This window comes from Mesoplodon densirostris, chromosome 3, assembly GCF_025265405.1.
Source record: "Mesoplodon densirostris isolate mMesDen1 chromosome 3, mMesDen1 primary haplotype, whole genome shotgun sequence".
In the NCBI taxonomy this organism is placed as follows: Eukaryota; Metazoa; Chordata; class Mammalia; order Artiodactyla; family Ziphiidae; genus Mesoplodon; species Mesoplodon densirostris.
Genome location: NC_082663.1, coordinates 115,198,575 through 115,341,831, shown reverse-complemented (window position 1 = coordinate 115,341,831; position 143,257 = coordinate 115,198,575). Strand labels below are relative to the sequence as shown.

The window sequence follows — 143,257 nt, the reverse complement described above, 5'->3', positions numbered from 1 at the left end:
CTTGTACAGCTCTTTTTGTGGATGTACATAGTGAGATTGTTTCTGTTGGTTTTTTCTCTTGTTTGACAGTTGGTCTTGTAGCTTAGCATGCCTAGTACTTTTTTTTATTAATTGTAGAACATTGTTAATGAGAAGTTGTAGAGGCTCTGTATGATATTAACTTTTTCTAGCAAGTATTTCTTTTTTTTTCTAGGAGGCAGTTAGAGAAGAGAGATTGAGATAATCCGGGGCCAGTGCTGGACACACATCCATCTTGGTCTCTTCCAGGCTGCCCTCGAAGGCCAGCAGAGCCCTGGAGAGGTGGGCGTAGAAGGTGGACTTCCTGCTGTCCTACTGCTGGAGAGGCTACCCTCTGTGAGTAGCTGTTTTATCCTTCCCCTGAGGCCCTGCCCTTTCCTGAGACACTCAGTGGACCGCCGTGTTGCCCATAGCTCCCTTGGCCACCCCTGGTCCGGCCACAGTGACCCCCTCACAGTCTCCCAAATGCAATGGGAGCTCCCCTCACTGGCCCTCTGTCCAAAAGAGCTCCCCTTTCTAACAGGTCTGGGATGCCTTTGCCCCACCCACGTGGCAGGGGGGAAGAGGAGCTCTGTTCATACCCTGAAATAGCTCTCAAGGTCCCTGGGGACGGGGCAGTAGAGACTGGCAGAGATGAAACCTGGGAGGGAACTCAGGGGCCTCTCCTAGCAAGGGTCCCAGACTGGGGTTTCCGACCTCAGGGGCTGCACTTCTGCAACAAGAAATTACACTTCCATTTTCTTTCCTAAAGGGAAAACGGAAGAAAGCAACAAACCTGATGAGCATTCTGACGCATCAATTCTCTGAACCGCAGGCGTAGCTGCCATCCCCAGACCCGCCCCAGCCTAGACCCACTTCCTCCCGAGAGCTCACAGCTGCAGTGCCGGAGTCAGATGTGACCCTGGAATTAAGGTAGGTGGAGGTCAGAGACTTGAACTCACAGTGAGGGGAGAAGGTCTAATGGGACTGGGACGGGGCTTCTCGCCGGGCACATACCCCAGAGAATCTTCCTCTGAGATTCTGCTTCCCCGGAACAACTGGGCTCCTGGAGCAAAGAGAAGGCCTCTGCAGGGGCTCTGCGCCGGCAGGGGGATTTCTATCAGCTCTGGAGGACTCAGCAGAGCAGAGAGTAAGGTCACAAGAGCAGGGTTGAACCCTTTTTTCTGAGGGATTCTCTTAGGGTCCCTGGGCCATGGGATTGGTTCCTGGAAGTGAACTCTGAGCTCCTGGCCAGGCCTGAGGACTTGGCTGTCCAGCTCCACTGTCCTGGGCCTAGTTTACACACACCTCAGGGAGAGGCTTTCTGCAGGCTGGGGCAAGAAGCGGGGTGTGGTTGTGGTGTGTCTGTGTGGGGCTGCGTGTGTGCATGAGGGAAAAGGGAGTGCCCTAAGGGCTCTGCACTCACTATCAGATCGGGAGGTTCTCACCATTACTTCACCCAAAAGATAGGGAGTCCAGGGTCTGGAGGGACTTGGAGCCTGTCCCACAGCCTTTAAGGACCAGACTCTCATGTGGGGTCTCTCTGGACTTGATTTCCCACGATTTTCACATGTGTGAGCCTCTTCTCATTTAGCCGTTTGGCAGGTGTGCCCCCAGACGCTTGCTGTGGCCAGGCTCCGTCTGGACTGGGCAGTGGGACACAGGGCATCGAGGCAGCTCTGCCCTTGGGAGGCCTCAGGGATGACAGGAGGAGAAGAGCACAGGGAAGATGGGACAAGGACCCCCATAACTGACACATAATGGAAAAGGGACTGAATGGAACAGCCCCAGGGGGAGCCTCCTTGTTGTGAGGGTCTGAGTGCGGAGAGAGGAAAAGAGCTTCATGGAAGAGGTCACATTTGAACCGGGCCTTGAGCAGTTTGGGATGGAAGATACATTCTCAGGAGAGAAAATACTGTAAGCAAAAGCCTGGCGCTGGGAAAGTGTACATTTAGTTATTCAGGTCCAGTCAGTCCTTTGTTCCTGTAGAAGGTGTTGGCATGTCCTGGGCCATATGGGGTTGGTACATGTGTCAGAGAGTTTATGTTCCTCTAATCCATGCAGAAAAAGAGTCTTCCTGCATGTGCCAGTGAAATTCTAAAGGACAAATTTCTAGAGATGGAGTTACAGAGGCAAGTGACATGTGCAATGCACACTGGCAGATATGTATGACCAGTTGACCTCCATGGAGCCCCATCAGTTCTGAGAGAGATCTCAGCTCTTTCCAAGTTCATTACCGGCATCTTCTTCTGCCCCAGACAGTGAGGAGGGGATGCTTGTGGCATTAGCGTGCATAGGAGCACTTAGAATGTGCTAGATGTTTTTGTTCTTCCTTGGGGTCTCCAGGCAGCCTTTCTGATCCCCCAGGAGCAGGCGGGAGTCCCCTCTTCTGTGTCACTCCACAACGCCAGGAGCTAGAAACCCCTTCTCCTTTCCCAGCTGGGTGTTCCTGTTGATCAGCTCAGCCCCAGCCACTGGTCAGCGCCTGGCTCGAGGAGGGCTTGGCAAGCATTTGTTGTGTGACTGTCGGATACAAGGAAGGTGAATCCTACCTTCCGTCCTTCCCTTTCCATGAGGCAGGGCAAATTGTCCCCAAACGCCAACAGGCCACCCAAACCCCACCACACAGGCTGGTATGCCTTGGACCTTGCACAGACAAGGATAAACATACCTACGTCACAGAAGAGAGAGCTAAAATTTGGAGAGTGAGTAGCATGCCTCACTCAGAGTGTGTTAGGGATGAAGCTGAGGCTAGAAGCAGCACGCCTGAGCTTCTATACCAGCTCTGGCCGTGGCTGCAGCCTGGCTGGAGCAGAATGACTGCATGGACGTTCAGTGCCCGGCCCTGCTTGGCCAAAGGTGGCTGGGAGCCCCTGAGGTGGGCAAGAATGTCCAGGCTCAGGGAATCACAGAGGAGTGTCTGCCTCCACCCACGCCTGTGTGTCTGTGCTCCATCTTTCTTAGGCTGTCGTCCATGGAGAGACCCCTCACGGTCCTGCGGGTGAGCCTGCACCACCCCACGCCAGGCCCTGCCACCTTCGCCAATGTCCCTTTGCAGCTAGAGCACGACACCAGCCCACTGCTGGTGGGCCGGGGCCCGGATGCCCACCTCCAGCTGCAGCTCCCTCGCCTCTCCCGCCAGCACTTGTCACTGGAACCCTACCTGGAGAAGGGCGGTGCCCGGCTGGCCTTCAACTTGAAGGCTCTGAGCCGCAAGGGCTGCGTGTGGGTCAACGGGCTGACGCTGAGGTTCCTGGAGCAGGTGCCCCTGAGCACCATCAACAGGGTCGCCTTCTCTGGCATGGAGATGGTGGTCCACATCGAGGGAGGCACCTCCCTGGAGGCCTTTGTCTGCTGCTTCCAACTCAGCCCCTCACCCCTGATTTACAGGCTCCAAGCTGAGGAGACCGACGAATGGGAAATCACCCCCCAGGAGCAGCCTCCCTCAGGTTCAGGGCAGCAGGCTCCGGGTCACCTGGGGCTTCTCGACAGCCCTTCCCAGCCTGGCCCTGGAGGAGCACCAGAAATACAGCTCCAGAGGGAGCCCCCAGACAGTGCTCTCTGCTAGCCCCGCCGGCCACCCCGGAGCAAGCTTTAGCTGAAATGGGACTTGAAATAGTCAAGTTACATCATGCAAGGTTGACAAGCCGCGTAACAATGAACCTATTCTGCAAGCATGAACCACCAGGGGTGAGGGAGGTGCCCTCCGCATCCACAGCTATGCAAAGTAACAGGAACTTCATATACTTTTGGAGGCCCTGAGGGGTTCTGGGAGCCTCTCTCAGTGTTTCCCCACATTTCCCCCTCTCATCTGACTAGGAGTTACTTTATGTTGCTAATTTTGTGTGCCGCTTAAGAGCTGGAGTTTGAGGTTGCACCAGGAATGCATGGACACATGTAACAATTACGTTTGTGGTAGCTTGGGGTTACCTTGGGCTTTCAAATACCCACAGGCACTCGGGGCTTAGGGAAGCCTGTGTTTAATAAACTGCAAGTATTTCATTAAGCTGGCATACCCTGATCCCCAGATGGGCCGCCTGCACGCCACATCGTCATGCAGAGGCAGGGGTGGGAAATAGAGAAGAGGTGTAAGAGGAAATTGGCAAGGCGGGGGCTCACAGTTCTGGAAAGGATGAATTGAAGATAGAGCTGAGGGCTTCCTGGGGATGGGGAGCTGGGGGCTGGGCCTGCCCAGAAATTCATTGTCACTGTCATCCTCTTCATCCTCATGCTCCCCCACTCTCACTTCTGGATCAAAGCCTTGGTTGACCAGAGGGCAAAGGTCTTCAGGGGAAGGTAGCTTCCCAGAGGAATGGGCTCTTCCAGGACTAATTCTATGAGAGGGCGGGGTGGGAGGTTGTGACAGAATACAGTTCAGCAGTTATTTCACTCAAGGGTGGGTCAGGGCTTCCCTGGTGGCGCAGTGGTTGAGAGTCCACCTGCCGATGCAGGGGACACGGGTTTGTGCCCCGGTCCGGGAGGATCCCACATGCCGCGGAGCGGCTGGGCCCGTGAGCCATGGCCGCTGAGCCTGCACGTCAGGAGCCTGTGCTCCACAACGGGAGAGGCCACAACAGTGAGAGGCCCGTGTACCGCAAAAAAAAAAAAGGGTGGGTCATATGCCAACGGGGGTGGACTAGTGGGAGATCAAGAGTGGGCTCATTTTCTCAGTGTATGTTGGGAGGTATGTGCTGGGGAGCTGAGCACAAGCAGCCATGCTCCATGCCATCCAGGGGAGGGGGAGTGTGGTTTAGAAACCATGTTCACCTGTGTAATGAAGGGAGTGACCTCAGACCCAGATGGTTGCCATCAGCCTTGACCCTGCTCTACAATATCCAAGGCACTGAAGCTGCCCACTAGCTGGCTCACATCCCAAGGTCTGTAACCACCTCCAACAAGGCTTTCAACACTCCTCACTTCCCGCCCAAGAAGAGAGATCCTTTTGCACCCAGGGTAGGCTGCAAGGAAGTTCAACCGCACTGCCAGGCCTGAGCATCTTCTCCCTGGGGAAGATAGCAGTGGGCAGGACCCAGACTGCCCAGACTTGGGAAGATTCCATCTGATAGGGCATGAGGCAGATACACTCAGGTCACAGCCACAAAGCAGAGGAGGGCAAGGGATGTGAGAAGAAGGGGCTGTCCAAAGCTGTGAATGGCCCATGGGGCCACCAAAGCAGTCCTTCACTCAACTTTCACCAAGCACCCACCTTGTACCAGATGCTGTGCAAAGCCCGGGGAACCAGCAGTGAACAGGTTGACTAAGGCCCTGCCCTCAGGGAGCTTACCTGGGACTCAGGAAAGACATGTATTCAGGAAATGATCACTGTGGGCAGTGCTAGAGACATTGTGTTTTCTCTCTCTTCATGCTGGTGTTAACCTCAGCTCTACTATTAAGTGGCCGTGTCTGGTGAGTGCTTACTATGGACTCCACGCTCTGCTAGGTGCTGCGTACATTCCCCCATTTAATCTCCACAATGCCCAGATAGACAACGGTATTAACCGCATTGTACAGATGAGGAAATTGAGGCTCAGAAAAGTGAAGTATCTTGCCCAACGTCACGCCACTCACTAGCTGTGTGATCTTGGGCAAGTGACTTAGGCTGTTTTGGTCTCCATTCCTCCTTCTGGAAAATGGGCAATATGATAGCACCTCCCTGCTGGAGCCCGTTGGGCTGCCCACTGGAGCCAGCCAGTGGGCTGTGAGGGTTTTAGGAGGTGGCACATATAAAGCACTTAGTGCAGGACCTGGCACAAAGCACCCACTCAGTAAGTGTTAGCTACTATCGTGAGACCTGAGAGAGGGAAACATATAGGTCCTGACCCAAGGGCTCACCTTAGACAGGAATATGGAGTGAGAGAAGTTTGGGAGCCTGGTGGGATGGCTCCAGAGCCTGAGGGCTCATCCACACTCTGTGATTCCCTGATGAAGGATTTTGTCTTAGCCATGGACCTGGTGGGCAGTCAGGAGGGGGTTTATTATTGTGAACGTTGGCACCAGAAGGTCCAATATTCAGGGTTTGTAGAATGGGAGACACATGGTCAGGGCAGGTGAGCAGCAGAAGCCATGTGTGCTGTGGTCTGATGAAGCCCACTGTTTTGGGACTGCCTTTATTTTTCACACAATGATCCCCCCACAGACCGAAGTGCTCCCCAAACTATGCATTAGGGAGCAGCAGCCCTTTGCACGCAGAAGGGAGAAGCCGCTGCCTGAAGGCTAAACCTGAACGTCAAAGGCTGGAGAGAGGAAGCTGGCTGGTGGCTCCCCAGAGCCCCCAGGGTGCAGCTCCCCTGCTCCACCAGGGAACCTTTGCCAATAGACCGAGAGTCCTCTTCCTTCCAGGAAGGGGCAAGCCCAACCCATCTGGGGGCCTAAGAGAGGGAGCAGCCCGCCTCCTCCCTGGGGGAGTCTCTGACTTGGGGTGAAGTCTGGGAGGCCCTCTGGGCCCCAGGATGGACTGTGCAGCACGCGGGAGGAGGGCAGACCAGAGACAGGGCAGAAGGGAGCCAAGAAACACCCAGCTTGTTGTTTCAGACTCTACCTGTTCATAAAGTTCCCTCCAGAAACTCACTGCCTGCCTCATACACGTTTCCTAAACAGCAAAGCTCCACTCCATGCAAGTCTCCATTTTTCTTGGGTAGAAAACCATTTAAATCACCAGACCCCACCCCCCACCCCCCAGTTCTCACCCAGCAGTTAGAATTATCAGGTTGGCTTCAGGCCCTGGTCCATGAACTTGATACCCCTTTCCTTTGCTGACAGACTGAGCAGGGCGGTGCGTCCTTCTCAACAGTGTCCTCTGCATTCCCTCAGCTCGCATACACAGGGCAGCCTACGTGGCTGAGGGGTGTACATGAGCATGCGTGTGCACACTCACACACACACACGCGAGTGTGCACGCACGCACACGCGCGCACACACGCACACGCACACATGCTGTTGTGGCTCCAAGCAGGGGCTCTGCAGTCAGGCTGCTGCCTGGGTTAGAATTCTTGCTCCACACTTACTAGTTCTGGGATCTTGGACAAGTGACTGAAATTCCCTGTACCTCAGTTTCTTCTTCTGGGAAATGGGGAAAATAACAGCTTTGAGAAGGTAAAATGAGGCACTGCATATAAAGAACCTGGTGCAGTGTCTGGCACACAGGAAGGGCTCACTAGGGTTGCTTTCATTGTTTGATTTAGTGGAATGAATTGAATGCATATAGACACATGGACTCAGCTTATACACACACACATCTGCTACAAAGAGCTACATCAATTACATTCAGGCATACCCCAGAGCGCTACAACTCTCTGAGAGGACATCTGGAAATTTAGAAATCATTCCCTGTGCCCTTTCAGGCATTATAACCCCACATTCCTCTGCTCTTCTAAGAATGGGAGTCCCCCCGACCTGTCTGTGAGTCACTGCATTCGCTTGAGCCCTGTGCTGAGGGAGACACAAGAATGCTCCATCAACAACCCCAGCGTGGGGCTCTGAGGCACAAAGAAACGCCGTCAGTTTGTGGCAGCAGACTCATCAGACGGTGCAGTCCTGGCCACAGCCGTGCACGGCCGTTCCCTCCCGGCATCGGAACGCTACGCCCACAGTTTCCATGTCTCTCTCCCTGTGAGACGCCAAGATCCACACAGACAAGGACCCTGGGTGGTTTGCTGTTGTATTCCTGACGGCCATCACAGAGCTGGGCAGAGCCGGGACGGACAGACAGGCACGCGTGGTCAGGGAAGCAGTCACCTTGGCGGTGCTAAGGCTTGAGCCAGGCTTCTCAGGGCAGGCGAGGGCAGGGCCAAGGCCTGCAGTGGGGGGCAAGAAGCAGGCCGGCCCTCTGGGGCAACAAGGCCGCAAAGCTGAGGGCAGACAGTAAGTCTTACCTGCCGTAGGCCTCTGTCGGGGCAGCCCAGACCCTCTGGCTGGGCCAGAACAAGGCTGATTCTTCAGCCTAGTTCTTGAGACTCTGCAGTCCAAACTCAACCCAAACTCTGGGTTTTTGGAACTCGGTGTGATGACTACCGAGGAAGCTTGACAGATTTGATGGGGTCCCACATCACCAAGAGATAGCTCTCAGCCAGCACTTCCTGCCCCAGACAGAGGCACGTCAGTGTCCCCAGGAGACCCTGGGAGGGCTCCCAGCCACAGCAATCAGGGCTTGGGTTGGCTGGATTGAGTCTGGGCCTGTGAGCCACAGAGACCACCTACCCCAAACATACACTAGGAGCACACAGCCTCCCTGAAACAAGACTGTCTCTTAAAGAGATTTCCTGTGGTATAGGACGCTAAGCTCTCGCCCTGCTAGAGGCATCTGCATTTTCAAAGAAAGGATTGGAGAGAGCAATGCCTACCCAGTGGAAAGAGCGATATTAAAGTTTTCACAGTTGGCTGATAAAGGAAACATCTTCCCTTCCCCCTCAAATCGACGGTTACTTCGTCAACGTGAATAAGACAGAGTTAAGGGGCTAGCTCTAGGTTGCCCTGTGACCAAAGAGAGCTGAGACAGGAACTGAGAAGGGATTCTTTCCCAGCAGCCCACTGAGTGGCCAGACTGCAGTCAGCAAGAGATGTGCAAAAGCAAGGGGACCCCATGCCAGGTGAATGGTTCGTTGCTGCCTCCATCACCTCCTCCCACCACCGGACTGGGCAGGGAGACCTGCCTCCTGCTGTATCTGCTGCGTGAGTTTGGTTCTCCAGCTTTGCTCTGTGTCCTCTGCTTCCTCTGCTTCCGCTCCATGGCGTCTGCTGGTACTGGTGCCTCCATCAGGTTAGTGGGTCTCTGAATCACTGAGGCAGCCCTCCCTGCACCCCGTGCCCCAGTCACGCATTACCACACCAGGCCCTGAAGCCAGGCAAGGAGGAGCTAGGCCAGCTCCTCCACCTTTAGGAGGAGATTTCGGAGTTAATCAACTCTATTCACGTTGCAGGTTGTGGTCCCTCTTTACCTTGAAAGTGAACTCACAGACGGATTAAAGTGAAATAAAATCTACCATTTGAGTTACATTCTCAGCTGATTGGAAACATGCATTACCTCCCCATGACCGGGCCGTGAGAAGGGAAGTTATCTTTCTTTAGAGTTTGTAAACTCTTTAGGGCTGAGGCAGCTTTAATCCTGCTGGGGGAGAAAAATGATCTGGGAATAAATTGCTCTCATTTACCTTTGTTTTCCAATCATACGCTCCAGTGGGAACAAATCAGCCTGAGTGAGTGGATGTGGGGAGCCAGGTGATCCTCAACAGAAGAGTTTCATTATTTTCTTCTTTAGGCACATGAGTTGAAAGGGCTTTAGGTGCCATTTGGCAGGGGGCTTGCACCACAAAAATGTGTGCCCTGCAGTAATGTCAGCATCCTTGAGCTGTTTCTATCTCTGCTTCCACATCCCCGTGACGCCCACTTCTTTAAGGGGCAGCTATCACCAGAGTGCCCAGCTCCAGACATTTGGGAACAAGAAAGAAGGAGTCTGAGAAAGGGCAGATGTGGATCAAAACCAAATCACAGTCCAGGGAGGAGGGAGAAACCGTGGGGTCTGGGGTTCTGGAGGGGGCTTTCCTTCCCCTCTGTTCTCCGATCCTCTCTGCATTACCTAACACAGAGCTTACATAGAGCAGGTACCGGGCAAAGCCATCAGGACGCCCCAGGCTCTGAGCCAAGCACTTTAACTGCTGGAAGGAGCCCCAGCTGGGATGTCTGCCTCACTTTCCTTTAAAGATGTGCACGCCGGGAGGAGGGTGTGGAGAATCTTCAGAATAAAGCAGAGACAGGGGCGTTTGCAGGGAGAGCTCAGCCAGGCAGCCAGCCAGCCATGGGGTTTCCATAATTGCTTCTCTGAGGGATGGGGATGCCGTGATATCACTCTTTCATTCACCTGCAGCTTGCTGCAGATGGGCTAGGAAGATGGACCCTATTAGGTCACCTTGCTTGTGGGGCAGGTGAGGTGATGGTGGCCGGGAGGTCAGGATCCAGTCAGGAAAAAAAAAAAAAAACTCTTAAGTATTTCAAAAATCTGATTCAGTGAATTGGGTATACAGGTGATAGAAGTGCCGAAAAGCCACACAGGCAATGCAGTTCCGAGTTCGGCAAGAACAAGAAGTGCTACCACTGACCTGCGGAGACCGCGTTACCAGAGCGGGTGCTGTGCGGCACAGAGCTAGATCTACCCGTGAAGCTGGGACCTTGGAGGCAGAGGCCATCCAGTGGGAACTGGAGCCACAGAAGAGATGCAGCTGCTGCCAGACTCTCCCCAAGGTGCTGAAAGAGAGGGCAAAATATCCTGGCTTCTCCCCTTTCCTGGCCCCGAGTGGCCGAAGCCAGCCAAAGGCAGCTGATGAGCAGCCTCGGATATGCAGCCTGCAGGGATGACGCCCCGAAGTACAGAGCCGAGGAGGGAAGGGAGAGCGAGGGCTCTGAGGGCAAACCGTCAAACCCAGCACAGGGAGTGTGCCCACCTCAGTGCCCTCAGTCCCAGCCTGAAGCCCTGGGGCGGCCGCCAAAAATGGAGAGGAGATGAGAGGGGGACGCACAGCACTCTCCGCTGCTCAGGGGCCTCCTGAAGCCATAGGCAAACACAAATCCCCCTCTACCACTGTCACCCCAGCCTGTATGACCTTCAGCATCTGTACGAAAGGAAGGGAGAGGGCACAGAGGACAAGTGCAGGACAGTGAGGTACAGATGTGGCCTGGCCTGGCCCACACAGTCCTGCAAGGATGTCTGCTTTGATTCTGCAGCCCTCCCCTCCCGCCTGAGAGGCAGGGCAGCAGAGCAGGGTCCAAATCCCCCCTGCCCTTCACTTACTGACCCTGAAACTTCATTTCCCAAGCCTCTTTTCTTTGTGTATAAAGTGGGGATGCTATTAGTACCTACCCCACCTCTGTGAAGACTGAAACACACAACCTAGATGGGATCTCAGCACCTACCTTGGAAATGCTCAATAAATGCCAGCCATTTCTTACTTAACATGAACCATCACCCATCCCCAAATGTTCTTCCCTCCAGAAAGCTTCCTTGACTTTTTCCCACAAAAAGCCAGCTCCTTCCTACCTCCAAACCAGTGTTGGGACGCTCAGAGCAGATTTTCAGGCGTGATCCATGGAACAAAAGGTATTTCCTCAGCTGGGCATAGGGGTACTTGCTGTGTGCTCTGCATCATGCCGGCACTCCCCGCCAGCAGAGCCCTGGGGGTGGCGGAAACTGTCTGTAGATCGAACAACCACCTGGCACACAGTAGGTCCTCAGTAAGTGTCTATTGACTGTGAGGAAGAATTTGGAGGGGGTGAAAGCAGACCTTTAGGGAATGAGGCTTTGAGAAGCACATCAAACCACAACAAAGATGCTAGTTAAAAAGTTAACGTGCACTTTAAAAAACTAATTGATCGGAAAGAGAAGAGGCCAGCAGGTTTTTCTGTTTCTAGATGAGTCCCGTCTCCGTGGTGCAACACAACCACCCAGCCCTTCACCTCTTGGAAACACACGCACGAGGCGCAGGGCTCCCACGCTGGAGCTCTGGCCCGAGAGCCCTGGAAGCAGGCAGGCTGGACGCCTGACATCCGAGGCTTCCAGCACCAGTGCTGGGCCTCATTACTGAGGGACACATAGTCCCCTGTGGAACTCGCTGGAGGCCAGAGAGGGAAGTTAATCATCAGGGGGCTCCGTCTTTTGTCTTTCGGTTTTACATTCCTCTTCCCCAGGGCCTGCGGTTGCTGTGCAGACTTCAAGCTGCAACATCAGGAAAGCCTCATGCGGTCTGACTTCTTCCCCAACACGCACACGCACATGCACACGCCTGCCTCTGGGCTTTGTCAAGCACCCCAGGTAAAGTGTTGGGTAGAAAACCATGGGGTAATGATGAGCTGTGAGTTTTGCTCCTTAAAAACAAAAGTTAAAGTTAAAGAGAGAGAAAATACCTCCACTTGAGATTCTCAGCATGCTTTACAAACCAGAGTGAATATTTTGGCTCAGCTCAGAGGAAAAAACAGAAGCCAAGGAGATCTCATTAGAGGAATGGTAGGGGTCATTCAGAACAGGCCAGAGTGTTCTGGATAACGAAATGCTATACACCCTGGACATGAGGTCCTGGGAATGCTGAACAGCTAACTCCAATGGAGAGAGCAGCGGGTTGAGAGAAAGACATTCATCATGGCCGTGAGACTGAGAAAGTCGCCAAAAGCTCCGCATGCCTCACTTTGCCAGCCTCAAGAATCAGGGGTGTGCTGCTTAATGTTTAACAACAGGCTCTCTGGGTGGTGCGTGAAGTCTGGTTGTAGTGTTGACTCATCTCCGATTTCCATGGTGTAAATTCTCCAACTGTGGTCAATTTCAGTGTATCAAGATGACATCACTGAACTTGGATTTGGAAAGAGATGCACAGTGAGCACAGCTTTTCATAGCATTTTCGCCATACAGACACAATTTACAAGAGCATAGATACAGTAAAATACAGTAAAATAATTAGGAAGCTGTGTTTTGACTATTTATTAACTTTGTATTTAATATAGTTTATTTAACTGTGAGTTCATACAATTTAATTTTTAATAGGGGCTTAACAGTCGTCCCTTACAAGACAGCATGAGACAGCTCCAGGACGCCACTGTATGGAAAAAGTGCCAGCCCCTTGTGCTCAACTGTGGGCCAGAGAAACAAAATAACCAATGTGAAAATGCCTTGGAAATAAAGATGCTAGTACACAGAAGCCCTAGAGGCGTCAGAGTAACTATCCTAAGAAACTTGTATAATGCTTTGCTATTTAAAAGTGAATGTGTGTTTAGATTTAGAACATTGGATGTTCAAAATAACCTTATGAACATGTTAAACCATCCCATGCAACAGAAGAAGAAACTAAGGCTCAGAGAGGGGATGAATGCCCGAATTCACTCAGCAGGTCAGTGGGAAAGCCAGTATCTGATTTCTTCTAGATCCTTGCTCTTCTCCTCACCCGCTTCGCTCCATGCACACTCGGTGAAGAGCAGCTGATCAGCTCTGGTCGAGCTTGGGTTGCAGAGTCACATTGTCAATGCCTGTCTAGCAGATGTCACCAGATATGGTTCACAGTGGCAGTGCTTGTGCTAGGGCCCTGGAATCAGTCCTCTGGCTTAAAACATGCAACGGGGGTGTTAAGTAAGAGACCATACTCCCTTCTTTCCTGGGAACTCTTTTAGAGTTCAGGGCAGTGACAGATTGCCTGGCATTTAGAGGAAGGAAAGTAAAGCTCTCTGGGCCTCACCCCACCTCTCATCCCTCTTAGACAAAGGATATTGGAGTCTCTGGTTTACTGATCAGCAGGAAGCAGAGGGGCTTTCAACTCAGTCTCTGAGCTGTAGCCAAACCCCAAGGCCTGCTGGACACTGACAGCAGGGCAATGCCTGGTTGGCCACCCAGGCAGTGTGTGAGCATTACCCAGCAGCCCCTTGGGAAGCTCCAGACAGGCTACCCCCCAACCCAGAGCAACTGGCATTGGATTCCAGAAGGCATCAAGACCCCCACTTGAGGCTTGGCTCCCAGACCCTAAACTCACCCGTGACAGAAACCCATCCCTCCTCCAGGGCAAAGTGAGCCCCTCTCCTACCTCTCACCTTCTCCCAACTTGGCTACTACCCCTCTGGCTTTTGGGTAGGAGACACCCCATTGCCCAGGCTGTGTCCCCTCAATCCTGTGTCATTTCAAATTTTCTGACATGTAGATTTGGTATGCTTGGCTCTTTTACACATCACGCTTTATGGCCTTTTGCAGTGTAATTTTGTTCCTGTCCTGCCATTCAATTTGAATTAAATATCAAACAGATGTGAGTCATTTTTTGCTCTTTATGAAGAAAAAGTTTAATATTAGGGAGCATGCCCTCCTATATGATCAGGAAAGCCATTCAGAGAAATAAGCCCCTTCAAATTAAAAAAGAATCACATTGGTTAACATTAAGATGCTTTCAAGTGATACATTTCGAAGTGCTAAGGGAAGGTGTTTCCAGCAAGCTATAAAGCAGCCAGGAGAAAGAAGTAGAAGATAAAGGGCCCCAGGCTGATGGGGAAATTGGAGCTCAGAGAAGGGGCAACCCCACCTGGGGAGGAAGCTCTAAGCTTGGAGATGAGGTTCACAGATGATGGTCAGGGGGGCCATCTTCCCCAAAGGCCGGGGGTGGGAGCAGGGGATGCTCTCTGCAGCCTGTGTGGTCCGAGTGGGAAGGGAGTCATGAGGAGCTCTATTCTGCTCAGAGAGCCAACTTGACCTGGGTAGCCATTCCCCATCCTCACGTACTTGCATCAGCTTGGCACATCACCCCCCACCAGCAGCCCCAGGGGTGGGCTTGTATGTTTGGGCATGCTGAATGGTGTAATCCCCTTGTTCCTGCTACAGTCTCTTGGATAGTGTGAACTTTGGCCTCTTGTGCATCTTGGATGCCTCCGCAAATGCCAAGAAAGCTGTGGCTCCTGTTCAGACACAGGAACATACATAAACCTCCATACAACCTCATGGTCCCCTGATTTAGACCCCCTTCCCCCCAAGATGGCTCTAGAACAGAGCATTTCATCATCAAGACACTCAGCCCACAGGACTGAGGCTCTTCTCTCACAGAGAACCGGAAGCTACTTTCCTGAGCACCCACAAGCCCAGCACTGTGCAGGGCCTTGGCATGAGCTGAGGGAGCTGGTCAGTCTCCAGACCCCTCTGGCTTCTTGGCAACATGCATGCCTGGAGCTCAGCATTATTGGACCTGCCGCCATTCATGGCTTTGAGCCAGGGCTTCTCCAGTGCCGGCTCAGGCTAAAGTGTTTCCATGTGGTCCTTTGACTCACTGCACCTAAAAGGCAGTTCTCCAACTACAGCCGGCTGACTATAAATGACATTTCCATGTGGCGGGGAAAGGGGCCAGAAGGTCTCTGATTCCAGCTGGTTCTGGACATCCTGGACCCTGAGATGAGGCTCTGCACACCCAAGGTTCCCCTCTAGGGATGATGTGCAAATGCCCAGAGGCCCTCCTCCATGGGGAGCAGGAGGCCCCGCTGATGAGAAACAGAACTGACACTTCCTAGAATTCCACACACAAAAGAGAAGTTCAATGGGAGGATTTAGAACAAAGAAAAGCCTAGGCTTTGGAGGCAGACAGTCAATGTCTGGATCCCAGCTCTATCACTTACTACCTCTCCCAGCCTCAGTTTCTTCCATCTGTAAAGCAGAAATGCATGTCTCCTAGGGTGTTTGGGAGGTTGAAATGGGCTGATGCACGTGCAGCCCTTAGTACAAGGCTTGACCTACAGCAAGGGCTCAACATTTGGAAGTTATCTTTTTTGCCCTTCCTTCCAAGAGGACAAGACCCCTATCTGACGGTGCTTGTGGGGTCTGGCACTGGGAGTTAGATCACAGCCAGGCTTGCTTCCTGCAGTAACCATCCTGATAACCACAAGAGGAACAGGAGATGCAAAGGGAGGGGATATGAGTTACTGTCTCATAATTCCTGTCTGAGGGGTGGGGTGGGGAGGAAGAGGAGGGAGGGAGGGGGAGGGGAGAAACTGCAAAACTATCTACAAGTGGTTTTAGGAGAGGAATTGAAATTCACAAATCATTGCTGCTATTCCAACCGTTATTTTTGCATCCGTGGCAATTCAGTAAGAAGGAATTGAGGACCGTTCTGAAAGCCTGGGGGGAGAGGGAGGTGCAGCAGAGAAAAGGTGAGGGACCCAGGACTACATCCAGATTCTAGAAGGGCTCTGAGCTCAGGCGGCAAGGGCTGGGCTGGTCAGAAGGGGATTCCGGCAGGAGGAGGACAAAGCTGTGCCTTGAACCATGAGAAGTCTGTTGAGGGAGAGAGACACCCACAATCTATGCCTTGCTGCTCACCAGGCAGGGGTCCGAAGACAAGGAAGCCTGCCCTCAGGGGTCTCGGTTTAGGGTCCCTCCATCTTCCAATGCACTCGGTCGCACACAACAGCCATTCATTTCTGCTTCACTCAGAACAGGAGGTCCCCTCCATAGTGCTGCCCAGCTTTGGAACTCCTAATGGCAATGAAAACGCAGTTCCCTCACCCTAACGCTAGGGGAAGCCGTGCGCCGGTCAGAGCCCTGAGGACACTAGCAGCCCTCCTTAGGGGTCAAGGTCCCTCTCCAAGTGACAGGGGCAGGGGGTGTATGTGGGGTCCTGGGCTGTGAAAGGAAGCTGACTGTGATGGGGGCTCAGCTCCATTTCCCCCAGGACACCCTTCCCAACCTTGGAACTTCATGCAGGTGTCCACACTCATTCTGATGACCCTGCTTCTACGGTCTCTGCATGGGCAGGACCCCAGCTGCAGGCTTTTCTCCAGCCTTTGTGACCACATACATCTTGTCCTGGACTGATGACATGGGCTCTCATCCTAGCAGGAACTTGATAACTTAGACACATTCATATCAATCTCTGTTCTCATTTAATTTTCATTTTTATCATGCATTTAAATATTGAATGACTTAAATATATTTAAATAAGCAATTACATCTCCCTCCAGTCTTTCTTTTTCAGGGTATGCATTTTCCCACAGTCATAATCAGGGTGCGTACACTTGCTTTCTTCAGTTATTTCCTGGTCATTTGACATGGCTTCATACTTGTCATATTGATCTTATTGGCTATTCACTAATGGCATCAATGACACACCTCAGTGTATAACCAATCTATGGGCAGAATTTTCACTGGTTACATTTTTTTTTTACTGTGTTCAAAGTAACACCCTAAACTATTTATAAAATAATTTTCCTTTTGAGCTATTCCCTTGGAGATGTTCCCAGGAGCTGGATGCCCAGTTGAGAGCTGTGTGAAGATTCTCTGTGGGCTTGATGTTCTATGAATGGCCTTTCACTAATCCATGTGCCAACCCAGCATAGTGCATTCCTGATTCCCATTTTACAGATGAGAAAACTGAGGTGGGTGGAGTGGGTATCTCCCTGTGCCATTTCTTGGCATGTGACCTCCTCCCTCCCGATGCACTCTGGGTTTAAAAGGAGACCTGAGTGTCTTTGCCCAAGGCTGTGAATGAGTAACAGTGGAAATGCCCGGATGGCAGCACGGAGATAATTATAGGATGAAGAATGTCGCTTCTTCAACCTCTGAAAGAAGCCTGCAGATGGCTGTCTCTGACCAAGCCCAAGACTGCCCTCCTCAGTTCCTCCAAGGACCCTTTAAGCCAGGGAGCATCCTTTTTGGATCTCTAAGCCCTTCAGAAGATGTGAAAATGGGGGCAGGTCAGCCACATGAAGTGCTGGCTGCAATGTGTAAACACCACCTCAGGGTGCTGCTAATCTCCCAGGTCAGGGCCTGGTGCCACCAGCCGCCCACTGCAGGCACAGAGGCCAGAGTGGCTCTCACCCAGTTGCCTGTATGATCTCACATCACTGGCAGGCGGTCACTGGGCTCCCAGGACCTGGCAGGGGACCATTGGTGGGGAACTCTCTCTGCCCTGTGGCAGCCTGAGCGCCCTGCCCAGCCTTCTCTAGATGCAAAGCTGCCACAGCTGCCGGGCCAGAGAGGCGCCAGGCTCACACAGGCATCTCTGGCCCCCAGTTGTGCCCCTGGGCGAGGTGCATGGGGCTAACCAGAAACACCTGTGTACATGGACTTTCCTGCCCCAGTTCAGCCTTCATTTCCTCCGCCAGTAAAAACCCAAGGCATGCAAAGGTGAAAGAAACCAGCCAGTCAATCACCCAGATGATGGCCACCAGGGCCGCAGAGACAGGACTGTCTAAATTAAATTTTAATTCCCACCTGATGGCCTGGCCAGGACAGCCATGATTCAAACCATGTAACCGCCACCATGGCCAGGCAGATCCCTGCCCGGGTCTTTGAGGGAATTAACCTCACCCCTGGGCCAGCGGACAGGGGTGTCTGCCTTGGCCATCAGGTCATGGAGTGAGACCCTAAGAATGAAAGCGCTCCCTTTCCCCTCCACCTCATTGTGCAGCTGCAAGTGCTGCCCAGCTGATTAGCTGCTCACTGCCCCAGGCTGTTTGAATTATTAGGTGCTGGAGAGATCAGATCCCACTGGTGATTCAGGGACATTTACCAAGACAACATCAAAGCCGGAGGCAGCCCGGGTCCAAAGTGTAGGATAATGGTCACGGCCCAAGGCTCTGTGCTCTGTCCTGGCCCAGCAGGTTTAGGTGAGGAGAGAGTTGTAAAAATGCCTACATTTTTCCAGAATATTTTTTCAGAGATTCCTACCGGCTGGAGGAGGCAGGGCTTGGAAGAAGAAAAGAGATATTGAGCTACCTGTTGTATGGTTAAACCAACCAAATCATCGTCAGAGACAATGGCTTGCCTGACCATACAGCTGGCTGGGACCAGGCCACCAGACTGAGTCCCTCACTGAAGACTGAGTCATGACTCCCATCCTCCCATCTCAGCTAGCCATGAAAAGGGCAGGGAAGCGGCCTTGAGGGGGTGATCCTGGGGTCCACAACAGACCTGGGCTCAAAGCCCAGATTGTGCTCTTACACAAGCTAGATTCTCTCAGTTTCAGTCTCATGGTGATAAAATGGGAAATCATGATAGCCCCACCTTTATAAGGTTGGTGTGAGAAATAAAAGAATGTCCATGAGGTGCTTTATGCTGAGGAATGTGACAAGCCAGGAGACCAGATGAGGCTGCTTTTGCCAGGAAACTTCTGATTTTCTGTCAGTGGTATGTCAGCCATGGTCACCATAGGAACGGAGGTGAAGACTCGCCCTTCAGGGGGACTTGACCACATCCTAGACACCTACATCCCCACTTCCGGTCTCGTTCAGCCTTGTGCAAGATGCACATGCCCCCTTCCCACCCTGTCTGACTGGTTTCTTCTTTGAGGGGTTCAAACACCAATATGTGTCATTGTTGATGGCAGGTGAGCCAAGGGATGGTGGGATTGGCACAAATCCATCCAAGACCTGGAGGAGCAACTGGGAGAGAGAAACTTCAGGACAGAGGGCTGGGGGCAGGAGGCGATAACCAACTCCTTAGCAGAAGCACTGTAGAGCCCTCATTGGGAAGTGGAAAACATCCAGGTTTTTGACAGCTGCCATCCGCCATCTTTTTAAAAATAGTTTTATGATTTAAAACCTATATATGCTCATTATAATATACTACAACTACACACCATCATGTGGGTGAATCGCATCAACAACGCTGAGCAAAAGCAACCAGACAGAAAAAGAGTTCACACTGCATGATTCCATTTATATAAGGTTTTAAAATAGGAAATGTAATCTGTGGTGTTTAAATCAGAAGCAGGTCATCCTTGAGGGTGGTAGTGACGGGGAGCGAAGACAGGGGAACTTCTGAAGGTCTGCCGATGTTCTGTTTCTTGATCTGGGGACTGGTTACACAGGTATGTTCACTCAGTGACAATCCACTGAGCCATACACTCATGATTCTGGCACTTTTCTGTGTCTTTTGTTATATTTCACAATAAATTTCCTTAAAATAAATTGCCAGGTCCTTGGCAACACTGTGTTAAAAACAAATATAAAACATTCATGCTCAGTGTAGAAAATGGTTTTTTTTATGTAGAAACTTGGAAACAGATCCTCATCCTACCATCTTAAGTTACTTCTTTTTATTTTTTTAGTCTATTTCCTTCCCACCTTTTGCCATGTATGATGTGTGTGTATTTTATACATTTAGTCATATTTTTGAACTTAAAAGTGCCGGTGTGACTTTTGTTGTCTCAATGTGATATCGTAAGGATTTGTGCACACGTCCTTAACGCCTCTTGAAAACTATCCTTATGACTCTGTAACATGCCACCATAGGGACATACCATGCTTTAACCTAGTGGTTCTCAAACTCAGTTGATTTTGCCCCTCCTCAGGGAACATTCTGCAATGTGTGAAGACATTTTCGGTTGTCACAACTTGGGAGGCATGGTGGCTGCTGGCATCTAGTAGGTCAGGGATGCTGTTAAAGAGGACAGCCCCTACAGCAAAGAATTATTTGACCTCAAACGTCAACAGTGCTGAGGCTGAGACTCCCTGTAAATAATTAATAATAATAATAATTAATGTTATTAATAAGGCAACCGCAAACTTCCTAGATAAATCATGCTGTGCACCTCTGATTATGTCCTTTGTATCAGTTTCTGTGGGCAAGCTCCATGTTATGGCCACTTTGAAGAGCTTGATATGTATTGCTAGTCTGTCTTTCAGAAAGTGGTTTCTGGTTACCCACACCATCCCGATCCTTCCTTCTCTAGTGACAAGCTCTGGCCTCAACCTTTAGAGGCTCACGGACCTCCCATTCCTAAAGATATCTTCTTTGCCCAAGACTCCCTCTCTCACTGTGGCCCATTTTCTCATGCTTTCTCAGCAGAGCTTCCTGAAAGAGGTGTCCACATCCCTCGTCCTTCTCTCCACCCACTGCTCTGGGCACCACAGAAGGACTCCCACCCCCACCATTCCACTGAGACTATCCTCAGAGTTACTACAGGTCCCCCTTGAACCAAACATCAAAGTTGTTTTTCAGTGCTTGGCCACCTGACCCTCAGACACACTGGCCACAGGCACCCCTCCCCCATCTCTCTTAGAAGATTGCCTAAAACTCCCGCACCTGCCACACCTTAGGGCTGATCCTCCCCAGGGCTTGGACCCCACCCTTTCTCACCCACAAACACAGAGATGATCCCAGCCCAGCCTGCTCTCCTGAACTCCAGACCTATATTTTCAACCAAAACAAGGCAGCTTGGCCTTTCTCCCAAGCCAGGACACCTGAGCCTTCCACACTTCACCTTCTTTGGTGATCTTTCTGAAACAAAATCACAAATGCAATATGGTAGACTTGATTTGAATCCTGATTCACACAAATCAACCTTAAAACAAAAATATCTGGGGGACAATCTTGGAAATTTGAATATGAACTTGGTATCAGATATTAAGAAACTATGTGGGATGTGATAATGGCACTGTAGTTGTGTAAAAAAAATGTTCAGTTTCAGTATAGGTTCATGGGAAGTTCATTATACTATTCTCTCCACTTTTTACAAAATTTTTCATACATTAAAAAAAAACAACAACACTGCAAATCTGACAACATTGCAAACAACACTGCAAAATATTCTGGTATTCCCTACTGCCTAGAAATAGTCCATGCTTAAAGGTGTCATACAAGCACTTAGAGCCTTGTCTTGCATCCTTCTCCAGCCTGCACTTCCCGAGACAGACTCTTCTGCTCGGTCTGGCAAAAGCCAGGAGCAGGGGGTGATTTGGGTTCCAATCCCCTCCTGTAGTTGGTCATGCTGTCTTCTTTCACCTAAGAATTCCTAAAAATCTTTGCTGCTGGCTGTTTTGCCGCACAACGAATTGGCCATAAGACCAATTGAAATAACATAACATAACATAACATAAAAAAGGACATTAAAAAGGACATAATGAAACATGAAAATTAATAACAAAATTTTAAAAAATTTTATTGTGGAAAATGAAGATACAGAAACTATTTGAATACATTTAAAATGTGTGTAGATTCATGATTACAGTTGTATCTGGATATATCTTAGAGATCGTCCTTTCTCAATGTCGATCATTAAGGGTTTAGGATCTAATGTCAGGCATACGTAAGTTCTTTACAATATTAAAAAAAACTCTGCTGTAAGTCTCTTCAGATTTCCCTGGAAGTAAAGCTGATATTTCTTACCAATATATGTAGCCCATATAACTGGTAGTACACATCTGGACTACATTTAAATGCTCCATCACACGCCCAGTTTTAAAATTTCACCAAATCATCTAAGCCAAATTCTGTGCCAAATACCAAAATTCTGTCTCCATCATGTTACCCACTATCAAACTGCAAAAATTTTTTCACCCTTTTCAAGAAACTTATACTCATCAGGAATCATGTAACCATTTATTTGGCTGAGGGAGGGGGGGATAGGAAGTGCTGATTCTTCTTTTGCCTCCAACTTCTAATACTGCAATGATAAATTTGGTAAAAATGGCATTAGAGAACAATTTGGATCTAAATTAGCCAAAGAATTGATAATTAATGCTCTCGAAGAGCGTAGTGAATCACTAACTGCCTCTTTTATACTATCTTTTATGGCCTTGAAACCAAATTGTCACCCAGTTACTTTATCTTTTACGGCAGAAGTGCCTTACGGCCAAGCGTTGCGGTAAAACTGCTTGCGGGAAAGAGTTTACGGCAAAGATAAAAGATGCGGTTAAGGTTCTCGGAAGAGAGGTCGCGGTTAAGAAGGCACATCTTGGGGCCCAACCTGGACTTATTGAATCAATTCTGGGAGTGGATTTCAGGAATCTGCATTTCAGCAAGCTCTTCAGGTAATTTTTTTTTTTAACTGTGGTAAAATATATATCACATAAAATATAACATAAAACCATTTTTAAATGTATAATTCAGTGGCAGGCATTAATCACATCAACACAACATCACAAGCAATCATCACCACTATCTGTTTCCAGAACTTTTCTATCACCCCAAACGGAAGCTCTGTAGCCATTAAGCAATAATTCCCTATTTCCGCCAGCTTCTGGTAACCTCAAATCCACTCCCTGTCTCTGTGAATTAGCCTATTCTAGGTAGTTCATGTAAGTGAAATCATACAATATGTGTCCTTCTGTGTTTGGCTTGTTTCACTTAGCATAAATATTTTCCGGTTTCATCCATGTTGTAGCATGTACCATAACTTCATTTTTATGGCTGAATAATATTCCATTGCATGGATATATTGCATGTTGTTTACCCACTCATTCTCCTATTGATTGACAGACACTCCATCTTTTGGCTTTTGTGAATAATGCTGCTGTGAACATTGGTCTTTGAGTGTCTGTTCAAGTCCCTGTTTTCAATTTTTTGGTGTATATACTTAGTAGTGGAATTGCTGGGTCATAAGATAATTTTATGTTGAACTTTTTGAGGAATGCCAAAGTGTTTTCCACCTGCTGCTCCATTTTACGTTCCCATGCACGAGGGTTCCATCCCCATTCTCAACAACACTTGTTATTTTCCTTTTCTTTTTTTTTATCATACCATCCTAGTAGATGCGAATTGGTCTCTCATTGTGGTTTTCTTCTGGTAATTCTCATGCATACTAAAGCTGGAGAACTGTACTGTTTAAAAAGGAGAACTTTCAACAGAGAGATAAGGACTCAGGTAAAGGGAAGGGGATTTTTGTCATTTTTCAAAGAAAACGAATTTTTTTCTTTTTTGTTGTTTTAAACAAACATTGGTTCCTAGTGCTGAATTCAGTGGCCCATCAAGAGCACCTTATAGTCCTGAAGCAAGTTTGAAGAGTTTGGGAGTTGGGAGGGCGGGATTGAGATCTAAGAAGACTGGGCAGATAGTGACTGAGCTGGGGGCAGAGGTTCAGGATTAGTGACGATGGAGCCGTGGAAACCTGAAGTCCCCCACTCTCATGAAGGTTTTAGCAGTGGAAGGGATTGCATCTGAGCCTCTCTCCAGGGTCTAATGATTTCATGTGTTGACTTTGTAGGATAACTGTGCCTTTTAGGAAGAGCTGTAATGAGAATAACAGTGGGAAAAGCGCCTTCCAGCTTTTTAATTAAAAAAAAAATGTGAGTCATGGGTGGAGAGACTAACTCCTCTGCCTTCCCACCAGCAGTGTCTGTGCAACAGCTCTCAGTGGGCAAGATATCAGGCTCTGGATCCATCTTGAGACATATCCGATCAGAGAGTTTTTCTTGTTTTCTAGGACTTTAGTCCAGGCTGTGTGAAAATCTCTCCGGAGTCAGGGGATGCCCCTCAATACCGCCCCTCCCCAATCACCCTCATTGAGAAGCTGCTGCCCAGTGGGGGTTCTGAGTGTCTGGGAAGTGCTGACCCCTGAGCCCCATAGAGGCTGCCCTCTCCCAAATGCCACATCCTGCCAGAAAAAACGCTCACTGCTTTAGGTGGAATTCTGCTTCTTGGGCTACACTGGGCCAATTAGCATAGCAGAGCTCTGTGGGTAAGCACACTCTCAATGGGACTTGTAAGAGCCACAGTCAGGAGATCAAATAACCCCCTTGCTCTCTGTGCAGCAGGCCTGGACTCCATCAGAAGGACACGCCCAGCCAGCCAAGACGTAACTTTGGTGCAGACAGCAGGGCAATGAGGCAAGCAATAAAAAGGACTGATCTCTTAAGGCAACATGAATTGTTGGCAAGAACATAAGGGGAAAGTGACATTAGCCAAGGATCCTTTTCCTCTTGTTATAGATGACTGCTGACTGCTTGGAAAAAGAAGAGGGGGGGAGGCCGGGGAATCCTGCTAACACCAGTGGGCAGCAAGATGCAATTTACAGAACTGATTTCCCCCAAATTTTAACAGCTAAGCAGTATCATCATCCCAGGTTCAGTGTAAGAAACAGGTTATTCTAGGTATTTCGAGCAAAAGGGGATTTTTGTATTGGGAATCAGATGCCAACCAGATTGTGGTAGGAGCTGCATATGCAAAGGGGTGATAATAAGCTGCTGTTTATAAGGACCCATTACATGGCTGAGACATCAGGTAGCTGCTATAGCTGCCACCATGGCTACTGTCACATGACCTCTCCCAGCCTGAAGCTGGTGACCCTCTTTCTTGAACACCTCTAAACTCACAACAGCCAAGCTTGCCTCAGCAGGAGGAAGAGGCCTCCCTCAGCTCCAAACCTCCCATGAGAACCACCAGCTAGTGGGACTTACTTCCCATCCAGAACTCTAGTTGCAAGGGCGTCTGGGGAGCTTTCAAGGCTCTCCAAGGAAGGAGGGTTGACTTGAGAATAAGGGTGCCTCACCTCCTCATTTTTCAGTTGTGTCCAGAGAGGTTAAGTCAGTTGTACAAGGTCACACAGCTAGTAGGTAGTGGAGCCATTACTTAAGCCTAAAATTGCAGGACTATGAAGCCTGTTCTTACCCACTGCTTTCTGGGGAATATAGGAGAAAAAGCACTCTACATATTCTAAGCATTCCTATTAATTATAATTACATTGGTGGTTATTATAGATCTCAGATTAAATTGCCAGGAGACTATTATGGATAAAATTACTCTGGCAGTCATGAGAAATGAATTGTTCAAGTATCAGTGGAGAGAGCGTTCAGAGGAAGTGGTTAAGAGAAAGTAAATGTGACTAGTCTGGACTTAGCTGCAGAGCAAACCTATATCCTCCTAGATCTCTGTTCCAGGCTACAGGTTCCTCACTCCCTGCCATTGCAGCCTGGGGAGATTTACAGCACCCTTGTTGAAGGGTTAGCATGGAAGGGCAGTTCTCACAACTAACGCTAGCACGTAGTTGCCAGGCATGATGCCAGGCATATTTACAAAGATTAGCTCATTTCATCTGCACAGGAACTTTTGAGGTAGGTGACTGTCTCCTTTGAATTTCGTAGATAAGGAGATGGAGTCTCAGGGAGGTTAAATGCCTCATCCGAGGTCACACAGTCAGTCTGGTAAAGTCAGAGTTGGCACCCAAGTCTGTCTAAGTCCGTATTCTGAAATCCTTAGCCCCTGGCTATGTGTACACCTCCCTGACCGTCCAAGGTCTGGCAGCCCCTCACAGCACACACACAGCTGGATTAAGGCAAAAAGATTGAATACCAGCTGGGTGGACACTGCTTGTAACAGAGCAGTGGTGACCAGCTCCCAGGACGCCAGTCTGGAGAACTCAGTGGAGGGGCTTCCAGCAGGCCTGGGGACAGCTTGTAGGGCATCTCTCTACTCCAGGGATTCTTTCCAGGTCCATCATGCATTTCCCCCCACCAAACCGCATCCCTTGGGATTTTTGGCAAGTCCTAAAACCTCATTGTTCCAGCTTGAGAGACCTTCATGGCTTGCTAGTTAAGCCTTGCATTGTATGCATAGAGAAAGAGATTGTGAGAGAGGAAGTGACCTGCCAAAGGTAATTTAGATGGCTAGAATCAAGGGGGTAGGGGCAGAACCCAGGCTGCTTCATCTTCTCCTCAACTTTGGAGCTTACATTTAAAGGAGGAGGCGTCATAGCCCAAACTCAGTGCCCCTAGAATTCCTTCATCACTAAGAAATCCCCCCCGCCAACCCTTACTTGTCAGCTTCTGAGATAGTGGTCATGTTCATGTTTCATTTCTTGATCTGGGTGATAGTCATATGGCTATATTGACCGTGTGAAAATTCATTGAGCTGATTACTTATGGGTTTTTTTCATTTTTTATATTACGTCAAATTTCAATAAAAAGCTTACTTAAAAATAATGTGGGCTGATTTGCAACAACATGGATGAACCTAGAGAGTATTATGCTTAGTGAAATAAGTCAGATGGAGAAAGACAAATACTGTATGATTTCCCTTATACATGGAATCTAGAAAACAAACAAACAAAAAACGTAGATACAGAGAATAGAGTAGTGGTTACCGGAGAAACAGGTACGAAGGGAGGGGGGGAAATCAGTATAGGGGATCAACTGTTTGGTGATGGATGGAAACTAAATTTTTGGTGGTAAGTACACTGTAGGGTACACAGAAGTAGAATATAGTGTTGTACGCCTGAAACTTATGTTATAAACCAATGTTACCTAAATAAGAAATAAATAAAAATAATGGTGGCTGATTAGACTTCCCTCAGTACCAGGAAAATAGTCCATGTTTTCACTGAAAAGTATTTTCCTTCTAGTCTTAAGAGCCTGAACAAACCATATCCAGTGCTGCTGTCAACTCAGGGTTTGAGAAAACTGAGGAGTGAAATAGTCAAGAAGGTTTAGGGGCTCTTTGGCAAAAGCACAGACATTCCTTTTACTTTTTCTTCAGAAGGCAGAAACACACACATACACATACAAATGAGACTTGTGACAGAGACCTGTAGCTGTTCACAAATTATTTACCTCTTCCTCCTGGGCAAGCACTGGGCTATGCTTCCCAGCCTCCCTTGCAGGTAGGGGCAGCCATGTGACTGGATTCTGTCCAGTGGAATACCCAGAGTGGGTAGAAGTAATGGATACAGATTCCATGTTTGGCCCATAAACCCTCCCATGAACAACCCTTGATTACCTTTTCCTATCTACTGGCTAACTGGAGAGTTCTCTGAGGTCCTAGAAGAGGGCAGAGCTGTAAGACAGAAGGAGCCCAGGTCCCTGTGACATCATGTGGAGGAGAGCCATGTAGAAAAGTTGCCTCATCAGGAAAACCTATGATGGGACATTGCACAAGCAAGAAATAAACTTTATTGTGTAAAGTATTGAAATGCATAGCTTGTTTGTTACAGCAGTTAGCCTACCCTGAATAATACAAGAACCATTTTGAAATTAGGCAAATCCTGGTCTCCAAATCACCCCTATTTTCCCAACATAGAGCCAGCCCCAAAGAATTTTTAAAATCTGAGAAGCCAAAGTGGCCTCTTGCCTGTTACCAATTGACTTTTAATTCAGAAACAGTTGTAATAGGTACCATTTACCAGCTTCCCAGGTGAGTTAGGGCAAGAGGTCAAGGTGGGGAGACTCATTATAAGATATGAGAGTTGTCAGTCCTTTTTTTTTTTTTTAATTGTTCTGTCTCCTTCTTTGTTAACAAAGTGCTCAGAACAGCAGCATTCCGGACACATTCAATACAGGGCTAACAGTCCTGTACCACCAGAGGGCAATACTATATAATGGCTGATACACATATGATAACTGAATCCTCATGAAAGGGAGAAATGGAGTCAGTAACTATGGAAAGGGGCAGGAGGCTGACACCAGGATTGTGGAAGGTCTCTGCGTGATGTAGTGGGGGACAGTGAGGAAAGTTTCTTCCAGATATGTGCCCCCCACCTCCATCTCCTTTGCAATTGTTCTAAGGACCAACTCTGCCTGTAATTTTCCTGCATGTCTGAAAATTCTCTAGCTGAAATATCCTGTTGCACGAGGTAAGGAAAAACTGTGCTGAAGCTACCTTCCACCAAAACATACAAATGTGCAGAGCTGTTAGAAAAGAGGCATTGAGGAAAAAAAAAACAGATATAAAAGGAGAAGCACATGAGGAGACAGAGTCCCATTTTGTTTTCTCTTGGGCCTGGGGCCTGCAAGAGTTTATAAGGAAACAGCAGTTTCTCTAGCAATACCCTGTGGTTTCTTCTTAAAACCCAAGGTTGTGAGTTCCGCTTCCTGGAATGGGTGGGGGATGAGGTGGGGTCTAGCTTTTTTCCAGACCAAGCTTCTAGCTGAAAATAACTAGAAAAGAAGACAGAAATATATATATATATATATATATATATATATATATATATATATATATATATATATATATATCTTTTAAACTGTTCGATGGCACTAAAGAGCAACCAAAGATTTCTAGAAGCAAGATCTCAGAGAGAAGGGGCAACCAGGAACCTAAGCCCAATATTTGGCATCCCTTTTTTCCTTGAGAAGTTTGGACTTTTTTTTTTTTTTTTTTTTTTTTGCCGTACCGTGCAGCGTGTGGGATCTTAGTTCCCTGACCAGGGATCGAACCCGTGCCTCCTGTATTGGGAGCACAGAGTCTAAACCACTGGACTGCCGGGGAAGTCCCTGGACTTTTTGATTGAAGCGCTGATCAGAAAGTGGCAGCTGAGAAGCTGAGTAAGAACTTTTGACAGCCTCTCACCAGGTTGCAGGAACAAAAATTGGAGTCTGAGACCTGCCAATCAGGAGAGGATACAATGAACGGCCCAGGTTTTCAGTGGGGATCTCAAAGATCTACTACCTAGAATAAGAAGGTCTTAGGCCAGATTTCCTAGAAGACAGAGCCAGGGGCAAAGCTTGCATGCTGCCACTTTGCCAGAACACACTTGCAGGGAAGCTGGAGTGAGGAAGAAAGGGAGTGGGGCAGAGCAGAAGGGAGAATGTGTGTAAGGGAGGGTGTACTGCACTCTACAAAACACCAGTTCTCAAAACCCTCAAGGTCGTCGAAAACAAGGAAAATCTGTTACTATCACAGACCAGATGAGACGTGATGACTACATATGAAGTGGTATCCTGGAACAGAAGAGGAACATTAGGGAAAAACTCATGGAAACCAAATAAAGTATGCAGTTTAGTTAACAGTTATGTACCAGTGTTGGCTCCTTAATTGTTACAAATGTACCTTAGTAATGTAAATTGTTACCAATAGGGAAAAGTGGGTGCAAGGTATATGGAACTCTCTGTACTATCTTTGCAACTTTTCTGTAAATCTAAAACTACTCTAAAATACAATTTTATTTAAAAAAAAAGAGTAAACAGGTAAGTTAAACCAAATGAATTTTCTCTGGTGAAAACATGAATAATAATAATAATGTCTTGTGGGATTATAAACGTGTATTTAACATCACTTATAATTAAATCATATACATATTAAATATTAATAAACATAAACACATATAATTAGATTACATACATAATTAAAACATGTACATAATTAAAACTCACAGCAGTAGTTCAAAGGCAGAAGGATGGGGATACATGGAGTTATGATGTTCTAAAATCCTTGTATTGTCTGGGAAATTGTTAAAATGTTCATTTATATTAGATTTTAATAAATCAGAAGTGCATGTTGAATCTCTAGTTTCATCACCAACAGAATAGAAACTGAATGTGTAACTTAGCAACCAATAGAGAAGAAAAATAGAATAATAAAAATATGTAATATGAAAGAGTAAGAAAGGAAATTGAACATAAAAGAGGTAGGACAAATAGAAAATAAATAGTAAGTTGTAATGCTGAAACCTAAGTATCAGTTATAACATTAAGTATGAATGAAGAAAATGCTCCAATTAAAAGTCTAAGTTAGAGGAGATTTAGAAACAACAACATTAAGCAAATGTTTCTTTAAATAATATACTTTAATTATAAGCATACAAAATTATTAAAAAATGGAGATGGAAAAAGACATTCAATTCAAACAGTAACTAAAAGAAAACTGTTGTAGCTAAGTAGACTTCAAAACAAAGCATTATTGGAGATAAAGAGGGATCATGTATATTAAAAGGGTCAATCCACCAGAAATATGTAACAATTGCAAATTTGTATGCACTTCATAACAGAGGCTCAAAATATAAAAAGCAAAATTAGATAAAACTAAAAAGGAAAAAGACAGATCTACAACTACAGTAGGGGACTTAAATACACTTCTCTCAGCAACTGATAGAACAAGCAGGAAAAAAATCAGGATTTAAAAGAATCGAGCTATAAAATAAAAAAAGTTGGGCCTCCCTGGTGGCACAGTGGTTGAGAGTCCGCCTGCCGATGCAGGGGATGCGGGTTCGTGCCCCGGTCTGGGAGGATCCCATGTGCCGCGGGGCGGCTGGGCCCGTGAGCCATGGCCGCTGGGCCTGCGCGTCCGGAGCCTGTGCTCCGCAACGGGAGAGGCCACAACAGTGAGAGGCCCGCATACCGCAAAAAGAAAAAAAAATAAATAAATAAAAAATAAATAAAAAATAAATAAAAAAAGTTGACCTATAACATACATACTACCACCTCTAAACAGTGAGAGATTGAGTACACAATTGACCCTTGAACAACATAGTTTGAACTGCTTAGGTCCACTTATATGGGGATTTTTTTCACCAACTGTATAGTACAGTAGTACACAATTCATGGTTGGTTGAATCCAAGGATGTGAAACTGTGAATATGGAGGGCTGACTGTAAAGTTATACTTGGATTTTTGACTGCATGCGGAGTCGGTGCTCCTAACCCCTTGGTTGTTCAAGGGTTGACTGTACCTTCTTTTCAAGTGTATATGAACACTTACCCAAATTGAACATGTGTTGAGCCATAAAGCAAATTTCAAAGAACTGAAATCATACAGAAGATATTCTCTAACCACAGTAGAATTAAGCTAAAAATCAATAACAACAAACTAGAAAATACTCAAATGTTTGGAAATTAAGCAATATACTTCTAAATAAATCATGGATCAAAGAATATCACAATAGAGAGGAGAAACTATCTGAATAATAATGAAAATACAACATACGAAAAATTGTGAGCTGTGGACTGAATGTTTGTGTCTCCTCCAGATGCATGTGTTGAAGCCCTATTCCCCAGTGTGATGGTATGGGAGGTAGGGCCTTTGGGAGGTAATTAGGTTTAGACAAGGTGACATGAGTGGAGCTCCCATGGTGAGATTGGTACCCATAGGAGAAGAGGAAGAGACAAGAACCTTCTCTGTTTTCACCCTGTGAGGATACAGCAAGAAGGTGTGCAGACCAGGAAAAGGGCCCTCACCAGGTGTTAAATCTGTTGACACCTTGATCTTGGAATTTTCAGCCTCCAGAATTATGAGAAATAAAAGTTTGTTGTTTAAGCCATCCAGGCTATAGAATTTTGTTATGGAATGACTAAGATGTTGTGGAATACAGTCACAATGGACCTGGACCTGGAAGGAAATTTATAACCTGGAATTCATGTAAGAGAAAAGAGGAAAGAGCATCTATCTCCAGGAAGTTAGAATATCAACAGCATATTCAACCCAAAGAGGTGCACTTCCAGGTGCATGAAGTGGTTTGTGGCAAGGCAATGCTCCCACTAAAAAAAAACCCTAGAAACACAGGCAACTTATAAAAATCATATATTCAAAAGCATCAGAGAACTACTGAGGCAATGGAGATTAAAGGATAAGATTTCATTGAGGGGAGAACTTTTTACCAGATGAGTGCAGAATACACATTATTTTCAGGAGACATTTATATGGTCAATTCATTTTCAGTAAAGATGCCAAATCAAACCAGTGCGGAAAGATAAGTCTTTTCATCAATAGGTGCTGGAATAACTGAATATCCATATGAGATCAAATGAAACTTGACCACCCTACCTCACACTATATGTAAGATTTAATTTGCCATAGATCATAAACCTAAATGTAAAAGCTATAACTGTAAAGATAGTAAGGAAAATATCTTCATGATCTGGGGTAGGCAAAGATTTCTCAGAACTAGAAAGATATAAAAGAAATCATTGATTGAGTGGAATTTATCAAAAGTAAAAATGTCTGTTCATCAAAAGATACCATCAAGAAAATAAACAGGCAAGCCCCAGACTGAACCAAAATATTGACAAGATAGATGACTGAGAAAGAACTTATATTCAGAATACATAAAAACTCCTACAACTTAATAATTTAAAAGAAAAACAACCCCATAAAAATAAGCAAAAAACTTGACAGATGTTTCACAAAGGAAGATATTTGAATGGCCAATAAGTTTGTGAAAAAGTGCTCAACATTACAAGGCATTAGGAAAGTGGCAAGGATGTAGAGCAACCCAAACTCTCACATTACTGGTAGGAACATAAAAGAGTACAACCATTTTGCAAAAACTCTGGCAATTTCTTAGCAAGTTAAACATGCACTTACACTTTGACTTAGCAATTCCAATCCTATTTATTTATCCAAGAGGTACAAAAACATATGTCTTTAAACTTATACAAGAATACTCCACACACCTTTATTCACAATAACAAAAAAAATTGGAAAAGAAACCCAAACCCAAATATTCATGAACAGGAGAGTGGATAAACAAATCACAATGTATTTATACAATGTAGTGCTATTCAACAATAAAAACAATCAATGCACACAGCAACATGGATTGATGTCCCAAACAAAAACAACTGAAGACAAAAGAGACATACTCTGTAATTCCATTTTTATGAAGTTCTAACACAGTCAAAACCAATCGAAGGTGAAAAACATCAAAACGATGGTTGCCTCTGGGGGTAGAGATTAACTGGGAAGGGACTCAAGGGAACTTTCTAAGGTGATGAAAATGTTCTGTATCATGATAAAGGAGGCAATTAAGTGATATATCCATTTGTCAGAATCGTACAGCTAAAATGTGTGCACTTCCTTGCATGTATATTTTACCTTAAAATGAAAGAACTGTTAAAAAATCATCATCAGGTAGGGGAGTTCGGGGGAGTATAGTGGAGGCAAGAATGGCAGTATTTGATAATTGTTGTAGCTAGGTGATGAATATACTGGCATTAATAATACTCTCCTCCTTACTTTGTAAATGTGAATTTTTCCATAATAGAATTTGTTAATGAAGGTGAAATAAAGAAGTTTTAAAATTTCTTTAAAGAAGAAAAAAAATGAAGAGAATTGGTTGCCAGCAAGTCTTTATTAAAAGAAACACTAATGGTAGTTTTTTCAAGAAATAAAAATGAAAAAGAATCTGAAAAAGAATAGATATATGTATATGTATAACTAAATCACTTTGCTGTACACCTGAAACTAACAGAACATTGTAAATCAAATATACTCCAATATAAAATAAAATTTTTTAAAATAAATGAATTTCAATTAAAAAAAGCAATAAAAATGATCCACATGGAAACATAGATATACAAGAGAGGCTGAAGAGTGCCAGAAGGGATAAATATGTGGATGAACATAAATTAATGTAACTATACAGAATAATCCTAATAATGTTGTGGAGTTTAAAATATATGTGGAAGATTCATGAGAATAATGAAAAGTTGAGAGAGTTAAAAATATTCTAAATTAAAATATTCTAAGGTGTTGAAATTATTGGGAAGATAGGAAAAATAATATTTTGGTAAAATGTCAAGCAGACATCTTGTAATATATGTGGTAATTTATTACAGTAGTAATAGGAAACTAACGTAGTATCCACTGATGATTTTTGCCAAAACTAATCCTTACTTTGATGGTTGCAAAATGCTGATTTTCCTACTCCAGCACTCCCTCTACATTTTCTAGTTGCCACTTGTCATTCTACTAAAGGAACAGAATTTTTCCCCCTTTCTATATAAATAAATAAATATTATATGTATAAGTATCTATTAAATATATATTTATATGCAATATACTATATATATAAGTATATATTATATGTGTACATATATTATCTTTTTATAATCAGTATGGACTCATAAATCCATCAAATTGTCCCAGATTTAGCCCATGGGAGCCTCTTAAACTGGCTTGTTGTTGAGCCTCTTTAACTGGCTCCCATCATTTTGTGAGAGTGCGCGTGTCTGTGCATGTGTATTTCCCTACTTCCTAGCATAGCAAGATATTACAGTCGTATATATTTCCTGCCCTAGCCCTAGAATGAGCCATTTCTCCAAGGAGCCCTAGACTCCTTTTAGTAGGAAATGGTATTAAAAATCAAGATCTGGTTATTAGATATCCATATTGCTACAGGGGTGTCTTTTCTTCTTGGCCTTTTCAGCAGATAGAGCTAGGAAATATATGCGTGTATAATAAACACACACACACACACATATACACACACACAAATATATATGTGTGTGTGAACATATACAGGTATATACACATATATATTTATATATACCTATTTTAGAAATGAGTTCACACCAGTACCTCCAGTCCCAATTCATCCCCATAGGGCTCTTCCTTGCCTTCCTGCATTCCATATTTCTACATCCCTTTTCCCCATGGTGAGAACCCTGGCTTCCAATAATATCAACACATTTACTCTTTTTTCTAAAACGTATAATAGATACAAAACTATTTTAGAGGACTTCCCTGGTGGCGCAGTGGTTAAGAATCCACCTGCCAATGCAGGGAACAGGGGTTCAAGCCCTGGTCCAGGAAGATCCCACATGCCGCAGAGCAACTAAGCCTGTGCACCACAACTACTGAGCCTACGCTCTAGAGCCCGCGAGCCACAACTACTGAAGCCCGCACGCCTAGAGCCCGTGCTCCGCAACAAGAGAAGCCACCGCCATGACAAGACCGCGCACCACAATGAAGAGTAGTCACCGCTCGCCGCAACTAGAGAAAGCCCGCAAGCAGCAACGAAGACCCAACGCAGCCCCCACACCCAAAAAAAATTGTTTTAGAGTTGATTTTCCTCTAGCATTGAAAAAAAAAAGCAAACAATAAAAACGATTCAGGATTTGTTTGTAACTCTTCCCTGCCTCCCTTCCTCACCACAAAGTATCAAATACTGTATTCATAAGTAAAGTCAACTGCTTCTTTGTCCGCCCATGCATTCAGTAGGGTTATGGTATTCATTTGAAATAAATTGGGTTCACTGGTTTTAGTTTGATTTCCGTTTTAGCAATGTTCTCCCTGTTCATTCTTTTTTTTTTTGCGGTACGCGGGCCTCTCACTGTTGCGGCCTCTCCTGTTGCGGAGCACAGGCTCCGGACGCGCAGGCTCAGCGGCCATGGCTCACGGGCCCAGCCGCTCCGCGGCATGTGGGATCTTCCCGGACTGGGGCACGAACCCATGTCCCCTGCATCGGCAGACGGACTCTCAACCACTGCGCCACCAGGGAAGCCCTCTCCCTGTTCATTCTTATAGATGCAATTTTAGTTCTTGAATATGAGGAACTCTAACATACTTCCAAAAGCCAAAAGTGTGCAAAATATACTCAGAGAAATATTACTGTCTCCCTTGCTTTCTGCCCCTTACTCCTTCTAGGTAACTATGTTCATTGTTTTCTGGTTTATCCTTCCTGTGTTTCTATTTGTAGAGATATATGTATGTTTTCTTGTTTTGCCTTCTTTCTTATACAAAATGTAGCACACTATATATGCTCATTTGTGTTTTGCTTTTTTCATTTAACAATATCTCCTGTAAATCACTCCATAATCAGTTCATAGAGATCTTCATCCTTTCTTTTTACAGTGTGTAGTATATACTGTGTGTATGTATCAGAGTTTATTCAGCCAATCTTATATGCTTGGATATTTAAGTATTTGTCAATATTTTGCAATTACAAATAGTGAAGCAATGAATAATCTTGAGGGCATGTATTTTCGTATCATTGGGGTGCATTTTCAGGGTAAATTCTAAAAGCAGAATTGCTTGGTTAAGGGTATATACAAAGCTAATTTTATTAAATACTGTGAAATTCCCCTCCATAAGTCTGTATTCCTACCAGCAATATATGAGAGCCTGTTTCCTACAGCTGTGCCAACAGGGTGTAGTTTCAAGCTTTTGAACTTTTGCCAGTCTGATAAGTGAGAAATGATATCTAGGTGTATTTTTATTTACATTTTTCTTATGAGTGAAGTTGAACATCTTTTCATATTTTAAGCACCATTTTTATATCTCTTGTTAATTGTTTGTATCATTTGAGCATTTTTTCTTTTTTGTTTTCTTTTGGCTGCGTTGGGTCTTCATTGCTGTGTGTGGGCTTTCTCTAGTTGCAGCAAGCTGGGGCTACTCTTCGTTGTGGTGCTCGGCCTTCTCATTGAGGTGGCTTCTCTTGTTGTGGAGCATGGGCTCTAGGCACACGGGCTTAGTAGTTGTGGCGCATGGGCCTAGTTGCTCCGTGGCATGTGGGATCTTCCCAGACCAGGGATGGAACCTGTTTCCCCCGCATTGGCAGGTGGATTCTTAACCATTGCGCCTCCAGGGAAGTCCCTGAGCATTTTTTCAATAGAATTTTAAATCTACCCCCCAATTTTCAGAAGATATATTTATATGACTGCTGTGGACTGAACTGTGTGCCCCCAGAATTCATATTGAGGTTCTAACCCCAATGTGACTATATTTGGAAATAGGGCCTTTAGGAGGTAATTAAGGTTATATGAGGTCATAAGGATGGGGCTCTAATCCAAAAGGATTCGTGTCCTTATAAGAGGAGACACCAGAGAATAATCTCTTCTATTTCTCTCTCTCTCTCCCTGTACACGTGTACAGAGGAAAGGTCATGTGAAGACAAGTGGCCGTGTGCTCTGGAAGAGAGCTTTTACCAGAAACTGAACTGTACCAGAACCTTGATCTTGGACTTTCCAGCCTCCAGAACTGTGAGGAAATTCTATTATTTAAACCACCCAGTCTATGGTATTTTGTTATGGCAACCTAAGCAGATTAAGACAAGGACAATAACTTTTACCTGTGTTATATTTTGCCAATATTTTCTTCCAGTTTGTCATTTGTCTTTTGACTTTCTTATGGTGGTTTTCTTTTTCCATGGAAAAGTTTTGTTTTGTTTTTTATGTTTTTTAATGTAGTCAAGAGAGAAGTATTATAATAACCTTCTCAGATAATTGTGGATATTGTTCTCTGATTCTACACCCAAACTCATTAAGTGGTAGTTTCCTAACGGTTAGTAGTTATGTAGAATATTAAAACACATCACTGGACTTTTCATACTCTGTGACATTAAATCCATTGGTTTTTCTTTCACTTTGAATGAATTTTTTTTTAACCAGTGCATGACGTTGTAACATCATGCATTTGGAAAATAAAAGTTCACTAAGTTATACTATCTTATATATTACTAAGATATTTAAGATCTTTCCAAATGTTGACAGATTTTTATTATATAACATCAACAAATTATATTAGTTAATACCGTCACCAATATCATCAGAAAAGTTTTTAAGTTTTGGGAAGCTGTCAACTGTCAAGCTCATGGTGGCAGACACAGGCTTTCAAAATTTTTTAAATCTGCTTATTAAAGACACTTTTAATTCTTAAGTGAAACTGTGTGTGTGTTGAAGAATTCCATAACTGCTAACAGTTTGGGGCCACTGCCTTGATTTATGCTAAGACACAGTTTTACCCACCAGTGCTTTTGTAATATCAGTGCAAATGTCAATACAGTGAAAAAGGCAAATAAGGCCCTACTATTAATTATGAATGTAGTCTCAACCCACAGACCCCAGTAAAGAGTCTCAGGGACCCCAAAATGGTCCCTTTGAGCACCACTGCTCTACAGGTAGCCTAATCCTTTAAACCACATTTTCAATCCAGCTCTAACCTCAGGGGGGAAAATATTTAAATCTAGAGATGCCTCTAGGCCTGGAAAAAGGTAATGTAGCCCTGATGGTTTTCCTTGGTCCCTTTGTTGTTCCCAATTAAGGGTAAATATTCATCTGTACTTCTCTTAGAGAAGGGCATTAACTGCTTAACAAAGACAGGAGGGGGTGGGGATTATTGAAAAAAAGGGAAGGAGTCAGAAGTTACCGCCAATTACAGATCAAAGAGAGAGAACTTACCTCTGCAGTAATGAAGTAAGGAAGAAAGGCTCCAATGGAAGAGACGAGACGGTGGTGCATCTGTTCCATGGAAAAGACCACATCTGTTTGCTTGTGGGGGGCAGAGGACGGTGGGGAGAGGTTTATTTCTTTCCTGGGATTCCTCCACTCCCTCGAGCACTCACACTCACTTCTCTTTGCTTGAGTATGTTGATGAAAAGCTTAGGAACTAACTAGAGACCCACTCCCTGCCCTTCCACAAATAAGGTCAAGCTAAACCAGGGAAATGGTGACACCCCACCGTTTGACTCTCAGATCCTCAAAGGTCTTGGAGAACAGTCAGGGTGAGGCCAGGAGGTGCTGGGGAAATGCACAGAATGCTCGATCCCGCCCATTGCCTGCCCTGTCCCAAGATCTCTGGAGGGCCATTTGGCTACCTGTGTTAAAGCTTGTAAACTATGGCTCTTTGATCCAGCAGTTCCGCTTCTAAGAACTTATCCTCAACAGTCAGATGTGCACAAAGATGCATCTCTAAGGACATTCATCAGGTCTTTCTAATAGAGTGGGAAATTGCCTGAAAGAAAAACAGTAACAACAACAATAACCAATAATAATTGTTTAACTAAACAATGGTACCGCCCAGGATGTTTGGGCCAGTGGTTCCCAAAATGGGGTCTGCAGATCCCCGAAGGTCACTGAGACCCCAGACTTTTCATGATAATGCTCAGACATTATTTAGCTTTTTCACTGTCTTGGTCTTTGCACCAATGGTGCAAAACAATCGTGGGTACAACGGCTGGTGACTTAGCACGTATCAGCAATGACACCAAACTGTACTAATCATCATTTTATCCTTTATTGCCAAGCACTCGCAGAAAAAAAAAATCCCAACAGTTTCACTTAAGAATGTCCTTGATGGGGCCTCCCTGGTGGCGCAGTGGTTGAGAGTCCGCCTGCCGATGCAGGGGATACGGGTTCGTGCCCCGGTCTGGGAGGATCCCATATGCCGCGGAGCGGCTGGGCCCGTGAGCCATGGCCGCTGGGCCTGCGCATCCGGAGCCTGTGCTCCGCAACGGGAGAGGCCACAACAGTGAGAGGCCCACATACCGCAAAAAGAAAAAAAAAAAAAAAAAAAAGAATGTCCTTGATGAAGCAGTAAAAATCACTAATTTTATTGATCTTATTGATTAACGGATTTTATTGATCTTGACCCCTCAGGACACATTTTACATTTTAAAATGTTCTCTGTGACCACATGGGAAGTATGTGTGAAGTACTTCTGCTATATAACAAACTAGGATGGTTGCCTTGAGGAAAAGCATTTGTGTGACTGAGTTGTGGGCTAAACTAGCTGCTTTTTTTCATGAAACACCATTTTATTTGAAACGACCATGATGGAGAGCAGGGCTACATTAATATTTTTTTTTTTTTTTTTTTTTTCGGTATGCGGGCCTCTCACTGTTGTGGCCTCTCCCGTTGCGGAGCACAGGCTCCGGATGCGCAGGCTCAGCGGCCATGGCTCACGGGCCCAGCCGCTCCGCGGCATATGGGATCCTCCCAGACCGGGGCACGAACCCGTATCCCCTGCATCGGCAGGCGGACTCTCAACCACTGCGCCACCAGGGAGGCCCTACATTAATATTTTCATGGGCTCCAGGCACTTTTGCTTTTTTGGGCCTCTTCCTCTATAAAAAGATATAAAAATTATATTTTATGACTATGTTGGTATAAAGACAAATATATTAATGTTATATTTAAAAATATTTTATTCAATCTAAAAGAAGTAACCTTCATTTTCTTCTTCTGATTTTAAAGAAGTTGAAACATTTTCATGGGCCCATAAAGTCATGTGGGCCTGGGCTCTGTTCCTAATGGAGAAGGTGGGCCTGACTGACAGACGAACTGTCTGTTCGTTGTTCAGACTCGGGTGTGTGCAAGGTTGAATTCTCCATGAGGCATAGTTGTAATATATCATGTTAATATATTTGTCTTTACACCAGTGCCGGGGTTTTTTGTTTGTTTTTGTTTCTGTTTTTAAATGGAGGAAGGGAGCCCAAGAAGGTAAAGATGCCTAAGGCCCAGGAAAGTCATAATGCAGCCCTTTGTATATGGTGGACATTTTCTTGAAAATGAATAAAATGAACTTGTCACTTCAAGAAAGGTAATTGTGACATTATGTTGCCAATGGTAAATTTGAACTTACAAGCAAAAATTACAATATTGGGAAATTTGTATCTGCCACCATGAGCTTGAAATCTTCTCAGTACTTAAAAACCTTCTGTTGATATCAGCGGTGATATTAAGGAATGTGATCTTCTGATTGTACCATGAAAGGAGTTCGCATTTGGAAGACTGGGAGATCTGTATAACTCAGTGAACCACTGTTTTCCAAATGACCAATGAGTGATTATACCAAATCATGCATGGCTAAAAGATCCATCAAAATAATGGATAAAAAAATAAGATAGACTATTAAGGAAATTAGCCCTTTGCCTATGGTGTGAGTTACAAGTCATGTTTCCCTAGCTTATCATTTCTACTTGGACTTGATTTATGGTGGGGTTTTTTTTTTTTAATGCAGACTTTTAATTTATTTTTTATTTTATTTATTTTTTAACATCTTTATTGGAGTATAATTGCTTTACAATGTTTTGTTAGTTTCTGCTGTATAACAAAGAGAATCAGCTATATATATATATATATATATATATATATATATATATATATCCCCATATCCCCTCCCTATCCCACCCCTCTAGGTGGTCACAAAGCGCCGAGCTGATCTCCCTGTGCTATGCGGCTGCTTCCCACTAGCTATCTATTTTACATTTGGTAGTGTATATATGTCCATGCCACTCTCTCACTTTCTCACAGCTTACCCTTCCCTCTCCCCATATCCTCAAGTCCATTCTCTACATCTGCGTCTTTATTTCTGTCCTAATGCAGACTTTTTAAATGTAAAATAAAATTTAAGAATTCTGCTCATTCCCCCCCCAAAATAAGATAGATTAATAAATCCATTCAAAATAATAAAAAAGTAGATTAACGGATTTTTATGTTACCAAATTCAAAAATTTATCCATTGGTTTCAGATTCTACATTGCTATTAACCTTTAAGAAACTACTACTTTTTGGGGTTTGGTATGGTATCAAAGAAGAACATCCAGAATTATCTGAAAAGGATATTAAAGTCTTCTATCTTTTCCCAAACACATATCTGGTTTTTTTTTTATGTAGGCTGGATTTTTTTATACTTAAAATAATAGATAGCAACGACCAAATACAGGAGACATGAGAATCTAGCTATCTTCTGTTAAACCAGGCATTAAAGGAATGTGCAAAGTTGCAAGGCAGTGGCACTCTTCTCACTAAATTTTGTTTGTTTGGAGAATATGGTTATTTTTTATACAAATACATTATTTATATTAACATGTAACTTGTTTACATATTAACATTTAAAAATGAATAAATTGATATTTAAGATCTGTTTTAATTTCTAATAGAACAAATACTGACAGATATAACCCACATAAACAAGAGCTCTTTGCAGTCCTCAATAATTTAAGAAGATAAAGGTGTTTTGAATTCAAATAGTTTGAGAACTGCTGTTGTAGAATACCTGGTTAAATGTTCATAAAGGACCATTAAGTTTAAAAAGCAGGTTACAAGCCCTAAATGCAATAGGAACCCAAATACATTTAATATTAAGTAGATATGGATACAAGGTCTGAAAGGGAGGAAGTGGTTCTCTCCCAGTGGTATACTTAGGGTGATTTTTTTTTTTTTTTTTTTTGCGGTATGCGGGCCTCTCACTGTTGTGGCCTCCCCCGTTGCGGAGCACAGGCTCCGGACGCGCAGGCTCCAGACGCGCAGGCTCAGCGGCCATGCCTCACGGGCCCAGCCGCTCCGCGGCATATGGGATCCTCCCAGACCGGGGCACGAACCCGTATCCCCTGCATCGGCAGGCGGACTCTCAACCACTTGCGCCACCAGGGAGGCCCTAGGGTGATTTTTTTTTTTGAGCATTTTTATTTTCCAAGTTTTATGTAGTGAGCATGCATTTATTTTGCAATTGGAGAAAAAAAAGCTGGTGGAACCCTCTGAGCCAGATTAGGGGAGAGTGCATGTCACCGAGGTGGAAGAACAGGGCACATAAGTTAGAGGGGAAGAGAAAGGGGGGTGGAGCCTTTTGGAGAGAGGGCATCTTGAACTGCTCCCAGGGACAATATTCCTAGTGAGTTCTATGAGAATGGCACACTGTGGTGGGGTGGGGGGGGAGTGTGAGGGGGGATGGCACTAAGACCACCTCTTGGAGGGGTATAGACTCTAACCCAAGGACAACAGTGCATGACTCAGTGGGGACAAAAAGACCCATTCTGAATGGCCGGGGAGGATGTGGAGAATAAATGCTGGGCACAGAGGAAACCAAGCCCCTAGAAGGGCTCTCTTCAGGACTGAGCCATGAGAACTCAGGTCCCAGATGACCTTGGATTTGAACTCCAGCGCCAGCCTACCTGCTCTGTGATCTCCAGCATATTTCTTAGCTTTCTGAATCTATAGTGTCTTCATCTGTAAACTGGGGATAGAAATGGCCCAGAAATAGTGTGCCTGCTAGGGCTGAAGTGAAATGAAAATGATGGGATTCATGTGATTTGACACATAGTGAGTGTGCAATAAGATGGAAAAAAAAACCAGCCTTGTAGGCATGACCCACTTCCATGTCACCAGGGAAATCAACTTAGGAACCAAAACTGGGGTGGAGGAGAGTGAATTACTTCTTGGCACCCTAGCGTTGCAGATTGGGATCTCTTAGACAATCATGCTCTGTGTCTGGTCTTAGCCATCACTAAGGACCTGGGGAAGAGGAAGCCTCAGGTCTGTAAACAGCCAGGGCACCAGCAGGCTGCAGGCATCTCCCCCTCTCCACACATGCCTGGCCTTCCCTACAGCCCAGCTATTCTCTCTTGTTAAGGTTTCTAGGAGTACTGCTTATGTTTCGGACCAGTTTTCTGGTCCGAAAGGGGTTTTCTCCTGGAAGGAGCCTGGTCCACAGCAGGTGCTCAGCAAGTATTTGTTGAGTGAATTATTGAAGTCTGGCATCCTCCCGACTTGCTGTGGCCTACAGAAGCCTCACCTGGTGGCTGGCCCCTGCAGAACTGAGGGACCTCCCTAAGAAGCAGGGAAGGACAGAGCAACTGGGGTGGGGGGTGATCTCTGTCCCTTTCCAGACACGTCTCTGCAGCTTCCCTGGGGGAGTCCTCACACATCCTTAGTGCTTTGTTTTTGGACCCAAAGAAATATCATTTCTCCAGTTTCACCTCCTGTAATTTTCCCCTTCACTCATTCCACTTTAGCCTCACACTCACTCTTCCTTTCTTAAAAATTGAGATATTATTGACATATAATATTGTGTGTTTAAGGTGTACAACCTGTTGATTTGATATATTTATATATTGCCATATGACTACCACCTTAGCACTAGTTAACACCTCTATCATGTCACACATTATCTTTTTTAATGGTAAGAACACACTCACTATACCTTGACGATTTCAGAGACGCTTCTGCCTCAGGGTCTTTGCATTTGCCCTCCTGCTGCTTGGAATACTCTTCCCCCAGATATCCACTTGGCTTGCTCCCTCAATTCATTCACGTCTTTGCTTAAATGTCACCTTCTCAGGGAGGCCTTGTCTAAAGTTTGAAACCGCACCCCAACTCATACCTCCTATCCCCCTTCCTTGCTTTGTTACTGAGCCCAAGCTTGTACTCCTTGCTGCAGGACAGGCCAATAAATCAAGAGACGAGTTGTTGGGCCAAGGAATCATGACTTTATTCAGAAAGCCAGCAAACCAAGAAGATAGTGGACTTGTGCCCCAGAGAACCATCTTGCCTGAGTTAGAATTCAGGCTTCTTTTATACTAAAAGGGGAGGGAGTAAAGTCAAACATTTGCTGGTTCTGGTCAGCCTCTGGAGGGGATGTGTTAATTTCTTCCTCCCAGCAGTCATTCACAGGTGGGCCTGGTCAGGATGGTTCCTGAGAGCTAACCAAAGGTATTTTAGCTTCACGCTTATTACCTGGGAGGCAGGGTTCGTAGAGATGGGCCATTATATATAATTTAAGCTTATAGGAAACACCCTTTTAGTGATTAACTTGTAGTAGGATACAAAATTTCTTCCCTATTACAGCTTTATTTTCCTCTATAGCATTTACACCATCTGGCACATCATCTCTTTTGCCTATAACCTTTATTTCCCTACTACACGGGAAACTTCAGGAGGTCAGGGATTTTTGCCTGTTCTGTTCACTGCTTCATCTTCATCACCCAAATTGGTGCATGGCACAAAGTATGACCACAGTAGTTAATTGAATTAATGGATGTGTGAATGGCATGTATTGGACACTGCTTTGCAAACTTTTAAAGTATAGTGTAAAGCATCATGGTGAGGGGAGGAGGATACCACCAGCTGCTACAGGGGCAGCCTGAGGGAAGGGAGGGGTCTTTAGTGACTCATAATCTCCCGTTACCAACTCCAGCAGCCACAGAACAACTCTGCGGAGGGTTTGTATTGTTATCTAAAGTTGGTCTACAGCTGGGTGCTGAGGTGGCTTCCCCCTCCACACTTTGGTGGAGGGAGAGGAGAGGAGAGGGAAGGCCCCTATTTAAGTCCTTGGGATGGGTCACTAACGCCTTCAGGCCAAAAACCAATTTAGGAATACAAGATAAGTTTTGCATCGGCCCCTTTTTCTGCTTGTCTGCAGTTAAAAAAAAATGTGTGTGATGATAAAGAATCACTGTTTATATTAGTAAATCTCAACTTGGGTCCAAGAGTGAACATTTGCTGAGTCGAAGTAAACACCTTCCATGCAACAAAGCAGATCCAGACTTCTCGGGGTCACTATGAAGAACCCCAGGGGTGCACAGTAGCTGGTCGTGGGGAAGACCAGGTTTGATGGGGGCTTGTGTCTAAAGACAGCGGGAGGTTCTGAGGTGCGCGGGAGGTTTGCACTGGCTGGGGAGGGAAAAGTGCTTGCTGGTAACAGCAGTCCTGCCTCCCTCCCTGCGTTAATGGTAAGGCTTCTAGGGATGGGCAGCAAAAGCCCCCCTCAGTAGGCGCTCAGTAAGTGTCACTCGAGACGCAAGGCTGGGACGCGCGCTGGAGAAGCGCCTCTGCCGGGGTCCCGACCCTTTCCCAGGACTTAGCTCAGGGCGAGGCCCCGGCTCGGGCGGGACCCAGCGTTCGGTGTCCTGGCGGGCTGACCGAGGGCTGAGGGCCAGAGCCAGGGTCGCGATGCGGCCAGGGGACTGACCCACCGACGTCCAGGCGGTACAGTGCGGAGGGTCCCGCGCGCGCGCAGCCGCAGGCTTGGGGTCAAGACCGGGGCGCCCGGGTGGCGCGGAAGGGGTGGCCGGACGCGCGGGTACGGGATGGGATGTGACGAGCGGCGCGCTGTGCATTGTGGGAATCCCGGGGCCGCGGCTACTGGTTCCAGTTCACTCAGCAGCGGAGCCGGGCGGAGGGGGCGAGCGCGGGGCGCGCGGGCGGGAAGCGAGGAGGCGGGCGGGCCAGCCAGGAGCGCGTAGAGAAAAGGCGCGAGCGGCCGTGAGGGCACAGGCCAGACACCTTGCTGCTGCCGCCGCCGCCACCGCCGAGCCGCCCCGTAAGTGCCGCACGGGCCCCCTCGCCGCGCGCCCCGTCCCCGCCGCCCGGGTCCGGCCGCCTAGCTCTTCCGGCCGAGGGTGCCTGGTAGCCTCCGGGCCTGGCGCGTACCGGGCGGCGCACGGCCGCACTCGGGCCGCCGGGCTCAGTGCGGCCCACGCCGGGGCCTCGTGCGCGCACGGCGCCCTTCCAGGCCCTGCCCCGGCCGCGCGGGAGTCCCTCTGGTTTTGTTCAAAAAGCAAACCCGGAAGCCAACTTCTCTTAGAACCGCGTCCTCCTGCCTGCGCCTGGGCGCTTTTGTGGGCAGGAGACTGCCCTGGCCCGTCCCCCGGCGACCCTTCCCCGGGCGGGCGGGCTGGACTCGAGGCCGCGGGAGGCGGCGGGGAGCTGGCCGGCCGGCCTGGGCCTGGACGCCCTGGAGCTGTTGTGCGCGGAGTTGTACTTGGTGAGGCGCCCGTCCGCCGGCGAGTTGCCGGCCCCGGCACAATAAGTGGGGCCCGAGCCCCAGGTGGCCGTGGTGTAGGCGTCTGGCTGGTATCTGTTGGGAGGGTGGGGTGGGGGGTTGGGGGATACTTGCGGGACTGCAACCAGGCAGCGGCGGGGAGGGGTTTGTCCAGGGACTGCCTGGAGAGGGGCCACGGGAACCCCCGCTGCTTTCGCTCGTCTTCTGACCGGCCTTTTGTTTGCTTTGTGGTTGGGAGTTTTTTTTTTAAAGGTAACTCCGGAAGGCTGGAAGGCTGTAGGTTCCTAGGGTGGAGAAGGCCGGGAGGGAAGAGACTCCCTGGGGGTGGGGTGGAGTGAGGAGGTGAGTGTGCAGGATGCTGTTGGCCATGCCACCTGACAACAGGTGTGCGGAATGGCGCGCCCTATGTCCACTCCTGCAGGGACCACAGATCACTCAAGGATCTTGTCAGTAGATTGCTTGGAAGGTTCTTTTAGACAAGATGTTAGGGAAAAATATTCCTGAGTTTGAAAGTAAGAGACTTATGTATTGATACAAACAGCTGAGACAAGCCTTAAATTCAATGATTACAATTACCACGAAGTCCTTGTAAGACTTTAATGATCCAATAAACAGCATATAAGAAAAGACAATTAGAGGGGCACTCCTGCTAGCTTGTCTCTTTCTTCTACCCTTGTGGTTTGAGGTTTTATCATTAAAGGGTGGGGGGGAAGTGCTTTGTTACAAGGCTTCCTGGTCTAGGGACTCAGGGAATTTTGAACAGTTTTAGGTTTGAGTGGGAGACTCTAGTTGTGAATTAGATGGAATCCATGTACTCCAGGCCACGTTTCGGTTACTAGTCTGCTTTCAGAGGAGTTATTAGCTCTGAAATGGACACCTCATGCCTGCAACTGGAATTAATACCCCTTGTACACAACTAACCAAAGCTGGGCAGTAGCATTTCAGTCTTGCACAAGAGGCTACCCGATGAAGATAAATGTGTTTTTCAACCTATTTTTCTTCCTTTCTTTTTTTAAATCCTCAAGACTTTAAATTCTTCTTTACTCTAGTTTTAGGAGGAGAGTGGGAAATCTTTCCACTTTGTTAATGTTTTAATCTCTTACCATTGTTAATGCTGATCCCTAGATAAAGGCGTTTAGTAGGAGGGAAGGAGTTAAAGTATGTGAAAATTGTTTGAGGCAGGGAGGGCCTTTAGAATGAGGAAGGGATGGCTCACATTTTATCAAACTTTAAGAGTTGTCTGGAACATCACACTTGACACTCTACACTTTACACAACTATAAGTCACTGGCTTGGTCTATACCAAATGGGCCGGGGTCAGGGAGGGGTACGTCTCAATCTGCCATTTATTCTGGTCCTCCAGAAAGCAGATCTCTGGAATATCCCTCATCCCTTCCTTCCAAGAGAGACTTGGACTACATACATGTATTCTCAGACCTGCCTCTAATAGCTTCAGAGTTAATGCTGCCCCAAGCCATTTAAAGGAGCTTTATTTAAATAAACAGAAGCATAAACTGAAAACCCAACCTGACAGAACCCAACAAGAATCTATATATGGTGTTCATCAGAATTTCAGCAGCCTCTAGCTCTCATTTGAGTGTGCCTTTGGGTTTATGTCAGCTTTTTCAGAGCCCCATTCTTGGCACATGGACTGGGAAGGGGCAGGGCTCAGTGGGGCCCATACCTGTCTTATGGGTCCTTCCCGAGTTCTGTAGGTTTAGAAATACATTGGGCCCCACCTCAGCTCTTATGAGTGAGCCCAAGTGGGTCAGCTCTTCATTCCAAAGAGTTGTATAGCTTGTTAACTTGCATCAAGCCTTCCAGATCAGTGTCTTGCAGCTTTCAGTAAATATTTCTTGAGAATCATTTTCTTGAGGGTCAGGCACTAGGGACAGAACCTGATCAAGAAATGTCCAGTCTTACCATGTCCCCTCACCTCCCAGGAGGTGAGGGGGCTGGAGGTTGAATCAATCACCAGTGGCCAGTAATTTGGTCAGTCGTGCCTCCTATGTAATGAAGCCTCCATAAACCCCCCAAAGGATAGGGTTCAGAGAGCATCCAGGTTGCTGAACAAGTGGAGATTTGGAGAGAGTGGCACACTTGGAGAGGGCATGGAAGCTCCATGCCCTTCCCCAGACCTTACCCTATGTATCTCTTCCATCAGGCTGTTCCAAGTTATATCCTTTTATAATAAGCTGGTAATCTAGTAAAGAAGGAAAAAAAAAAAAAAGAAATGTCCAGTTCTTATCCTTGGGAAGCTGATATGAGGAGGAGAAGGCAGGCAAGCAGCCATTGCAGGGTCAGTACAGGAGGCCACAGTAGATCCCATAGCAGCTCCCAGACAGTAGCCTATTCAGGAGCAAGCCCTTACCAGGCACGGAAAGGCCAAGTAAGAGTTGGCTGGGCCAAGGAGGGCAGGTGGGGACAAGCGTTTGAGACCTGCCCCACATGTGCAGAGTCTGAGAACAATGAGAACAGAGGTCATATGGGGGAACTGCCAGAGTGCTCAGGATGGCTGGATTCTAGAGGGGAGTCAGGTGAAGCCAGAGGGCCAAACAGACCAAATCACAGAGGATCCTGATCAGAAACACACTGAAGGATTTAAACTTCTTCCTAAGAGCAGTAACAAGCCTTTGAAGGCTCTGAGTAGGAGGAAGATGTGGTCAGATGTCCTTTATTGGGAATGCTTCATCAGTTTAGCAAACATTGAATAGCTTCTAGATGCCAAGCCTCACCAGGGTCTTGCCCTACTGAAGCTCACATTTTCCTCTGATGGCCTTCCATTGGAGTGATTCTCTCTGAGTTTCGCACAACCTTTAAAAGGGAGAGGAGGTTTAACGGAAAATGTCCTTATGAAGCAGGCAGACAGTGCCTTACTGCTGGTGAAGAATAGTGCTGGTTCCTGTAGTGTCACTCAGGAAGCACACCATGGAGTGGGTTTGCAGAGGTGAAATTTTAATCGCACACTAGCTTCCTGCTAACTGTTCCTGCTTGTAGTGAGTAACACTTGTGTTCAGCTTTTGTTTTTTTCCTGCCATTAAAAACCTAACACACGAGGAGAGTAGTATCTGCTGGAACAAAATGTGTGGTTTAGGGTTTACTTACTGTCTCAATTTATCCTTCTCTCCCTGTTTGCAGTCCCTTGGTTCACTGAGGGTGGACTGTACGTTCTTTAATCATCGGCCGCATTTTATGGTGTAGTGTTTTATGAATGGAGAGAGATGTTTTTCCTGATTGGCCAGAGTACCAGACCAAGTCTCTTTTCTGAGCCAATCAGGGTGCAGCTTGTGAACCCCTGCTCTGTGAGTGATAGTTGTGTAGTATATCCACATGCCTCTGGGGACATGACAGCAACGACACCGTTAATCATTTGGTACGATAGGAGTAAACGGAAGAGAATGCAGTAAACAGGATTAGTGTCCTGCGCTTCAGAATTAAGTGTCTCAGTTTTGCCTTTGTGATTGGAGTTGATGGGAAGGTGACAAATGCATGTGGACATGTGGGCATTTATCCAGCTGCAGGGAATGGATGGGGCAGTCCTCGCTCTGTAACAGCGACTTGAGCGCTGACAGCTCCGATTCCTCCATCCTCGGGTGCTGGAGATAGGGCTGTCTGACTCGCAGCCCCCCAGCCGTTCTAATCAATATTTTGCTCAAGATCAATATGCACACATTCATTGCTTAGGTAGTAAAAGACTTCACCATTGACCATTCCAATGGTTTTGTGAGTGTCCTGATTATTTAAGTTTTCTATGCTGTATCTTTTACAGAGGTCAGTGTCTTACAGATATGAGGAAGGTCAGTACTTTCCTCTGGTCTGTGTTATGGTGCCCATCTTAGGGCAGGAAGAGAGATTGCTGGAGCCATAGAATGGTCAGGGAGTCAGAAGGCCTCTGCAGGCTCCAGCCTCAGCCATCAGGGAAATTGCAGTGTTCCCTTTGGGAATCCCCAAGGTAGCTCCACAAGCTCCCTGAATTTTGAGGGTCTGGGCTCCCACACGAATGGTCCCAAAGAAGGCCCCGGACTGGTGTCTTACTTGCCACATCTCTGAGTCCTGTGGCCTTTGGAAATGCTGCCGTCGTTTTTGTCAGGAGAACCCCATCCACTGTAACTAATCAGTCCCAACCCAGCCAGCATTTGAGGGCCTCTCAGGAACGTGGCAGGGTGGTAGGTTCTTAAAGATACAGTGGTGAGCAGAGCAGCCTGGTGCATCCCGTCAAGACAGACAGGGAAATAGGCAGTGGTGATACAGTGTAACAAGTGCTAAGAGTGGGATAGTTGGCTTTAGAATGTTTATATAAGTTGGATCCGGAGTGGCCATCATGTTGGAGGGAGGGGCTAGAAACTACACTTGCAAAGCACTTTATATAAGACTGAGAATAGCGGTTGAGCATATTTCCGTGGTGGCTGAGGTGCATTATAAGGGATTTTTCTCTGGGCTCAGGGGCCACCGCAGGAGCGTCTACTGAGGAAACAGTGATTCAGCCTGGTGGAGCCCTCATTGCTGGAAATAGGGAGAGATGAGCCGGAGGTCAGTGGGACCTTGCCTGTAAAGCTAGAGTCTGGGCGTGGGGCTGCCCCACACTAGACTGGGATTGGGGGCCACACGGCACAGCCACTGCAGGAATGGGTCTCCATCGCCAGAGGACATGTTGGGACCACTAGGTAGGATTGCCCCAGACTGAGGGCTGGAGAGAGTGTGCCAGACTGAACGAGTGGCATGTGCCAAAGGGTGGAAGTGAGAATGAAGGTGGTTTGTGGCTCACTGAGGAACCAGTAAGCATGCCCTGTTGGTGAGGAATAGAATGGTGTGGTAGGGTGGCCGTTTACCCTCCTGAACTCTGTTGCCCCTCCTCCTTGTTTTCGTGTCTGTCTTATTCATGGAATCCTCACAGGCAGGCTTCTCATTTGTCCTGTGCTTTGAGGACAGATCACGTTGTCGCGGTCTCATCTCGATCGCTGGGGGGCTTGTCATCAAAGACCTGCTTCTCACTCGAGCCTGGCTCTTCCCTCTACAGCCTCCTCCGCCAGGGTGTCTCTGTGTGAACTTTGGGTTTCTGCAAACACGGCTCATGTCTATTGTGAATGATTGATTGTCGGAGGAGTAGCAGAGATAAAGACCACAGAGATCCCTTCAGGACCAACCACAGAATTTTCACTTCCTGGCCTGATAACAGTCAAAAAGACTGCCAAGCTAATGTTCAGTAACGAACAGATGCCAGGGTTGCCTGAAGACCTATCACTGTCTTCAAAGCCTGTGGGGCCTTCTGCAGGGCTGAGGGCTTCTGGTTTGCTGAACAGGGTGCCCCCCTGGTGGACGAGTCCAGGAAGGAAGGACACAGCTTTGTTAGTTCGATAAGGTATTGTTGCTGTTTCTCCTGTGGGCAAGCTCAGTGCCCTGAAGAGAAGGTGAATGCAGAAGAAGCCACTTTCTCCATGACGTAGGACTGTCCGTCTCTCAGAAAAGGCTAGACGCAGGACATGGGTCAAAGTAGGGTTTGACTGGTCACTCAGACCCTGGTTTCAGGGTCAGCTTTCAAGTTGGTTTGTCAGGTTACAGAGACTGGCTGTTTCCTCTTTTCTTCGGAGCACATAGCTGGAGGACATTTCCCAATCTCTCTTGCAGTTAGGTGTGGCCACGTGACCACATTCTAGTCGGTGGATCACTGTCAGGGGTGATGTGCCCCACTTCCAGGCCTGGCCTCTGAAAGCCCCCATGTGTTGTCCTCCATGGCCCTTTCCCTCCAGTAGTAAACCCTGAATTGCGCATTGAAGGGTGGGAGGAGTCTGGATCCACAAATCATCCTGCAGAGAAGCACCAGCCAGTCATGGAAGCCACTTTGGACTTTTCACAAGTGAGAAATAAGCTGGTGGGGGGGCTTATTTGTTACAGCAGCTAACCTAGGATGCATAGGCTTTCAGTGGTGGGGCTGTGACTTGAATCAGGTCAGTCTGACTTTGGAATTCAAGTTATTAACCACAGTGCTCAACAGCCACTTCTGTCACGGCCACTCCCTCCCCCCACGTTGGTGCCTGGCCATAGCTGCCCGCATCCCATAGACCTCTGAAGAGCAGGATGGACCCAGCATGTTCGTTGATTGGTTGATCTGGAGATTGCACATCATTTTCCAAATGACGTTTTAAAAATCACCGCAGGTTACTGGATGTCATGAGGCTGCATGGCTCAGTCAGAATTCTTTCAGAGCTTTGGCTGCAGCTTGGGGATTTATAGTTAGAAGTGCAGGAAGAACATGAGGAGGGGTGAGGAACAGAATCCCTTCAGGACAGGCGCCTTGGGGACGGGATGAAAACTCGGGCTGCTCTATCAGAGAGGAGCCTGACTCCAAATAAGACGTGAAGATGTTCTTCTATCAGCAGAGTGGCCGTGATGTTTAAGGTCTTTGCTGGCACCTGGGGAGCTACAGATGAGTTGACTACAGCACCTGGCATGGAGTAGCTCCAGGTTGAGTCGAGTTGGGGAGGCAGGCACACAGATATGTGCCGGGGTATGTTCTGTGGGAACACAGAGCAGTGAGCAATTCCACGGTCAGGACCGAGGAGAGGGGTTGTGTGAGCATCAGTTCAGCAGGGTGGCAAGAGGACAAAGGGTGTTTCAGGCAGGGGAAGCACCATGTATAAAAACATTCTGGACACAGCTTCACAGGTCAGGAATTCAGGGGCAGCCTGGGCAGGGGTGGCAGGAAGCAGTGCTGCAGAAGTAGTTGAAGGATGCTGTTTGTGACTGGCTCAGGGTGATGGGGAACCAGCAAAGTGGGCAGAGATCCTCTGGTGTCCATGGAGAGAGACTGGTGCTGGGGAGAACAGGTGAGAAATAGTGGGAGCTGAACCAAGGCAGAGAAGGCGAAGAGAAGGGAAGAGGCTTGAGAAGTTAGGGAAGCCTCCGTTGAACCTCACTAATGACTGGGAGCTGTGGTGGTGGGCAGAGAAACGGGGACAGGGTGGCTCCCGCCTGGCAGCTTGATGCATGGTTTTGCCACCGCTGGGGCTGAGAAACACAGAGGAGTTCACCTGCCTGTGAGACTTAACAAGTGGGCCCTGCCTCAGGCAGTTAGAACAGAGCTCTGGGGCTCAGCAACCAGGTGTGCACCGGGTTAGGGACCCGGGAGTCACCAGCATGTCGACTAAGGCTCTTGACTCAAGTCAGAGGGAAACTCTTGACTCAAGTCAGAGGGAAATCAGGTCCCTCAATGGTAATGGCTCCTCTCTGGGACAGGACATTGTCCCATTCCCACAAAGGCAGCCCCAAACATACCCAGACAGGTCCGCCTGTAGACAGAGCTGGAGTCTGTGCTCCAATAAGAACAGGCTTCTCCTTCTGGAAGGGGGGAAGCATTCAGATGTAAAAGCTCTTAGTCCAAAGGAATGGGGTTGGTCTGTGAAACACATTTGCATTCAAGCAGAAGACTGCTAGGAGCCCAGCACAGCTTTTCCCTGCAAACACACATGCACACGTGTACACATACCATTTCCTGCTCAGGGTGAGCATGGGCACCTGTTTGCAGGGAATGTTTTAAAGTAGAGCTCATTACAGAAGAAATGGAGCCAACTAATTGTTTCAGAAAAACCAGACCCTTCTGGGACTCTCTTTAGCACTCAGTGATCAATTAAGACTTGGTGCCCCCTTGACAGGGTGAAATACAGGGTTCTCATCACAGAGGGCTTGAGCCCCCTTAATTCTGGTGAGCCAGTCAGCACAGCTGCCCCAGAGTGTCCAGGAATTCTGCTCTCTGCTGTTTTGGCCATCTCTCTGTCAGGCAGGTGATCTGAGATGATCTTGGGGGTCATACTGATGTTAGGTATAGACCATGCATATCTTGAATGTAGGGTCGGGTGTCAGAGTAACAAGGACTCCTAACTTTGTGGCTTCCATTGTCATAGACACATGGACTTTGGCAGCTGGAGGGGCCCACACACCGTGGAGCCTGACCTCAGTTTATGAGAAGATGAGAGGCCTGCCCGTTTTATTCAGTGGTCTGAGCATCAGTGACTTCTAGGGAAGGCTTGTCTGACGCCCCAGAACAGGCTGAGGGCTCTGCATAGCCCCTCTCCCAGCACCCTGCACTGGCCTTTCACAGTTACCATTTAAATGACTATCAGGTTATTTATTGTTTCTCTTCCCCACCAGCTCTGGGAGAACAGGAACCACATCTGTCTCGTGCACTGCTCTCTCCAGTCCCCATCATAATTCCTGAAATAAATGCATGAATGACTTGAATGTTCTTAGTAAACATTTGTGACCCTACTGGGTGGTGCTACACTAGGAATACAGTTGGGAGCAGCCCTCTGAGACCTTGCAGTGTGATGGGAGAGACGGCGGGGTGGGGCGGGGGCGTGTGCATGTCAATGCTGTGGTGTGAAGCACATAGGAGCCCAGAGGATGGAGCACTCAGGGAGGGGTTGGCAGAGGGCACAAAAGCATGAAGGATAAAGGAGGTCCTGGCTAACAGGCACAGCCACTGTGGAGGAGGGCATCTGGGGGGACTGCCTGTGTTTGCGTTTAGACCTAAGGAAGCACAGGTAAAACTAGATGGGTGTGCCAGGCCTAGATTTCTAGGGCATTTCGTGACAGTCCAAGGGTCCTGATTTTATCTTGGGAATTGTGGCAGCAGGGAAAACTTCAAGACCTGGGCCATGGTGTATTCAGATGTGTGTGTACGGAGATAGCCCAGCCAGTGGAGGGCAGGTAGATTAGAGTGTGGCCTGTGGTGAGAAGATCTTTTCAGGAGATGTTTGTGATCGTTTGGTTAAGATAGTGGTGACCTGGATCCAGGCACAGTCGGGGTGGAAACGAGAGGACTCCACAGTAGGTGTTGAAGAGGGGGGATCCTTCAGACTGAGGGGCATTTTGGATGGGGGGTGTGGGGACCGAGGAAGGAAGAACTCTGCTCCCTCTTCTCTAAGGACAGGCCTGTCTAGCAGTCTGCAAGTGCTCAGAGGGCCTCTTACTCCAACCTGGCTGCCCACTGAACTCCTGTGAGCTGTTCTTGCCTCTCACAGATAAAGAACCTTAAGGTAGAGGTGCTGCTTTCATCAGAGGACCTAGGTATATGCCTTACATCGTCATTCTAGGGGCAGGTGACATAGTTTTCTTTTCTTTTATGAAGGCTTCAGCAAATTTATCAGCCCTGGTCTCAAGTGTATGAAAATACAATTATTAAACAAGCATATAGATTGTAGCCAAGAAATCCCATTTTCTTTTACATCATGTGGCATAAAGGCGAGGCAGTTAAGAGCAGTCATTGTCAGAGTAACGTTTATATGGAAGTGGCCGATAAAATTGATGTCATGGTATAAAATGTGAAAAGCGAAGCCGTTCTCTTTTCCAGGGCTGAAGCACACCGGCAGAATGCAGAAACTGGGCTCGTGGGGCTCAGCGGCTGCAGGCAGTGGCATCTGCTGGCGCAACCCATTTCTTCCAGGGGCCAGAGGCATGGGGAAAGGGGAGATGCCCTGTCCCCAGTAATCCTGACCTGTGTGTCTCTTGCTTCCACAGTGTGTTTACTGATCCATCTCCAGGGCCACCGCCATGTCCAGCCGGGGTGGGAAGAAGAAGTCCACCAAAACCTCCCGGTCCGCCAAGGCAGGAGTCATCTTCCCTGTGGGCCGGATGCTGCGGTACATCAAGAAAGGCCACCCCAAGTACAGGATCGGAGTGGGCGCGCCCGTGTACATGGCTGCCGTCCTGGAGTACCTGACAGGTGAGTGTGCCTGAGTCACTGCAGACACCACAGCTTTCCAAGGATTGGTAGGACCTTGTTCATTTCTTTTATTTTGAAATTTTTCAAACCTACAGAAAAGTTACGAGAACAGTACAGTGAACATTTTTACCAAGATTCAACAGTTGTTAACATGTTGCCCCACTTGCTTTATCTCCCTCCACCCTGTGTGTGTGTGTGTGTGCACGCGTGTGTGTGCACTTGGACGTTTCTGGAGAGCCCAGTCCAGTTGTTTTGCAGAATGTCCCTTAATCTGGGTTGGCCTAAGGCTTGGATTTAGGTTAAATGTTTTGGTAGGAGGATTCCGTAAGCGATGTTGAGTCCTTCTCTGGCATCGTGTCAGAAGGCGCCTGCTGTGGGTTTGTCCTGTCATTAGTGATCTTTGCTTTAGTCATTCGATCAAGGTGGTATCTGTGCATTTCTGCACATCCTGGATCACAATCTGTCACTCATTGGCTTTAGCATTCCTTAATGATCTTACCTGGATCTGTTATCACTATGGTGGTTATAAAATAGTGATTTTTCTATTTCTGTTATTTTTTCTACGTTTGTTAGTCGGCATTCTTCTGTTAAGAAAAGCTTTCCTTCTGCCCTTCCCTTCTTTTTATTTTTTGTTCTATCAGTGTTGGATTTTTAAAATTTAGTGTGTTACACGCTATCATGTCATTACTCGTTATTATGGTCACATTGTCTCAAATTTGACCTTCAAGCTGGTTTTTATGTTCTTCTGCCCCCTCTCCATCAGTTTCTGTACATTTCCTTGCTTTCCAACATAATTAGATAGTCTCATCTCCCCCTGACCTTCTCCTGCCCTAGTCTTGGAATCGGCCATCTCTTCATGGGCGTCCTTGGTCCTTTTCCCAGATATAATGTTATTGGTCTTATTGGTGGCTCCCTGGCAACTGTGGGAGGCCAGCTGGGCAGGGATACCACCCCCCATTTTTAGTAAGGAGAAAACCAACCTCTGGGCATAAAAAAATTTGCCTAGGGTCACATATAACCAGGAAGTACTTGAGAAGGGATGCACATCCTGCTCTCCTTTTGTAATGCTTTTACCACTTTTTGCTTCCAGACACCATCAGGGTAGGTGGCAGGCAGGGGCAGCTGTCTCCCTAGAGCCAGAAAGGAGAGACTCAACAAGACAAGGTGCCTCTTCCAAACGGAAGTGGTCAGGCAGTAGAAGAGCTGGGTCACTTCCTGCTATCCCAGGCCTCTCAATAAGACAAGACCAAGGTTTCCCCCACAGAGAAGACAGTCATGAGGGTTATAGAGTTTTTTTTGTGTTCTGTTAAACGAGTCTAGGCATAAAAAGTAATTGGGGTTATAGTTGTGAGGCCTTTGCACATATTTGGAACTTGGATCCTCTGCTTGTCAGAAACTCGTAGGTGGCATGGCTGGCAGCGTGAAGTAGGCCTAATTCTTCTCACTATGCAGATGAGGAAACGGAGGCCCAGAATTTATGTGTCACATCCAGGAAAACCATGTATAACACTGGCAGTCAGCCAGGGAGACCAGGGGAGAAGTCACTAGATAGGACCCGGAGAACATTTTTAAGGTCTGGCCCGGCAGTTTACATGCTGTGTGACCCAGAGAGAGTCACTTAACCTCTCTGGACCCCAATTTCCTTACAAATCAAATGAAGACAGCAGTCCCTGCTTCACCAACTCCAGGCTGCTATGAGAGGGACTTTGTTTGAGTATAATGGGAAAGCTGACATGATGTGCAAACCCAGCCAGCCGGTGTTTCCTGGTTCCCGAATGCTATGATACCCCTGGCACTGGAGTGACACTGGGGTGTTCATAGACACTTTCATTAGGTCGAGTATAATAGCAGTTTCATTTCTTCTGTCAAGCTTCCTCTTTTCAGTTAGCAGGGCGTTGGTGGGGGGATACCACTGCTCCATCATATCTGAGGCAGCTACTGTCTGTGCCACACAGAAAATATGTACGTCTTCCTTGTCTATGCCTGGCTGGCTCTGAAACTGAGTGCAGTGCTCATGAGGGCCAGGTCAGCTGGTCCGTTCTCATGGGGCCAGGCACCTTGACCCTGCACCCTCCCCACCAACTGTGCCTGTCTCTGGCTGTCATAGGTGCAGTAGTGGTCCCAAAGAGGGGTTGGAATGGTCAGGGCAGCCCAGCCCTAGATCTGGCCAAGTCACTCAAGGCAAATCCTTACTCTGGCGTTAGCCGTGTTAACCCCTGTATATTAAAGAGTAATATATATATTTAAATTTTACCAAGTCCTTCCAGCAGAGCTATTAGCTGAATCTGAGCCATTTCCTCTGCCTACACGCAGTGCTGAGTCATTGATGTGACTGTTGCCCAGTGCCTGCCCCCGACTGGGTACCTGGTCTGTGAGATGGGGCCTTGAGGGACGTCCTGAGCACTATACTCAATCACTGTTGGTGGTCACTTCTGTCTGGTTGCCTGATGGGACAGGAGCTGAGTTCTGGGGCCACATCCAGTGAAACATTGCTCCATTCCACCCATCAGGACAGTGCTGCACACCCACCCTCACTGCTCTCAGGCGGTGATCTGCCCTGAACCCCTTGGGCTGGGATGTGGGAGCACATGGATATTGAGAAGTCCTGGGCATCTGCCTGCTCAGAACTTTGGTTTTGGTCCCTGAGAGAGAAGTAAAGGTGGACCAGCCCGCTTTCTGCTCTTTGCTTTTGTTTCACTGAAGACCCTTTCCCACCCATTCCACATACTCACTGAGCACCTGCTGTGTGCCTGGCACCATGCTAGGCTCTGTATGAGTGCACAGGAATGATTGGAGAAGAAATGGTCTCTGCTCTGTGGAGCTCTCATAGTCTAGTCTGGGAGAAAGAACCAACCAACCCAGATGGTTACTGACTGTGCTGAGTGCTGTGGAGGCTGTAAACAGGACAAAGGGACCCAGGTGATGAAGTGGCCCAGGAGGGCTTCGTTGAGGAGGAGACATCAGCTGAGACCTGGAGAAGGAGACGGTGCCAACCAGCCCTGCGAGGGCTGGGGAAGGGGCTCTGCCACCCACTCACATGCGCACAATGCACCTACTGGGTGCCAGCCTCTTCCCAGAGCTGGGAGAAGCCAGGAGAGCAGCGCTCATGCAGCTTAGGGCCGAGTCAAGGATGTGGCCCAGACATCATGCTCCAACACAAGGCATCTGAAGGAAGTACCACCCATTCCGCAGGTCCTCATTGAGAGCTACTGTGTGTCTGGTGCCGAGATATAAGCCAGAACAAGACCTCCCCCCAGCCCAAAGAGCTTTGTTCAGAGGCAGGTACAGGCAAGAAAAAGGCAGTGATGATGTAGGACCGCATGTGCTGGGAGTAGGTTTCAGAAAACATTTCCTGGAGGATGCTTGTTAACCAGTTGACCAGAGCTGCCCTGCTTGCCTAGTTGTCACCTGAAGGGCCCTATGGAGGGATTGTTTTCTTCTCTTACAGGTGGCGGACACAATTGCAGGCATGGTGATGGGGTGCCACACAATGCTCTTTGGAAACGGCTGGGCCAGGCCTCCTGTGAGAAGGCCCCGGTGGAGAGATGAGGAGGGGTCTGGATGCTCAGGAGTTGTTGAGCTAGCTGCAGGGCCCACCTAGGAACAGGTAGCTCTGGAGCAGGGAGCTGACATCTCCTTGGTGGCCAGCCAGGGGCACCGCTTGGGGTGCCGCGATGTTCAGTAGGATCGGGTAGAGGCAGCAGAGCCAGGAGGTTGAGCGTGTGGGCCTTGGTGTCAGAGCCGCCGTTTCTTCACTGTGGTCTTAGGTCACTCACATCCCCAAGCTGCAGTTTGTTATCTGTGAAATGGGGCTTACAGTAACTGTGTCATAGAGTTACTATGAGGTGGAAATGAGAGGATGCACGTGAAGTGCTTTCCTGTGCCTGCACAGTGTAGCTGCCCAAATGCTGACTGATAGCGTAACAGCAGAGGGAGGGGTCCCCAGTAATCCTGCTCTGGCTGCTGAGGTAACTGAGGGTTGCCCACTTCCTTTAGGGATGGCGATGGGGGCCGTCACTGCCCACTCATGCGTGGTGTCCTTTCATCAGGCACCTGTAGAACATCTTGGCTGTTTCAGGCCTACTCGCTGTGGTTTATTTCAAGCTGCCATTTGACCCCTCCTCAAGCCTGAATCACCCTCAACACCAAGGTGCCCTGTTAACCAAACTCTTCTGTCTGGTATTGAAGGCCACTTCTGTCCTGAGCTCCTGGCACACTCATGAAAACCTTGAAGGGTTTTCTGGTTAGCTAGGAGCTGATCATGCCCAGCCCTGGGCCTGTGTTAGGCCAGAGCTGAGGCCAGATCAACATTAGAGCATCTGGACAGGCAGCAGCCTGGCAGGCCAGGGGCCATCAGAGCCCAGATAGATGATCTCCTGTGAAGAGCATGTCTTTGGGGGTGAGGGACCATGCTCACTCATGAGTACTTCGTGGGTGAGTACTCCTCCTTAGGGTCTGTTCAAGGCTGGGGTGGATGTGGGAGGAGGATGTGGCCTCGCATCTTGCTGTGAAACTTGAAGCTGGCATCTGTTTCTCCTCTTGGGTGCAGAGCCCAATCATCTGCCAAACTTAAAAGGAAAAGGCAACATCTGGAACAAACTTGAGTCTGGTGACCAGACAGCTCCTTCCACACACCTCTATGTGCCTGGCAGCCCTTCTGCCTCTTCCCAGAGCTCCTCCTGAGGAATGTGATGCTGTTTGCTGGTCTTCTCAGTGCCCCAGGACAGTCCATTCTCCACCCGTTGGCCCTTGACCTTCCAGCCTAGGCGATGATAGTAGCCCCACCTCTTGGGGTTGCTTTGAAGATTGATACTGCATCTTATGAATTTAGCCAGCATTCCTACCAAACACTCAATAAATGATGGATAAAAATAAGTATTATCATGGGGAAACTGAGGTAGTTTCTTTTTTTTTTTGGCGGTATGCGGGCCTCTTACTGTTGTGACCTCTCCCACCGCGGAGCACAAGCTCCAGACACGCAGGCTCAACGGCCACGGCTCACGGGCCCAGCCGCTCCACGGCATGTGGGATCTTCCTGGACCGGGGCATGAACCCGTGTCACCTGCATCGGCAGGTGGACTCTCAACCACTGCGCCACCAGGGAAGCCCCTGAGGTAGTTTCTTTCAGGCATCATCTTTGTCCCCATATTACTGTGGTACTTTTTTCTTAAAGGATATTTAAAGGGAACTTGAATTTAGTTCAGCTCAGAAAGCCTCTTTGGAGTTTCTTCCCTCTGCTCAGCACAGCACTGCTCAGTGCTGGAAGGTATAGGAGACATGAAATGAGGAACACGTGACATGGCTTTTGCCCTAGTGGAACTTCCATTGATGTTGGGGACAGACAAGCCCACAGACCAGTAGGGGAATAGGGCAGGTCTAAGGGACAAGTTAAAAGCACTGGAGTCCTACAGTGGCGGTAGCAGGGGGAATGAGAAGTGTGTGGAAGAGCAAAAAGCAACCATGCTACGATTCGATAGATGCAAAGCACTCTGGGTCAACATTGCTCAGGCTGTGTTCAGCAGAACCGAGGTGTTTGGTGAAATCTAAGAGGTAGTCCACCGAAACATAGGGCTCTGTGGGTGAAATTAGGAGATGGCTAGATTCACACTCCCTCTTTTGAGATGGATATGTGAATACCTTTGTTGAGTTCCTGAGTAAAGGAACTGGTTTTATTTTGGGAACCACCGAGAATCCGCTCTCTTTACTGCAGGACTTTTCAGAGCCTTTAATATACTGGTGTCCCATGAATCCCCAAGGGAGGGAACTGTGATATGTAGTGGTTCCCAAACTTATCAGAAAGCCTTTCAAGGAACACCTGTAAATACCTTGCACCATACCGTATGGGGACACTTATGGGTTAGGCCCACGTACGGTCCATGAGAAATGAAGAGTGCCAACTGAAGAAACAAAGCTGAAGGCCACCATGAAGGATGCATTTTGGTCTGGCTCATGGCATTGAGGCGCAGAGCTTGGCTAATAGGTAAGGAGACCTAGGTGTGCCTCCTCCACACAGGGCCCAACACATTAGAAGGTGCTTCAGCATTCACACAGGGAGGCTATGACTTGGGGAAGCTGTGCAGTTATTCTGCTAAGCTGAGCCACTCATGCATTGACTCAGGGAGGGCCCACCACTCTCCAGGGCTGTGCCAGTCACTGAGATGCCAGACAAAAGTCCCTGCCCATGGGACTTACCCTGGAAGGAAGTGCCTTTGGAGTCACCCACCCAACGCCTGATGACATCTTTTTCTTTTTCTGGTCCAGAAACCCTGTTACATAGCCTGATCACAGAGCTTATTCTGCCAGCCTGCCTCCTAGGATGTAAGCCTGTTTGCAAAAATCAAATCTGTTCTCAGAGGATTTCTCGACAGTAAGGAGGATGGGAAGCACTGGCTGCCAGCTCTCAAGACTGACTGTTGACACTTTGTAATAAGTGTAGACCCCCCACTCCCCCAGGGGACCACCTTGAGAGTTCTCCTGATTTGGATACCCCAGCTCTGGTCTGTTTAAAAACCTACTGTTGTAGTATTATATTTCCACCTCTTATAGGATAAGGCCGTGGCTAGGATTTTTTTTTCTGTCTTCTTTGGCTCTAATCTACGAGATGATGAAGATATCCAGATTTGCATATTCTTAACCCCCTCCTCCTTTTCCATTTCCCCATGCCCTGTCCCTCCCCATGCCCTGTGTTTCAGACCTCGGTCTTCCCTCTCCTGTTTCTCGTCAGTGACCAGGACCTCCACACTCTTCTAGCAGGCACCTGGCATCGCTCACAGCAGGCACTCCAGTCTGAAACTGCCTGCGGGTACTTCGCTAACCATGGGGAAGTTTACAGGGCCAGCACCTGACCTGGGGAACAAATAGGGTTCACCCAGGGCACCCTTATGGCTACTTTACAGACTGGATGAGTCCTAGCCCTTGTGCCTGACTGCATCCTGTAGTAAAACCCCAGGGAAAAGGGATGGTTGTTAAAAATACATCTTGCTATCTGGTTTTGGCTATTAAAGTGATCATCCTCATCCCAAATTTCAGCTTGTTTGATTTCTAATCTATAACTCAGGTCAGATGTTGCATACCCCTTTGGTGTTAGTCACTGTCTGCACTCCAGCCCTGCCCCCATCTCTTGTAAGTATAGTAGGGAGAGGCCTCCTCTGTCAGCAGTGTGTCCTGTTACACAGATACTCATTTCAACAAACATCCATCCACTTGGCATTTCTGGCCTGGGAAAGAAAGGATTCGATAAGCTTGGAAGATGAGGGTAGGCGGAGCCTGCAGTTGTCTCTGTCACTTACCTGGCCTCTTTACCACTTTTCTATCCGGAACAGCCAACTGTGTCCTGTACTCACACAGCTAAAAATAGGGCAGGGAGAAGAGGACAGGCTGGCTCCTTGATGCTCTGAGGCTCTCTGAATTGCTAGGTCTCTTGCTTGTTTGCGTGACCACCCTACCTTAGACTTATACTTCAGGCCAGGACCCAGCTAACTCTTGCCAGTGACTTCATGCTTCCCTGGGGCTCCCAGAACCCCACAGCACTCACTGTTCTGCAAAGCCCTTCAGCAGCTGAAAGGGAGGACTAGATTTTAAGGAGCCACAGGGTTGCGACTAGAAAAAAATTGGAAACACAGAAGTTGAAACTCCAGTGTACTGGCAGCCTATATTTAAATGTATGTTCTCTTTTCCAGTTATGTGAGTAATTTATGTTTGAAAATTTAAGAAGGGAAAACTCACTCATAATCCCACTGCCCAGAGATAGCCGCTGGCACTGAATGCCTTTTGCGCGTATGTGTACATGCATGAAAGGGAGTTACATTTTAGTCTATTTGTTTTTATTAATATCTGCTATTGATGATCACTGTACATGATCATACAAAGCAAATCATGAAGTCATTAAGGGAGAGCTACATTGTCAGTCCTCCTCAGTCTCCCAGGAGGAATAGATGATTCCATGGTGGATGAACATTCAAGGGGCGCTTGAAAAAAGCAGCAGTTTAGCACAGTGTTCCCTTGACATTTCCCTGATGACTTGTTGTCAGATGGCCAGCCTGTTAGCAGACCCAGGTGAGTCAGACCTCGGGGCTGAGGCCAGACATAGAAACCACTGAGGGGTGGAGTTTCCCCAGTGCTTCACTTCCCCATCCCAGGTGTGGAGGCGGCAGCACGGCTTGTGGACGTGCTTCTCCCAGAGCCACTTGAATCTGCTGCAGAGCTCAAAAACTGAACTTTTATCTGGTCCTTCATTCAGTCCTTCTAAAGAGGCCATGAGGTTGTCCAGGAGAGTGTAAGTGTGACCTGGGCCCCCTTCACAAAACAGTGGCCCCATGTCCCCTGCACTCCCAGCCCCGGGGGTTGGACCACATCACTTGGATCAGAGAAAGGAAAGGTCTCATTGCTTTCTTTTGCAAATATTTTCTCCTGCTCTGTGACTTCATATTCTCTCAACATTGTCTTTCACAGAGCAGATTTTTTTTTATTTTAAAAAACTTTCAATTCTTTTTTTCATGTATTGTGCCATTGATGTTGTATCTAAAAAGTCATCACCAAACCTTGAAGTCATCTAAATTTCCTCCTATGTTATCTTCTAGGAGTTTTATACTTTTATATTTTACATTTAGGTCTCTGATCCATTTTGTGTTAATTTTTGCAGAGGGTGTTAGGTCTTTGTCTAGATTCAGTTTTTTGCATGTGGATGTCCAGTTGTTCCAGCACCATTTGTTGTAAACCTCTCTGCTTTCTTGAAGATAAGCCACGTTGCCTAGGAAACCTCAGTGGTCAAGGATTCTCACTGTTGCTTCATGATTTCCCTTTGAAGGGCTATATGCAACTTTCATTTCTGTCATTGGGGTCAGCACATGCATAGCTGAGTTCCCACCAGAGGTTCTGTTTTTGTTTGGGCCAATGGGAAGGCACAAAGCACTACGAAACTGATTCTGGATTTAGGCAAGGAAAAATGTGTGACCCAAACTGTGCATGCCTCTTTCATTCAGACCTTCCATCTGGGCTCACTTTATACATCCTTTAGAATTTCATTTAGTGAGGTCTTCTGGTCGTAAGCTTTCTCAGGCTCTGATTTTTTTTGTTTGTTTGTTTTGGTTTTTTTTTTTTTTTTGCAGTACTCGGGCCTCTCACTGTTGTGGCCTCTCCCGTTGCGGAGCACAGGCTCTGGACACGCAGGCCCAGTGACCATGGCTCACAGGCCCAGCCGCTCCGCGGCATGTGGGATCTTCCCAGACCAGGGCACGAACCCATGTCCCCTGCATCGGCAGGTGGACTCTCAACCACTGCGCCACCAGGGAAGCCCCAGGCTCTGATTTTGAACATGTCTTTATCTCATCCATAAAGTTTTTAGCTGTTGTTTCTTCAGTGTCTCTATTCTAGTCTCTTTCTCCTTATGGAACAAAAATTAAACATTCGAGTGTTTTATCTAAGTTCCATATCTGTTCATCTCATTCGTATTTTTCATTTCTGTCTCTCTAGATTACTTTCTGGATAATTACTTCTGGTCTGTCTTGTAGAACTATCTCCCAGTTTACTAATTCTCTCTTCAGCTGTGTCTTATCTGCTATTTAATTCAGTCACTGAACTTTTAATTTCAGTTTTGATATTTTTTACTCTGGAAGTTGTTTGGTTCTTTTGTGAATCTGCTTGGTCATTCTTTATAATATCTTGTTTTCTCTTTATTTTCAAAATTTTCTTTAAATACATATTATATACAGTTCTCATATATTTTTCTGAATAATTATTTTTCCCCAGCTTTATTAAGGAATAACTGACAAATATAATTGTATATATTTAAAGTGTACAATGTGATGCCTTAACATAAATGAAATGATTACCCAGTTTATCTGAATAATTCTAGTATCTGAAGTCTTTATGAGTCTGTTTTTGCTGGATTTTCAATCATTGTTCAGAAAGCCTACCTCTCTGCAAGGCTGCAGAGGAATTCCCTCATGCTCTTGCTTAGTATTTTTATGGTTTAATTTTTTACATTTTTAATTTGACCCATTTGGAATTTATCCTGATATATAGTGTGGGAGAGGGATCAACTTAATTTTGTTCCAGATGGTTACCCATCTGTCTCAACACAATTAATTGGATATTCCGTCTTTTCCCTGGTGATCTGAGATGCTGCTTTTACCATACATGAAATTTCTAGATATAATTAGGGCTACTTCTCGACTTTCTTTTCTGTTTCATTGGTATGTTTATCTAGTTATATACTTTATAATATGTTTCTCATATCTGGTAGGTCTTTCCTGTCTTCTTATTTTTACAGAAAGTAATTGTTTCCTTTAATAAGTAATACATACCAGTGACAAAATTCACGTTCCCAAAGGACATACAGTGAGACATGCATCTCTCCCTACTCTTTTGCACACCCAGTTCTCCTCTCAAGAGACAATCAGTGTTATCAGTTTCTTATATATGTTGCATATGTTTCTAAATATATTCTTCTCTCTTTTCATTTCAAAATAAATATAGTAAATGTAATGGGTGCATGTGATATGCAGAGACTGATATTTATATTTGAGCCAAAATCTGAGAGTGGTTGATCTGCCTCTAACCTGCCCCAACGTCCCTGGTCCCCTCAGCCAACCTTGAGTCCTGATTTGAGACTGAGAGGGACGGCCTGCCTGGATCCTGGGCCATCCTGGGGCTGCTTTCCCCCAGGATGACAGCTTTGTAGTTCACACGGCCTGCCATGGATCCTGAGTATTTGTTCTAATCCATGAAACCAGGACAGTGCCTTGGAGAACATCCCTGCACTTCCATCCTGCATCGCTACCTGAATGCTGCAGTGCTTGTTCACTGGTTTAGTAATTCATCTGTCATGACCTATTTGTGAAAGAGTTACCAAGCTCTGACCAGGTACAAGGTGCTGAGCTGGGTGCTGGGGGTCTGAAGAATCACTGTTGATTTCAACAGATTTGTACTGAGTGTCTGTGATGGGTCAGACATCCCTGAGGACATATTAGTGACCCCCAAGGCTGGGACTGTGCCTTCCCTACCCCCTCCCTCATCACTGTGTACTCAGCTGCTCAGCACATAGGTTTTTGTTGAAGGGTAAGAAGACTAGTTAGAGGAAGGATGAATTTCTGGAGGGGGGAATGTAGGTAATGTCAGATGCTGCCAGGAAATGGGTAAGGATGAGAGTTGAACTAGACCCCTGGATTTTTTTAATGATGCATAATTAGGATTAACACCAGGGCGTTGTGGACCAGACCTGCCTGAGGAGAGGCAAGTGGCAGGGCAACTGTTGGTGGCAAATAGGAAGGCATTGGGAGTGTTTCAAGAGTTGATCTCTCACTCCTGCCACAAAAGGATGTCTCCAGCTGCACCTCGAATAATAGAGGAAGCCGGGAGCTGCCCAGCTGATTAAAGTAGCAGCATCCCAGGAGAGGTGCTTGAGGTCCCCCTGGGTCCCCCTGTGGATGACCATCAAGAATGGCTTTAAAAGAACTACTTAACTTACTGAGAGGAGGAGGAAATAGGTAAGAATTCTACAAATATCTCTTCTCTCAATATCTTCCCGTTAAAATATCAGCAACTAATAAAATATATTTATAGCCCTCTTACTTCTTTCCCTGCCTGAGGGCTTCTCTGTTTAGTCAACCCAGAATAAAATACCATGAGAGCAAAAAGCCACTCCTCAGAACTATAAATAAGTTCTAGCAAGAAGACAAACCCAAAGGATACTAACCACAGTCAGCCTCTCTCTCTCTCCCTCTTCCCACCACCCCCTCCAGTTCTGGTTGCCAAGGGGATGACACACACTCTCCTCGGATTTGCCAGGCTGCTCCGCCAGCCTACAGCTCTGACCCTGCCTCCACCTTCCCTCCCTCCCGCTCTCTTCCTTTATCTTCCACCCCACCTTCTTCCTTTTTAGACAAGTGCCCTCCATCTAGTGGCCAGAAAACATGTGTTCCCTGGTACTTAAAGAGGCCTGTGAGGTCTACAGGGGCACATGTGTCGAATGGCCTTGATAGAAGACATTTACATATGTCCTCCTTATAGAAGGAGGCTCCTCCTCTGCCAGAGCCGACATTTCTTGTCTGCAGAACTGTGAGAACCATGTGGAAACCCAGGGCCTCTGGAAAAGGCTAATCTATCGGCTTCCTTTGCCGTCGATATCCTGATTGATGCTCCCTGTGGTAATGGGTAACTGAGGTAGTCTTTGGTTAACATTTCTCTGTTGTCTCTGTAAATCTGGATATTGACCGCTGCAAGTCAAGATCTGCGGTTCATTCAGAAAATGAAGGTCTTTAACTCCAGTAGCATTGTTTTCTTTGCTCTCCCACCTCTGCCCCAGGCCCCGGCAGTCTCCCTCCCAGATTAAAATTGTGGCTTGTCAAAATGTGAGTTTTGGGGCACAGAGGACAGTGCTTTGCACGCAGGCAAAGGCGGGACGGTTTAGGTAATAAAACGCCTGCCATACATTGAGCATTTACTATGTGTCAGGCATTGGCTAAGTGCTTTACATCTGGTAACTCACTGAATCCTCAAACCACCTATTTTGCTTAGGAGGAAATTGAGGCTCGAGGAGTTTAAATAACTTCTCCAAGGTCACTCAGCACAATAACTCATCTCTAGAAGAGCATTTCTGTAGGCTCTCAATGGAGCTGAAATCTTAGCAGTGAAAAGGAGAGCCCTGGGGCTTGGGATTACTCAGGGCACTTTGCATCTCCTCTGCCTTTAGTGGACATCTCAGGAGGATGGGATACGCCCAGGCCTCCATGGCTGGCTCCTGTCCTCCCCAGAGCAGCAGCCTGGCCGAGGAGGCAGATGTGGACTCACGGGAGGAGCGGGCCCTGCACAGTCACAGGTGATTGCCAAAGGGCACGTGGTGTGGGTGTGCCAGGCGAGAGACAGCCCTGTGGCCTGCCGTGGGCAAACGGGACAGGGGTCCTGCGGGATGGGCCTGGACGGACGAGTAGTCCCTGACAGGAAGGAGGTGCATGAGCACAAGAGGGGTGATGGCCATTGGAGGGACGTGTGCTGGGCTGTAGGGAAGGGGCAGTCTGGTCAGTGTGGGAGGTGCTGCCTGTAGCTGGACACAGAGGTCCTGCGGGAGAAGCACCAGACGGCCGCCGTGAGGAGAGTGGAGGGTAGTGCCTAGTCGGGTGTGGGGTGGCTGTAGCACTCAGCAGCACTGAGGGTGGACTGAAGGGCCAAAGGGTTTTGCCCGATGTCCCTTCATTGTCCTCTTAGTGAAGGGGAGGTGCAATCCTGGGTGACAGAGCTTAGGCAAATCCTTAGACAAGTGACCCTCAGCATTGGGAATTCGTTTGGGCAGACAGGGCTGGGCTAGTAAAGGTGACCCCAGGAGCGGCAGCCCCTTTCGGGGCCTCCCCTACTATGACACACTCATATCGCTCTAAAAACAGTCAGTTATGAAAGAACCTAAAACGTCTTCATGTGGTCAGGTTTTTTTTTCCAGAAGCAGAATTAAGCAGGCTGGGACAGATGTCAAGGCAGGAGGGTGCTTACGACATGCAGTTGCCAAGGCCAGTGGGGTGGCATATAGCATAGTTGCCATTTCTCATTTATGCTGTGTTTTCAATTTACTTTTTACATTTTGAAAAGATAAATTGTGCACAAGATAAACTCAGACAGCGCCAAAAGGGTAGAAAAAAATGTCTCCCTCGGATCTGGTCGCCAATTCCACTCCCAGGAGGCAAAGCTGTGCCACATCTCCAAGAACACGTGTCAGCGCGGCTTAAGCGCAGGCGACAGGCGTGGCCTCTGCCCCCCACCGGATGGCCGCCTACCAAAGCCCTGCTCTGCTCCTTGTTTCCCCTTTAAAAGTCCATCTGGGAAGTGGCACCATGTCAGGGCTCTTTAAATGCGTTTCCTCTTTACATTACACTCTTCAAATCATTTCTTGTCAGCAGACGTCTCTGATTGTTCACCCCTTCCTGAGATGAATTAAGAACAAATGGCTGTGATTTTCCATATCAAAACAAACATACATATTAACCATTTCCTTGTAAATTAATTTTGAGTCCTTGAAAGCAGTGAGCGGTGGGGAGAGGGCCCTGCCCGGCTGTCAGCCAGGCCCTGGGTCAGAGCAGGTTCCTCTGGCTTCCCCAGCCACCTCGTCCTTCCGCCTTCCTTCTGGGGCCTTGACTTGAGCTGCCTCAGCAGCTGGCTTTGGTCCTGCCCTTGCCACGCTACCCCCTGCTGAGTCAGACAAAAGCCCCAGACCCCATCCTTAGGCAGAGGATGCCTGTGGGGCCACCCTGGGTGCTGCGTAATATCAAGGCAAGTCTGGCAGCACCGAGGTTAAGCGGGTTCAAGTGCATTTTTCAGACATATGTAAACTGTTAAGTGTAACAGCAAAGGGTAAACTATCAGGGGAGGAAACGCCAGGTTTTCCATATTGCTTCTCTCCTCCTCTTGGCTCTCACGTACATCCCATCTATCCACCTAGCCAGCCAGCCAGCCAGTTATTTTGTTAGAGGAAACTGAGGAAAAGAAAGTATAGTTTCCTTCCCATAGAAATCAAGCCTGTTATACTCTATTTTAAAAGATAAAGTGTGTGGTTGTAGCATCAGTATTTGGAGCTTACGTTTACCGAGTGTTCTAAGCATGTCGTTTGGTAACTCATTAATCCTCACAAGCCTAGAGGTGACCTCAATTATCATCCCCTTTGATAGAATGAGAAACTGAGGCACAGGTGTGTCTTGGCAACTCTCACAGCTAAGTGCAGCAGCTGTGATTCACACCCAGGCTGTTTGACAGCACGCCCCCGGCTTCAGCATGGTGCTGTTCGGGGCTGCTGCCGCCACTGAAGACAGACCTAGGAGGTGAGCTTACACGGAATCGCTAGAGACTTGGGGAAGGAAGAGCAAGGCTTTCCTGAAAGGCAAGATATTCACGCACCAGGCAGGTTGGCGGTTTAGATGAAGGTATATTTGCCAAGAATCATAATCTCTTTTTTGTTGAGGTGAATAATGCAAAATTACTAATTTTTTATTTTGAAATACCAAAAACAATTAGCTTACTTTAGAAACTCTCATATTAAGCTGTGTTTCTTTCTTACTGGGAGACGTTGTGGGGAAGGTGGGAGATTGGACCAGATGCTGCCTCCTGGACCCTTGGCTCATGGGCCCTGAGGAGGGGATCTGTCATGGCTTAACAGCAGTGGACAAGTTTGTATGAGACTCGGAACATCTGCAGAAAAGCAACAGAATGGTTCATTCTTACAAAATACCTTGTTTTCTGCACAGACCATAACCACCTTCAATTACTGCTGTAGGTTTTATTTTCTCTGTGGAACCCCTGTTTCCTCGGAGGCCCCTGGGACAGGCAGACTAGAGAGCTTTGCTCTGGCCCGCAGGCAAGACCCCGGTGCTCCAAGCTGACGGCTCAGCGGGCTTCAACCCCTGCCACTCATCTCCCGAAAAGGTGCGATGTGGGCCGGTGGATGCTGGGCTGCTGAGGGAATTGGAGGAAACTGTGGTGCAGTCAGGACGCAGGAAACGCTTAGCAGTCGCTCTCCGATTGGGGTTGATTGGGTTAAGGCCTTCCAGAATGGCATAAAACAGTTCTGAACTCAATGAACTGCTGATGGCAGCCTGATGAATGGAAAGAAATACGATAAACAGATTCCTTGTCATGCTGTCGGCTTTGTAGCAGATACCTGTTTTCTCCTTGGGATTACGTGAACATTTGCTTTCCTTTGATTTCTGGTTGTTCTTTTCAGTATTGCTTTTGTGAGAGGAGACGCTTCAAGCAGTTCTGTAGAAGCCCCCGTCTCTTTCCTTTGCAAGGTCTGTGTTTAGCCTTTGGTGCGGCCTCCACACATCACCTGTTAGCTGTTAGGAGTCTAACTCTGCCAACCATGACTTCAGCTCCCTGAAGGGAGATAGAATGCTTCAGTACAACAGATAGGGCTCAGTTCAGGCGTTTGGGGGCGGGGGGAAAGACTCTAAACCTTTGGTCTCTTGGTGAACTTGGAAAGTAGACCTGTCAGAGGTATTCATGTTCAGACAGCTGGGCTGTAGCTGAGGCTGTAGCTGAGAAGGCTGCCAAATAATGCTGTTACTCAAGGCTGTGGGAATTTCGTCAAGTGGCCTTAAAACAATTGCGTTCCACGCGGCTGGGGAATGGTGGGCCCAGGGGTGCCTCTGCCGTGCCTGCCGCTCTGAGGAGAGAATAAGGTCACGTCGCTGGGCCAGGCCACTGCATATGATGGAGCCAGCGACTCACCGCTCACCAGGGACTGGCTCTGGCCAGGAGTCGGAGCCAGAGACACTCTGGTGTTCTGCCAATTAGATCTTAAACAAAAAGATCTTAAAACAGGAAACTATCTCACAAGGTGGCTGGTGTAGCTCATCATTCAACCTGTCCCTCCTTGCAGTGTTTATAACTGGGGAACCTCACCACACTGAGGGTCCTCCCCAGAGTGACCCCACGTGCTCTGAGCCCCAAACCAGTCCCAGTGCTGGTCGGCGGTATCAAAATTAGACTGTCACTGGTCAGGAAGACTTGGCTTGAGGGGTGGAGGACCTGGTCAGGGGTTTGTTTCTTCTCCCCATTACTGCTCTTTGCCAGGTTCCTCAGGTTTCTTAACGGGTTCCATTTGTTTGGGTTACAACCTCAGGGCTGTGGCTCCTGAACCTCTTTCTGAGGCAGGATCCAAGCATGGAGCTCTGGAAACTGTGGAGAAAAGAATTTGCGCCTGTAGATGTGCTGCTTTCCTGGTTCTCTTTCTCAGAATCCCTTTTCTCTTAAAACAGCCAGAGGCAAAAAAATTTAGAGATGCACAAAGCCTTCCAAAATGCAAGATTAATCATGTGCAGGAACCCCTCCCTGGTAGGGAGGCACGGGCTCCATTCAAGTCGAGGCAGAGCTGAAGCTGGCTCCGGCCTAGCCCGGGAGGCGGCCCCCTTGCTGGTGGGGGTGAGAGGCCCATCCCCGCGGGCGGTGGGTATAGTGGCAGGAACCCAGGCACAGGCCTGAGCCTAGGGCTTCCATGAATTTGCCCTTGCTATCATTTGCAAAGCCGAGGATCACTTACTAGGAAGGAAACTTAATCAGAAAATCAGCTTCGGTGGCGTGTGCCCTGCCCCAGTTCCTCAGCACTCACCACCCTCTCTCCTGCCCTCCCACAAACATGCCCTGGAGAGCAGATGGGAACTGATCCATCTTGTTGAGTTGCTGGCAGTTTGCACCTCTCCTCTCCCACTGCAGCAGGCAGCCCTCTCTTAGCCAGGAAAGCCCTTTATGATTGCCGTTTCTAACACTGGACTGAGAATGAAGGGGGGTTGGTATTACTGAATACTTGGCAAGGGGCGAGTTTGTGCTCTGGGTTCCTACTTTTGTGTGCGTCCTCCATCTCTCTGGGCTATTGTCAACTTCCCCAGCCCTCTGCCTGGGGAGGAGCGGGGAACACACTTCTCATAAAAGGTGTGTCTCTGAGGTGCTCCCTCTTGTGTGTCCCTTGACCGAAGCCGCCGTTGTGGTGGTAACTATCCAACTGGAAAACATGCAGCAGTAAACAGAAGATAAAGCTCTTGTGCAACCAGCCAAGATGTGAATCTCTTCCCCTCTTTGTTACCCCACTTGACGCAGCTCCCTCCCTCTCCACAGGGCTGAGGGTCCTCTCTTTGAAGATAGGGAGTGGGAGGGCCAGTTATCTTGGTCTTCGCAGATCAAAAGTGAGCTGGGGTTTTGCAGAAAGGAAGGAGTCCTGGATTTTCTGGCTCCTTGGTGAAGAAGTCAGGAATGACAGGAAGGACACCCCAGCCCACCTCTTTCTGAGGAGTTAGAACACTCCTCACCCCGCTCCACACACCTCTCCAGCCCCTCCATGTCCACCTTGTTATTACTCCCAGGTGGATCCAGTTTGGCATCCCTGAGTCCAGGCTGAATTAGCAGTAAGTGAGCACAGTCCTTGAAATTTCCCAAGTGGAGAAACTCAGGCTATTTGCGATTGCAGACACGGTGTGAGGGTGGCGGGGGAGCCAGTGGTAGTCCAGGGGAGAACTGAGCGTCCTGTTTCTCAGCTGTGGGTGCTACTTAGAACTCAGTGCACTGCTTTACTTGCTTGTGTTACATACTGCCTGTCCCTCACCCAAATCAGGGGCCCAAACACACTTGTAGTTCTGGTGACCCCTCTCCACCCTCCAGGTCTTTGCATTCATCATCCGCACCTTCCCCGCACAAAAGATAAAGTAGTGATGCCAAAAATAAAAAGACCGCCTGCCTCTTCCCCCCACCCTCCACCAGCGGCCACTGTGCCTTCTCTTTGGGAGAGCCTGCACCAATACTCTGGGCAGGAAGAGAAAACAGGCCACTTCCACTTTCCCGAGAAACCATAATTTCCAACGATCTTCTTGCCAAATGGATGGGCTTAGGACACTATTGTGGGTTTCTCTCTGTCTCTCTCTCTCCTTCTCTTTCTCTCTCTCTTTTTAAATGAGGGCCAGGTAAAGCATTCTTAGCACATTATGGGGAGAAGGTTGTAATCCCCCAGCCTCCTCCTGTATATTCTGGCTTTGTAGATATTGATGGTCCCGCGTTTCCTGTGGCCTCAAAGTGGAGGAAGGCTGGGGAGGTAAGGGGGTGGTGGAGGCCAGGAAGCCAGCCAAGTGGGCTACAGCTCAGTGGTGCCAACTGCCCTCTCCAGCCTGCCTGCCCCTTGGGCTGGCTGTGGCTGGCTCTCCTTCCTGTGCCCTTACTCCCAGGGTCAGGCTCCTGTTGCGTCAGGCTCCGGCTTCACTTCCTCACAGGCAATGAGTTGGACAACAGCATTGCAGATGTGCTGCCTCCTGCATGAACGTGGGAGAATGGAGGCCAAGCTGGGCTCATTTCTGCACATGGGCATCAGGTCACTTAGGCATCCCAAGCACCCTTTCTTGCTTGGCCATGACAGGGTCATCTCCTCTGGGCTTCAGGACACACAGTCACCATCAATTATAGGGAAGCTTCCGTGAAATTGACAGGTGGGCCTGTACTCAGGCTGTATGGGGAACAGCCCTGTGGAGCCTAATGGATGAGGGTGGGAAGTGTATTGATTATCTCCCCTTCTTCCCCGGGCCTCACTCTAGTGACTTGCTCATGTGACATTCAAGGCGAGGGACCCCTATGGCCTGGGAGCATCAAGCAGGCAGGGGCCTCAGTTGCCTCTGGTGTCCAAGTATCATCAGTGCAGTGATTATTGAGTAAATGAATTCCTGCCTTGGATTTAGGCATTGAATCCGTGTGATCCAGGTGTGAGTATCCAAGCAGCTTTTCAGCTTGACACACAGACTAGTTTTTGCATTGGGTTCAGCTGTTAGTACCTCTTAACAACATAAACCATGTAATATTGTAAGTTTTAAATACGTGGTTTTAATGTAGCTAGAATTTTTTCCCTAGTTATTTTATAATGATTCCGAGTTTTCATTTTGCTGGAGTCATCTAGTGTTTGCAACATAACTTCGAATATTAGAAATCCTTTAGTACCAGGAAGAGGTCAGACTTGAGCTGAGCCTAGAAGGGAGGGCTAGGTGGATATTACAGGCAGGGCTGCGGCGTGGACAGAATTGCAGGAGTGAGGGTGTAAGATACATTTTAGGACGGTCTGCATTTCTCATTAAGAAAATGAGGTGAAAGTGATGAGGTTGACACTTAAAAAGAGAACTGGGCCACCAAGGAGAAAAAAATCTCTTGCCAAAGGGTACTTCCTAATTTTCCCCATCTTTGGTGCTGTGGAAGAGCCTGTCTTCTTGTCTGGCGAACCCTGCCCCAAAGGACTGGTCAATAAACTCTAACATAGCAACAACTCTAAGTCAGGCTCATATCCTTCTAGGTTTTTTATTATTTTGTGGAAAAAGTCAAATATACAGAAAGCTGAGAGAGGAACTCTCTGACGTCTTACTCTCTTACATCACTCCTGGATTTAACAAGTGTTAGTATTTCACCACATTTGTTTTCCTCTGTAGACTTTTTCAGGATTATTTGAGTAAATTGCAGACACCAAGACCCTTCACCCCTAAATACTTCATCATGTATCTCCTAAGGACAAGATGTTCCCTTCAGAGTGGTAATACCATTATCACACCCAAGAAAACCAATAAGTCCTTTGTGTCTAATATCTGGCCTACATTCAGATCTCCTCAGTTGTCTCCAGAATGACTTTTATAGCTTTTCTTGCAGTCAGGATCCCATCAAGGATTGATACTATATGTAATTGGCTGTTGTGGCTGTACAGCCTCTTTTAATCTACTACACCCCAACTTTTTTGTTTTATGTTTTTATGATGTTGACTTTGTAAAGGGTCCAGTCATATCCTTCTAGTTTTGAATCTGAATGTACAGGCGTTCAACATTGGTTCCATTAACAGAAATTTACTAAGTAATATGCCACCACCCCTTGAAGTCCTGTAAACCCATGTATGACCCATTGCTCAAGATGCACAGTTCAGTCTCAGGGCCACGCTGCTGGCTCCACGGGGTTGGTGCTGGTGATGTCTGGAGTGCTGACTGTGGGCAGCCCTGTTCTGGGAAAGGGCTTCAAATCTCAGCTCTACCACTTCTCACTGAGGGCCTTCAGCTGGTGGTCCTTTCTCCTCTCTAAGCTTCAGTGTCTTCATGTCCACAACAAAGGGGTTGGACCAGGGGTCTTCCTAGCCCCACTCAGCTTTGCCTCTCAACACCTCTGTGACTTGGCTCCAGGTGTTGCCAGGCAGACCGCCTGCAGCTTCGTAGCTCGGAGTAGCTGCTTCGGGAAGCCGATTGCCTGCTCCCATTCCTAGCACCAAGAACAGGGGATCCGGGAGGATGCACACGGTTCTCTGATGCTTTAACGTGACCACATGCCCTTCCCCTCTGCTCCCCACAGCGGAGATTCTGGAGCTGGCTGGCAATGCAGCAAGAGACAACAAGAAGGGCCGGGTCACGCCCCGGCACATCCTGCTGGCTGTGGCCAACGATGAAGAGCTGAATCAGGTATGGGCTCTCCTTTCCCTCCCCCACCCAGACACACCAGCAAGCAGTCTTGCTGCCCAAGAGTTGTCTGTCCAGAGGGAGGGTGCTGTTTGGCTGGCTATCAAGGGTGTGGACTGCATTTTGGACTATTAGCAGCTTCCCCATCCCCCTCATGGCAGTTTTTCCCAAGACTTTATTGGTTTGGGGGAGGGGAATGAAACAAGGTATTTGGCTCTCCTTGGAAGAAAGATGGTTTGGAAACTCCACCTGAGTGAGGGACTCCGAAGACTTGCTCCCCGTGTTGTGAGCCAGGGTCCTGTCAGCCTCCTTGTAGATGCCATGGAGGAGGGAGCTCTACCAACCAAAAGCAAGAGCATGGTGGGGGGGCAGGGCTGAGTTCTTGAAGGTCACGGACATGCTGGTCTGGCTCACCATCCACTACTTGGTTTTCCTGCAAGCTGCTAAAAGGAGTCACCATCGCCAGCGGGGGAGTGTTACCAAACATCCATCCGGAGTTGCTAGCGAAGAAACGAGGATCGAAAGGGAAGTTGGAAGCCATCATCACACCACCCCCAGCCAAAAAGGCCAAGTCTCCGTCCCAGAAGAAGCCCGTGTCTAAGAAAGCAGGGGGCAAGAAAGGGGCCCGGAAATCCAAGGTGCGTAGGTGATTTGGCAGGGACGTGTGGAGTGTGGGGCTGGGCGGGTGCCGGCAGGCGGGGTCATGTGGGCTCCCCTTCCTACTGAGGGCTCATTCCCCTCTGGGGTGGGGGCCTATGGAACAAATGGAGCTGGTGACAGAGGGCTAGTCCAGCTCAAGTGGCCAGAGTCTGGACACAAGTTGGGGACTAGATTTCTGTAGGCAAGGGGGATGTGGGGAGGTGCTGGGGCAGATAGCCCCAGGCTGGAGGGACCTGGTGCCCACCCTTCCAGGAGATGCTCACGCCCATGGGGTGGGACACGTGTGTACAGGAGCTTCCCTGTGCGAGCGACAGCAATCGAGTCCTGCCCAGAGGTGCCAGCTTCCCGCTTGCCCTTGACGTGCCCAGAACTGTCATTGTGTTGCCATGGCTGCATGTCCTCCTCCGAGCCTGTTCCAGCAGGGATGGTTCAGACGGTTAGCTCTTTGAAATGACCACCTTGTTAAGGAGGAAAATAGATGCGTTATTTGGGCACTTCCTGCCAGACCCAGCTTGGATTGAGACTAGCTCATAGGTGCTGGTCTTTCTGTGGGGAGCGAAACCTTCTCATGAGTGTGACCTAATGTCTTCTGGGATGGGGCAGGCCAACTAATCCCAAGCCAGGATCTTCCTGGTCCACCCTCGGGAGGTCCACACCTATGGCTGGTTGCATTCACCTGTCTGAGACTCCAGGGTAACTGGGACACATGGTTTCTGTTTCTTCCTCGCTGGGCCCTGCCTCTCAGCTGTTGTCACAGACTCCAGGGCCAGCAAACTAGGAACAGCGCAGCTCTGTGTTTAATAAAATGGAATCTAAAGCCTGCTCCACCCTGCCCTGCCCTGGGGTGCCCCCTCAGGAGTCATCCTTCTGGCCTCTAGCCAGACTAAGAGGAAATTATCTCTGGCAGAAGGTGGCTTCCCCATTTTGTAAGACCCCCAGTAATATCCCCTTGGAAACGCCCTGCAAGCCCTAATGCAGTGTCGTGTCAGTGTCAGGACATTCTTACTAGAACCCAAAGCCCTCACCAGAGTGAGCTGGTGAGGACACCTTCCCAGAACAGGTCCAGGAGCAGTGACCCGGAGCCACATGCCAGCCCGCCCTCCCAGCATGTCCCCTCCTCTGAGCCCATCCAGGTATCAGGCAGGCCTTCACCACATGGGGGGCACCTTCTGTGACCTCTCATCTCCCACCCACACTGTTTGTGTTTTTGGACTCTCTTTAGTTGAGGTGTTAAGAGGCTGTATTTTTTGTACATCCTTCTGGGTGTGGACAAACACTTCCCTGAAAACGACAAAATCTAAATTCCTCTTGCCAACAGACGCCCCCCACCCCACCCTACCCCACCAGGCTCAGAACCACTCCCAGCTCTTTGAGAGAGAAACCCGATACTGGAGAGTGTCCTGTAAGTTATTTCCAGACACCGCACTCCACCTTGCTCACAAGCCCTGGAGGAGGCTCAGGGCAGGTGGGGGATTTCACAGAGTGCTGTTACTCATTCCTGCTGACTATAAAATTAGCAGATTGAACTGTTTCTTTTTTCCCTTACAACATTTGCATGTGGGGGGAGGTGCAGGACAGGGAAGGCAGGGGAAAGTGCCTGTGCATCCCCCTTTAAATGTTAAAAAAGAAGATGAAGATGTCAAATCCATCATCTCTTGATTATGGGCCTCAGGGAGCTGGCTGCCCACAGAGCAGGGGGCCAGCAGGGGCAGAACTGTGGCACCTCTCCAACCCGAGTGTCTCTGGCAACCCTGGGTTGCACCTTGCTCCCTGTCACCCCCAGTCTTCTGTCATAGTTTTTGCCCCGTAACTTTCCCAACTTCCCAAACACTATGAATGCTTTTTCTTTCTTTTTTGGACTTGAAATATATGGTGTGTGTGTGTGTGTGTGTGTGTGTGTGTGTGTCTTTAGCTTCTAGTAGCTATATTTGGAACTCAGTGTTTCTAATAACCATATGCCAATAATCACTCGAACACCCAGCTTTTCCCTTGATTACAAAAGCAGGAAGTCTGTTATGGTGGTCTGTTTTTCTTCTACACAATAAAACACACTGTCTGCTTACTGTACCAGTATTTGGCTAACATTAAACCCTGGGGGAAGCTGAAATTGGAACCGTGAACAGCTAATTTTCAAAACATTTGTTTAATTGTAAATTATGGTGCCAGCTCCCAGAAACAGCGGAGAACCCTGCATCTCCAGGTTGAAGTGGAATGTTCTGAAAATAACCTTTCCAGAGACATGCAGACAAAGCCTTAGTAACATGCTAAAGCACTTGTAGTGAAAGGGAGTTGGTATTTTTCAAGTGTCAACACTTGAATTCCAAATCATAATTTTTCCCCCAATTCTATGTAATTGGAAGGTTTTGAAAGTCTCCAGTTGTGACAGCTGAGTCAGCCGTAGTGGAAACTGTTAGAGAAGGCGACAGAACCCACCAGGGGCTGGGCATCCGGGGCCCTGGCAGTGCCTTGGGGTTCCTCCTTCTACTTGGGTGGCCTCAGGCAAGTCTGTGCCTCAGTTTACCCCCCACCGTGAAATGATGGGGTCCATTCCAGCCCTACAATTTACTGACTCTAGTGAATGTTTGCATAATGTCTTTGTGTAGGTAATATGTGTGAGAGTTTGGATGGTACAAAGAGTGTGCGGTAATAAAATCTCACTCACAGTCCTCCCACTTTTCCCCAGAGCAGTCTCTGGAATGAGTTTTCATTGTACCCTTTCAGAAAGTCTAAGCACATAAAAAGCATACAGATACATAAAGTCTTCCCCATCCTACTGGCCTTTAGAGAGAGAGAGAGAGAGAGAGAGAGAGAGAGAGAGAGAGAGAGAGAGAGAGAGTGTGTGTGTGTGTGTGTGTGTGTCGTGTTCCCCACTGTTTTGGCAGTGTGGTGTCAGTGGTTACTGGTGCCAGCTCACCTGGCTTTATATTCCAGTTCTGCCAGTTGCTGGCTGTGTGACTTGGGGGAGTTACTTCATTTCTCTGGTATCTCAACTTCCTCATCTGTAAAATGGAGGTATAACACAGGGTGGTTGGGAGGCTTAAAAGAGAATTCATTTGAAATGCTTACAGCAGTGTCTGGCACACATGTCAGCTGCTGCTGTTACTCCCTTGGCAGTTCTTACTCATCTTGGCGTGTGGAGCTGCTTTAGTCTCTCATGGTGTGACTCCAGTTACTGATACTGTAGGCAGGAGCAATGTACCCAGTTCTCTATGGATTGTTCCTCCTGTCCATTCTGACAGACAGTGCTGCAGTAACCATCACTGTGTGTGGGTCTCTGTGCGTAAGTGCAAGTGTGTCTGTAGGAGAAAGTCCTCAAGGTGGACTTACTGAAGCAGAGAGTGTATTTTTTAACTGTGATGGCTGTTACTCCCATATACAGCATATTATCCCATTAAGAAATTTCAAGACTGGACTTATTTACACATTTGACTCTGAGTTGTTGAAAGAAGATGCATCCATTCGATCTATATTTATCACATCTACATGTGCTTGTTCCCCTTCTTGGTAGTGAGGGTACAGCACCTTGGTGCTCAGGGAGCTCTGGTCTAGTGAGGGAGGTAGAGTCACTGCACAAGGCGGGGGCAAGTGGTGCTCCGGCCACAATAAAGTGGAGTGATGGCTTGGCAGTGTTGTCTTACATAGGTGCTCAGGGGAGGCTTCTCTGGTAAGGTAACACTCAAGGCATTTAAGTGATTGAGAGGAGAGGGCTCCTGGCACAGAGGGGCGCATGCCTGGCTCTTCCAGAGAGGATGGGACAGGCCTTCATGTGGGGTCCCCAACGTTTCAGAGAAGCCTGGGGACTCGTCTCAAGATAAGGTTTTATTTCGTTTTTTAATTTTACTTTTTTAAGAGGGACTTGGCTGGCCCCAAATGAATTTTTTTTTTGTTTTGTTTAAATTTTATTTATCTTTTTGGCTGCATTGGGTCTTCGTTGCTGTGCATGGGCTTTCTCTAGTTGTTGCGACCAGGGGCTACTCTTTGTTACAGTGTGCGGGCTTCTCATTGTGGTGGCTTCTCTTGTTGCGGAGCACGGGCTCTAGGGCACTTGGGCTTCGGTAGTTGTGGCACGTGGGCTCAATAGTTGTGGCTCACAGGCTCCAGGGCACTTGGGCTTCAGTAATTGTGGCACGTGGGCTCAGTAGTTGTGGCTTGCGGGCTCTAGAGCGCAGGCTCAGTAGTTGTGGCACACGGGCTTAGTTGCTCTGCGGCATGTGGGATCTTCCCGGACCCGGGCTCAAACCCGTGTCCCCTGCATTGGCAGGCGGATTCTTACCCACTGCGCCACCAGGGAAGTCCAAAATAAGGTTTTAAAATGCATAAAATACCGAAGATTCAAAGGAAACCATTTTTGCCTAAATCTTCAAGGTTAAGACCCCTGTCAGAATGCTCACCAAGATTCATAGGATAATCTTTAAGGTATCTCCAAGAAGACAGTTTTTGCCAAAAGTTTTGATAAATAGTCATCTCACCTAGGATTTTTCAAACGTAAACCCACTCTACCACCCCAGTTGAACTCCACCCCCATATGTGAATCACTCTTCCCGATCAAGAAGATACACTTGCTCCTCACTGCCTGGCAAAAAGCCCAAGATGATTTTGGGAGAACGCCTCTTTCTTTTTGAGAAATATTTGAACTGCAAATGAGTGATTAATGTTCTGGTAAGGGATGCCAAAAAAAGGATTGGTTCTTTTGAGAAGCTGCCATCCTTGCAAAATTTTGCTGACTTTTTAATGAAATTTCCAGAGATTCGAACAGCAGAGCAAATGAGACTAGGCGTAGGTAATCTTGGGTTGATAATTTCACACAAGTCTTTTTGGACACTCAGTTCTACAGATTCTTAAATACGTCTCCCACTGACTCTGACCTTACAGGTTTTCTGCTGCTCAAAACAAAACTGGGTGTATGCACAATACATGGAGTTTTTGGATTTGTACAACAATATGAATTTCTAAAATGTCAAAATCTTTTTTTTTTAACATCTTTATTGGAGTAAAGTTGCTTTACAATGGTGTATTAGTTTCTGCTTTATAGCAAAGTGAATCAGCTATACATATACATATATCCCCATATCTCCTCCCTCTTTCGTCTCCCTTCCACCCTCCCTATCCCACCCCTCTAGGTGGTCACAAAGCACCGAGCTGATCTCCCTGTGCTATGCGGCTGCCAATCATTTTTTAAAAAATCTTTATTGGAGTATAATTGCTTTCCAATGTTGTGTTAGCTTCTGCGGTACAACAAAGTGAATCAGCTATAAGTATACATATATCCCCATATCCCCTCCCTCTTGAGCCTCCCTCCCACCCCGCTAGGTCATCACAGACCACAGAGTTGATCTCCCTGTGCTATGCAGCAGCCTCCCACTAGCCATCCATAAAATGTCAGTCATTTTGGAGATGAACAAAGTATTGCTTGCTAGCTTTTGTCCTCCCTGGGCCAGGTTGTGTAAAAAATCTACCATGTACTCCCACCATTTCATATAAGAAAGGGCATTTTAATACCGGGAAGTGAGGAAGGGACATAATCGCAGACTACAGACCTTAGGAAAACTTAGGGCACAGTTGTTACGATTGGAATATAGTGACATCTCCCAAGGCAACTGTGTAGACCTGAAGTACCGTGTCCCGGGCTGCACGCCTTGCAGGGAAGAGGCAGGTGTTGGTTGCCAGGTGGACAGACTGTGAGAACTGGGAAGGAGCAGCTGGTCTTTGCACAGGGTTTGCCGCTTTCTCTGCCTTGGCCACTCGTTTAGTCAGTTCTCCTGCCTTATCTCACTTTCCTGATGAGGAAGCTAAGTCTTAGGGAAGGTGAGCCATTTACCTAAGGCTATACAGCTAGTAGACCAGGGCTCAAATGCAGGACTTCAGAGTTCAGATATAGTGTTACTTGTGTGTCCTGTGACTATGGACCACGTCCCTAGGTAGAATCCCCTCTGGTCTGATGGTAGAGGGCTGCAAAGCCACCTACTGCAGAGTGAGTGGGGCAACAGCTTAAAAAATTTTTTTTAAATAACACATTCTGGCCTCTCATTAAATTTGTTTGTACATTCATGATATATGTTCTGTTTATAATTTCCACCTCTTACCCTCTACAGCATTCTTTTTCTCACTGTATTGAATTATAATTGACATAAAACACTGTATATGTTTAAGGTGTACAGCATGATTTGACTTGCATGTATCATGAAATGATGACCACAATAAGGGTAGTTAATATCCATCATCTCATATGCAGAAAAAAATGTTTTTTTCCTTGTGATGAAAACTCTTAGGACCTACTCTCAGCAACTTTCCTACGTATCATACAGCAGTGTTAACTATAGTCATTGTGTTGTACATTACATTCCCAGTACTTATTTATCTGATAACTGCAAGTTTGTACTTTTTGACCACTTTCCTCCAATCATCCCTCCTCCCCCAACCCTCTGCCTCTGATAACCACAAATCTGATCATTTTTCCTGTGGGTTTGTTTTTTTTTGTTATTGTTTTTTTAAGATTCCACATATAAGAGGGATTATGTGGTATATGGTATTTTAATTTCTCTATCTGACTTATTTCACTTAGCATAGTGCTCTCAAGGTCCATCCATTTTGTCGCAAATGGCAGAATTTCCTTCACTTTTATGGCTGATGAATGTTCCATTTTGTTTTATATAGGTGTGTGTGTGTGTGTGTACGTGTATCATATTTTCTTTATCCGTTCATCCATTGATGGACACTTAGGTTTTTTTCCATATTTCCATATCTTGGCTATTATAAATAATGCTGCAGTGAACAAGGGGTGCATATATCCTTTTGAGTGAGTGTTTTTGTTTCCTTTGGATGAACACCCAGAAGTGGAATTGCTGAATTATATGGGAGTTCTGTTTTTAATTTTTTGAGGAGCCTCCATAATGTTTTGCATAGTAGCTGCTCCAGTTTACATTCCCACCAACAGTGTACCAGGGTTCTCTTTTCTCTACATCCTTGCCAACACTTGTTATTTCCTGTCATTTTGATAATAGCCATTCTAACAGGTGTGAGGTGCTGTATCGTTGTAGTTTTGATTTGCATTTCTCTGATGATTAGCGATGTTGAGCACCTTTTCATGTACCAGTTGGCCATCTGCATGTCTTCTTTGGAAAAATAGTCTTGAGTGTTTTTCTCTTGAGTTGTCTGAGTTTGTATATATTTTGGATATTAACCCCTTGTCAGATAAATGATTCACAGATATTTTCTGCCATTCAATAGGTTGCTTTTTCACTTCGTTGATTGTTTCCTTTGTTGTGCAGAAACCTTTTAGTTTGATATAGTCCTACTTGTTTGTTTTTGCTTTTGTTGCCTTTTCTTTTGGTGTCAAATCTGAAGTCATTGCCAATACTAATATCAAAGAGCTTACTGTCCGTTTTCCTCTAGGAGTTTTATGGTTTCAGCTCTTATGTTCAAGTTTTTAATCCATTTTGAGTTAATTTTTGTGTACAGTGTAAGATAGTGGTACAGTTTTATTCTTTTACGTTGGCTGTCCAGTTTTCCCAACACTATTTATTGAAGACACTGTCCTTTCTCCATTGTATATTCTTGCTTCCTTTGTTGTAAATGAAGTGACCGTATATGCCTGGGTTTATTTCTGGGCTTGCTGTTCTGTTCCATTGATCTTTATGTCTGTTTTTATGCCAATACCATGCTGTTTTCATGACTACAGCTTTGTTATGTAGTTTGAAATGAGGGAGCATGATGCCTTCAGATTTGTTCTTTCTCGAGATTGCTTTAGGTATGTGGGGGTCTTTTGTGGTTCCATACAAATTTTAAGATGGTTTATTCTATTTCTGTGAAAAATGCCATTGGAATTTTTTTCACATTTTACTATTTTTTTAAATTGAAGTATAATTGATTTACAGTGTTGTGTTAATTTGTGCTGTACAGTAAGGTGATTCAGTTATACATATACTTTTTTTATTAAGAGCACATTTTATTTTTTAAATTTTATTTTATATTGGAGTGTATTTGGTTTACAATGTTGTGTTAGTTTCAGGTGTACAGCAAAGTGATTTAGTTATACATATACATGTGTCTGTTCTTTTTCAGATTCTTTTCACATATAGGTTATTGCAGAGTATTGACTACTCTGTGCTATACAGTAGGTCCTTGTTGATTATCTATTTTATATATAGCAGAGTGTATGTTAATCCCAAACTCCTAATTTATCCTTCCCCTCGCCCCTTCCCCTTTGGTAACCATAAGTTTGTTTTCTAAGTCTGTGAGTCTATTTCTGTTTTGAAAATAAGTTCATTTGTATTATTTTTTAAGATGCATATACAAGTGATATGATATTTGTCTTTCTCTGTCTGACTTCACTTAGTATGATAATCTCTAGGTCCATCTGTGTTGCTGCAAATGGCAGTACTTCATTCTTTTTTATGGCTGAGTAATATTCCATTGTATATATGTACCACATCTTCTTTATCCACTCCTCTGTTGATGGACATTTAGGTTGCTTCCATGTCTTGGCTATTGTAAATAGTGCTGCAATGAACATTGGGGTACATGTATCTTTTCAAAGGATGGTTTTCTCGGAATATATGCCCAGGAGTGGGATTGCTGGATCATATGATAGCTCTATTTTTAGTTATTTGAGGAACCTCCGTATTGTTCTCCATAATGGCTGTACCAATTTACATTCCCACCAACAGTGTAGGAGGGATCCCTTTTCTTCATACCTCTCCAGCATTTATTGTTTGTAGACTTTGATGATGGCCGTTCTGACCGGTGTGGGGTGATACCTCATTGTAGTTTCAACTTGAATTTCTCTAATCATTAGAGAATCTTTCCATGTGCCTTTTGGCCATCTGTATGTCTTCTTTGGAGAAATGTCTGTTTAGATCTTCTGCCCATTTTTTGATTGGGTTGCGTGTATTTTTTTGCTGTTGGGCTGCATGAGCTGTTAGTGTATTTTGGAGATTAATCCCCTGTCTGTTGCATTGTTTGCAAATATTTTCTCCCATTCTGTGTGTTGTCTTTTCATTTTGTTTATGGTTTCCTTTGCTGTGCAGAAGCTTTTAAGTTTAATTAGGTCCCATTTGTTTGTTTTTGTTTTCATTACTCTAGGAGGGGGATCAAAAAAGATATTGCTGCGATTTATGTCAAAGAGTGTTCTGCCTACGTTTTCCTCTAAGAGTTTTATACTGTCGGCTTTACATTTAGGTCTTTGATACATTTTGAGTTTATTTTTGTGTATGCTGTTAGAGAATGTTCTAATTTCATTCTCTTACCTGTAGCTGTCCAGTTTCCCCAGCACCAGTTATTGAAGAAATTGTCTTTTCTCCATTGTATATTCTTGCCTCCTTTGTTGTAGATTACTTGACCATAGGTGTGTGGGTTTATTTCTGGGCTTTCTGTCCTGTTCCATTGATCTCTATTTTTGTTTTTGTGCCAGTACCATACTGTTTTGATGACTGTAGCTTTGTAGTATAGTCTGAAGTAAGGGAGCCTGATTCCTCCAGCTCCATTTTCCTTTCTCAAGATCGCTTTGGCTATTTGGGGTCTTCAGTGTTTCCATACAAATTTTAAGATTTTTTTGTTCTAGATCTGCAAAAAAAAAAATGCCATTGGTAATTTGATAGGGATTGCACTTAATCTGTAGATTGCCTTGGGTAGTACAGTCATTTTGATTCTTGCAATCCAAGAACATGTTATATCTTTCCATCTGTTTGTGTCGTCTACGATTCTTTTCATCAGCGTCTTACAGTTTTCAGAGTACAGGTCTTTTGCCTCCTTGAATAGGTTTTTTCCTAGGTATTTTATTCTTTTTGATGCGATGGTAAGTGGGATTGTTTCTTTATTTTCTCTTTATGACCTTTTTTTAGTGTATAGGAATGCAACAGATTTCTGTGCATTAATTTTGTATCCTGCAACTTGACGGAATTCATTGATGAGCTCTAGTAGTTTTCTGGTAGCATCTTTAGGATTCTCTATGTATAGTATCATGTCATCTGCAAACAGTGACAGTTTTACTTCTTCTTTTCCAATTTGGATTCCTTTTGTTTCTTTCTTCTCTGATTGCCATGGCTAGGACTTCCAAAACTATGTTGAAGAAAAGTGGCGAGAGTGGACATCCTTGTCTTGTTCCTGATTTAGAAAAAATGTTTTCAGCTTTTCACCATTGACTCTGATGTTAGCTGTGGGTTTGACATATCGATGTATGGCCTTTATTACGTTGAGGTATGTTCCCTCTATGCTCACTTTCTGGAGAGTTTTTATCATAAAGGGTGTTGAATTTTGTGAAAAACTTTCTCTGCATCTATCGATGATCATATGGTTTTTATTCTTCAATTTGTTAATGTGGTGTATCACACTGATTGATATAGAGATATTGAAAAATCCTTTCATCTCTGGGATAAATCCCACTTGATCGTAGTGTAAAGTCCTTTTAATGTACTGTTGGATTCAGTTTGCTAGTATTTGTTGAGGATTTTTGTCTGTATTCGTCAGTGATATTGACCTGTAATTTTCTTTTTTTGTGGTATCTTTGTTTGCTTTTAGTATCAGGGTGTCAGTGGCCTCATAGAATGAGTTTGGGAGTGTTCCTTCCTCTGTAATTTTTTGGAAGAGTTTGAGAAGGATAGGTGTTAGCTCTTCTCTGGAGGTTTGATAGAATTCGCCTGTGAAGCCATCTGGTCCTGGACTTTTGTTTGTTGGGAGTTCTTTTGTTTTTTTTTGTTTTGTTTGTTTTTGGCTGCACTGCAGCTTGTGGGATCTTAGTTCCTCAACCAGTGATTGAACCTGGGCCCTCACAGTGAAAGCACTGATCCTAACCATTGGACCACCAGGGGATTCCCTGTTGGGAGTTTTAAAATCACAGTTTCAATTTCAGTGGTTGTTATTGGTCTGTTCATATTTTCTATTTCTTCCTGGTTCAGTTTGGGAAGATTGTACCTTTCTAAGAATTTGTCCATTTCTTCCAGGTTGTCCATTTTTTTTGGCATATAGTTGCTTGTAGGTAGTCACTTATGATCTTTGTATTTCTGCGGTGTTAATAGTAACTTCTCTTTTTTCATTTCAAATTTTATTGATTTGAGCCCTCTCCCTTTTTTTCTTGATGAGTCTGGCTAAAGGTTTATCAATTTTGTTTATCTTTTCAAAGAACCAGCTTTTAGTTTCATTGATCTTTTCTATTGTTTTCTTTGTCTCTATTTAATTTTTTTCTGCTCTGATCTTTGTGATTTCTTTCCTTATACTAACGTTGGGTTTTGTTTGTTCTTCTCTTTCTAGTTGCTTTTGGCGTAAGGTTAGTTTGTTTGAGATTTTTCTTGTTTCCTGAGGTAAGATTGTATTGCTGTGAACTTACCTCTTAGAACTGCTTTTCCTGCATCCTATAGGTTTTGGATTGTCATGCTTTCATTTTCATTTGTTTTTAGCTATTTTTTGGTTTTCTCTTTGATATCTTCAGTGATCCATTGGTTGTTTAGTAGCATATTGTTTAGCCTCCACGTGTTTGTGTTTTTTTAGTTTTTTTTCCCTTGTAGTTGATTTCTAATCTCATAGCGTTGTGGTCAGAAAAGAGGCTTGATATGATTTCAGTTTTCTTAAATTTACCAAGGCTTGATTTGTGGCCCAAGATGTGATCTATCCTGGAGAATGTTCCATGTGCACTTGAGAAGAAAGTGAATTCTGGTGCTTTTGGATGGAATGCTCTATATATATCAGTTAAGTCCATCTGGTTTAATGTGTCATTTGAGGCCTGTGTTTCCTTATTGATTTTCTGTCTGGATGATCTGTTCAAAGATGTAAGTCAGGTGTTAAAATCCCCCCATATTATTGTGTTACTGTCGATTTCTCCTTTTATGGCTGTTAGTGTTTGCCTTATATATTGAGGTGCTCCTATATTTGGTGCATATATATTTACAATTGTTATATCTTTTTGAATTGATCCCTTGATTATTATGTAATATCCTTCTTTGTTTCTTTGTAACATTCTTGTAAAATCTATTTGGGGGATTTCCCTGATTGTCTAGTGGTTAAGACTGCACACTTCTGATGCAGGGTGGCACAGGGTTCGATCCCTGGTCAGGGAACTGAGATCCCACATGCCGTGCAGCGTGGCCAAAAAAAAAAAAATTAAAGTCTAATTTGTCTGATATGAGTATTGCTACTCCAGCTTTCTTTTGATTCCATTTGCATGGGATACCTTTTTCCATCCCCTCACTTTCAGTCTGTGTCCCTAGATCTGAAGTGGGTCCCTTAACCTTATGGGGATTCCCTTGTATGTTATTTGTTGCTTTTCCCTTGTTGCCTTTAATATTTTTTCTTTGTCTTTAATTTTTGTCACTTTGACTAATATGTGTCTCAGCATGTTCCTTCTTGGGTTTATCCTGTATGGGAGTCTCTGCACTTCCTGGACTTGAATGAGTGTTTCCTTTCTCATGTTAGGGAAGTTTTGGGCTATAATCTCTTCAAATATTTTCTCAGGCCATTTCTCTCTCTTCTCCTTCTGGGACCCCTCTAATGCAAATGTTGGTGCATTTAATGTTGTCCCAGAGGTCTCTTAAACTGTTGTCATTTCTTTACATTATTTTTTTCTTTGTTCTGCTGCAGTGCTTTCCACCATTCTGTCTTCCATCTCACTTATTTCTTCTTCTGCTTCAATTACTCTGCTACTGATTCTTACTAGTGTATTTTTCTTTCCAGTTATTGAATTGTTCATCTTTCTTTATTCTTTAGATCTTCTAGCTCTTTGTTAAATGTCTCTCGTATCTTCTCGATCTGTGCCTCCATTCTTTTTCTGAGATCTTGGCTTATCTTTACTATCATTCTTCTAAATTCTTTTCAGGTAGGTTGCCTATCTGCACTTCACTTAGTTCTTGTGGGTTTTTATCTTGTTCCTTTGTCTGGAACATATTTTACTGCCATATCATTTTGTCTAACTTTCTGTTTTCATGGTCTCCTTCTGCTGGCTGCAGGACCCGTAGCTCCTCTTGTTTCTGGTGTCTGCCCTCTGGTGGGTGAGGTTGGTCCTGGACTTGTGCAAGCTTCCTGGTGTGAGGGACTGGTGCCTGCCTTCTGGTGGGTGGAGCTGGGTTGAGTTTCTCTGCTGGGCAGGGCTGTGTCAATGGGTGTGTTTAGAGGTGGCTGTGAGCTCAGCACAGCTTTAGGCAGCCTGTCTGCTGATGGTGGGGCTGTGTTCCTATCCTGCTGGTTGTTTGGCCTGAGGTGTACTGGTACTAGAGCCTGTAGGCTGTTGGGTAGGGCCAGGTCTTGATGCCAAAATGGTGACCTCTGGGAGAGCTCATGCCAATCAGTATTCTCTGGGACCTTTGGCACCAGTGTCCTTGCCCCTCCACTGAGTCATAGCCGACCCTCGCCTCCTTAGGAGACTCTCCAAGACTCGTAGGTAGGTCCAACTGAGGCTTATGTGGAGTTACTGCTGTGCTGGGTTCCAGTGTATATGAAACCTTGTGTGCATCCTCTAAGAGCAGAGTCTCTGTTTCCCCTAGTTATGTAGAGCCCCTGCACTTAAGCTCCATTGGCCTTCAAGGCCAAATGCTCTGATGGTTTCTCCTCCCGATGCCAGACCACCAGACTTGGGAGCCTGACATGGGGCTCACAACTCTCACTCCTGTGGGAGAACATCTGTGACATAATTATTTTCCAGTTTGTGGGTAAGCCCACCCGCTGGGTATGGGATTCGATGATGTCATGAAAGCGCCCTTCCTACCATCTTGTGGTGGCTTCTTCTTTGTCTTTGAAAATATCTTTTTTGGTAGGCTCTAGTTTTTGTTGTCGATGGTTGTTCAGCAGCTACTTGCGATTTTGGCGTTTTCGTGAGAGGAGGTGCGCTCAGGTCCTTCTCTTCTGCTGTCTTGGCTGGGGATCTCTCGCCATTGGAATTTTATTAGGGATTGCATTGGATCTGTAGATTGCTTTGGGTAGTATGGGCATTTTAACAGTATTACTTCTTCCAGTCCTTGAGCATAGAATATCTTTCCATTTATTTGTGTGTTTAATTTCTTTCATCAGTGCCTTACAGTTTTCACCGTGCAGGACTTCCACCTCCTTGGTTAAATATAATCCTTGGTATTTTATTCCTTTTAATGTGGTTGTAAATTGTTTTCTTAATTTCTCTTTATGATAGCTCATTATTAGTGTATGGAAACACCACAGAAATCTGTGTAATGATTTTGTGTCCTACAACTTTACTGAATTCATTTATTCTAACAATATTTTTGGTGGAGTTTTTAGAGTTTTCTGTGTATAATATCATGTCATGTTCAAATAGTGACAGTTTTACTTCTTTCTTTCTGATTTGGATGCCTTTTCTTTTTGTTGCCTAATTGCTGTGGCTAGAGGAAAAGAGGAAAAAAAAATTTTTTAAACCTTCAGGCAAGTGAAAATGGAAATACAGCTTACCAAAACTTATGACATGCACCAAAAGCAGTTCTAAGAGGCAAATTTATAACAATAAATGCCTACATCAAAAATTTTTTTAAATCTCAAATAAAAAAACATAACCTGAAGGAACTAAAAAAAGAACAAATGAAGCCCAAAGTTGGCAGAAGGAAGGAAATAACAAAGGCCAGAGCAGAAATGAATGAAATAGAGACTAAAAGGACAATAGAAAAGGTAAATGAAACTAATAGATAAACTAAAGATAAGTAATCTTTCCTATTGGCTGTTCAGTAACATGTTTTTTAATCTTCATATATTTGTGATTTTTCCAGTTTCCTTCTCGTAATTGATTTCTAGTTTCATACCACTGTGGTCAGAAAAGATAGTTGACATGATTTCTTATGTTATTAGCGCTTGTTTTGTGGCCTATCATGTGGTCTATCCTGGAAAATGTTATATGTGTACTTGAGAGGAATGTGTATTCTGTTGATATGGGTGGAATATGCTGTGTATATTTTTTAAAACCATCTGGTTTAACATGTTGTTTAAGGCCAGTGTTTTCTTATTGATTTTCTGTAAGGAAGATCTGTCCATGGATGAAAGTGGGGTATTAATGTCTCCTGTTATTATTGTGTTGCTGTCTGTTTCTCTTTTAGGTCTGTTAATATTTGCTTTATATATTTATTTGCTCCTGTGTTGGGTGCATAAATATTTACAAATATTATATCCTCTTGTTGGATTGACTCCTTTATGATTATGTAATGACATTCATTATCATTGCAGTCATTGTTTTAAAGTCTATTTTGTCTGATATAAGTATAGCTACCTCAGCTTTCTTTTGGTTTTTATTTGCATGGAAAATGTTCTTCCATCCCTTTACTTTCAGTCTGTGTATATCCCTACATCTGAAGCGTGTCTCATGTAGGCAGCATATAGATGGGTGTTGTGTACTTATCCATTCAGCCACTCAGTGTCTTTTGATTGGAGAATTTAGTACATTTACATTTAAAGTAACTATTGATAGGTATGCACTTAATTCCCATTTTGTTAATTGTTTTTTGGCTGTTTTGTATTGGGTTGGCCAAAAGGTTCACTTGGTTTTTTCCATAAGATGGCTCTAGTAGCACTTAGTTGTCTTTAACTTCATTCGAAAAAATTTTGTTAGATTGTATGTGACAGCTGTCATATCAGCATGCATTTTATAAAAGACATCAAAATTGGTGATTTTTTTTTTTTTTTTTTTTTGCGGTATGCGGGCCTCTCACTGTTGTGGCCTCTCCCGTTGCGGAGCACAGGCTCCGGACGCACAGGCTCAGCGGCCATGGCTCACGGGCCCAGCCACTCGGCGGCACGTAGGATCTTCCCAGACCGGGGCAGGAACCCGTGTCCCCTGCATCGGCAGGCGGACTCTCAACCACTGCGCCACCAGGGAAGCCCCAAAATTGGTGAATTTTTGTGTAGCCTTTTTAATACCGAAGATGGCAGAAAAAACAACATTTTAGGCATATTATGCTTTATTATTTCAAGAAAGGTAAAAATGCAACTGAAACGTAAAAAAAAGATTTGTGCAGTGTATGGAGAAGGTGCTGTGACTGATCAAATGTGTCAGAAGTGGTTTGCGAAGTTTCGTGCTGGAGATTTCTCCCTGGACGAGGCTCCACGGTCGGGTAGACCAGTTGAAGTTGATAGCAATCAAATCGAGACATTAATTGAGAAAAATCAAGATTATACCACGCTGGAGATACTGGACATACTCAAAATATCCAAATCAAGCGTTGAAAATCATTTGCACTAGCTTGGTTTTGTTAATCCCTTTGATATTTGGGTTCCACATAAGGTAGGCAAAAAGAAACCTTCTTGACCATATTTCCCCATGTGATTCTCTACTTAAACGTAATGAAAACGTTGCATTTTTAAAACAAATTGTGATGGTTGATGAAAAGTGGATACTGTATAATAATGTGGAACAGAAGAGATCATGGGGCAAGCAAAATGAACCACCACCAACCCACCAAAGGTCAGTCTTCATCCAGAGAAGGTGGTGTTGTGTATATGCTGGGATTGGAAGGGAGTCCTCTACTATGAGCTCCTTCTGGAAAACCAGACGATTAATTCCAGCAAGTACTGCTCCCAGTTAGACCAACTGAAAAGTATCACTCGATGAAAAGCATCCAGAATTAGTCATCAGAAAACTCATAATCTTCCATCAGGACAACGCAAGACCGCACATTTCTTTGATGACTGGGCAAAAACGGTTACAGCTTGGCTGGGAAGTTCTGATTCATCCACTTTATTCACCAGACATTGCACCTTCAGATTTCCATTTATTTTAGTCTTTACAAAAATCTCTTAATGGAAAAAATTTCAGTTCCCTGGAAGACTGTAAAAGGCACCTGGAACAGTTCTTTGCTCAAAAAAGATAAAAAGTTTTGGTAAGATGGAATTACGAAGTTGCCTGAACAATGGCAGAGGGTAGTGGAACAAAAGGGTGAATACGTCGTTCAATAAAGTTCTTGGTGAAAATGAAAAATGAAAATGAAAAGTTTTATTTTTACTTAAAAACTGAAGGCACTTTTTGGCCAATCCAATAGTTCCTCTGTTCCTTTCTTCTTTTTTTAAAAAAATAAATTTATTTACTTATTTATTTTTGGCTGCGTTGGGTCTTTGCTGCTGCGCTTGGGCTTTTCTCTAGTTGCGGTGAGGGGGGGCTACTCTTCGTTGTGTTGCATGGGCTTCTCATGGGGGTAGTTTCTCTCGTTGCAGAGCACGGGCTTAGTTGCTCTGCAGCATGTGGGATCTTCCCGGACCAGGGCTTGAACCCTTGTCCCCTGCATTGGCAGGCGGATTCTTAACCACTGCGCCACCAGGGAAGTCCCCTTCTTTTCTTGCTCTCTTCCTTTGTGATTTGATGATTTTCTTTAGTGGCACACTTACATTCCTTTCTCTTTTGTGTATATACTATAGACTTTTGCTTTGTGCTTATCATGAGGCTTATATATAACAATTTATATTTATAACAGTCTATTTAAAATTGATAACACGTTTGATCCCATTCAAAAGCTCTATATTTTCCCTCTTCTCTCCATGTTTTATGTTTTTGACATCACATTTTACACCTCTTTATCTTGTGTATAGTTCTTAATTAATCATTGTAGTTACAGTTATTTTTAGTTCTTTTGTCTTTTAACCTTTATACTAGCTTTATAAGTGATTAATCTACCACCTTTATATTTATCTTTATCAGTGACAAAGGTACTTGTACTTTTCATGTTTTCCTGTTACTAATTAGTGCCCTTTCTTTTGAGCTTAAAGAAGTCCCTTTATTATTTCTTTTAAGGCCAGTTTAGTGGTGATGAACTCCTGTAGCTTTTGTTTGTCTGGAGAACTCTTTCTGTATTCTTCACTTCTGAAGGACAGTTTTGCCAGGTAGAGTATTCTTGGTGGGAAGGTTTTTTTACTTTTAGCATTTAGAAAAATCATGCCACTCCCTTCTGGCCTGCAAAATTTTTGCTGAAAAATCTGCTGATAGTCTTATGGGGTTTTTGTGTGTGTGTGTGTGTCACAGGTTTTCTCTTGCTGTTTTAAAGATTCTCTCCTTGTCTTTAACTTTTGCCACTTTAATTATAATGTGTCTTGGCATGGGTTTGTTTGTGTTCATCATATTTGGAACTCTCAGCTTCCTGGCAGGATTATCTTCCTTTTTATGGCTAAATAATATTCCATTGTGTGTGTGTGTGTGTGTGTGTGTGTGTGTATCACATTTTCTTTATTCATCTGTTGATGGGCACTTAGATTGTTTCCATGTCTGGACTATTGTAAATAATGCTGCTATGAAACATGGGGATGCAGATATCTCTTCAATATAGTGTTTTCATTTCCTTTGGATATATTTCCAGAAGTGGAATTGTTGGAGCACATGGTAGTTCTATTTTTTATTTTTTGAGGAACCTCTATACTGTTTTTCCATAGTGGCTGAACCAATTTACAGTGTGGGGCAACAGCTTTAATGCAGGTAACCATATGCAAATGAATCATTGCTGAAAATTATCAGTATTAATTATCACAGGTTAAGCTTTATAACCTGGCTGCATAGGCAGCTGCTGACTTGTATCAGGGGCACAGGGAGCCTTTCAGGTCCCCTCCTCCCAGTAAAACCAGCTCCAATTCCCAGATGCTTGAAATTCTATCATTTAGGGCTTTCTGACCTCTTCAAATCCAAGTATCCTTGGGCAGAAGCACTAAATATTTATCTACTTAGCAACTGCATTTCATTCCCAAGCATTTACTGAGCACCTCGTGTATGAATGGTGTTCACTGGGTAGAGTAGTGGCTTTAAAACTTTTTTGCTTGCATACTTCCTGAAGCAGTTTTGAAAATCTTCATAGCTCATACATCTAAAATTTGACAGCTAAACTTCTCATAATAAATTTAAATATCTACTACAAAGGGTATAATTTTGATATACAATACATATTGAAATTTAAAAAGAAAACTCTTTCATCATTTAAATGTATCCAAAGAAATCTACTTACTGTGATGATTTGATACACCACAAAATATACAAACAGGCTCTTCTTTAACAGTTGGAAAATTTATATAATTTTACTCCTTTGAGCCCTTATTTTCCTTTCACTTGCCCCACAAATTTTTATCCTAATGTAACACTTTTTTTTTTGCTTGTAGTATGTTAGTGATTTGCGCAACAAAAATAATGTACATAAATTTAAATTCATTTTGAAAAATTTTCTTGTGATCATAAAAGCACTAAATGTTATGGTTTCCACAGGATTGGATAGTTATCACATGTATTAATAATACACAGTTGATCAAACTGAAATACTTGACACATTTTAATTTTAACTATTAAGGAGGAAGTAAAATTTTTTTGGAACTGTATCATGTCATGGGATGCATGGAGATAGTTTTTTCAGTTAACTCAAGTACCCTAAGATGAATGTTGCTCATTGTAAAAATGAGTCATCATCCTATATTTTATTTATAGGTATAAGTGCCTGGGAAATCTTGTTCACAAAAGTAATTAAATGGGACTGGAAAGGATTTTGTTATAGCAACGTCGCTCAATCCTCTGAACTCTTTCTGAGTTACATGCCAACAATCGCATAGTACTCTGTCATCAATTTGTTTTAATAAATGTTTTATTTTAGAACGGTTTTAGATTTACAGAAGTTACAAAGCCCATATAGAGAGTTCCTGAATATCCCTTACCCAGTTTCCCTGTTGTTAACATCTTCCATAACCCTGGTACGTTCATCACAACTAAGAAACCCGCATTGGTACATTACTGTTAACTAAACTCCATCAGTCTTTTCTTTAATGGTCTATCAGCTGTTAACTCAATTTGGTATTTCTTCAGTTTTGTTGAAAGCACAGAATTAGAAACATCTGACTCGTGAAAGGATTTGTCGTCCTGTCTTTGCTTTTCTTATTTCCTGGAAAGTATATCAAAAAGGCTTTACTAAGACTTACCATGCAATTGTTGCTTATACCTGTCAAATCTGATACACTTGAAGTGTTAGGAAAACCAAAATAGTGATAATTTTACTATATCTTTGCTAATACCATGTTTCTTGTTAAAATGCTTTCTGTCTTACCATTTATATCAAAATCATGGAGCATCAAATTTAGCTCATTTAATTAATGAAAAATGTTCCAGGTTAACCATATAACCTAAATGCCAAAGCAGTCCTTATTGTTAAAGCACCTAGTAAAATTAGACCTTATTTTTCAGTGTAAGTAAAAATATTAATATGTTAATGAATTTGAGTATTAAAAGGGAAAATGGATAGGGCACAGGCCTTGCCCTGAGTTTTCTGTCCAGATCCTTCCTTCAGGAAGCCATGGCCATTTATCATATTTTATATATTTTATAATATTTCTCACCCCATACTTTGTTGATTTGCTCCCACTGGACCATCCTCAGGAGTAATGTCCTTTTTGATAATAATTGGGGGAAGGAAAAAGTACCTAAACAAAAATTGCTATTGTGCCCACTTTTCTCACTCCACAATATATCTGAATGCAAAATATCCCCAAATGAGCCAAAATATCCATTTCTAATACAAGCCTCGTCCTTGACAGAAATAAAAGACTGAGAAAGACATTTATCCCTACTTGAAGGGTGGTGCTAATATTCACTCTTGGGAAGTGGGAGAAATGGTTGTGAAGGGAGACCCAGCATGAAACCTTGATTGCAAGCATAGATCACTCTTAGGGCAGATCCACTTCAGGAGGAAGTACATTAGGTAGCAGAGGATCTGGAAAGTAATCATACTTCTCTACACAGCATACCTTTGCAAGGCTCTTGGAAACCCCAGAGGACATATACTTCAGTCTGAATGATGCTGGAAAGAGGCCCAAGAGCCTGCCAAGATCCATGCTTACTGCAGGGGGGTGGGGCATCTCAAGGGGACAGACAGGCTCACCAACAGCCCCCATATGGTTCCTTCTCCAAGGCGGGTCTTAATGAAAGAGTGTGGGAGAGTCTTACCTCCTGGGCTCGGAGGGTTGGAGGGTGATGATCCTTGGTCTGATATTTGGCTCTTTGAGAACTAAGGATCCAGAGCAGTTTGGTTTTTCCCTGCAGACGTGAATACTGTACAGGCATCTAGAAAGTGAAGACCCTGAATTAAGAGACATTTACTTGGTCTAAAGTTATGCAAGTGGTTCTGTTCTAAATTATCACTGTGAAGTTTTGCCTTTAGGTAGCTCTTTTTTTAAGATTATAAAGGTGATGAAAATACAGTTTTAGCACTCTTTACTCTTGGACTTCAAAATAAGCCTGCAGCCCCCACTTTGAAAAATGCTGAGAACTAGTAGTGGTTTAGTTTCCTGTTTTCTCTTGAGTATTATGGGCATTCACCTGCCTGTTAGAAAAGCCCAGATTCACGTGGTCTCCATCTGTGCAGGCCTCATACTGACTCTTCTGTTTGTGCAAGAAGAAGCAGGGAGAAGTCAGCAAGGCAGCCAGCGCTGACAGCACGACCGAGGGCACACCCGCCGATGGCTTCACTGTGCTCTCCACCAAGAGCCTCTTCCTCGGCCAGAAGGTAGGCAAACACGGGCCCCGGTCTGCTCGCGGGCCCTGGGACAGATGGGTGCCTCCACCAGCAGGAAGGCTGACTGAGGACCACTCCTGGCCTCATGGGCTGGAGGAGAGAGTGGGGCCTGGGGCGGCTTTAGGAGAGGACTCAGGGAGGGCTGGACAGGGTGCTGAGGGGAGACTGGAAGGCGGGGAGAGGAGATGGTGGTAAAGAAGAGGGACAGCAGCTCCTGTGGGGGTCGGGACACCCTGGGCTTAGTCTGTGGAAGGAGCTGTGTATATGGGATGACCTGGTCATCCTGTAGTCCTGCCCAGAAAAGCAGCTGGAAGTCAAAACTGGGTCCTAGAAAGGGAAAGATCTAGCAGGCAGCCCAGGTGTTCCGGTGGGCACGGAAGGTGGAACCTTGATCCAGGGGGCGGGATTGTTGCTAGACACACTGTGCCACCTGAGGACTCCTCAAGCCAATCGTTTGTTTGTTTTAACCGTGGGCAATATGTTTTCAGCCGCCCCAGTGATGCAAATTTGCCAGGACGCCATGGTTTTGTAACAAATGATTCACTTTTGTTGAAAATAAAAATGATGCAAAGGCTTTTAAGACCTGAGAATGAGAGTTCATATTTCTCTGTTAACACCAAAAAAGGGGGTGGAGAGAGAGTGGGAATTACTTTTCTGAATTTTTTTTATCCTACATTAAAAAAAATTAAAGGCATGGATTTGAGCTTTTAGTTTGCATGTGGTGAACAACTTGGTTCTGAAGCTGCATCATTTTTAAAACCTCACTGTCAGTTTTCTTTCGCATCTCAGTGACACAGTCCTCCTGCTCATGTCATTGCAAATGCTCCTTCTCCCCCTCCCTCTTCCTGTCGCTATTGCACTCAGGCTTTCATGATGCAATTCCTGTGGTGGACTCTGTGTTCCAGCAAATAACCATTACAGTGTACATTTTATAACCATTATCTGTATTTTGTATGCATTTTTCAAAGGAAAAAATAAGCAGCACTATCTGTCATCTTAAGGTCTGGGGCTTTGAAAGTTTTTGTTTAAAATATTTTTTATTTATAAAATTTCAGCTCAGCAGTGAAGGCAACCACCTGGGTTTACTTTCACACCCTTTAACCTGTCCTTTGGGTAATATATTGAAAGTTAACGTGACCTGTCATCCAGATTGCTTTGGTTTGAACTAAAGTGCGAAAAAGCTCTGCGATTTAGGACTAGCTCCAGTGTGCTTCAGATCCCTAATGCTGACGATTAGCCAGGACTTGAAAACCTGTTAAGCAGGTAGAACAGTTCAGTGCCTGGGTCCACCCTCTCCCTCACTCCTTCCCGTACCCGACTCTCGCGTGCCCTGACCCTGGCCTCTCCCTTCCCTGTGTTCTTCTTGCTCTCTCCTGCTGGTTACCCCAAAGCCAGCATCAAATCAGAACTCCTCACACCCCCTTGCTGGATTTCCGGAATAGCCATACTCAGCCATACAAATGTCCATGTACAAATGGAGATGCCCTTCTTGGCCTTGGGATCAGGGCCTCGTCTGCTGCATACAAGCCCTGGAAGGGAAGGGAGGCAACAAAGACTGCAGACACATTGCTAGCTCCTCTGCAACCAAGCAGTGCCATCTCCTCCATTTTGGGTACGGCCTGGTCTCAGGCCTCAGGACCAGGCACCACAGGCAGGAAAGTACCAGAAAGTACAAATCCAGCTAATACTGACTATACTCCACTCACGGTTGGGGAGGGAGAGTCCAAAAAGCTATAGAGAAGCACTGGCATGTTGTCTAATATTATTTAGGAGATAGAGGAAAATGGAAGATGGAGGCTTGACAGCAAAACTAATGTGGCTTTTTGATATCTTGACTTTTGGAGGGAGAGCCTGAGGGACTGGTTGAACTGGAGCCCCGTGTAACATGGTCAGACGTGAGAGAAGGGGCTGAGTGCAGATCCAGAAAGAACACCTGCCTTCTTTCCCGTATCACACAGTCAGGTGTGAGTGGTGAGAACAGAACCCCAAACTACCACAAGGCTGCCCTTTGCTTCCAGCTTAATGACCCAGGACACACACATCCAGGATGAGCTACCCCCAAATCCAGCCCTGCAGGTGCCCTTTAGCAGAGTAAACTGTGTCTCCCCAAAAGTGGTGTCACAGCATAAAGCATCATCTCAAGTCAGCCTGGGCACCCTGTTAGAAGCTAGTGTCCTAGCAACCCTTTCTGGAACCCTGTGCCCTGCAGCATGAGAGGGAATAATTGTTCATAGTTGAGAGCGTTATTTTGAAGCAGGACTTTCTGGCCCTTTATAAATAGTTTTTACTGTCGAGTGAAAGTCATGGCATTTAGTGCAAAAGGGACCAGAGTGGTCAAACTGACACATAGGAATTTTTACACAAAGCACATTTTAAAATGTCACTATTACAGACATTAATATTGACTTGGATTTTAGGAAGTGTTTCAGAAAGGGTCCTTTACAATGGGGACTGTATGGTGCCCTGTGTTTTATGAGTCTTACTTTCCACCTGTGACAGTGAAACCAATGCTAGAATAGTGCAAAGCAAGCTGAGGTCAGAAAGGTGATACTGTGCTCGCTACAGCCCTGAAAGGCACAGTTGCTAAGCTACTTGCAGGAGAAGCTGGCCCAGGGCTTAGGAGCCTGGGATCTAATTGTTGTTGATAATAATGTATTTCACATACTGACATCTCAGGAGTAACCGCCCTCATTGCTCTCTGATTTTACCCAGTATTCACACACATTGTTGAATTGTTTTCAAAAGGGAAACAGTGCTGTGAAACTGAATCGACTAAATGTGTTTGCTTCGTGGTTCAGTGGAGATTCTCAGCTTCTTCTCAGAGATTTAAAAAGCTTAATGTCCAAAAAAAGTACTTCCAATGTGTATTTCTATAAATCTGTGTCAGTGGTAGTAAGTGATGTAGGCTTCCTTGGAAGAGTCAGTATTATTAGAAGCAGTTGGGAAAGCAGTGTCAGAAGGGCATGCGTGTGTGCCTCCCCAACTATCAGGATCGCAGCCACAGCCCTGTGGGCCACTAGAGGCAGGGGTAGGTACCGTGGGTTTTCTTCCTCAGATCCAGACACCCTAGTCCTAGGGGCTGGGGAACAGTAAAAAGAGAGGGAGCTCGGGCCTCCCTGGTGGCGCAGTGGTTGAGAGTCCGCCTGCCGATGCAGGGGATACGGGTTCGTGCCCCGGTCTGGGAGGATTCCATATGCCGCGGAGCGGCTGGGCCCGTGAGCCATGGCCGCTGAGCCTGCGCATCCGGAGCCTGTGCTCCGCAACGGGAGAGGCCACAACAGTGAGAGGCCCGCATACCGCAAAAAGAAAAAAAAAAAAAAAAAAGAGAGGGAGCTCTTGAAGCAGAAATGAGGAGGAAAGGCCCACCACCCTCTTCCGCCCTATGGCTGACGCTGATGAAGCCATGCTTCTGGGCCTCCAGCAGTGCCCACAGGGTCCTTGTCTTTGTGTGGCACATTCTAGCCTGAAACCCACCAGATGCCACCTCCAAGCCTGAGGCCTCTGGGGGAATTCAGGCTGGGGAATGCATGCAGGCTGGCAGCATAGCACAGAGGAAGGAGTCTCTCCACCCCAGAGGCCAGGGCAGGAATGGGCCCTGGAGCAGGCCACAGGGAACACATGGTGATCCATGAGGAAGTGGAAACAGTTCTGTGGAAGACCTCACCTCTCCATTCTCCTTAGTTAAAGTGGACCCTGGGGACAGGAAAAGCGTTGCATTTTATGTGGTGGGCACAGGGAAAGAAGTCTTCCTTGTCCGTTGTGAGGGAATGAGAGATATGAACAGGCTAGTCTGGACAGTGACAGGCTAGACTTAACAAGTCACTCAGATAATCTTTAAAAATCACATTTATTTCCTAAAATTGAATTTCTGATCACACATGTAAAAAAAAAAAAAAAAAAAGATTGTACTATTTCCTGTAGCCAAGGAGGTCATGTCAAGGCAGCCAGATGTCTATCCAGTAGCCCCAAGCCACCGGCTCCTTCCTTTATCATGGGCAGGCTGCCTCCCGACCTGCTCTCAGTGGTGGGTGCCATCCTCCCTTCCAGGATAGCCAGGTTAGCTTTGAGCCACCTCAGGTCCCAGCCAGGCCAAGGGCCCGGTTCCTGAGCTCTGGCCTTTCCATTGGCCCTGCTTTCAGGGAAGCGGTTTGTTCACTTCATCTTAAAGTTGTGTCTGGATGTTTGACATTCAGTTCCAGCTGTTTGTGGGCCTACAGAAACCCAAGCACTGTCTTAGGCATTGGATGGCCCTTGGGCAGGAGGCAGCCTGCACTCTGCCTTCAAGGAGCTTGTAGCCTAACGAGTTCACATCAGGAGTAGACAACAAGGGTTAACTGGGCATAACCCCTCGAGGGGAGACTGCGTACTGTAGACATCAGAGGCTGGCTCCAGCAGAGCCCACTGACGTGAGCATCATCAGGTCCCCGTGGTGGAAGAGATCTTGAAGGACATTTAGCTCAGTCCCCTTTCCCCAACCCTGCAGCCAAGTGGGACCCCCTTTCTGCTCTATAACTGGCACTCTCTCCAGTGGCCAGCAATCTTCACAGATACTTTAAATTTACCATTCTGTGGTTTAAAACTTAGTTTTCCATCTTTCCCAATGTTAAGACAAGGAAGTAGTCACCTTATTCACATTCTGAAATCATTAATGACCCTCCTCCCTCCCAGAAAATCAGACTAAACTTGGGAATTTTCACAGTTTCCCAGAAATCTGATTTCCCAGCCCACAAATACCCCTGCTCTGCCATGTGCTTCAGACAGCTGTGGGCCCCTTTGGCTAAGAGGCCCAGGTGGATTTGACCCTGGGTGGGCTTAGGGGGGCCTGGGACCTCCTAGGACTGGGCATCTATCCTGGGCCTGCCAGGCCTATTGGCGTGTGTCCTCTGCACAGTGAGATCCTTTTCAGGCATGTGTGTACGTGGCCTCTGCTCATCCTTCTCCTGTCCAGGGGAGCTTCTGTTCTTGTTTCATGACCAGATGATCAGATCACTGTTGGCTTCTGCCCCCTGGGCCAGCCTGCCCAAGCCAAGATGATTGCCCATCTGTCTTTGCAAAGGGCCTGAAACAATTTGTCCTCTCCCCTCCCCATTCCTCTCCCAAACACAGACCGCCCCCCTCCCCCAAGCACATGCTTTATAGTCCTCTATAATTGTACATTTTTAATAGCAATACTGTTTTGTGGCTCAACCCCTCACCCTGAGGACTTCTGTTGAGCCTGGTACCCAGCAGAGCATGATGTGGGTGAGAGTGAAACTGCACTTGGTTAGCTGGGGCTTCTCCATGCTGGTGGCAGTGGCTCCCTGATGTGCAGGATTCAGTGCTTCCAAGAGCGGGGCTGCTTCTGCTCAGAGGGAAGGTGATGAGCCCTGAGTCAGCTGGGAATTCTGTTAGCAACCGCTCCCTCGCTTCAGCAAGGCCACAAAACCCCGCACTTTCCCCCAGAAAGCCCTAAAGAGCGGGGGGCGTGCTCCCCAGGCAGAGGCAGAGACAGTCTACCAAGGTCTCCCCGGCTAGTTGAATCAGAGCCCATGGCAGTAGCTGATTTTCCGGTGAGACATTTCTGAATACAAATCCAGAAGTGTCTATACAATTAGAAAAAAATATTACGAAGTTTAAAGATTTAAACATGTATGGTTTTTAAACAAACAAAAAAGGAATCTCCTAGATGTCTTTCAAGTGTATTCATTCATAACACCAAGTGAAGTGTTCTTTTCCCCTTTTTCTCCTTTCCCTTCCTCCCCCAACAATCTCCTGCTGCTTCACACAGTGTGGGTTTTTATTTTTGGTGGGGAGCAGGGAGTACTGGCTTCATTTGAGTTTTTATAAACAGCATTTGCTTGAAGTCATACGCAGTACGTACATGATACCATAATCAAGCCCTTCACCCTTGTCCTGAACCCTAAACCTTCACTTGCCTTACTCTGAGACCCTGACCCCCCCCACTGTTTGCCCCTCCACACCCCTTCCCCCTGAGCCGACACCATTAGCACCCTCTCCCTGATGCTGTCTCTTCTGTGCCTCTGTCCTGGCACCAGGACCTGTGCTCTGAGAGCTTCACTGTGTGAGGGCACCCCAGTGGGCTTCCTTCAGCTTCAGGAATGCCAGTGGCTGGCCCCTAATTACCCTGCAGTGCTGGGAACCACACCCCAGAAAGTCCAAGTGGAGAGAGCTTGTACCTCTTCTCTCTTCGAGCCCTAACTAAAAATGAGGCGTGCCACACTGTGGCAGGGCCTAGCCAGAGTCCTTCCCCCGGCCGTAAGACCAAATTCATTTCCACAACTTTCAGTCTAAGCAGGTCCCTTTTTTGAGAATCTGCTGATTGCGTCTGGGAATCAGAAATGTGGGTTTATATTTCTACTGCTTATAGCACATCAGGTTTTTTGTTTGGTTTTGTTTTCAACAAAATGTTTGGCCCCAGAAATTCAGGGACTTGGAGCTCAGTTGCCAAGAGCGTCCCAGACGAGTGTCTGCACACGGCCCTCTCCTGGGAGTGAGCGCCTGGACTAAGTGCCTGCTCTGCTGGGCCCTGAGGGTGTGGTCAGCTCCCCAAGCCGGGATTGCAGTTGGTCTTGGTCATCCACTCCTCTGGGCATTGCTCTCTGCTGCATCTGGTAGGAATGTCTGTCACTGAAGAATAGCCATCTTCCCTGAGGGAGTGTGAGTGCTGAGCTGCAGGCGCTTGGACCTAAGAACAGGAAGGGGATCCTGGGCCAGCTAATTCCCCCTGCCCTCTGACAGCCAGTCTAGAACTTAGGATTCCTCTCAAACTGAGGGTTGCCATGGCACCAGAGTAACAGTGGGGAGGGAGGACATTCAGCGGTTCTTTACAAAGACTCAGGTTGGTAGGTTACTCATAAAACTCACTCAAAGACAATGCTCTACCCCTTGGGCCTCAGAGTAGCCTCACCAACAACGTGAACAGTTTAAAAGACACACTGTCTTGCTGTAGAACTGCTGTGTCTCTTCCTGGGTTTGGCCAGAACTTCAGTATTACATGACTAACAGGCACGTAAAATTAGATGTTACCAAGTGACAGGCCATTCTTGCTTCTCACCACCCCTGAGCAGAGCACAGGAGCCAGCCAGCTAGTAGTCACGGTAATGGGGACAGCCTCAAAGACCCATGATCACTTGGAAGAGAATGGTAGAGCTACGAGGGGTTTGCCCAAACCAGCTAGGACTTCCGCACCATCCCAGTGCTCAAAAAAGGGGACGGTCACATATACCACCCCACCCTACCCCAGCAATGAGTACTTGACTCTGGGTCCTGATAGCTGCTGTACTTGGGCCCCCAGATCACAAGTTCTTTTCAAGGGAAGTGGATCCACCAGCCTGATATGGCTTATGCCTCCCTTTGGTCCCAGGCATCACCAGGCAAACACGTTCTGGACCCTCAGCCTAGCTTGCTTCTTTTTAGCATCCCGAGTGGCATTTGAGTCTTTCATTTGACTTGGATTCAGTTTAGCCAGTGACTCCCTCTTCCCCTTTGTGCCCAGTGCACCTGGAGTGTCCACCGCCCTTCATCTGTATCCCAAGGCTCACGTCTCTGTGACTTCCCAGCTGTCCTGTTATTTCCCACCTCATGCTTTTCTTTTCAGCTGAACCTTATTCACAGTGAAATCAGTAATTTAGCCGGCTTTGAGGTGGAGGCCATAATCAATCCTACCAATGCTGACATTGACCTTAAAGATGACCTAGGTAATTGGGGATGGGGTTTGGCACCATCAGCTGTCAGTTGAAAAGTTATGGAACCCAGAATTTAGGCTTTTCATCTTCTCAAACTTAAGATGGTCAAACCAAATTCCCAAAACCTAGATTAATGTTTGAGGGTAGACATTGAATGTCTACTTATTTCAAGCCATTCCAAATGGGAATGATCTGATTATGTTTTATTAAGCCCGATTGGCTGCTTTCCCCTTGATTATAAATATATTGCCATCTAAATTCTCTTCCATAATGATCACACTGACTGCTGGTTACCCGGGGGGGATTTTTTAAAACTGTGGTTTTTTTTGTTTTTTTTTTTTGTTTTTTTTTAAGAACTGAAAAATCTCAGGTAACTACAAAATGATAGTTTCTCCATTTAAGCCTTAATTAGAAATGACAAACAAAGTGTGAAAACACTTGAGAAGGGAGACAATTAAGCTGTATCAGTATACTATTAAGTTGTCTTTAATCCACCAGCAAATTGATTTCCCCCAAATTTACCACCTACTGTCACTTCGACTTCTTCTACAACTGAAAACAGTATATGACTGAGTGCCACCTTCATGAATTACTTGGCTTGTGTATGATTTTAAAAAGAAAGGCAATATCTCTTTCTGAGTGAGTTCTTCCAGAGGAAAACTGCCCCAGAGCCATGGCATCTCCCTGCACAGGAGGGTGGACGGTTCAGGGCAAGCTGAGGGGTACCCCTCAGGTGTCCCACTCTGTGGCCTCACCTTTACAGGGAAGAACTGTCAGCTTAGGGCACAATGAAGGCTCCTGTTTCCTTAGCTGTGAGCCTTGCAGGGGCAACAGGCTAGCAGGTGCCCACCAAGGCAGCCTTGTGCCTGATGCTGACTTAGGTATGTTTTGTGTATCTTTAGTTCCCATCTTCGGCCACCTTTGTAAGATGGCAGATTTCCTTACCGGGAGAGATGCTCATGCCAGAGCCCAGGCCCGACCCACACAAACTGGGTACAGTAGTGGGCTGAAGACATGAGAACTGGGACTCAAAAATGCCCTGCTTGAACTTGTTTTCTAACTGCCTTAAATGGATACTTTCTTTAAAAAAACAAAAACAAAAAAAACCCCACAAGCTAGAAAAAACTAGGATCCTATCTATCCATAGTATATTTTATATGTAAAATACATAAAAATGAGATTGATCAGAATAAGAGGTAGGCTGGAAAAATATTTTTACACATCGAGGGGGAAAAATAAAGGCACTCCTCTGCGCACACCTATACTGTTTTCTCAGTTTTCAAGAGATGTCCCTCGAAGGCAGACAAAATGATTAACATCACAGGAATAAAAATCAAACCCTAAAAGATGACTACTGCCGATAAAATGGAGAAACTTGTTGTTTTGGTTCGCCTGATAGTCCACGTTTTTTAAAAAACAGATGCCATGTTTTAGTAGCCTTCTCAGTGGGGTGCCAGTCTTACAGGCTTTTGCGAAGTGAAGTGGGGCATTCATTGTTTTGTTATTTCTTTTAACCTTTGGAAATGATCTCATGTGTCTGTTTCTCTTTTTTTGGACTTGTCATTCAAATGTTTAATTTAAACATGTCACATTTGATATTCCTCCTCCTCCTCTCCTCACCCCCATCCACATGTGCGCACACTTCGTGGACTGATTGCCCTTTTGGCTCATATGTTGGAATCGACCAGGTAGGCCAGCCCTGCCATTGGGGCCTTAGTAAATGTGCCTGTGCGTGGGTCTCGGTCCAACACAGTTGATATACATTTGTTTACCTGTTATAGTTGCAAGTTGTACAGGCTGACATTGCCTCGATCGACAGTGATGCTGTCGTTCACCCGACAAACACTGACTTCTACACCGGTGGTGAAGTAGGTAATGCCTAGCTGGGTGCTGCCGAGTGTGTGTGTGCATGGTCAGTCAGCCGCCGCAGACAGCTTGATCCTTTGACAGCTATGCAGGGCTGCATTCATTTCACACTTCCAGCTGTCCTGACCTTCCCCAGGTCTCCTGTCCCCGGGTTGTGAATGCGAGAACTACAGCTAACTGTCAGCCAGGTTGCATCCTGCAGCTCACAAATGGGCACACTTCTGGTTTGGAAACTGGTTCAGCAACGTTTCTTCACTGCTTCCTGAGGCACAGCTTTGTGGGAGACTGGGTTCACACGTGATTTGAGCTGCAAGCGGGATGCAGACAGATCGGCTGAGTGGCATCCAGGACCACTTCTGTGCCCCCCGTGGACCAGACACACAGGAATGCCTATGCATGGGTCTGTGTCAGAAGCACGCTCATTCCTGAGATGGCCTTCAAGCCTTAGATGCACGTGGGGGGAATTTTAGAACACTCTCCCACACTCAGGGGTTCTCAGGCCTTATGTGTACGAAAGCCACCTCATTCTGATGTGCTATTCCTAGATCAGTCTCGAGAAACACTCTCCTAGACCCAGAAAGCCCCTTCCTCTCCTCGGCAGCTGACACACATGGTCAGTTGGCTTCTGGCACTGAGTAGCTGAGGGTGGGGTGAGGCGGAGAGAGCACGTGGCGTGCCAAGTACTATGACTGCAGACCCGCTGCACGAACATAGAGAGTGCCCTGCTTTAAGAATGTGTTGAGGGGCTTTTATAATGAGGAGGCATCCAGGTGTGATGGCAGAAAAGTACAGGTTTGGAGCTAGGTAGAAGGATCCTGAATCCTAACCTTACCATTTACTGGCTATGGGACCTGCGCAAGTCACGTAACTCCTCAGTGCCTTGGTTTTCCCTATCTGTAAAACAATGGTGGTGAAGAGAATTATGTTAGGTCATGTAACCAAAGCACCCTGCTTCATGCCTGGTTCATGATAGGTGCTCATTGTAAAGGTCTTGCTCTCAGGTGCGTATATGATTTTTACAGTAGGTGTGCTGGTCCTGAGAGCAGCATTCTGAGTATAGATTCAAACACCAACTTCCAAAGAGAATGGATGCATTTCTAGTTAAGGGCAAAAGTGAAGTCATCTTGAAGGATGACACTGTTGGGATTCACGTGAGTGTCCCAGACACTGGCAGTGCAACAGCTTAGCAATCTGTAGCTGTCCAGCTCTGTTCAGTGTCACTCACAAAGCCTGCTGTTCACAATCTGCCCCAGACACTTTGATTTGGGCTAATTGCTCTCCTAGGCATTTTGGATTTTGGACAAGGATAGAAAGACAAACTGGATGGAAAGTCAGGATTCGCCAAGCCTGCCAGGCCCAAATGAAATCAGGCTGTAGGCAATTAAAATAAACTCCCCTTTCCCAAGATTTTGGAGGAGTTTAAGAGCTCCTAAGTCAGGCAGCTTAAGAGAAAGATACTTCCTTTCTTAGCCAAGTGAAAACTTGATGGGAGGGAAGTGCTTATTTGGAGGAAACCAAATAAACGAACAGCTGAGGGCTTATCTTTCAGCCAGGAGTGACTAAGGCCTAGGTTCATCCTGCCATCCAGAACTCTGGGTGAAATGAAAATTGTGAAACTTGCTGGGCAGAAGAATCTCGCCCAGGCTCAGGGAGAGGAAGAAAGGGGCCAGTCTGCTGCGGCTGTGAAAGTGTTTCCTCAGACTTAGCCACACCAGGAGGTAGAGCTGGAGGCTTTGAGGCTGGCGGGCGCCAGACGGGGTAACATGCAGAGCCAACTGTCCCCCCCCAACCCCCCGCCCCCAGAAGAGCCCAGTCCTTCCTAAACCATGAATGGAACCGGTCTCCTTGGCCTAATGACAGTGCTAGTGCTTTTCTCTCTGACATGCTTGCCCTTAACCCACTCATATGCACAGGTTAGGCATGAGTAGCCTTGGTGACATGTAAGTAACTCGGGTCCGAGAGCTCGGCCAAGGTTACGTCGTACATCACTCATGGATGCTGTCACGGCAGGTCCAGACAACCTGACTGGCCAAGGAGGAAAGACGGTGCCAGGACCAGAACCCAGGTCTTCCAAAGCCCACCTCAGTGCTTTTTCTCAGCGAACCATTCCAAACTAGTACTGCACCCAGATCTCTTGCAATACCAAAACAATGATCAACCAGATTCACACATGGTCTCAATTGGTTCCAGTTCCCACTTTGATGTGTGAGAGGGGAAAAGAGGAAGCGAGGATGTACTCACTCCACTTCTCATACTCGGTGTGAATTCCTGAGTCCCGAGACTGCTGGAAGAAGGAATGCGAGTGCAGGAATGCTTAGCCCCAGTGATTAACTTTTACCCATCGAAAGTTCTTTCTAACAGTGAAATAGACCACAGGCTGAGCCTGACGTTTGTCCAAGCCTAAATTTTCGCTTGGGCTGGTTTGAACACTGATACTTATGCCTGCTTTCTAAGCATGAAATAATGCTCTTGTTCTCATGGGAGTAACACATGTTTATGCTTGGGGGCAAATAAGCCAATTGCCTTATGATTAACCCTGAAGTTAAGCCTAAAAAGCAAGAGTTTTACATTCAGAGTGTTGACAATACAGTTGAAATGGGCCTGTTTCTTGTTAAAAAGTACACGTGTGTCTACATGAACATGTGCATACATATGTGTGTGTAGGAGTCAAGTCCTGACCGGGTTGATTGCCTGCAATCTAGGGTTCAATTTTTAAGTTTGAGAAATGCATTAAGTGTAATTTAACGTGCAAATTTCACTTCTAATTAAAGCAAGATTTAATTATAAGTAAAAATTTTAAAGTAAACACTCTTCCTAAGATAAAACACCTTTAATTATAAATCAGCCCATTTTCTTAATATTTTTCTATTTCAGAAAGGAGTTGGTAGTATTAATACAACACTGATTTTACTTTACCTTCCAAATTTCCCATTTCTCCTAAAGAGTAGATAGGATAGAGAATGTGGACCTGAAATAGTCCTGCCTGGAGCATGTTTGTATCCATCCTTCAAGCTGGAGGATGGGTGAGGAGGGAAGGCCAGACCAGGTACAGCTGGGCAGCAGCATTTGGGATCCAGCGGATTCAGACTTCGGATACATTTTTCTCGGTTGCATGGATATTTCAGGTGAACCTGTAATTGGGCCTCATTCACCTAGGTTGTACCCTCAAACTCTCCACTTTCTGGTGGGTGGAGTTGAGCCACGAGGCCCAAGCCTGCTCCCTTAAGCCCATTTGGCCACTGTCTCTGATGCTGAACTTTGTCAGAAACATGCAGAGGCTGCCACCACTGCCGGTAAAAACCTCTGAAGCAGATGTGTTTTCCCTCTGGACACCTCTGCCATTTAAAGCCTACTTCACTGCTTTCCAAGACAGGTGAAGGCTTGTGGGCAGTCTGGGCTTATGAGGAGGGACGCTGGATCCCACCTTAGGGATCCCAGGTTAATCTCTGTCTGAAAGTCAGGCCTTCTCTTAGCCAAGAGCTCCTTGTGGGTGATGGCCTGCTGCTCACGTTCATTCAGGCCCCCAGACTTCCTAGAGTGGGGTGGCTTATAGGCAGTGCCTGCCATTAGCCCTGTGCTGTCTTATCTGTGACAGTGCCCAGGCTGTCTGCTTTTCCTTCTAGGCACTTCCTGGGGTTAGTTCACCCCACCAGAACAACATGCAAATGAGGCAGGTTTCTCTAAGATAATCAGTCCTGGTCATTCCAGGGTGAATCCAAAGAGAATCTGGGCTGGTGCATCCCAGTGCACCCTCACTGACCCATACCAGAATGTGCCAAGGGCACCTTGAATTTTCCAAGACAAATGGTGAATCTTAAGGGGAGTATTTTATCCTCTTGTGAGGAATGTACTTTAAAATGTGCACAACTGAGGAAGCAGAGCTTATGGAAGACCAAGACCCCATTCTGGCCAAACTTAAAAGGATGATTTTGACTGCTGCTTGCTGTCCCACGAGAGACATTTAACCCACAGACCTTATAGGTGTTGGTAATCTTATTTGGGAACTTGGCTTTCATAACAAGAATTGATTACTTACCAAGTACCCTAATTCAAGAAGAATTGTTCCCTGTCTCCATTTGATTTTTTTTTTTAAATCTGACCCTGAACAGTTAGTCATCCTTCTTTAAGCATACAAGTTCATCTTTAAGCTCTGTTTCTGATGTTGCTCTCCTTTACCTAAAAAGATTCTGAGTCATTTGTGTGATTAAGGAAATACTGTCTGAGGCCTTTTTTTTTTTTTTTTTTTTTGTATTCACATATGACACCAAAGCTGCAAAATAGGAACTAAGCATGGTAATAATGCTGGCCCAAAGGTGGCCAAGTCTGAATGCTTTCTTCTGGGCCTGCCGCCAAGAGGAGAGCTAGCTGCTGATGGAAGCATGGTATGCTGCTTCTAAAACCTCCTTATTTGGGGCTTCTCCCCAGAGACAGAGAAGAAAATCCAGGGGGAGGCATCAGCCTTGGAAGCCGGCACCATCTGGTTTCTCACGCTGATGGAAAGCATGCAGGACAGGAGTGCTTGCAGAGAACAGGCGTCTCCCATTTCCCTCGCATCTCTGGCGTGTCCAGGATCACCCCGAGTCACCCCCATATAAGAGGCAGCAAAGATAGCTCGGTGACCAGCAGTGCAGAGTGGTAACTGGCCTATGGTGAATCTCTTCGAAACTTCACTTTTCTGACTCAGCCAGGGCTTTGTTCCTGTCTTGCAGCTGTCTGGAAATTTAGCCAGTCAGATCATTTTTAGTATGTAATCACCTGACATGCTAAGTGTCTGTGTGTGCCCTGAGACGCAAGGATGGCAATCTGACCTCGCCCTGTCCTTGTCTAGGAAACACGCTGGAGAAGAAGGGTGGCAAGGAGTTTGTGGAAGCTGTTCTGGAACTCCGGAAAAAGAACGGGCCCTTGGAAGTAGCTGGAGGTGAGGTGGGGAGGCACTGTGCTGATCTGGGCGTGGTGCATGCTGCCTTAGGGAAACCGTTTACAGGACGACTTAGAATTCAGAGGTGCATGGCTATCTCCGAGACGGAGGCAGAAGAAAGCCTGTTAGACTTCTATCACATACAAATTGTCAGGGGAACTTAAAGGTTGTGGAAATCGCCTTTCCAAGTTTTTTCTTCATTACTTAAAATAGCTTCTAAGTGTTTGATGTCTAGCCCTCAAATTTTAAGCAGTTACAGAAGCCAAGTTTGGCAAATCTAAGAGCTGAGAAGTATAGATAGGGATACTGAGCCATCTGCAAAATTGCTGATGAGAGATGCAAATGAATCATTTTCATTCAGCCATCTGTGTTTTTCATGAGAGAAATGTAAATATACATCTCTCATTTGCCAATTACACCTTTCCTGATAAGAGGGGTAAGAAGATGACTTGCAATGTGATGTGAGGAGAATTTACTGCCAAGAACTAGAGGCAGGGCACTTCTTACTGATGCCAGCCTGGATTTGGGGATTTTAGGTGGACACAGGGTTTCCCGAGCACCTGGGAGTCTGAACAGTGGGTGAGGCTGTCCACTCCCTCCCCTTTGGGCTCCAGTTTTCTCTTCTTACTAGATGGTTCCCAATTCTGTCTTTCCAATCCTGTTTATTTTTTAAATGAATCTTGATATGGACATCAACAGTTACTATGTGACAGCCACACAACCTTCTCTGAGGGTACCCCAGGCCTTACCTCTCTTTCCCCAGTGACTATGCACCAGCTCCCATCCTGGGCTAGTCACGGGTCCTGGCGGGGATAAGAGGGAGGCATTGCCTTTGACCTCTGCTCTGCCAGTTCTGTTTTGCCTGCAAAGGGCATGGCATTGCAGAGAGTTGGTTGGGGGGGGGGCACCATTACCGAGCTCTTTCAGGCAGTTCCCCGCTGGAACCGCCCACACTGAACAGGGAGGACACACACAGCATAAACTACCCAGCCAGGCGCTCCTGGCCTTTCCTCAGCCCCTTACTGGCACCTCTCTCTGTGCCAGCCCAGCGTCCTTCCTGTTGGTACTCCAGTTAAAGCCCATTTGGTGACCCTCAGCAGGAGGTGTGATAAGAGGTGGCCCTGATGCTGCCACACACCAAACTTAGCTGGTGACACCGGAGCCACAGCTGGTACAAACTCGTTAGACTTAGCACAGCTAAAGATATGTTTGCCTGTTTCAAAAACAAGAACACATTTCGTTCTTGATTTTAATATCTATTTTAGAAAATGTTTTAAAATATTTTTTAAGTATAAAGGAAATAATAGAACATATCCCTGTTCTGCTGTCCAAAGATAATCACTGCTAACACATTTCTTGTCCTTTGAATGCATAGTTTAGCAGTTACTTCTCACGTGGACATGCAGGTGAATTAAGCCCCCCGATCTCAAGCCCACAGTTCTTGAACCAGTCAGCAAGCAGAGCCAGGACTCAGAATCAGACTTGTGACTCTGGGATCAGAGCAGTTGCTACTGCAGCATGAGACACTTCCCATAAATCACTCTTCTCCAGGTTCTGCTAGCGACATACCATACCCATTAACAACCCAGACCCCTTGGATAGTGCTGATGGTGTTCTTCACAAAGTGGGTTTAGAAAACACCTGGTCAAAAAAGTTTGGGTGTCTTACTGGAGCAGTGTGGGTAGTTAGTTAGTTAGTGTGCTCCTGTATAGAAGTCTACCAGGCAGCACTCACCAGACGCGTTGGTTCCAGAACCACCACCTTTACATTGCAACTTTTGGGACAGGAATCCTGGAACATGCTCTGGGAGACATGGGCTAGCCTGTTATATATTTCCTGGTAGGAGCAGACCCAAGACCAGTGTCTTCAGATCTGAACAGAGGCAGAGAATGAGAACAAATCTGGAAAGGCAGGTCTGCTATGGAGATCTGTAGTTGGAAAAAGGCTCCTCTTCTAGGAGAGGAAAATAGTTCCATCCTAAAAACACTGTCCAATTAATTCTGTCAAAACTAACAGGATTGGTTAGTCAGGGAGAAGAACAGGGCAGCAGACATGCTATTTGGGTTACTTTCCCAGGAGGTTTATTCCGAACTGTGTCTGAGAGATTTATAGATATCGATACATCATAATTAAATTCACATGAATCCAGTTGAGGAAAGGGTGGTTGGAGACCCCCAAAAGGCAATTAATTGGAGGCTACAAACATTCTGACACATTTGGTCAAGTTAGATGGTTAAGGCTTGGCCTTCTGGGAGGGTAGGGAGAGGGTTTACTGTGACCTTGGCTAAAGTTCCTGGTGGCCATGCGTCCTAACGCCAACTTGCCAGGGGTTGGCTTGGCATCCCCCCCACTCCGCCACCAAGGGAGGAGACTGCAGGACAAGCAGTTTCCAGCTCGAGCTTCCGTGGGTATCACAAGGCAGCAGGCAGCTGCAGCCCTCCTGGACCAGGTGGTCGGGGGGGCCCAGGAAGACGTGCTGGAGAGCCGGCCTGGGCTCCGCACCTAGTGCACGTGCTTTGCAGGGGGACCCAGCTCACTGCTTCCGTCTTGTTCCCTCCAGCCGCTGTCAGCGCAGGCCATGGCCTGCCTGCCAAGTTTGTGATCCACTGTAACAGTCCCATCTGGGGTGCAGACAAGTGTGAGGAACTTCTGGAAAAGACAGTGAAGAACTGCTTGGCCCTGGCGGATGACAAGAAGCTGAAGTCCATCGCCTTTCCATCCATCGGCAGCGGCAGGTAAGGGCCCATGGCCTGTCCCCCTGCATATGTGGCCCATGCTTGCAGGGAGCTCTGACTGTGCGCATGGTCGGCTAAGGCTACTTTCAAGCACTTACCTTTGTTGAGGAGACTGGAAGCTCAAAATCGGGAAGAACATAGACATTAAGTAATTGTGAGAGACAGTTGAAGAGATGTAGGGAGACAGGAAGCCTGAGGAGAGACTCAGACTTGAGCCGTGACAGCACATGTCATCACAGAAGGTGACCCTTGAAGGACACTAAGACCTTAGGTGGGTGGGGAGGCGTGAATGCAGGGATACTGAGCGGGAGAGCCCCTCCCAGACCCAGCCCATATAGCTGTGTTACAGTTCTGCCCCCGACCCCCAGCATCCTCTGGGCACAGCCCTCTGCCCCTTATCTTTGTATTCCCAAGCATCCTCCACCTCCCCAAAACCTGCTTGCTCTCCCTGTGTCTCACCCTGCTGATGAGGTGGAGCTGAGTGGGCAGATACATGAGAGTGAAATAGGGCTGGGTCTCCCCCACCTCCCAGCCCTGAAATCTCCCCAGGGAGACTCACGGAAGTTGTGGGGAGCAGCACAACTGCCCCAAAGACAGACACACAACCCAGAGGGCCAGCACTGGAAGGGTGTAGTCCTTGAGCTGCTGATGAGGCAGGCAGGATTCAGCCACAACCCCCAACCACACCCGCTCCCGGGTGGTGCACCCCCAGATGCCAGCACACAGCCCATCAGGTCCTGCCTGTCAGAGCAGCCCTGGGCTCGGGCCTGGCTAACCAGCTGTGTGATGGCATGCAAATTAACACCCCCCTCTGAGTCCAGCCCCCTACTCTGTAAAATAGATGTGATCGTCCCCCACACAGCATCTCAGGACTGCTCGGAAATTAAAGGAGCTCTCTGAAGGGAGCATGCTTTGAGAACTCTCTGCCACGATGAAGATGTGAGGGCTGCCTCTGAGGCTGTGTCTCACTGCCTGCCACATCTCCACGGTCCTGCCTACCAAGGGTCTGAGCAGCAGGCCTCTGGAAGGCTCGCCATCTGGGTGGGGCACGGAAGCAAAGGGAAACTGGCCTTCAGAGCTGCCGCAGCCCCGGACTCTGTGTCATCCCTGGGGCTTCCCATGCAGATCGGGAGCCTTCCAGGGTCTCTGCCATCAGTCCCTCCCAGTACCCGAGGAAGGCGGGCTGTGCAGTGGCAACACAGGTCCCAGCACTTGTCGTCCCGTGACACTGCAGGCTGCACCGTCCTCCTGGGCGAGCCTGAGTCACAGTCCTCAGCACTATTCCGTGTGTGTATAGAAAGCTGCTCTTCTCAAAGCACTTTTCTTCCAAACCCATGAGCAGGACAGAGTGGAGTTTGCTGTTTTTATCTTGGGCAGGCCTTGTAATTCTGCTTGCCTGAACAGTGTCATCACTGAGGGTCCCACATCCCAAGTGCCAGTGATAGAGCTAGTCCGGGGCAGAATTCCTGTCACGTCTGTTCAAGCAGAGCTTAGTCGCTGTACCCAGAAGGCCTTGCTTACAGGCAGACAGGCACTGTGCCCCAGGGCTTCCTGTGGGCCACGGCAGTCACACGTGACTGGTGGACTCACCAGAGGACCTGATACGGGGAAAGATCTTCCTCTGGAGCCTCTGTCACTGCCTGCCTCCATCGGGGACAGAAAGAGCATTCCTCTGCAGTCCCTCCTGGAGGTGAGCTGTGGGCGCCGCACCTCCCCTCTCTTCCCCTCCTGGCCTTGGCCCTGGCCCTGCATTTCTGGGCGGCCGAGGCCACCCAGACCAGGTGCTCCTTTGTGTGAGGGCCCCTCAGTCCTCTGCACTGACAGTGGGCTCTCTTCTGGGGCTTACTAGCACAAAGAAGCTGGTGTGGGGGGAGGGGCCCTGAGCAGAGGACAGGTGAACACGCACACGGCCCCCAGCCTCACGTTCCCACGCTCACTCCGCCCTGTGCCGAGCTCTGCAGGGACATCCAGAGCTGACACAATGGTGGTTCTGGACTGCCATCTATGTTTCCCATCACCATACCTCTTCATTCTGTTCGCTTCTGCCTAAAGCATCTGTTGAGCGTCATTTTAAAAGTCAATATACCATTTAAATGCCTGTTGAAAGCAAAGCCGACAGAGCTAGAGCATCTAACAGCCTTTTTCAGTCGGCTCTAAGCGCACCTGGCGAAGACGAGCATCCTTCGTAAGCTGGTCAGCAAGCACCCAGCAGGTTGAAATTTCCTAGGAGCTGTGGAGAGGTGTATAGGTGCCCGACTCAGTCCCAGAGTCAATTCAAGACCTTTTTTTTTTTTTTTTTTTTTTTAGCAAAGTGCTTTTGGATCTGAGCATAATTAGCTAACTTCCTGCTTCTCCCACCTTCCCAGCCCGCCACCTCCCATGGAAGTTCTGTTCTTCAGCACTGCGTTGCTGTGTGACCTTTGGTAAATGAATCACCCTCTCTGTCCCTGGCCTGCCTTATCAGCTAGTGAGGCTAAGGGACTGCCCTTCCTCACACACGGTTCTGAGGCTCAGTTAATTAGTGTTTCGGATGCACTTTGATCTACTCTGATGAAAGGTGCTTCCGAGGAGAGAAGCAATAGGAGCCTTTATTGGAGGTAATAATTTCATGCTCTTTCATATGACTAGTGGGAATTTTTAATTGAAGCGTAAAAGTCATGCCCATAAAAGAGCATCTGTTATTACAAACTTATTTACATTTTTCACAGAGTAAAAAGTTTTAAAAATTAATCAGTTGAAAGCTTTTAAGAGGGCGGAATGCCAAAGTCAAGCACATGTGCGTAGCCACCCAGCCCCACATCTGTCGGGCAGACCTTGCCCCACAGAGCCGTGTAAACAGCTGCCCTCTCTTTCATGAGCAAAGACTGGGATTACACTAGAGCCGGCCAGTAAATCACAGTGGGGTTTAGGAGGGGAAATAAAACAGCTTGTTTGTGGCATCCAGTGTCTCTGGCATAAAAGTCATTTGGAATTAAAACAATATAAATGCAAAACATGTTGGTAAAGAGCTGTGGGATCACTTTCTCTCAGCTGAGGCCCGGCGTCTTGGGCATGTGGACGATGACCACAGCCCTACACTCCCTTCGTCCAGCCCATCGGCCCCCAAGATTGGGGGCCAATCTTAAAGCCCACTGGAGGCAAATGAGACCCGGGGTGTAACCCTGGCCTCGGGAAACCACCTCTGGCATCCGGACCTCCTGTCCTTGGGCATTCTGGTCACAATATTGATGGATACCCTGCTCCCTCCACTCTGTTTGACATTGGGGGACGACCCCTCTCTGGAGGGGCAGTACTTGGGGAATAGCTAGTTTGGGGCTTTGATTAAACTCTCCTTAGATTTATGAGCCTAAAAGGAAAGCCAGTTTGTTTTCTTGAAGCTACCACCTGTGGGTATTCATTGAGTCCCAGGCACTGTGCTAAACCCTTCATCTGCAGTATCTCACAACCCCACAAAGTGAGCAGCACTATTAATTCCACTCAAAGGCAAACAGAAGCTTAGAGGGGTCAAGTCACTCACCAGAGGTCACACAGCGTGTACTTGGTAGAGCCAGTATTTGCTCAGAGGTCCTTGGCCTCAGTGCTCTCGGTATTAGGCACATGGCACCCCTGCCTCCTGTCCCCTTTGGTCAGCAGACCCACCTCCGAGCATCCTGCCAGAGGATCACCCCGCTGCCTCTGCACTCTCTGTGTGAGTGGATTCTAGAGAACCTTGGAAACACCTCTTGGAATTCCCTGACCTGCCCAGGCAGAGCTGTCAGCCTCCCTACCCCCTCGGTGTGGGCCTCAGAAGAAAAATATCAAGGACAGAGAGACAAACTGAATTGGGGAGAATTACTTATTAACCCAAAACATGGGAGCCCTGGAGTGAGAGAAGGTAAGAGGCCTCTGTTGGGTTGTGCTGCCCTGGCCTCTCTCTAGCTTTGGAGGCATTGGGCCCATCGCCATCCCCTTCTGAATTTTAGCTTCACCCTCTTATAACCCACTGCTCTCAGCTCAGGACCTTGATAGCCTGCCCTTTACCTCTGGATGGAGTAGTCTCTGGCTGGGCAGTTACTCAAAGCCAGACAGAACACAGGAAGGCCCAGGAGCACAGTGTGCGGGAAACCTAATCCCAGCAGAGGAGGGTCCACATGGGGTGACAGACATTTTGCCCACGTCACCCAGGCTGCCAAGATGCCCTGCCCTATCCATCTCCCAAATAGCCAAGACAATTAGACAGGGGGCCTGGTCCAGCAAAAAAAAAAAAAAAAAAAGAGTCCATCTAGAATCTACTTTAATTCCTATTTAGCCTTCAGGGTCAGGCTCCTAGTCTTTCTCCTCCAGAAAATCCATCTGCGCTTTCCAACCCCCAGGACACAGCGTCTCCTCACAGCAATCTCTGGGTCCCTGATCAGGCCGCTCAGCACAGCCCCTGGCCTGGAGTCCTTTGCGTCTGCCCTGCCCTGGAGGCTGAGCTCACCAGGAGCAGGGACGCTTGGCGATGCCCTACACGAGGAGGGGGCTCAGCACAGCTGGAGGGAGTAAATCCTCTCTGTGTTGTGGCCCTGTGAACCCACGTCTCTGCCATCAGATGGGACAGTGGACAAGCAACCAATGTGTACAGCCCCCAGCCATCACTGAGCAGGTGACCCAGGAGGGCACCGGGCGGAGGTAGCCCATGGGATCCCCTTGCCACAGCCAGGGAAACTGAGGTCTAAGGCACTTGGGAAAGGCTGTTGCAGACACAGCTGGAGCGACTTCAGGGGGAAGCTCAGACACCTTCTTAGTCTGGTCAAGGCAATAAAAAACGTCGAAGTCTAAGATAAACTCCACGTCGGGTGGGAAGCACTTGGCCGCAGAGGAACTTAAGACATTTGGCATGAGCACGGCTGTCAGAGTCAGGAGCCGAGTGGGCCTAGGAGGGGCGCCCATCTCTCCGGGGGAGCAGCGTCTGCATCACCACCACTGTCGTCACTGCTGTCGCCGAGCAGTACCTCTTTTCCAGTGGAGGAAACTAATGCCAGGAGAGGTGAACGCCTGCTCCCGAGGGCAGCTAAGATTGAAACTGGAATCTGACTGGAGTGCAGAAGCCCTTACCTGCCCTTGCTCTAATGCGCCTTGAGGAGGTGCCGTCTGGTCTCCTCCAGAAGGCAGACGCAGTACAGCTGTAGAACAGAATGACTGCCACAGAAGCAGTAAGCCTGAGATTGGGAGGAAGGCACAAAGACCTGGCCAAGTAGGGATGGCCGTTCAGAAGGGCCGTGGTTATTCAACAAAAGAACCCAGCCAGCCAGCCAAGAAGCCACAAGATGAGTGAGATGCACAGGCAAGCAACTCTCCTCAAGCTGGTCAGTACTGCACCAGGGGACCCCGACAGAGCCCCTGCCACACCGCAATGTGCCAGCAGTCCTGGCCCACGGCCCTCCAAGAGAACTGGACATCTCAGACCCGGGCAGCAGCCCTCTGGGGGCCTGATGCTGACTTCGTGAGCACAGGGAAGCAGCAAAGATGGCAGCAGTCACCCAGTCCTAGCTATCATGGGGCCTGGGGTTGGGAAGGCCATTTTCCACTGTGTGGGCCTTTAGAAAGACCCTTCGAGACTACCCGCTTTAGAGATGACACTGTTGACTGAGGGCTCTCTGTACAGTGTTTTGTCCGATACACACAGCCTCCCCAGACAGTGAGTACTTGATTACCTACCCCATTTCACCAGCTGGGGAAACAAGGCACAGAGACAGGGCCCGGACTCAAATCCCGTGGGGCTCCAGGCCACTGCGTGGGCCACAGCTGGGCGCAGGGCCTCTGCATGTAAAGCACGCTGGTGAAAGCATCCACTTCTACATTCCATTTTATGACAAATACTTCCAACTGTGCCTACTAGAAAACATTTTGGGGACCCACCTGGAAACGTCAGGAAAGCCATCCCCTCTTCCATTCCTTCCTGGTGGCTTGCGTGGTCCAGAGGGGCCATAGTCCCATGGCTGGGTCTCTTCTTTAGGCTGTGAGTGCCTCAGACAGAGGGAGGGGTTTGTCAACAAGAGGTTTTCCTGGAAACAAATCATATTCACAGTTCACCCTACAGCAACCTTGAAGGACAAGGCCAGACCAGCCCAAGCTCCCTTAACAGTAGGACATCCAGGCTGGGAAAGGCTGGATGGGCTGCCAGTCTGTGACCTTTGATCCCGACCTTTCTTCCCAATGCAGGTTCTTAGCCTTTGGGCCCACCCTGAGTGCGTGTAGAACAGTGGTTCTCAAAGCACGGTCCCCAGGCTCACCTCATCTGATTTCCTGGGCGGAGCCTGGCAGCCTGCATTTTGGCCGGCCCTCCGTAATCCTAACAGAGGCTAATGTTGAGAACTGTTGATGTAGGGGAACGGGAACTGATGTCCCTTCGGTCAGAGTCACACATCCCTTTTCAAGGGTCCAAGGCAGAGGAACAGAAAGCTGTGGGAGAAGGTCTGTGTCAGAAGGCGCTGGGCATAGGCGGAGTGACCCGCCTGCTGCGGGTGCTCCAGGGAGGCCCTGTGGCCACACCCTGCGTCTCTGCACCGCACCACATCTCCCCTGGCTCGGGCAGAGCGGCCACAGGGTGGCCTAAGGGCAGCTCACGAAGCCTGGGCCAGGGTCAGCTCAGGCTGGGTAAGCACCAGAGGAGATGGGCTGTGACCGTCAGGCCACACAACAGACAGCTTGCTCTTCAGGGAAGTTCCACAGGCCCTCACCTCGGCCCAGCTCACCTGAGACGTGCAGGAGGGCACCCTTAGTGGGGGAGCTTGGGGCTGGTGGAGCATGGTCTCGGGCTTCCAGTGCAGAGGCAACTCTTTGCAGTTCTCTCAGCCCCCGCCTAGCCAGGTCGTGCCCACAGGCCGAGCTCTGCCTGGGGCAGCGGCCCTCGGAGTCCCTGGCCTGAGCGCAGGCTGCTTCCAGTGGAGGGCCAGGCCCCGCTGTCCTGCCGTAGCCTCGCAGCCCTGCCCACTCCCGCCTGTCTGCCCAGGGGCTGCCGCCGCCTCAGGCTTTCATCACCAGGAACGAATCGAGTCCTTAGGGCAGCTCCTGTATTTACAGCAGGAGAATAAACACTTGCTCTTTGTGAGATGTTTAAAATTGGGCCCTCATTCGGGTGACCCTGTGCCTGTGCTCCGCCATGGCTGGCCTGGCCCCTGCCTCAGGAGTAGGGTTGCTTGGAGGAAGGGCGGCCCCTATAAGGGTGCGAGCTGGGTGCCCCACGACACACTCACTGGGGAGAGGCCCTCAAAGCAGAAGGTCGGGTTCACTCCATCCAGCGCTTTCCAGCGTGTCTTGTTCCGGACGGTGTAGCCTTTGTGCTCCTCGGCTCCTGTGAAAATAGTCAAGGCAGCCGAGCCACGTGTTGTGAGGACAGCTTCTTCCCAGACTGAGCCTGCAGGCCCCAAGTGGGGATGGGTGCGAGGGGTGTCACCTGCCACGCGGGGTCCCCACCCTCCCCACTTCCAGCACAGCCTCTCTTCCCACCACCCTCCATCCCAGCCCGCCTTTTGGTCCCCCCAACTCTGCTGGTGGACGGAGCCCCAGGGTCTCCTCAGGAGGAAGCCGCCTGTCTGGCAGCCCTGTCCTGGCCAGAACGCCCCTGCAGCTCTCTCTCAGACTCTGACCCTGCTCTGGTTCACACAGGCTCGTGTGTGCTGGCTGCCAGGCAGGAGTGCCTTGTGCCTGGGGGTGGGGGAGGCACCTGCACGTGAGGCGCCCCGACTCTAGGTCACACCCTACTACTGCCTGCAGGCTCCCCTGCACAGGCTGGGAACGGGCCTGGGGTGACACCCTTGTCCTCTAAAAAGGAACTTCACTTCTAAAGCATCCACGAATTGCTAGGGGTCCATTGTCAAGCTGGGTGAAGCCCTGTTTGATCAAAAACAAGTCGCAAGAATGGTTTTCTCCTTGGCTCTGAAAGGCTCTGAAAAACCCTGAGTGCTGACAGTAGAATAAGTGTGATCCTCAAAAAGAAGCCGTTGAGGTGGTCCACAGCTCATGGCACTTAGCGAGTAAGCCTAGGAGAAATCTCGCATCTGACACATTTGAAAACTTCTCACCTGGCAGCAGGTACCCCATCCGAAGGCCCCGGCCGAAACTGGCAGGTTGACCCAGGACTTTGGACTCCACTGGACCCGCAGGCTCCGGGCAGACTGAAGACTAGATCTGCTTAGGAACAAAGAAATCCCCATGGAGACCAGCCCCTCACTCTCACCCTCAGTATCCTGGACTGTAAACCGGGGTCAGTAGGGATTTGAATCCAGGGCCACTGGCTCCAAAGTCCACGTTATTTCCCCCAGACTAGGCAAGTTGACACATTCCTGCCATGGTTCTCCTGGGTCCTCCTGCACCTGCAGCGTTGACCAGGAACAGCCCCAGCACACACACAGCAAGGAGCGCCCGTCCTTCTGGTCCTGCTTTCAGATTCTGGCCTGAGTTCTAAGCCCCTGCCTCCAGAATTGCCACGTGACGTTTACTTTAAATGGAATTGTATGGGAATTCACACCAGTTTGGCTTGGAGACTGGGATGCTGTCCCTTGAGATGAAGAGCCTACTTGTCCCAGGGTCGTTCCCTGCATGCAGCTCCCCGAGGCCTGGGCCTATGGGGTGTCCAAGCTGGTGTGTGCCGGGAGGTGGATTCCTGCCGCCCGTGAAATCTGAAGGCCAGTGTGAAGGATGTAACCCTCTACTTGCATGGATGGAGGCTCGTGCTTCCTAGAGAAGCTCCAGCCTCCAGCCATCCCTGAAGCTGAGACCCCCGGGGGGCCTTTGGGAGCCTGGGCTGTGTCTCAAGCCCCATGCTAGTCCCGGTGTTGTTGGGAAAAGAACCGTGGGCGCTCACACTGCCCGCGGGAGACTACACTCAGCCCACACACCGCGAAACAGATTCTGTCGCCTTGTTGGCATGCTGCCTCTCAGAGCACAGCACATCCTCCTGCGGGTCATAGTTCTCTGTCTACTCATTCTTCCCCTGTCTGGTGGCACTGGGCTGTCTCACGCCTGTGTACAAGCAGCCAGAGGTCGAGTACCACTTGTGGACCCTGACCCAACACGAGGCCACGGCAGCACAGAGGGCCTCGAGGGGCTGCCGGAGGGAGGAGGTGGCCAGGGAGGGGGGCCTGTGGCCGCCATGGCCCCCTAGTTGCTGAGCCGCTGTCCTCTCTCTTGCAGGAACGGTTTTCCGAAGCAGACGGCAGCTCAGCTGATCCTGAAGGCCATCTCCAGTTACTTCGTGTCAACAATGTCCTCTTCCATCAAAACGGTGTATTTTGTGCTTTTTGACAGCGAGAGTATAGGCATCTACGTGCAGGAAATGGCCAAGCTGGACGCCAACTAGGCTGAGGAACTGCAGAACCAGCCCGCACCGTGCCCCCGCCTCCAATTTGAAAGAAAGAAAAGAAAAGAAAAAAAAGATTCCCTCCACTCCTAGTGGGAGGCGGGAACCGTTTCATTTTTTTTCAGTTTTGCTCATCTAGGGAAAATAAGGTTTTGGTTTCCAGTTTAATTGTTTTTGACCTTCTAAAATGTTTTTACGTTAGCACTGATAGTTGACATTACTGTTGTTAAGCACTGTGTTCCAGACCGTGTCTGACTTTAGTGTAACCTAGGAGATTTTATAGTTTTATTTTAATGAAATCCTGCTTGACGCAGAGCAGCGGGGAAAGCAGTGTCTTCTACGTGGGGCAGAGTCCAGGAAGCCCATTTTGTAACCGTGTGTCGTGGTGCTTTATTGTACACCCAGTGGCATTCTTTTTACTATAATGTTCCTTTTTTTCCCCCTCAAGAAGAAAAATCATGAATTTGCAGCAGACTTAATTTTTGTTTACTTTTTGTCTTAATGATGGATTTGAAAATGAAAGATTTAAAAGGCAGAACAGAATCTGTTGTCCTTAATTATATTTGCAATTTGGAATTCGTGTGAATTGATTTAGTAAAATGTTAAACTGTTGCGACTGGTGTGTTCCAAGTTATTGTGCCCTTGAGTCCTAAGTTGGTTTCTCTCGTCACAGGATGGGGCACCTTGGGTGGGGCAGCCCACCCCCAGGAAGTACCACAGGGGCCATTGCACCCCCGGGGTGGGGAGAGCATCTTCAGGCCCTGATCCCCATTTCATGGATGAGGAAGCAGATGTACCAAAAGCCATGTGGGTGGCAAGTGGGCGGCTGGTACTCCAGCCCAGATCTCTAGCCCAGCTCTCTCCTGCTATCTGCCCCCTCCCAACGATCTCTCTGGCTCATGGCTGGACCCAGAGCCCCTGGGCCACTTGCCAGATGGAGCCACAGAAGCCTTGAGCCCTCTGCTGGGGCTGTGTTGGGCCTATTGTTCCTACAGGATGAGGCCCCTGTTGCCAGGAGCTTTCCAAAGTCAAGGTGCCACCACCAAGGTCCCCAAGACATGCTGTCACCTTTACCTGCCTTCTTGCAGCTGTGGGTGTTAGGGATGATCCCAGCTGCACCAGAGTAGCTTAACTCTGGTTACCTAAACTTGTTAGCAAGGACTTCCCTGGTGGCACAGTGGTTAAGAATCCGCCTGCCAATGCAGGGGACACGGGTTTGATCCCTGGTCCGGGAAGATCCCACGTCGCAGAGGAACTAAGCCCGTGTGCCACAACTACTGAGCCTGTGCTCTAGAGCCTGTGAACCACAACTACTGAGGCCGCATGCCACAGCTCCTGAAGCCCACGTGCCCTAGAGCCCGTGCTCTGCAACGAGAAGCCACCACAATGAGAAGTGCACGCACCGCAACGAAGAGTAGCCCGCTTGCTGCAACTAGAGAAACCCCGCATGGCAACAAAGACCCAACGCAGCCAAAAATAAATAAAAATTAAACTTGTTAGCAAAACGCAGACATTATTTGCTTTAGAAGGTACTTTCACCTTAATCTAAATTTGCCTAAAATGTACAGAAGACTGCTCTTGTCGCTTTAAAAATAAACGTGCCTGATTCTAAAGCAGACTTTACCCAGGAGGAAATACACAGCACACTGCACATCATGGATGAATGTAAAGGATCGTTTCTCCTTTCCAAACTGTGCTTAATGAAATCAAAATAGAATTCCTAAGCCATCACACAACTAATCTTTTCAGTTTAAAAGCAACATCTCACTCAAACCTGAAAGATTTTTCAAATTTTTCCTAAATGTAAGGTGTTATTAAAACTTTTACATTTTTTTCCCAAGATCTTTACTGGGTATAGATGACATATTCCTACTATTGATTAGATTTTGGCAAAAAGAAGGTTTATCATTGTCTTTTCAAGAAGATGCATCTTGGGATTAACATATACACACTACTATATATAAAATAGATAATCAAAAAGGACCTACTGTATAGCACAGGGAACTATACTTAGTATTCTCTAATAACCTAAATGGGAAAAGAATCTGAGAAAGAATAGATACGTGTATATGTATAACTGAATCACTTTACACCCGAAACTAACACAACATTGTAAGCCAACTATACTCCAATATGAAAATAAAAACAAAAACAATGAGAGGAAAAAGAAGATGCATCTTAAAAATGATATCACTCCATAAATAATATCAGCAAACTGTCTGCCTGGACAAACCATACCAAGTAGCTATTCACCCAAGAGCGTTGTTTCTGCAGGTGGAATCTGCAGCATGTAGGGTGATGAGAAGTAATGCTGTGGTTACTGTGAGTTTGTGATACTGATTATTTATTGTGTGCCTGGCACTGTGTTGAGTCTCTTGTGGGTACCGTTCATTCTGTCCTTGTGATAACCCTGTAGGGCAGGGTCCTTTTGTTAGAGCCATTTTACAGCTGAGAACACCGAGGCTGCCAGAGATTGAGTAACTTGTGATCACACTGCTAATGTGACAACCAGATTCAAATACAGAAATGCTGACCACCGTGATAGGGCCCCAGACGGCACTCTCTAATCAGCAACAAAGAGAGTCCATTTGGCCTTGGTGCCATTTCCAACTCAGAAACCGAAACCCAGATGGAACGGAGGTTTAAATGGCTTCTAGGTAAATGGCGTTCATTTCCTTCACTCTGGAGAAGGAACACCTTAGAAGCCAATGCTGTGTTTAGTGGAGATCGTCCACTAGATGTCGCTAAAAGGATTGGGAAGTCAAGAGAGGAAAGGGCAGCAGGTTTCTGCTCTTCCTTGAGCTTGCACAAAAGAATAGATTGCATTTGTCAGGATTTGCGTGAATTATTTACCATAATCAGCTAAATGTTTCTAAACTTTCAATAATCCAGAGTGCGCTGTGCCCCTGAGATGTGGGCTCACTGAAGAAATTGTTTCCAATGAAACTGAGGGAAAGAGAGCCAACCCCCCGCCTGGGAGCCCCACCATCTCTAAACCACCCAGTCTGTTTTTAAAACTGGGATCAAAAATTGTTCTCTGATGTCAGCCTCATGTTTTCAGGGAAGAAAGAAAACAGCTCATTACTTTAAAAAAAAAAAAGGTATAACTACAAGGAACCACTTGAAATATACACATACCTCAAATGAAGACAAGTTTGCAGTTAGTAAAGTTTACCAGAAGTGAAATTATTCTGTGAAGGGGGAAAACTGCAGGTTCTGGAGGGGTAACAGCTGTCCCACCCTCCCCTTTGCCTTGAGCTCTGTCAGAAGCAGGCTTGCAGTGAGGGCTGTGGAGCGGAGCCACTCCTCCGGGGCCGCACAGCCTGCAATGCAGCCTGTGATGGTGGCAGCGGCAGAAACACCCCCTCCCGCTTATTTCTGAGGATCAAACTTTGCCCTCGGCAGCTGGGCTCTGCCCTGAAAAATCCAGACGATTTCGTCAGCGTGCCTCATGAGCTCCCTTAAATGACATGTGAGATCTAACACAGCGCCATGGCTCCAACTGGGACCACACTGACAATAATAACTACTGTGTGTGTGTGTTTGTGTGCGCACGCGGCATCTCTGTGCACACAGGCACATGTGTGGGTACATGTACACGGGTCCTCTACATCCATCATTTCATCAACTTCTCATGACAACCCTATGAGGTTAACCATACTATCCCTATTTTACAGATTAGAAAGGTCACACAGCTCTCAGTGGTGGAATGGGGTTTGAACCCAGCTGTCTGACTCTACAAACGGAGCTCCTGGCCTTCTCCCCCTGGGACTGACCTCTCTTTTGGTATGCACCCACAGATTGTGCTCCAGTGAGGCAGGGCTTCTTGCCTATTCACTGACAGGGCCTGTGCAGCTAGCCCTGGGGGCATACACAGAACCTGTTGGATGATAGGCGGATAGAAACGTGTACTTAAATCAATCCAGTGGCCGAGAAAGGACTCATTGGGTGCTTACTATGAATGAAGCCTCTGATCAGGGCCTCCTGCAAAGGCAGGTAAGACACTGCTTCTGTCCAGCAGAGTGGGTGACCCACAGACTCAGCTGCTATATTGGCAGGGGCTCAGTGTGGGGAGCTGCACCCATGGGCACTCTGAGAGTGCTCAGGGAGGCTTTCTTGGAGCAGATAACCTAGAGCCAGACTTTGTGGGAAAGGTTGGACTCTTCTAGGCCAAGAGAGCAAGGTGATAGGTGACAAGTAGCAGGATGGTGCACAGGCATCTCGGCCCCAGCCGGGGAAGCTCGCTGTGTCCCTGTGCTGGGAAGCCCAGGGCTGCACCCCACTTGCAGCCAGGCAGCCATGTCAGCCCTGGCTCGACCCCCAGCCCTGCCCCTGGCATGTGGAGCTGTCCATCTCTGGATGTGTTTATCTGGCAGAATTCCTCCTTCCCGTTCAGGGTCAGGTGGCTGTGTTTGGTCACAGCTACAGTTAGCCCTGACAGAGAAAAGGAGGCAAGAAGCAAGAAAAGAGAAGAGAAAAGGGGAAGGGGAAGGGGAGGGGGAAAGTGAGGGGAGGAGAGGGGACGGGGTAGGGGAGGGGAAGGGGAGGAAACAAGAAATGGGCAGTAATTTCCCTCTCTCATCCCATCACAAACCCCTGGAAATCCTGAGGTCCCAGGGCTGGGCTGGCCTGTTCTTAAGTCTTGCCTTTCTGGGGAAGGTGGAAGCCTGGGCCAGTCAATTCAGAGGGCAGGTAATCCCCTTATTTCCTTATGTGTCACTCAGGCTGCATCGTCAATCACCCTGATTGGCCCAGCTCTCATCAGGGGCCGTGGTGGCTGGGGGATGGCATGGCCCATTTATTCATTAGCAAATGAGATGTTTAATTTTCACGGCCAGGCGCCACTGGCCAGTGTTATCTTGGGAGCTAGCCTTGGTGCCGCCTTGAAGCGATCCACCTGAAGGCACTGGGGGCGGGAGGAGGGTCTGGGGCCCAACCCTGGCCGAGAAGAAAGGGAAACACTCAATGGCAAGGGGTGAGGCCGCCTTTTCTTTGGCTTTTCTTCCATTTATAACCTGGCCCGTTGTGTTTGCTTCTGGGGGCCCCGATATCAAAATAATATCGCATGACCCTCCTGACAGGCAAGGCAATAAAACTGCTCATTAATCCCGGCCCCCATCACCGCCCCTCCATACTCCTCAGCAAAGGTGTGTAAATAGACTGGCCTTTCCCTGACCCCTAAAAACCAACCCAGCCAGGGGCTCCTTTGTCAAACTCAGAGAAAGAGCCTCAGAAATACTCTCTCCACAGATGGCACTTTCCCCTCACTCCTATTCTCCCACCAAACTGGCCTACATCCACGCACACACTCACCCATACTCACGCTCACATGTGCACACACACACACACACACCCTCCCACACCCACGCTCATGCACACACACACGCTCTCATTCACCTAAGGAGGGAGATTCCAGACCCTCTGTGCCAGCAGAGGCAGAATCAAGGGACATGCAGAGAGACATCCAACTTGAACGGAATCAGCCAGGACTCAGTTTTCTGTAAAACAGCTAAAATTTCTGCTCAGAGAGGCCCTCCCTGGCCTGTTTCGCGCTGTGAATGTGCATCTTCTGCTAACACTCCCTTGAGCGTGCTTAGTGGGGGCACCCAGACTGCCCTCCAGAGCCCGCTGGGGTCCAGCGCCCACAGCAGAGGGTGCGCCGTCATGTGCCCTGGAGCACATGCCGCAGGTAACGTAATCACCGGGGAAGAGGCCACAGATGGTCCTGAGATCTGTCCCGGTGTTACAAGTTAAAGGTCACTGTCTGGGCTGTGGGTTTATGATGACACAGCAGGGAGGGTAGAAAGCTCACAGTCCCAGAATGATACCCCCCAAAGCTTCTTGTGTCCAAAGCCCAGAAACCAGAGCTACAACCTCAACACAGAGGAACACGGTCCTAGAACACATGTAAGCAGGTCATGTGTACCTTGCTGGCAGGAGTCCCTTCCAGGCCTGAGCTCATGGGCAGGCCACCACCACAGCTGGCCCAGGTGGGTCCCCAGGCTCGACCTTCTCGACACATCCACCTATGTACCCCATGCCCAGTCTGGCTGGGAAACCTGATATTTCTGTACCTTGAAACGACAAAGCTTCCTAAGCTTAGGAGAATAAATTAGAGTTGAGTTCAACTAGGCTCAGCTGCAGCCGATTGGCAAATTGATTTGCTTCCCATCTGGGAGATTAAATTCCACTGCCCCAAAATGGCAGCAGGGTAATGAGCTGTCAGTCAAACAGTGCCGAGCCGGGCTGGGTGCGTAATTGAACCCTGGCAGCTCCTTATTAGGGTCCCTGCAGGTCCTGGCTACGGATTCCCACCTTGAGGTGGCCTCCAAGCCCCAGGAGAGAACGCGCTTACTTGGCGCTGCTACACATCCTCTGGAGGGAAATGTCATCTTGGGCAAGGGGGGCGCCAACTTCAGGGAACTTTGACTTAGCCAAGTACTTATGATATGCTTGTCAACAGCCACTGACGGCCCCTGCAGGATTTAATTATGGGCAAATCCAAACACCTGGGAGCATGCTGACAGCATTCATTGAGATGACACCCAGGGGACCTCGCTTCCCAGGGGGCCCTCAACTGAACCCTCCACTGCCTTATGTGTCCCCAGCCACCCCTAGGGCTTCTCAGAGGACAGCACCCTGAAACCATCACCACACCCCACTCAGCCCTTTCTAGCATGCAAGACCTGCATGCACACTGTTGGTTCAATCCTCACAGTGCCTGGGGTGATGGTCAGTGTCTCCATTTATAAAAAGGATAAGGAAATGGGACCCATGGAAGTTTAGAAGCTGCCTTCAAAGTCTACAAAGCCCCTTCCCATCTGTGCCGACTCTGTTTCAGGCCACTCCTATCTTGCTTTCAAGATTTTGCATGTGTCAGTTCCTCAGCCTGGAACACGCTACTGCCGCCTTTTTGTAATCCTGCTCAATCCTTCAGGTCTCTGTTCTTAGACCTCCCTTCTTCCCTGACCCCGCTGTCCAGCCAGGTATCTTCCCTCAGTGTAGCCTGCACACCCACCAGTCACAGCACTGTACCTACTGGACAGCTCTCATGTGCTGACGTGGCTGTCTCCCCATCAGATAGCAAGTGCCGTTCATTCTCACACATCCCCTGAGCCTCTGGGCCAAGCACTGTGCTAAGCTCCGGATGTACGGCAGTGAGAAAGTAGAGAAGACCCCACCCTCCACGAGGCCAGGGACCAGAGCCCCTGCACCCTGCAGCACCCTCGGTGCCTCGCCCAGAGGGTCTGGGGCAGAAGAGGGGCTCTCTCTCAGGGCTGCATGTATCACTGGTCAAGCCGAGCCTGCTGGGACCTCGAAGGCCAGTCATCAGGCAGAGCGCCTGACTCAGAGGAGGCAGTGGGATGAATGGGGCGAACGTGGCCATTCCTGACACTCTGGTTCTGTTGAAGTCAGCCAGGGGTGACACCCCGCTGGCTCTCTGGCTTCGTGTGGGTACAGAGAGGCTTCAGAGTGAAGTCTGATGTTGGCACTAGGCCTCAGCTTGGCACCAACTTGCCGCACTGCTAACCACAGCCTGGATCTCATGGCATCTGGTGCTTCTGCTTCCCCTGGCTCTTGATTTGAAAAGTGTGTGGACGTGGAACCTTTCCGGCTAGATGCTAAATCCACAGTATCAATAAACAGGGAAAATAGTGGGAAATGTGTGCAGGAGAAACCTCTGCATTATGGCAGCTGAGAGCCCTTGCCTGTGTACCAGTGAGGCTGGGGGCACACATTTTACAGGCCAGGGTATTAACCCCAGGCAGGTGTCCTTGATGGGCCACTGGCAGCATTTCCTGGTGACCTGACATACAAGTCTGAGTCAGGAAGCTTCCCACAGCCCCAGCCCCGTAACAGGAGGACCAGGTCCTGCTGCCAGCTCAGTCCAAGGCCTAGATTCTGGCTCTGCCACAGGGAGAGAGAGGCTGTGATCACAAGCACATGGCACATATTGGCCCTGGTGAGTCTCCAACATGCCCCGGACGGGATGTGTGTCCGACCCTGTGCTGCCCAGACCACCACAGCACAGGGCAGGATCACAGTGATGGAGAACCTTCGAGACCCTGTCTGCCACCTCCACACTCGGGTGGAAAACCACAATAACAACACAGCCAGAGACGCGACCATGCATCGAGAAGTGGCAGCGGTGTGAATGCTAGGAACACCAAGAAGCCTGCAGGCATTCTCTATCAACCCTTCCTAATGACCCTGAAAATGAACATGATTATCCCCTCTCTAGGTGAGAGAGCTTGGATCAGAGAGATGAAGTGACCTGGCCAGGCCACAGAGCATGAACCTGGCAGAACAGGATTCAAAACCAGGAATGAGTCACTCTGAAGTCAACTCTTGCTCATTCTCGTACACTGCCTCCCAGTGGCCGCAAAAGGTAAATTATCCCATTTCACAGATGAGGAAAAGTGAGGAGGGGATCAGTGCCTTACACGATGCCACAGAGCCAGGGAGAGGCCGGCCTCGCACGTCCTCCTGGGCCTCCCCGGTAGAGATCCAGGGCTCTGGCAAAGCCTGAACTGACGCAGGAAGCAGCGCCGAGCTCTGCTCCTCTGCAGGCTGGGGACCCGGCCGGGGCCTTCCAGTAATTAGTGGGCTCTAGTTAAGACCAAGTTGCGCCGTTCCTGGGCCAGGACTTGTCTTTGTTCCCAGGCGAGGCCCTCGCAGGAAGGCCAGGCGCACGTGCGCAGCCCCATAAATCCAGCCAGCGTCGCTCATTACAACGTTCCGCTTCACGACTCCTCCGCCCCAGCCGCTCGGGCTTCGTGGCTGCCGCGCCTCCCTGCAGCCGAGCTCGGCCGCCCGGCACCGCCCGCAGCCCAGACATGAGCTCATCCAGCGCACAGTGTGTGAGGAAGTGGCTGGCAGCGCTCTCGGCTGCGAGGGGAAAATGTGCCCATTAAGGCTGTCAGCTGTCAGCCCCCCACTGATACACCCCGCCCTGCCGCGGCAGGACCACCCCACTCCGGGCCCTGCCCACCCTCCAGTTCACGCGGAGGCGCCCCCATGATGGGGCCTGTCCATTCCGGGGCTGTGTGGGCTCCGAGAGTGGCCGCAGGAAGTCGAAGCAGGGCAGGGAGGACTTGGGTGGTAAGAGAAGTGGGATCAGAGACAGCGGCCCTGCGCACCGTCCTGGCTTCAGCGGCTGACCACCGCCCTGTGGTCCCCTGACCCCTCCAACCCTCCATCCCTACAGCTGTGCGATGGGAAGCTACACCTTATCCTGGCCGGGAAAGCACTGCTCTGCAGCCCACGACCTTGAGCCTCTGTACTTTGGTATCCCGTTAGTACAAAACCTGGCTGGTCCTTTATCTTTGTGATCTGAGGAACGGCTAGGGGATGAAGCGCTGACAAGTCACCCCACCTCTTGTGGGCATGGTCTCATCTGTTAAAATAGAGTTGGCAGCACAGTGTCAGAGACAAATGCTGAATCAAAGTGATCTACTTCTTGCTATTGCTCTGATTCCCATAAAGGTTAGAAGCTATGTACCTGTCATGGCTAGAATCCAAACTCTGGCTATGGTCAATGTTTGACAGTAGCTCATCTCCATGTGAGCCAAGTTCAAGGGAACCCGGCTGGGTGGTTATCAATACCATGGTCCATTCTAACCCAACATTGATTGTATGTGGCTGAGAGGCTGGAGTCATCGGCGAGCCCTTCCCCACCCTGTGCTATCACAGCTCAGAGAGGAGCTGGGCAATGCCCAGTTTGGAGGGAACCTTCTAGAACTGTGCTGTCCAATACAGTAGCCATTAGCTACATGTGGCTATTTAAATTTAAATTAATTAAGACTAAATAAAATTAGGAATTCAGTTCCTCATTTTCACGGTCACACTGTAAGTACTCAGCAGCCACCACATTGGGCAGCTCTGTTCTAGAACATCAGTCCATGGAGCCCTTCTGAGCAACACCACAAGGTTTTCATACCATTTAATTTAGTGTATGGAGCAAAAACCATGGCCAGCGGGCTTCCCTGGTGGCGCAGTGGCGCAGTGGTTGAGAGTCCGCCTGCCGATGCAGGGGACACGGGTTCGTGCCCCGGTCTGGGAGGATCCCACATGCCATGGAGCGGCTGGGCCCGTGAGCCATGGCTGCTGGGCCTGTGCGTCCAGAGCCCGTGCTCCGCAACGGGAGAGGCCACAACAGTGAGAGGCCCGCGTACCACACACACAAAAAAACCCAAAAACCATGGCCAGGGCATTTCCACCAGCAAATGCTTCTATGTTACCAATAATGACAATGATAGTGATCATCATGGTGGAAACAGTCATATCCATGCACTGATCGTTTCTAGGTTCCAGGCACTGTGCTGCATACCTCACACTCATTATCACATTTAACCCCACCTTCTAAATCCTCTACAGTTGGTGACATATCTCCATATTACTCAAGACAAAATGGACTCAGGAACTCAAGCAAGGTGTAGTGGCAAAACTAGCTCCAACTTCAAAGCCAGCCTCCCCTCAGGTGCAGATCTCAGTCACACCTTCTCCTGTGCTTTGACTACAGTTGCACCCAGAGGGATGCTTGCTCTTTCCAAAAGGTGCCAGTTCTCTTCCTGCCTTTCATTTAGCTTTGAACTTTTCTTCCTCTCAGGAAAGCTCAGACTTGTTTGTGAAGGCCCCTCCCGGCCAGTGGGGCTGCCCTGGCCCCATCAGCCACCTTAGTTCCTAGAGGGACCTGCTCACTGCGCCCATCCGGGGCCAGGTACCATGGGGGCAGCCCATGGATGAAGGTCCCAGCTGTGCTGCCAACCCCCTTCAGGGAGCGTGGCCTTCTGCCGGGTCAGGTCAGCAGGGTTAAAAGGGACACCAGGTGTCAGGTGGACACCCCAGTGTATGCACCTCTGAGCAGGAGGTGTTCCTGCTCCAAGCCCTAGCTGTGGCGCACACCAAGGCACAAAGACAGGACGGGGGTGACGGCGGCCAGGCCCCTGGAGTGAGCCCCAGCACCTTCATTCACTTGTCTATGGTTCATTGAACAAATGAACGCCAGGCACTGGGCTCAAACAGCCTGTGGGCCTCAGGCAGCCCCTGCATCGGGACTCTCTGCCTGCTGGCATGTGTCCACTGTAGTCATGCCAGCTAACCCAGGGCTTCCAGGCTTTGAGCTGAAGCAACATCCTAAATGGGATCACACTCCCGTGCTGGAGGCCGAGGGATGGACCATGCCCTCCCCAGGGCCCAAGCCTATGTGTGTCTTGCTGAAGTCCTAGGACTCTGGTTTAAGAGCCTTTTTATAGATTCCTATAAAGGAGAAAGCGAACTTTTAACATGTTTGCACTCCACTAAGTTAATACGCATGAAAGGGACAACAGCTGAGCTTCCTCTGCGCAAATGCGGTCCAGCAGGGCTGGAGGGTAGCATGGGTGCCACCCAGCTACTGCAGGCATTTTTGGCTGCTTCTCCTCACCCCTGGGACTGGAGCATGGCCCCCAGTTAGCAGGCCGCTGTCCACCAGACCATGGGCGGGCACCGGTGATGCCGGAAAGCCCTCCCTGGCTGGGCTAATGGGTGGCTCCAGCCCTCACTCAGCCAAGACAGCCCCCCAGATGCACGGTTTTCATGGGAAGATTTAGAGGAGGGGAAATGCGGAAGCTGTAAAGTTTTACTAGGAACTCTCAACCATCCTCCTTTGGCCCCGACACTCAGGCTGCCCTTCATTTTTAAGAGAGCTTCCTTTCTGCTTTGAACTTACCCCTTAAATCTAAGCACCCCTGTGCCTGCCTCCAGGATCCAGCCTCAGACTCCAGAGATGCCCACCCAGGAGGAACAGGACGAGAAAGCTTGGGCATCCCATAAGGCCTTCTCCTGCCCAGCCTCACCCTGGAACAATCCCCAAGGATGCCGTCTGCCTGCCTGCCATCACGCCAAGGTCACAGGAACCAAGGTTTCACGCCTGAGACAGGACACATCTTGGGTCAGGTTTGCAGACATGTGCACAGCTCTCTCTCTGTTCACTCATTTGCATGAGCATTTGCATGTGTGCAAGGCCTCCTGGGCACTTGGTGGGCATTAGCTCAGTGGTGAAAAAAGCAGACATTTGAGTCAATTCCTGGGTTCGAGTCCCGGCTGTGCCACTTATTAGCTGTAACCTTGGGTGGGTCACTTAGCTTCTCTGAGTCTATAACTAATCTCTAAAATAGGAACAGTGATACCCCCTGCCCCAAACACACACCCACCCACCCTGAGGTTGCTGTGAATATTAAATGCCATGGTGCAAGCACTCCATAAATGGTAGCTTAGAGCCTAACAGCTCTGAGAGGAAGACACCAGTCTCCCCTTCTGGAGAACGAGGGAAGTGAGAAGGTTAATAGACGTACCCTGCATTTGAGTCTCAGGTCTTTCAAACTCCGAAGGCCACGACCATGAACTCTTTACTACAAAACATCCTAGGCTTGAGAGCCAAGCAGGCCCTTCAATCAGTGAGAAATCAAGAAACTTAGCTGGAATTTTGTAATTAGCAACTCTACAAAGAAATCATTTTCATTCCGGCCCCATGGTTTAATTCTGTTTCTTAGTTTGAGCTGGCGATGGTGGAGGGTAGTGGTGGTATTATAATGTTTTCAGTGCTTAAAGGAGTCAGTCTAGTGTGGGGGGCCAGTTTACTATCTGCTTCAGAAAATCAAACCCTTACTCCACGGGCAGTTAACTAAACATGGCTCCGAGAGGCCAGGCCCTGCAGCATCCCAGCCGTGGAGGCCAGGCCGACAGAAGTCCTCTGGCTGTGCGCTCAGGGAGGGAGGGGTGGGGAGGGATTGCAGGTAGGAGTCAAGGCTGCCTGGCATCCCCCTCAAAGAGCTGGCATCTCTCCGCCACACCCTAGTCTGGAAATACCTGGAAAATTGATATCTCTTTGCAAATTCTGAGGACTGTCTGCTAACCACCTGTGTGGAATTCTTACCTTCTAGGAGAATTTCTTGGAATCATTCACGAGATAGTTTCTCCTTGTTTCTGAATGGAGCAAGACCTCCTCAGTGTAAAGTCATGTAAAACATAGGCCTGTGGCAATGCTCAGGTTTAGAATCAACCAGTGGTACAAGGCAGAAGTAAGTGGCTGGATCCATGCGGAACACCTGGATAGCAGGTGGGGAAACTGAGATCCCAGTGCAGAGGGACCACTCAAGACCCAGTTACCAGCTTTGCATCAGTGCTGGGGAGGTAAGCGTCACTGTCTTGGTCTGTCTGCCTTTCTGTCTTTGCCTCACCCTCCTTTATAACAGCCTTGAAATGCCCAAATCCCATAGTAATTATCTGTGCTTCCTCTTTGGATAAAGAGCTGATTTGTTTTTCCAAGTTGCTAAAAGGTCCAGAAATGTGTAGATCAATCAGGTTCTAGGAAGGGGCCCACCAGGAGCAAAGGCTGGCCTATTCATGGAAGATTCCGGAGGCCTTAGAAAAAAGCAAAACACCAAAGTTGATGCACCCCCACATCCCACCCCCCATCCATCAACACAGCCTGATGGTTCCTCTAACAAAGCCAGTTGCCGACCGCACGCTGTCTTCTTTCAGCTGTGGTGAAGATGTTGGTTTAGCGCTTGCTCTCTGAGTACGCCAAAGCCAGAGGTATTTCTGCAAAAGCTCACAGAGTCTACTGCTGTGCTGGCTTTCTATACATGCAAGAAGGTGGAGTGAGTGCTCCTGTGTTCGCTGAAAGCACCCGGAACCCATCTTTTGGCTGGCACTCAGCCTTCTGGGAGCTCTGCCCTCTGGAACACTGCTATAAAGCCAGAGATTGTGGAAGAAATGCAGCCGGATGGAGAAACTGTTGTCGCAAAGCTCACAGTTGTGACTCATGTGGAAAAAGGGGCTCCATTCCACATCAGTGAGACTGATCCTCCCTCAGTGGCCTGATACTCTTTCTGTTTGCTCCTAATCTGCTGTTGGATGCAACTCTGAAGGAAATGAACACTGAGAGGATAGAGGATGCTCACAGAGACACGCCAGCAGAGTGTCGGGTAGTAGCAAGGGAAGAACAGGAAACCCATGCAGAAGAACTGGTGCAGAACAGTGGCTGGGGGCCACTTCAGGTAGAAGCTCTGGAGCAGATCTAGGACAGGCCCTCTGCTCATCATCTCATTCAGCCCAAGCTCAGGTCTTAGTGTCTGTATTAGTTTCCCACTGCTGCTGTAATGAATTATCTAGAACTTAGTGGCTTAAAAACAACACAAGTTATCCTACAGTTCTATAGGTCAGAAGTCCACAATAGGTCTACTGCACTAAAAATCAAGGTGCCACCAGGCTGTGTTCCTTCTGGGCCTGAAGGGAGAATCTGTTTCTTTGCCTTTTCCAGCATCTAGAGGCCGCCTACAGTCTCTGGCTCGCGCCCCTTCTTTCATCTGCAAAGCCGGCTGTGTAGCACCTTCTGACTTCTCTCTGACTCTCTGGGACCTCTGCTTCTGTCATCACATCTCCTTTTCTGACTCTGACACTCCTGCCTCCCTCTCTCACTTATAAGGGCCCTTATGATTATTACATTGACCCGACCGTATAATCCAAGATAACCTCCCCATCTCGAAATCTTTAACTTAATCACATCTGCAAAGTCTCCTGTGCCATGTAAAGGGGATTAGGATTGGACCACTTTGGGGGGTGCTATTCTATCTACAGCAGTGTCTTCATAGACTGCTGGGGCATAAGTGGTCCTCACACCACGAAGAACAGGGAAAGATGGACTCGCCATCAGAAAAGGGTTAGCAGAATCTATGTGTCACCGAGGGAAGGAAATCCAGTAGATGATACACATCTCTCCCTACAAAGTGCTCTTTCTCCCAGTGTCACCTGATGAACATGACTTTGAGGGCCTCTGCTGGCCCAGGGGGCACAAGGACCCTCTCCTGTGCCTGGGCTGTCTCCAGGGTCAGGCATGCCCTTGGCCCTTGTGGGAACTAGGACCTGGGCCCTTCACTACTTAACCCAAAACTGCCCCCAGCTGGCTGCCATACCCCACTCAAATCTTTCATGGCATCACCTAATACAGCTCCAAATATGGGCTCCAGCCACTTGGTTTTTGATCAGTTTTCGAGCCTGTGAAGTCCTGGTAGGGGGTGAAATTGGGGTGGATGCAGAGTCACAGAGGGCCCGGGGAGCGGGCTCTGAGCACCCCTGTACCAGCTATACACAGCAGCTCCCACACAAGGTACAGAGCCAGCAGGTTGAGAACGGAGCTCTGCAGCCCATGAACCCCGGTTCGATGCCTACTTCTGCAGCTGGCTGAGCCCGCGGGCCCTGACACGACCACAGTCACAGGCACAATGCAGCCTAGTGGGTAAGTACCTACCCTTCTCCAATCGTCAGGCTTGGTGGCTTTCTCCTAACCCTCTCTGGGGTCCTAGACTGCCTGCTTTTCTCCCCGGCAACCCAGGCTCCTCTGCAGCCTTCACCTAGGAAAGGCCCTCGTCTCCTGGTCTCCCAGGAGGACTCAGGGAGTCAGGCAGGGTAGACCAGCCCCGTCTGAGAGGGGAACAGAGGCCTCACCTGCCAGGCTCCTTGGAGAAACTACGGGGACTACGGGGAGGGACCCTCCCCCTTCAACCACCTGCTGACCCCACTCGGCCTTTCAGACGCCCTCCTCCCGGAGCTGGGGGCCGCCGCTTCGCCAATACTGGCAACTCACTTTCTACACTGGTGCTCTGATTTATTGGGCTCTGTGGTCTGGGCTTTCCTCTCACCACTCAGACCAGAGCCAACGGAAGTCAGAGCCTCGGACTCCAGGGTCCTGCAACATCTACAATGGTGACACCGACGACAGGGAACATTTACCGATGGCTTAGAATGGGTCAGGCCCTGTGCCAAAGGCTCTGCAGCAGCAGCAGCAACACAGAAGGGAGGACTACCGTTACTCTCATTCTCAAGGTGGGGGCCAGGGCTGGCAACTGAGGCGTGGAGAAGTTAAGGAACTCGCCCAAGGTCACACAGTAAGTGACAGAGCCAGGACTTGAATCCAGGTCTGACACCAGAGTCTATTTTCTGAACCACTCTGCTTCCCGCCCTGTCCTGGCGTTTCCCGTCCCATCGCAGAACTCTGTCCAGAGGCCCCAGCTTCCAAGCTGCTGTGCCTAGGAAGCCTTTGTGAACCTAAAGCCAGCTCAGGGTACTGCGTGCAGCAGCTGAGCACCCCCAGGCCACCCGCCTGCCTAAGCTGAACACCCTGCCCCTGCTGGCCCGGGAAAACCGAAGTGAACAGGGCACACAGGGCCCTGTATTCCCTGAGGGGCAGCTTCCTCCTGCTCTGCCACGAACATCTGCTGGAGCCTTACCTCTAGGTGACAGGGACCTCCTGATGCGGAGGAACAGACTTCGTGGGGGCTGGCGCAGTGCCAGGGAGGAGAGCTGAACTGTGACTTTCTCGGTGGCAAAGGTGTAAGCAGACACTACTGGGTTGGGGGAGAAGATCTAAGTCCAGACTTATGTGTTAAAGCTGCTGTGATACTTGGGACTGAATCCTGATTTTAAAAAGTAATAAAACATCTGAGGATCCTGGGCCCGATGAGTCCTGCCTGGCTGGCGAATGTTTTGGGAGCAACTCAACAACGCGGCAACTAGGACTTCTGCAGAGGTAGCACCACATGGCCAAGCCCCGTCCACACGCGCCCCTGTCTCTCAATCTGGAGCATCCACGCTCAGGTCACCAGCGGCTCCAGATGTCGACTTTAAAGCAGACAGTGCTTTGGTAGCCCTGCCAGCCCACAGCCCTCTGCCCTCACAGACAGTACACAGCATCCCCTCACCTCGTTTAAAAAGTTGACTTGTTGGTTCCTTTTGAATTTCTACAACCATCATGAAAAGGGAAAAGGGGGAAAGGCCCCCTCAAAGCCCCCCACCCATCAGTGTCCAATGTCAGCTTGTACACACGCATTCAGACCCAGCTGCACAGTGGTACATGAAGGGTCACACTGCTTCCTCTACAGCCCGTCCCTGACAGCCAGGCCCACCTGTGCCTTGTTTTCTAAAGAAGCACAGGACAGTGAAAAGGGGGTGGATCTGGCTTCTCAGCCTGGCCACCTACTACATGTGTGACCTTGGGTACGTCACTTGCCATTTCTGAGCCTTTCAAAAGGTTGTCATGAGGATTAAATAAGATGATATGAGTATATTGGAGAGGCACCAACACAGGATCTTGCACACAGCAGGTGCTCAATAAATGCATGGTCATTAATCCTCTTCCACCTCCTTGTGTCTGTCCACCCTGTCCTCGGACAAGAACTTCATAAAGGGAAAGTGAGTCTTTTCCTTCCTCTGGATGGCCCCTGGGCTGAGTCCAGGGCTGTGTCCCATGAGGCCTCTTGAGAAACAGGGTCCACTGTGCACCCCGGGAGCAAGTGTCCTACGGAGGGGAGACCTTCTGCCCCTGGCAATGTGCCAGGCCACCTTCCCACCATAAACATCCAGAAATGTTGGATAAGACATGATAAACATAAATTTAAATGTAAAGGCTAGGCAAAGGAAGCAAAGAGGGAAGGAAGAGAGGAAGGGAACAGATGTGGGAAACCAGCAGTGCTAGAAGGAGGTCAAGGCCATGTGAACACTAAAGCCATGGGCTGCCCCGGGGACATCTGCCAATCCCAGAAACAGATAAAGCCTTTGGCCCACAAAAGAGGGAGGTCTGAACTGAGATCTCTGCCCGGATCCAGGGCTCTCTAAGAGATATACCTTCTCCAATCCAGCCACTGGAAAAGGAGACCACCAGGAAATATGGCCATCTCCAGCCTTGGCTCTGAATGAGAAATAGCCCAGAAACATCTCATAGGAGATCATAGCCCAAGCCTGCCTTCACTCAGGTTTGGGTATGAATTTACAACACCTTCTCAGTCTGGGAAACTCCAGGAAGATACATTGATTTAAAGTGATTTCAGAAAGGTAGCATCCCTGGGCGCCAGGAAGAAGCCGTCACAAAACCTCTCTGAAGGGATGCACGCTCACCCCCGGCCCCCTAAGAATTTTGCAGATTACCATCGGTTAGCTGTAAACTCACCATGAAAAATTACCAAAGACCCAAGGAGAGAAGGCACCAGGAGTGAGCGTCAGCAAGAGCAACAGCGGGAAAATTGGGCCCCAAGGACCAGATA

The 143,257-nt window shown here is 47.7% G+C and overlaps 2 protein-coding genes across 6 annotated transcripts; both read left to right on the top strand.

Moving 5' to 3' along the window:
• Nucleotides 1-796: 796 nt before the first annotated feature.
• TIFAB (TIFA inhibitor) lies at nucleotides 797-3,565 on the top strand. The gene is made up of 2 exons (XM_060091955.1): nucleotides 797-930; nucleotides 2,962-3,565. Exon 2 carries the CDS (start codon nucleotides 2,972-2,974, stop codon nucleotides 3,563-3,565), a length of 594 nt encoding a protein of 197 aa, XP_059947938.1. The 5' UTR covers nucleotides 797-930; nucleotides 2,962-2,971.
• Nucleotides 3,566-45,277: 41,712 nt separating this feature from the next.
• LOC132486348 (core histone macro-H2A.1) lies at nucleotides 45,278-125,789 on the top strand. 5 transcript variants are annotated; one of them, XM_060093387.1, is made up of 9 exons: nucleotides 45,278-45,450; nucleotides 55,426-55,630; nucleotides 76,454-76,560; nucleotides 76,998-77,195; nucleotides 98,535-98,642; nucleotides 108,118-108,208; nucleotides 113,031-113,120; nucleotides 115,681-115,855; nucleotides 125,012-125,789. In XM_060093387.1, the coding sequence occupies exons 2-9, from the start codon at nucleotides 55,459-55,461 to the stop codon at nucleotides 125,175-125,177; spliced, it is 1,107 nt and encodes a 368-aa protein (XP_059949370.1). In that variant the 5' UTR covers nucleotides 45,278-45,450; nucleotides 55,426-55,458; the 3' UTR covers nucleotides 125,178-125,789. The 5 variants fall into 5 exon arrangements, with proteins under 5 accessions (XP_059949370.1, XP_059949368.1, XP_059949369.1 ...); XM_060093385.1 differs by lacking the exon at nucleotides 108,118-108,208 and adding an exon at nucleotides 106,249-106,348; XM_060093386.1 differs by having other exon boundaries at nucleotides 98,532-98,642.
• The last annotated feature ends 17,468 nt before the right edge of the window (nucleotides 125,790-143,257 follow it).

Bases quoted from the DNA above. Each gene is read 5' to 3' on its own strand.
- TIFAB (XM_060091955.1), top strand. From the start codon at position 2,972: ATGGAGAGACCCCTCACGGTCCTGCGGGTGAGCCTGCACCACCCCACG.
- LOC132486348 (XM_060093382.1), top strand. From the start codon at position 55,459: ATGTCCAGCCGGGGTGGGAAGAAGAAGTCCACCAAAACCTCCCGGTCC. The intron at 77,196-98,531 runs GTGCGTAGGTGA...TGTTTGTGCAAG, and splicing joins AAGGGGCCCGGAAATCCAAG to AAGAAGCAGGGAGAAGTCAG. The intron at 115,856-125,011 runs GTAAGGGCCCAT...TCTCTCTTGCAG, and splicing joins CCATCCATCGGCAGCGGCAG to GAACGGTTTTCCGAAGCAGA.